This window comes from Schistocerca serialis, chromosome 8 (genome assembly GCF_023864345.2).
Source record: "Schistocerca serialis cubense isolate TAMUIC-IGC-003099 chromosome 8, iqSchSeri2.2, whole genome shotgun sequence".
NCBI lineage: Eukaryota > Metazoa > Arthropoda > Insecta > Orthoptera > Acrididae > Schistocerca > Schistocerca serialis.
The window spans coordinates 496,719,493-496,863,671 of NC_064645.1; the positions used below are offsets into that span (position 1 = coordinate 496,719,493).

A 144,179-nucleotide genomic window follows, 5' to 3' on the forward strand; every position below is an offset into this window, starting at 1 on the left:
TCGAAAGTAATTTAATCATAACTGTGTAAAATGTATGTAGATGTACCTGTATGTTTCTGACACGAGAATAATAATAATAAAAAGAAGAAGAATAAAAGTAATTTATGGACATAGAGTAATAATTGCATTTAAATTTTCTGTATTTAAAATAATTCCCAATGTGCCAGTTGCAATGTGTATGGTGTTGCTGTATTAATTTTGCGAGGAAAGCTTCAGTACTATAACACATGCCTTGATACTTAATGCACAATGGTAATTAACTTGACCAAGTAAATTATAGCTCAAATGTAAACAACTGCTTATCCTTCAGTCTACTTCTACAACGTGGTCACACACATGTATTACAAAAATAGCAATCACACGCTCTCTTTTAGGTGGGTGAACGCTCTTAAGCACAACCGAAAAGTAATTAGCACCATAATTTCCCTTTTATAGTAGTCAGCGACTTTTATATACTCGATTACTCGCTAATCTGTTTAGCGCATACAGATAATTGAGCGATCAGAATGAGGAAAATTACACGAATTTTATAGCTACGAATATACAATCATATTCCATTCGAGCATAGAGTTCCGTGTCAGTTGTTCATCTGTTGTTTCAGCCGGGTGTGTATAGCAGCTAGTCACATTATACCGGTTTCCGGTCCGAAATGTCAACGGAGCCAGGGGGCTTACTAGCGCGAGATACTCCGGTAAACGTAGCGCAGTAAAGAAAGATGACTATCGAATGTCAAATACATCATACTGCCGTATCTTTGAATAACGAACTTTGGTGTGTTTACGCGATATGAAACGCGTGGTCAGTTTGTTTGGATTTGCGTGTGCTGCTAAGTAGTGCTTGTGAACGGAGGCGTTGACTCTCCTTTAATATTTTTTGGTATAATGAAGAATCAGAAACCGGATCTCAATTGGAATGCCGTGAGTATTGGAGAGGACTTACAGACATTGGGATTAGCCGGATTTGAGGAGCTTACGGAGTATGATGGTAACATAATTCAAACAGCGTGGTATGCAAACAATGAGAGAAACCTAAAGGTAAGCCGGAATCCTTTCTGTAGGACAATCTTTATGGTGACATAGTCAATTTTCGTAAATAAAAATGGAAAGCAATTCAGAATCAGTGTGTTAATATGGCATAAACCGTATCACTTCAGGCAGGGGATTACCTTCATAGTGTAAGATGTTATTGAATTTAGCATCTGTTAAAATTCAGGAGTAAGTAAGAAACATATTTTTTTGTTTTCTCCAAAAAAAAAATTCCTGACCCGAGATACAGGCCTCCAGCTCACGTGAAACAGTGCTGTCATTTTATCTGGAAGAGAAATGGGACTGTTCTCGTGAGAGTGACACCAAAAAGGACACTACAACTGTGACAGTTGAAGGTCAAAAAGTTGTGAAAGTGAAGAGGTACAGGACTCACAGTGTTAAAGAAACTTTTAGAATTTATAAGAGCAACTAAACAACTTCACATACTCGAAGATGAAAATTGTATGCACTGTGACCTAAGTGGGTAGTTCCACACCCAGCTGGAGATGTCTTGTTTATGTGTGTACTGCACGAATTTTGAACTTTGTGTGCTAACTTTGGAGAACTTACTGAAACACGTGACATATGACACCTGGTTAGGTGTGTGAAGTCATTAGTAGTCGGTGATGTAAAAGGAGAGACTTGTTTCTTTCAACAATGTGGTGTTTGCCCTGGCCTAGAAGACATAGCACATAACTCTGCAGAAGTTACATATGTGACATGGAAGGAAACTAAACTAATTAAGAAAACTTTTGCCCTTGACAGTTTCATTGATGAACTTGGTAAATGGTCAGTGAAAGCAGCAACACACCAGCATGTGGAGAAACAACACCTCCACCACATTGCAGAAGTGAAAGGGTGTGTGCAGCCTCAAGATGTTTAGTGCTTCACTGTGAATTTGCTGAGAACTGGTCTGTAATTCTCCCACAAGAAGTACAAGTGTATCATTGGAGTAATGACCAGGTTTCAATTTTTACAGGAGTGACATGTTTTTAAAACAAGACCACAAATGTTGCAGTTATAAATGATGACACAGGAGTTGACTCAGCACATGCTTTGCCAGCAATTCGCAAAATTCTTCAGCTGCAAACAGGGGCAGAGAAGATCATTATTTCTGATGGTGCTCCTCATCATTTTATAAATAATTACCATCTGTTTGAATGGAGTAAGTTGCTTGTGCCAACTGACTGGGTATACAGTGCTACTGGTTATGGCAAGGGGCCTTGTGATGGTGTAGGCGGCCTGCTGAATCATGATGCTACAAAACATAATATTTCCAGACGAAATACAGCTGTGATTCAGAATGCTGAGAGTTATATGAGTGTCGTGAAATCTTACACATCAGCAGCCCTCATTCTTTTATCCAAAGAGGAAATCGAAGAATTTCATGAGCAGAAAAAAGAAGAATGGTCCAAACAAACTACTCCTGTGAAAAGAATTCAGGAGACACATTTTTGGGTTCAGAGTGATGGGCGAACTCATATTGCATGCACTTTCAAGAGCAAGAAACAAGAAATTTTGTTCCCTTGGCCAACACCTCGGAAACACCAGGATAATATTCGTATTCACAACCTGAGAAAGGGGGTGTTTGTGGCATGTGTGTATGACTGACTGGTGTATTGCAGATTATAGACACCAGTTATGAATTAAACGAAGTTGTGCTGAATTTTATACTACCACATGGACCAGCTGCTGGATATAGGTTTCCAGCTGAAGGACAGCAACAATGCCATCTGTACTCACTTCGTGTTCACAATGTTTTGCAGATTGTAAGTACTCCAGTTCCTGTTGGTTCAACAGGAAGGCGTCACTCTATCAAAGGAAGATACTGAGGCAGTGGAAAAAATTGTTAGTTCATTGACTGACGAATTTTAGTACAAAACAGAGTGCACAGTAGTTGTATAAGTTGAAACCTTTAAGTCTTTGGACCTTTCACATTCATTTTGGAATCACTTACAATGCTTGAAAAATAAGTCTCTTACTCATTTTTCAAAACTAAAATTATGTTAAATAAGGCTAGATTTTGATTTTTATGAGCCTGTTGTGTGATAATGTGGTAATAAAATAGGTTTTGTGTATGGCAAAAATTTCAATTGTATATAAAACCTGTTCAACCTAAAAGTGGAAGCTCTCCTATTCAGGGAATGTAGAACTATAGCGTACTAATCACAAAAAAAAAAAAAAAAAAAATTATGGATTGGTATTTTTGAAAAAAGAATTGTTTTTCTGTAAATTAGAAAAGAAGTTCAGAGTGCTATCGTAAAAGAACTTTGACAGTTAAGTCCAAATGGAGGATTTCTTTGTAATCGTAAAGCAATTATCTTTCAAATTTAAAAAACACCAGAGAACATCTAGAACTGTTCCAGAGATACAGCATTTTAAAATTTTTCCCAGAATTGGCATCTTCAAATCTTATGTGCAGCGTCGTCTTTGGAGGGCAGTATCTCGGAGCAGAATTTTTTTTTGGAGAAAACAAAAAAATACATGTTCCTTGCTTGGTCCTTCATTTTAACATATGCTAAATTCAATAACATCTGAGGCTATGAATCTAAGATTTTTTTCCTAGCCTGCCTGAATTGATATGGACTATGTCATACTACATGTCACAATTCTTTAGCACATGTATCAAAACAGCCCTCTGGATTATCCTTCCCGTAAATTCCATGTTAATTGTACTAGTGAAGTGCATCCCCCATTTACACATCTGACCAAAAATCAGAAACATTGGCTCAATATTCATATGGTACCTCCAAAGCCTCGTCGGATGACAACCAATCATTTTTCTTCTCCTCACATGATAATACATTGTAGATGTACATGTGTAGGTGACGCCCATGGTTACTGTGTGTATGTTTACAAACAATATCAGCATTGACCTTCCAATTGGTACAGAAACAGTCAGGTAGCAACACACCTGCACGACATATTGGGGTATGCAGTGCTTTCATTGATGTGATTCTTCTTTCACACCGTTCCCAGCCCCTTGTTACATGAGTGACACCAGGATTTGTAGGTTTTTCGTAAGGAATGTTGAGATATTTGAGTGCTGTTGTTTTGTTAAGATTATTTTCTTTTCCATAACACACTCAAAAATGTCAAGAATATGCCATGTAGAGCATTAACATCACCTTTACCTCGGTTAATGCACAAGTGAATTTTGCACCATGTATTATTAAACTTTGTTTTTTGTTGTGTCAGTAATGGAGGTGGCCAGACAGACATCTGCAAAAAGGCAACACATTAATAAGCTTATTTACAATGTGTACAGAGTAATTAATTTATACATAACTTTTAATGCTGTAGGTTTTTCTGTGGTGCTGAGCTATACATGAAGAGAGTAAAGCTCTTGATCCTAACAAATAGTCATGAATGCTGATATGGTTAGGTGTGTTTCTGAATATTAGTAATGTCGTTCTACATCACTGCAGTCTTCCACACTAAGATTAAGCGCCGGCCGGAGTGGCCGAGCGGTTCTAGGCACTTCAGTTTGGAACTGCGCAACCGCTACGGTCGCAGGTTCGAATCCTGCCTCGGGCATGGATGTGTGTGATGTCCTTAGGTTAGTTAGGTTTAAATAGTTCTAAGTTCTAGGGACTGATGACCTCCGATGTTAAGCCCCATAGTGCTCAGAGCCATTTGAACCAACTAAGGTTAAGCTGTCTGTAGGTAAGTCTAAGGATGCAATGGCCAATCAGAGTTGTGGACAATTAGGTCGTGTCAACTTCTGTCCTCCGGTGGCATGTATGAATGGTGCTACCCATTGGAGAACACCGAACAAAGGAAGAGCGAGATGTCATCAATACCGCATTTTCAGTTTCAACTTTCGCTTCTTTTTTAGCAATGTTAGTTTCACTGTCCTACAGCAAAACCATTTGTAAAAATGCTCCATGAACTGTAAAATACATAGTGACAACAACCAATCAATGGAAAATCCAGGATGGAATGTAACAATACTATGGAAAGGATAGTTGCTAGTCACCATATAGCAGAGATGCTGATTTGTCTATCTGCGACTCAGCGTCTTCACTATACGGTAATACAGTAACAACTAGTTGCTTTCATTGACTTTTAACTTGCTGCTAAATGTGTCTAAGCTCAATGTAACAGCTGTTGTAAGTGCAGATTTCTCAACTTAGCTCTCTTTGGACAAAACACTGGATTTTTAATTTCAGTTACTTTTACAAGATTTCCTCATAATTTAAACATTTACATAATGAACAGACAATATTATGTGAAATACTACTATTCTCTTAGTGCCTTACTATCATTGCAAAATCTGTACCCAACTGAGGAGATAGTCCAGGTGATATATGACCAACTGTACTTGCTCCAATGGCAGGGTAAGGTGGTGTCCTTCTGCTGGGTGCCTGGTCATGTAGGAATATGTGGCAATGAACAGGCCGATTGAGCTGCCGAGGAGGCCTGCAGAGAGCAGGATGTGGTCCAGTGTCCTATTCCTTTGCAGTGTGTCATTTTTGCACTCCACAAGAAGTGCATGGAGTTGTGGGAGGAAGAATGGCTGGCGGTGACGGCCAATAAACTGCGGTTGGTGAAGTTTACAACTCAGCCGTGGCGTACCTCCTGCTGGGTGCTCAGCCGAGAAGAAGTGACCCTCACGTGTCTTCAGATTGGGCACTGTCCTCTCACACATAGCTTTCTATTACGGCGGGAGGATCCCCCGTTTTGTGATGCTTGTGTTGTGCACATCTCTGTCTGGCACATTTTAACAGACTGCGTTTTATACTGTGATATGAGGGCAGAAGCATGAGTTGATGGGGATCTGTCCTTTGATTTAGCTAATGATGAGACGTGTGTCTAGGATTTTTAAGTTTTGTGATGTGTCTGGACTCTGGCCTAAACTTTTAGGCTGGAGGTTTTAGTGTATTGCACAGTAGCTGGCTCCTCACTTTTCCTTGCGGTCAGTCAGCCACTACCATCTGCTATATTGTTATAGCTCCCTCTACCACTTTCTTCCTGGGTTGTCCATGTTGTACTGCTGGCGGCATGCTTCATCCCACACTTCAGTGTGGCTAGGCACATACTTTTCCAAGCTTGTTTCCTGTGTCTTACGTTCTGTTTTATCTTATTGTTCTGAGTCTTTTCTTGACACCTGTCTCAATCTGTTACTGAGCGGACGCTGAAGACCTTGCCGTCGTGCGCCCTTAAAACCCTCTCCATCCATCCATGTAAACTTCCTCAGTAGCATCGCGAAAAGAACGTCTTCCATCCAGGGATTCCAACTTGAGTTCACAAAATATGTCTATAGTATTTGCATGTTAATGAAACCTACAGGTAACAAATCTAGCAGCATGCTCTGAATTGCTTCAGTGTTTTCCTTTTACAGAAAATCCCAAAGACTCGAGTAGAACTCAAGAACAAATTGCACAAGTGTTCTGTATGCATCTCTTTTGCAGATGAGCTACACTTTCATGGAATTCTCCCTATAAACGAAAGTCAAACACTGACCATGCTTGCAACCAGCTTTATGTGCATGTTGCATTTCACGTCGCTTTGCAACATTACACTTTGTAAGATTTTTAATAGATGTGTGTGACCAAGCAGCCATATCAACAGTACTGTATTTTAACATTACAGAACTATTTTTCGTAATGTTCTGCAATAATTAAGTTTTTTCCCAAATTTTCACTACCATTTATCACACCAAATACAGGATTTTAATACACAGCGTGAAAAACTTGTAAGGGTGTTGGCGGGGAAGTTGTGCTGAGAAATAATTATTAAGAAAAAAAATTCAATACTTTGCACTGTTTATGAATTATTTAACTTTGAAGTCAATTTGTCATGCACACAGATTCAAGAAGCATGGCAGAGGAAGTGTCACTGTGACTATTCTTTGTTATTTTCTTGAAACTGAACAAACATAGCTTTTGCTCACCTAGCTTAAATTTATCACTTCTGAAAACACACATTTTAACTTTAGCGCATGGAGTTTTTGAACTGCTGCTTCCCCTTTTTGATTTCAGGCACAGATCTTGTCCTCGGGCTCCTCTCTGTGTATCAGAAAATACACGTTGACCTGTTCTCTGCACCTGAATGGAACACAGACTTTAACATGTTTTCTTTGAGTCCTTCATGGATATCCTAATTCAGAGAACATCTGCACAGACTTCTAGAATTATTGGTAGCGTTGGGTACGCCTGTGTTTAGTGGTGACTAAGAACTATAATCGCTGCCAAATGTATACAGCATTTTCTTGCAGAGCTGACACTCATCACCCATACCTTGTGACACATTGGAACCCAAGGCAGTAAAATGTTCCATTATGTTGTGACTCATTGAGCTGTCTTTAAGCTATTAACCTGTTAAGTGGGTAGTTTGCGCGCGCGCGCCTCTTCCACAGTGGGTAATATACGCCAGCGCGCCCGTTCGCAGTGGTGCTGCGCACTGTTCTCATGTTTTCTTTCACGTTTTCATTTTTGAATTTAAATTGATGTTTGGTGGAAATGAATAAAATATATTGCAGAAGTTAACAAAACTGTATTTTCACAATATTACATATCAGTTTCAGTGTGAAACATTTTAAGACAAGGTGCTGCACACAAGGAAACTTTGCATTCTGCGCACCAGTATGAAGTCTCTTTGCAAAGGCCTTTTCTCGTACACACCACACATCTCCTTGTTGGTCTTTTCTTCGTCGTGGGTGGCAGAAGGTATGGAAAATGCCTGGCTGTAAGACGTGTTGCTTTTGGGGTTGGATGTGGGCGTCCTACTAATGTCCCTTGATGTGGTGAAGATATGGTTAACTGTTCACCAAGATTAATCAGGAAGCTCATTCCACTTTGTTCGCCACCATGCTTCTTGTACATAATGTATGCATTGTAGCATGCAATGTCCAACAAGTGGCGGAAAAGCTTCCGATAGTATTTTTTCAGCCTGCTTCTGGCCATCTGGTAGCTTTGTAACTGAGAATCGCACCTATCCCCCCCTCACCCCTAATATTCTTGTAGTAGTCAGTGAGTGGCTTTTGAATGATTCCCTTCTTCGAGTTTACATTTACAAATGTATCGTCATGGAAGGTGCTGACCATAACGTCTCTTTTGTCTTTCCATTTCATTACCATCTGCTTGCCTTTGTACCCTGTTATGTACTCCCCTTTCTTCAGTTTTCCTTTTTTACGAAGTCAGGGAACCCCTTCCTGTCTTGCCACATTGTGCCGACAACATCGGTGTTGTTGTCAAGATAAATACAGTGGCCTTTCCCGAGTAGATCGTGTGCAAGCTCCAAAACAATTCGAGAGGTTATTTTTTCGTCTGGATAGTGGCTACCATAATTAGTGTCCTTTCCAATCTAATAAACAGTAAAGTCCCATACATACCTGGAACTGCTTTCACAGAGTTCGTACAATTTGATGCCAAATCTGCTATGCTTTGATGGAATATATTGCTTCCATCCAAGCTGTCCTTTCCAGAGCAACGACGATTCGTCAACGATGATGTTCCTTTCTAGCAGGTATACTGATCTGAATTTACGCCGCAGATGCTCCATAATGGGGTGAATTTTGAATAGTTTTCTGTTGATAGTGCCTAGTGGGTCATATGAGGTATTGTCAGCAAAGTGGAGGAATTTCAATAGAAGATGAAACCGCTTTTCACTCGTCACTTTCCTGAAGAAAGGTGTGTCAACTGATTCCCTCTTTGAAAAGTACATTTTGTGGTCTGGTTTGTGAAGAATTCCTTGAAGTACAAGCATTCCAATAAGTATTTTTACCTCGTCGCATGTAGTATTCTGCCAACTGTGAACCCCGGAGCGTGCTGCTAAATTGGGATGAGACGCTATGAACTATTCTGCACATAAGTTCGTCTGTTCAGCTATCATTGTGCACAAAGCATCATCCACAAAACACGTAAAACAACTCATCACATCATTTTGTTTTAGAGGCACAACTGTACCACTATTACCACTGAACAAATATTGAATACGGACTGAACTAGCACGCACAAATTCACTAGGTGCCGTCTGCTGCAGTAGTGTCTCATCGTCAGATGTTTCTGAATCAAAGTCACTTTCACTAGCCTCAACATCTGTATCTTGAAAACTTTCAGAACTGTCACTGAAATTATCATCAATTTCTAAAAGCAGCTTCTCAATCTCCGAATCTGATAAACGACTTTTTATAAAGTTTGGAGGATAGGAGACGAGATACTGGCAGAAGTAAAGCTGTGGGTACTGGGCGTGAGTCGTGCTTCGGTAGCTCAGTTGGTAGAGCACTTGCCCGCGAAAGGCAAAGGACCCGAGTTCGAGTCTCGGTCGGGCACACAGTTTTAATCTGCCAGGAAGTTTCATATCAGCGCACACTCCGCTGCAGAGTGAAAATCTCATTCTGGAAACATCCCCCAGGCTGTGGCTAAGCCATGTCTCCGCTATATCCTTTCTTTCAGGAGTGCTAGTTCTGCAAGATTCACAGGAGAACTTCTGTAAAGTTTGGAAGGTAGGAGACGAGATACTGGCAGAAGTAAAGCTGTGGGTACCGGGCATGAGTCATGCTTCGGTAGCTCAGTTGGTAGAGCACTTGCCCGCGTAAGGCAAAGGTCCCGAGTTCGAGTCTTGGTCGGGCACACAGTTTTAATCTGCCAGGAAGTTTCATATCAGCGCACACTCTGCTGCAGAGTGAAAATATCATTCTGGAAACGACTTCTTTTCGCCATTGCAAAAGATTACTCACTAACGCTGCGGTAAACACAGACGAAAAAGGCGCGCTTTTGTGGTTGCTTCACAGGACGCATTTTCTCGACGCGCGCCCGTGTGGACAATGTTATAAATAGCCTAGAACACGCTGTGTTGCATGAAAAGAGCTGCCATCTACTGGACAAAGCTCAACTAATACCACAGTGTCAAACGGCAGGCCGATAACTTGTCATTCCCACTAGCTACTAGCCACAGAACGCAGTGGACAGATATATCCGTCGAACCCAGTGTGCCATAGCAGAGCATGGACGGATATATCTGTCGTGCCCACTTAAAAGGTTAACCTTCAAGCTATGTGCAGAGCACATTAGTTTTGATCATTGAAGGTCTGCTGTCTGGACTCCATGATGTTGGTGCTACTATAACATTCATCTGGACACCAAACTATGATGGCATGCCAGGAAATGACCAAATAGCTAAGGAAACGACTACAGTTACTAGACATTGTTTTTTATTCATAAAATATGCTTAGTGTCAAACATAATAGTGTGGCAGGAAGGGAAGCCTCCATCACCAAAATTAATTGCTGTTATGTGGTGACTTGCTTTCATGCAGCAACTGTACACCCCTGTCACAGGGCCTAATGTGGTTCGGCAATGATTAAACAAAAATATATGACAATGTGGGCTGGCAACAGTTTACAATAATTTACTAAAAGAAATATTGCATGACTGAACTTAAGTGTGAAGCTGGTGCGTGACTATAGTTTAAATTTCATTTGCACTGAATTTCCTTTAACTCTGGTTTAGACCTGAATCCAGTGAACAGTAACTATGATTACTTATAGAATATCCAGTTCAGCTCCTCTTGGCTGTTGTAGACATAGTCCTGATGCTGTCTCGATGTACTGTTGATATTCCGGATACTGGGTCTGTTTGCCTGCGTATATCTGCATTTGGTGGATGGATACCCATTTAAGATCTGTTTGAGTGATTTATGATGGTTGCATAAAATAGTCCGTGTTATGTGCATCCTCTGTGACATGGTGTTGATGGCAGTCACATGGGTGCACACCATGCATTGTACTAATTAGTCCCGGCTGTCTTAAATATATTACTTTTCTTTTTGCTTCCATAAAAGAAGAGTGGTTTCCTAATATTTGGTGCATTCCTGCCCTGCGTGTTATTTCTTTTGTCAAGTAATGGACTGCAGTAACATGCCCTAGCAAATAGCTCTGATGCTCAAATAGTTTCTAGTTTATCCTCCTTCCCATTGCCATTAACTCTTACATCTGTCAATGACTCTTAGTCCGAGATAACGTGCTGTGTCCTTCCTACCAGTAAATCCTTAATTCACTCACAAATTTCATTTGATACACTTGTGATTTTGTTTTTGTTAGTAAGTGTTGACAGGGTAACTAAGTCAAATGTTTTGTGAAAGTCAGTATTTACTGCATCTTCCAGGGTTTCGTGGGAGAAAAGCATGAGTTGGGTTTTACATTACTGATATGTACGCCATCCCTGCTGATTAGCATGGAGGAGGTCATTCTGTTCAAGGCACTTTGTGATGTTTGAGCTCAGAATACTCTAAAATTTACTCCTCATGGATGTCAACTGTATTGGATAATAATTTGGTTGTTCAGTTCTTCTGCCCTTCTTGTAGGCTGGTATAACCTTTTTTGTGTCATAGCTCTTCTGTTTGAGAGGGGATAATTCGGCTGCAAATTCTTCCATTGGACCCTGAGGCCTTGTTTAATTTTACGTAGTTCAGCTCTCTCTCAGTGCCACTGACATCTGTATCTTTTTTCTTTGGTAAGAGAGTTAACCTGGTCATGACTCCTGAAGCTTCCTGTGTAAAGGAAGATTGGGAAACTGAGTCCAGCATTTCTGTGTTTCCTTTGCTACCCTCTGTTCCAGCTTTTGTGTTATCTACCATGACTTATTACAAACTTTGGAGCCACTGACAGTCTTTACTTATTATCAGAATTTCTCTGAGTTTTGTGAGATTCTGCTACAATAGTAATTGAAGATTCACATATTGGCCTTTTGACATACAAACACATTTCATTCACATTTCATTCAGCATCTCTTGACCTATAACTCTCTGGTTTTCTATAAAACTGTGATGCAGTAGTCCCTGTTTCGTAATAAGTTTCTTCATAGCGACTGTATACCATAGAGGGTCCCTCTCATTATGAACTTTTCTGTTAAGTACCTGTTTTGCTTAATCAGCTACTCTTCTAAAATTGAACCACAGTTTCTCTACAGTTTGCTCCTACGAGTTATTATATTTTGAGTTCTGTCTTGAGGTAACCCACTACTGCGTCTTTATCTGGTTCAGTGAACACACAAAACTTTCTACTTGTTTTAGTTGCCCTTTATTCTTGAATAATCATTGTTGCTGCAACTGCCTCATGGTCACTGATATCCAGATCAGTATTAACATTGACAAAGAGGTCAGTGATCTTTTTGCCATTAGGTTAAATATATTTCTGTTATGAGTGGCCTTTTGAACTGTTTGTATTGCAGGATGTCTCGTCTCTTCCATTGCTTGCAAAATTGTAGTTGTCCTAGTTCATTGATGGATGATTAAAGTCTTCACCAATAACTATGGAACAAGATGGTCCTGGGCAGTTTCATCTCAAATTATACAGGGCATGTCAATTCTTGATCATGAATTTCCCTGGAAAAAATATATTTTAGACCTCTGTATCGTATGTTTTAAGAAATAAAACATTTTCATTTTATCTGGTTTTTGTAAATAGTAAAGTCCTTTGAAATATGTTTATTTTGTAAATAACTCTCAAAACAATAGAGAGCTAAAAAAAACCTAATAAACCAAAAGTACTGGAGACCTGGCAGCTGTGTTTCTTTAAAGCCACTTTATATGTTCAGATTTAGTTCGTGCACACACACACACACACTCTCTCTCTCTCTCTCTCTCTCTCTCTCTCTCTCTCTCTCTCTCTCTTACGGCTTTCTTTGAATTTACAAATCTAAGAAGAAATTATACAAAAATTTTAATTTTTTTTTCTTCTTAAATTTTTTTCCTGATGTGAAAAGTCACAGAATGTCAACTTTGTTGTTTTATTACCAGATACAACTGATATAATTTTAAATGATATCTTCTCTGCTCCAGCTATCTGTATTATGTAAATATTTATTATTAAAAAATTTAAAAAATCACATTTTTATGAGTTTTTGTGAATTATTTACTTAAAAACCCCCATCACAAAACTTATTAAAACTGCAGACATTGTGTTTGGTTAATGTGTTAGTAGTAACTGCAATCAAAGTGAGCAATATTATTCAGTGTAAAGTGTTCGAAATTTTTCAACATTCTAGATATTTCACATCATTGAATTTGTAGTGTAAAATGTGCACGTTGCCAACGTTGTTTCCACCTCTCCTCTGTTTATAACAGACAAGTGAGAACTTGCACATTAATCATTCTGCATAGGGTTCTGTGTTCGGTTGGAACTTTTCATTACATACAGTGTCAGTGAGGAAACTACAGTAAGTGAAAGGGAGAGGTGTGTGGACTAAGAAAAAAGACACAAGAAGGTGATGTTTAAGAAAAGTAAAAACACTTCACAAAAGTTGGATAACTCTCATGGATATTACAGAAATATCTTGGTCCTCAAATAACTGTTACCATTAGCGTCTGTTGTGCAGGAATTGCTATACTCTCTACAACAAGATATTTAGTGAAAACCCACGTGAATGATAGCTGTCCCCAGAAAGTTAAACTGGTGAAGACAGTGCAGATGTTTATATTCCTGTGTGTGAAGTTTTTGATGCATTGAATGTTATCATTTCTGTTGTAACGCATAATATATCCCCCCTTAAACACCCAGGCAAGATAAGAAGCACAAGAAGAAAACAGCATGTATACAGAAAAGTGGAGGAACTAGAAAGAAGATTAACACAAGTAACATTTTCAAAATTTTGTGAAGTGTGTAATGTAGATGGACTTGGTACAGAACCTGAAGATGGTGACATGCGCACACAACGTGATGTGTGGTTTTGAAACCTAAACCATACTACAGAAATACGTGCGCACTTCTTCACATTACTTTATTTCAAAAGCTCGTAAAATAAAGAATGAAAACAGTATTTAGGCATGTCCAGATTCTTATTGTGTATCCATTGCAAGACGATAAGCTTAATGTTGCTGTGGTATACTATCTGCCGGCTGCAGTGGCTGAGCAGTTCTAGGCACTTCAGTCCGGAACCTTGCGACCGCTACGGTTAGTTAAGTTTAAGTAGTTCTAAGCTCTAGGGGACTGATGACCTCAAATGTTAAGCCCCATAGTGCTCAGAACCATTTGAACTAGTTTTGATGACAAAGATTACAGCCGGCAAAGTCCTAACAGGCTGATGTTATTAGTGAAAATGGTCAAAAAGTTTAAAGGTAGATATGTAACAAAATAAACAAGAGAAGCATTCTCATAATGAAGGAGGAGATGATTTCCAAGAAAGGTGCACAGTTAACTCGCAGCCTCACTGCAAGCAATATATTATAGCAAACACTCAACATTCGGAGTGGGAAATATGATACTGTGTTCTTCTTTGACAACAGAATGTCGCGTGAGAGTAGTAGAATGTCACATGAGAGTAGTAGAAGTCACGAGTGAATCTAGTTCAATTTCCGTGTTGAATTCTCTTATGTGGTGCCAGTTCATTCCCAATTTGAGTGATAGGCCTACTGAAAAATGTGAAGAATTCTGTTGGCAATATGAATTGCTTCCAGATCACGACATGAGAAATTGCGCTCACTGTGGCTCTGGAAATTTTATGATGCTTCGAAGACGACAGTGAAAGTTAATTTTCCTTTCTAGCTCAAATGTAAGAAATGTAGGGAGAGAAGTAGTATAACAAAGAACACATGGTTTGGCAGTTCAAAATTAAGTATTGACCAGAGCATCATACTTGTTGCATGCTGGATAAGTAATTTTACATCTTTCAGTTAATGTGGTTTCTGACTATCACGGTTTTTGTAGGGAGGTGTGTTATGTTATTGTTACTAAAGTTACTGTCGCCACTAGTGGTCAAGACAAAATTGTAGAAGCAGCTGGATCTCACATTGCCACCCTTGGGTTTGGAAGAGGACGATTACTTAAGAACGAAATAGAATGCGTTTGGTTTTCTGTGGAAATTGAGCTGGCGTCAAGAAAGTGCTTCATTTTATGTGTATATTCCAGGAGAAAGAAAATGGTAGCAACTGTCATTAGACATTTCGTTTTGCCAGGCACAAAATTGATCACTGATTGTAAGGAATCATACAAAACATGGGAAAATGAGGGAGTTGATCATGTCAAACATTCAGTAGAATTTGTACTGTCCAATGACCCATCTGTGCGCAGACATAACATTGAGCATCTCTGGAAGTCACGTAAATCATCTGTTAAGGAAGAGGAGATGAAATGTACATATTTCAGTTTTTATATTTTCACAGCTTACAACTATCAGGCACATCTCTCTTGTAAGACTCCACTACTTTTTTTAAAGATGTGTCAGAAGAGTATCCTGGGTACAAGAAAAAAAGGAATGGTGCCTGTTGCCTACACCACACATGATATGCATGACGATTATATACTTCATGAGTAATGCAAGTGATATTATTCATTTCTTCAATAAAGTCCTACCAATGAAAAAGGTGCTGTTACTCCCAATTTTTTAAAGACTTTGTTTTCGATGCATTTGTCTTTTGTCATCTATCTTGTCAACATCCTGAGAGTTGACCATTTGAAATATATTGCTTGCAGTGAGGCCTTGATGTTAATGTGCACCGTTTCATGGAAATTACCAAAAAGGAGAATCTGAATTTAAAAATTAGGCTCACAGAATTCTTCTCCTTCTAACCAAAATGGGTAATATGCGAGCCAATGAAGGAAGTATGCACATGCATTTACTGCACTAATTTGAAACTTATGTGTTTCACCATAAGTAGTGTGACAGGGAAAAACAACACAGAGATGGACCTGATGCTTATGTTTACATGTCAAGAGCCAGAAGATAAATGCTGATGGCAGTAGTGTGCAGTGTGTCATGCTGCTGAATGGATGATTGTTGAAGCATCACGCCTTCAGTACACTGACAATGATGTAACATATGCATTGTGGGAGGGAGGAGAGTTGGTGTAGAAGACAGTGGAGCTAGGGAAGTGTGTTACAGAGATTAGGTGTTGTCATAAAAGGAGAAGCTTGTCATTATATCTGCAGGGTTCAGAGACAGAAGTAAAATCAGCCTTATCCCAGACTACTGACACATTAGTTCTTCATTTCGACTTTGCTGAGAACTGGTCTGTTGCTTTGCAGAACGAAGTTCCAAGTTACCACTGACACAAATCACAAGTGTCAATATTCATATATGTTGCTCACTTCCCTGGAACTTCACACTGTTTTGCTATGGTCAGTGATGATCTCATTCATGGCAGCACGATAATTGGTGACATAGCATATAGGGGCTGTACATTTCCTAAATGTGTGTGTGTGAGACTGATGGGGCAGCATCTCATTTTAAAAACCATTTTCAGCTTTATGAGCTTGGAAAACACTATGCAGAAATTGAGACAAAAAAAAGAAGATATTTTGAGTAACAGGTCATGGAAAAAATGCAACAAGATTTAATCTCCAACATGAAGTTGATGGTGTTACAGGGTGTGGCGTGGGAACTTCCTTATTTGAAATGCGCAAGCGACCATGCAGTGGGCAAGAGAGGAGCGTGCGTTCGCCGTTATGATCTATTTTCGGATGGACATTTGGTCACATCAGAACTCAGCGTGCATTCAGGAAACAGTTTGACATCATGGCTGCAGGTCGTGTTTCTGATGGGAAGTCAATTATTATGTATGTAGACACTTTTATGGATACTGGAAGCGTGCAGAAAAAGAAACAGGACCTTCAAGAACCACCAGAATGCCTGAAAACATTGAGAGGCTAAGGATGTCAATTTTGAATTCTCCCCAGCGATCTGCACTTAAAGATGCAGCTGCCCTTACAATTTCTGAACTCACAGTGAGACAAATTCTTCATGAAGAGGTGAAATTTCATCTGTAGAAACTGTCAGTGGTGCACACACTTCATCCATGTGATTTTGTTTTATGAAAAAATGTGTGTGATGCCTTGATCGATTTGCTGCCTGATGACACCTTAGTGTTCTTCAACGATGAGACACATTTTCATTTGTGTGGCTGCGTGAATAAACAAAATATGTGGTATTGGAGTGGGACGAACCCTCGAGAACTTCATAAGCAGCCCCTGCACACAGAATGTGTGACTGTTTGGTGTGCACTGTCTAAAGTTGGCATTATTGGCCCATGGTTTTTCGAAGAGAACGATAAGGCAGTGATGGTCACTTTGAAGAGTTCTGTTTAGATGATTGAACAGTTTCTTCTTCCAGAACTTGAAGAAATGGATGTGGGTGATGTCTGGTTCCAACAAGATGGTGCCACAGCTCACAAGGCATGAACATTGATGACCATGTTGCGCGAACACTTCCCTGATCGTCTCATCTCTTTGAGGGGTGATCTCCAGTGGCCAGCACGCTCACCAGATTTAGTGCCATGTGATTTTTTTCTTATGGGACTAAGTCAAATCCTCTGTGTGTACTCATCATCTGCAGACCCTGGCTGAGCTACGGAACAATATTCGTGTTGCTATTGCCAACATCAACACAGACATGTTGCAAAAAATGGACTGAAACTTCCAATTTCGATTCTCCAAATGCATTGAGTGAACGGAGGCCACCTTCAAGATATCATTTTCTAAACTTAATGGAACAAAACTTTGGATATTGCTGTTTGTAAATTAAAAAGAATTAAACTGAAGTCTATAATACTTTCTGATTTATGATATTTTTTTTTAAGTAAGGAAGTTCCCTGCCACACCCTGTATAAGGGGCACTATTGGATTTGTACAAACCATATCAAATTACTAAGAAACACGAAACTATTACTTCTAAATGAAAGTACATTAGGGAAATTCCATTTAAGCTCTTTTCAACAGTACATTGTAGGCAATTTTAATTCATGGAATGTTATAAAGAAGTAGAATCATGACAGAAACTTAAAAATGTATATACAAAGTTAATTTCTATATCCAATTTTTTAAATAAAATGCTGGAACTAAACAAAAAGTTATTTTCCCACACACTTACAAGGCTGTAAAATAATTATTCTGACTAAGGTATACCAGTTTTGCATTACATTTGCTCAACATCAGCAATCAGTTTAAATTTTAATATAATCCATTATGGAGTTGAGGTAGCAGTTGTCGTTATACTGGTTATCACTGTTAGCATTCAACCGCGATTCTTGTACATATATTTTAACAACGCGTTTCAAGAGACAATGCTCTCATCATCAGGTTGTAAAGTCTATGTCATGAAATTAAACAGACTAAAAAGGCAAAATACCATCACAAATAGTTGGGAAGTCCATAGAGTAAAACAGAATTAAAAGTATATTGGACTGTGGGTCCTCGTCTTACATTGAAGTTGTTGACACAAGTCGATGGCCGTCCCATAGTTACCAAGTATGCTGTCGCACTGTGCCGGCTCGGGAGCTGTTGTGGACTGACGTGCCTAGGTGTTGTGGCGTGGTTACAGCCGTGTGCTTGACGGTAACGCTATGCTATTGGGCGCCTTATTTCCTTATTGCATTGGTCTGCCATCGTTAGCCTCTCGCAACTCCGTCAGTGACATGCTACAAGTTTAAAGTCACATACCTACCGTAAAATAATTCTAAAAACCCGTTAAAAAAGAACAATTAGCAGTCTTTCCGCTTTTATCATTTCTCAAGATAGTTAACATCCTGTGACTTCATATTTTCAAAAGATAAATTTGAAGTTTGCTAAAGTTAAAAATTTTCATAGTCTTTTTTTCCAAATTAAAGATGAAAAAAAGCTCAGAAGTGTGTTAATCAAACCAGATAGTGTTATAAACAAGGCTTTTATTAAAAATAATTTCAGATCTCTATCACTAGTAGTTTTTTTATTAATTTTTTTATTTTCCCTTACATTACAACATTTTCACAAATACACTCATTTAGAGAGTTCTGCAATGTTGTAACAAATCATCAAAAAATCAAAATATTTTATTTTAGTAATCCACCTAGAAAGAAATCTGCTGCATGCATAACAAAGTTAGTAATAGCAAAAACAATCAATTATTGACAAAATTACTTAATTGGATAGATAAAAAAAATCTGCTCACCAAACGGCGGCAGAACACACATGAAAGACTGTTGTAATTGGCAAGCTTTCGGAGCCCGTGGTTCCTTCTTCAGACAGAAGGGTTGAAGGGGAAGGAAGAAAGGTGAAGGAAAAGGACTTGAGAGGTCTAGGAAAAGGGACAGATTTCAGAAAAGTCACCCAGAACCGTGGGTCAGGGGAGACTTACCGTATGGGATGAGAAGGAAAGGCTGATTGTTGGGGACTATTTCGGATGAGATTTGAAAACCTGAGATCTTAAAAGGTGGAAGACAGGGTAATAAGCAAACAGAGATTACTGCTTACATCTTGCATGGGTTAATAAGACTGAAAATCTAAGTGTGTTGTACGTAACAGAGGTGGGAGGGGGGCAATGAAAATAGATGGGAAAGATGATAAAAGATGTAGAAAACTAAAACGGAGTGAATCAAAGAGTATTTACAGTGAAGAACTGTTGACTGTAGTGAAGACTGAAGACAAAAGTTTTTTGTGTGTGTATTCTGCTGCCACTTGGTGAGTAGATTTTTTTATCTGTCCAGTTAAATAAAATTAGTAATAGCTGTTTTAAGTAATTTAAATATCACATACTAATCAAACTTATTAGGAGTGGTGTTCTGAACTAAGCATATGTTGCATTTATTCAAAACTGCAATAACTCTGGCATGCCATACTGTGGTTAAGAGGTGGTTGCTTGTCTGTTTCTTATGTGTCATGGCAGTCAAATTAGTGTTAAGGGCTGAAGTAAAGTCCACCAATTGTTCTGCTTTCTGTTTTACAATCAGGCTTCTGATCCAGTTGTGTCGTATTCATCAAAAAAGTCTTGCTGTAATTCAGAGATGATGATGATGATAATATGATTGTAAGCAGCTTATGGTTATTGAATATTTATTGAGTTATTTTGTTTTGTAAAATTTGATTGTACAATGGAGGTGATATTGCGTTTTCCCATTTTTGCAATACACTTTACAGAACTTATTCATTTTAAGTTCTGGAAATGTTGATGTTATGTGATATTTATCTATCAAGAAATAAGTTTTTGGATTAGTTTTGTCTAAGTGTGGAAGATTTTAATATTTAGGTGTAGCCATTTTATTATTTTTGCCCTTTTATATACTTTTTTTGTACATTTGTGTAGAAAAAGAAGAAGAGGAGGAAGAAGAAGAAACCAGTTCAGACAGACAACAGTGACAATATTGCTAAAACAAGCAAGAGGAAAGACAGAGATGGCGATCTAAGTCAGCTAGCATCTTCAAAAAAAATTAAGTATGAAGCAACACAACAATCATGTTCTGATGCTGGCAGTAGTGAAAAGATAGCGATTAAAGATGGAGGAAATATTTATGAAGGTATAATGGAGGGAATGGAAGCATGGCATGGATTAAATGTACCCACTCAAATAATACAAGCTTTATCTGAACTGAAATTTACAAAACCAACTACAATACAGGTATTGTAATTGTGTAATAACCATTGTCATTTTGATTTTCTGTATTGTTTCTAATGCTACATGTCTGACATTGTTATAGTCCATGGCATTACCACCAGCAATCCTAGGGAAACGAGACATACTGGGTGCTGCTGAAACAGGAAGCGGAAAAACTCTTGCATTTGGAATTCCGATAATAAGTGGCATTTTGGAGTGTAAGAGAAGGGATTCAGGTGAGAAACAAACATATAAAAATAAAAGTTAATTGAACAGTAGTTTAACAGGACATATGTGTATCTCATGCTAAAACACAGTTTCAGCTTTGTTAGCTTGTAAATACCATTGTTTTGAAAAATTGAGTAGTTGTACTGTTAAGAGGCAAATTGCATTAACTGTCTCACGTAAACTTTCCCTTGTCAAATATTCAGGAAGGAAGAAACATTCCTCGAGGTAGTGGTGAATGTTTGTTCATTCCTGTCACAGTACATTCCTGACAATTTTATAGTAGCAATTAGATAAGTTTTAATATTTGCTATTTTTCAGGATGAAATGTTTTTCGTAGCACACATTTATTGATGGGAGAGAATGGTTTCACTCTGTATGGAATGTGTTACATGTGACAGATTGAAAGTGAACACCACACCAGAGTTCAATTTAGTACCTGTATACATTTCTTTTGCTTGCAGTGTTCTACTGTTTGACCCATCATAGCTTTTCTGATGGACTAAATGAAAATTTTTAATAGCTTCTCTCCATTCTTTTGAACTTCACAGAAGCTGCCCTACAATGCTCCGGCTCTAGCCTGTCTAATTGAATAGACATACTAGATACTTTGACTTCTTCACAGACTCATGACTGTTACAGAGGTGACGTTCTTTTCAATTCGTGCAGTATGTGCTGTGTAATTGAAGTTTGGGAAGAATGTAAATGGGCTGGTGGCAAATCTTAAATTCTGAAGCTGCTCATGCGGATGGTGCAAACAGTAGAGCACAGCCTATGACAGGCAGATATCGTGGCCTGGTATGTCATCGTTAATTTCGCATACCTTGTCATGACTGATGTGGAATTTTAGCTGTTTTTCTCTGACTGTGGCTGGTAATTGTTTGCTCCCAGCTCTTGGACTGCTTACAGAGACTTTGTATACAGCTGTGCTGTTATGTTTAGCAAGATAGTACCCTCTGCAGTTGCTAATCTTGATAAAATGAGCACTGAATTATGAAGGAATTTAAGTATTTTATATCTGTTAGTAATGTAGCAAAACTGAACAGCCACTTTCATGTACAGTATTGAAATTTTTCATTTGGAAAAGTATTTGCATGTGGATTTTCTCGTGCCTTAAAGTTATTTCTTATCAGTATGATTAATGGAATACCCAGAAAGCAAAAGGAAAAGTGATGGGTTTAGTACCTAAAAATTGGATATACTGTAATGTGATTTTAACTGTCTTACGATATCCATTGGTGGATCAGATAACTTATGAAGAGATACTGAGTCAAATTCGAGTGGAAAGAAATTTAAGGCAAAACTTGACTGAAAGAAAGGTTGTTTGATAAAGAACATTTTGAGGCATTGAGGGACAATCAATTTGATAATGGAGGAAAGTGTGGTAGTTAAATTGTAGGAGGCGGCCCAGGCTTGACTACAGTAATCAGGTTCAAATAGACGTAGGTTTAAATAGTTATTCAGAGATGGAGAGGTAGACTAGCATGGAGAGCTGCATCAAACCGAGTTTTAATTGCTTTGTTGTTCTTTGAGCTTTTGAAGTACACATTTTTGTTGGTCGTTTGACCAGTAACAATAACAAATTTATTTACTATTAACTTAAATCAAATAAAGTTGACAGGACTCGGCATGATTTTGAAACTTCCTGCTGAAATATTTGTTGTTTGCACATTAATATTTTATGTAATTGCTAGTGTTTTTTAAATCTCTCAAATGTACCCAAACTCTTAAAGAATGTGAAAGCATAAAGAGCAGACAAAATCTCTCGCATTTTCCAAAAATGACGTTTTGACAAATTACACAAAGTTTTGCAGTCCCATGAACTGCTCATACATGTAGTAGTGTGATATTTCCCTTTTCTTACGACTGGTAGAGTTGTTCATCCATTTAGAAGTTGACTGTATGCACTTGTTTGAGACTTATTGATAGATCTTGAGTATTAGAACTATGATAATGCTTCCATATAGAATAGCAGTTATTTCTAATGGAGATGAAGTGCAGCAGTGATGTACAGTTCATGTTTCATTTGCACGTATGAAGAATAAGTACAGTTTAGGGAGGTCTCAATCGTCTTGTTTGTCATACTAGCTGACTGTCTGGCAGTGCCCCATTACCTGTTTTATCTGAGTCGTATATTAACCCTTTGCACTCCGTAAGGCAGACACAGGGCGGCTCCGTGCGCTCTTATTTACATCGCCGCCGCCTGGGCGGCAGTGCACCGCAGAGATTTGCGCGGATCTCTTTGTGGAAACAATGTAGCCGCTGGCCAACAATTGGGGTATACATTAAAACAAAATGTGTGCTTTCATTCATATATTTACGTAAGCTTTTACAGTACAAAACTTTCCATTGTGTGGTATTTTTTGAAACACTCTTCAGGGTGGAGAGCTGGGTTTCCTGAGCATGTTTCGCAGTAATATACAGTTTCACGCCTGCCACCTTTCTTTTTTCTGTCTGAGCACACTGCGCAATCCTTATGCTTGTTCCCAGGAAGCTTGTTGATAATGTGCAACTTTCCATTCAAGCATTTCTCGTCAGCAGAAGTTGAACGACGTCATCGTTTCTGTCCTTGAGTTCTTTCTTCGGCAACTAATACTCTTACAACACTTTTACGGAATGCTTTGTGAGACGGTATTGTCAAGTTGTTTTACTCACAGTGGTTCTTGCATAGTAAATAGCTGTTTACAAGTCCTACCTCCAACGGCCATATGTATAGTTTTCGCCACCACTTGAGATTTTTCATTAGAAAACCGTAACGGGAAATAAAATGGTCAGATCGATCAACTCCACCCATCTTTGAAGCATAATCAATAATCTGCTTTCTTCAAGTGACACTGGGTTATTGGCTTTTGTAGAAAGCATGAGAACTGTTCGTTTATCTTGCCATGCCAGAACCATCATTTTGTTGTTGCGGAGGCATTTTATTTCGTGCTTCCTTAGACGCAGAGCTCCTTTCTTGATTGCAGCTGGAAGGTTTTTGCGATTGGCCTGAATCGTTCCTGTGAGATGCATGTTCTGTTTCAACAGCTCATCAGCTAATGCAACACTTGTATAAAAACGGTCAGTGTACAAATGATACCCTGATTGCTCTGTAGCATTTCTGATATTAGCTAGCAGCTGAAGAACTATTCTCTCAGAAAAATTCAAGTGTGGGCAAATCAATGACTCAGTTGTTACAGCGCCAAAATAGGTATCAAACTGCAGATATAGCCATTTGATGAATCTGAAATTACATAAACTCTGAGTCCCCATTTTCTTGGTTTTTGAGGATTGTACATTTTGAATCATACACGACCCTTGAATGATACTGTAGATTCATCAGCAGCTAAATACTGATATGGTCGATAAATTTCGAGGAACATGCCAGACAAGTAATTCAGTACATTTGTCACTTTACTCAGACGTGACTGAACCTGACTGTTGACATGTGTAGCACTCGTCGGATTAGAAACATGAACTGCCCAGAAAATTTGCATAAATTGTCGGCGACTAAAACAGTCTGGAAAGAAGTTGGATGATTGTAACCATTCTCTTGAAAAATAGTCCTGCAAGTTCTTACACTTTTGTAATGCCATATTCAGTAGCACACCATGGAAACGGTTCGTTTCTTCCATGGTAACATTTCACCACTCCCACCATGCAGAATGTTGTGGAAGTGGTGTCACTTTATGTATTTTTGATGTAGCATACCTATTCGTTTCATCTACTATATGTTGAAAAAGGTTATCTGTAAAAATTAATTGAAAGAATCCGATGGGCGATGATGGAACAGAACTACTTTCTGTTATAAAACCACACTTTGATTCGTCAAAAGGAAAATCTGTGAAGTCAGTGTCAGTGTTGCTCCACATTCGCCACGAATCCTCTGCTGAATCACTAGAAACATGCACATTGTCACTGTTTTCTTCGTCATTGTCACTCGAATTGTTTTGAAATGAGTCACTATCATAATCAAAATCATTTTCACTTAGAGATTGCTCTAAAAGATCTAAAATCTCCTCCTCAGAAAGGACTGTACGTGAAGAACTAGCCATTTCGAGCGTGTGGACTTGAATGTAATAATTAGAATCTTTGACTTAACACAGCTGCTACTGTTCGACACCGAGTTAAAAGTAGTTCTCCTAGATGGCAGCACACTGCAGCAATAATGCCTTTTTTTTAGTAGACTCAAAATACGCCTGAGAGCTTCGAAAACTTGTGTCGAATGAGGCTCGACATTGGAGCGGAAAACAAATTTCGCGATGTTGAGTGGCACTCGACATTGGAGTGGAAAGGGTTAAATAAGAAAAAGAATGGAAGAAAATTATCTTGTCACGTCATTACCCATTGTACCCGTGATATATTGGAAGGCAGGTACTCTCCTTCAATCTTCTGGCAAAGTGCCATGTCTCACTGTCCATGTCCTTGTATAATCACTCGTGGTAGCAGGCAATTAAATCCCCAGGTCTGGAATTTAAGTGTGTGCCGCTGTGGTCATTTAACCCACTGGCATACAGCGAAGGGTATACCTTTCATCGCACTTGCATGCATTTACGTACAATGATGGCTACAGCCATCACCGTGCAGTCATCTTGTTGTGTGATGCTTTGGTATGTAATACACTACTGGTGGTCCTATTTTTAGTTCAGGCAGCATGTTAATAGTTGGCAACAATGGTGTCTGCCTTTAAATCAACCAGAAATGCTCAACTGCAGCTAAATATTACAATGCAAAGTCAGTGCGTTTTTTGTAGGTTCAGTATCGCAATGTGGCTGATCCATATGAAATCCAAGCCGAAACATTGCATTGATTTCTTGAAGAAAGCGGTTTGAGTTATACTGGTCGTGAAAGCACTGAATCAGAAGCTAGTGAAAGCAGTGGTTGTGTTGACAAAGAAGATTTTTCTCTCGACATTTGAGATGCCATAGCAGAGTTGGCAACAGGTACATTGACAATTATTGATGAGTGGAACTCGGATAATGTTTGCAATAATTCTTGCATTATCAAAAGCAGCATTGAAGGTGAGATAGACCTTACTATTTGCAGATCCCTAGGCCAAAACCCATGAAAATTGCATGTAACTGATGTGTTTTTGATGCCACAGTTGTGGGAGACAGTGACCAAGGAAGCAAATTCGTTTGCAGCTAAAACACATGTGGAAACAACTGCAAACGTGGAACAGAGAAGAATGATTGAGAAAGCACACTGGTTTCTTCTGACAATAGATGAGATGAAAGCCCATTTAGCATTCTGTACACTTATGTCAAAAGCAAAGAAACTTCTGTACTAGTTGACTGGTTTAAGAGAAAAATAATACAGACTCCTATTTTTGGTGAAACTATCCCTCATAGCCATCTCAAGGTATCTTCATTTTGCTACTGATTCAGCAGAAAAGCAGCATGACAAACCGAGGAAGGTCAGACCAGTTATTATTCTCCCTGTTGACATATTTCAGAGGGTGTACAAGCCTGGAAAATTTTTTTGTATCAATGAAAGCCTGATGAAGTTGAGGGCAGATTGTCGTAAGTACAACACAAGATGGAAAGATTTGGTTTGAAAATATATAAAGTCTGCTCATCTGACAGTAGATACTGTAACAGTTTTAAAATTTACACAGGTCTTGAGGCAGAACAACTATTCAGCACCTTAGCAAATTGTTTTTTATCTGTGTGAGACTTTACTGGATGAATGGAGAACGGGTATGGTTCTACCACCTTGTTTCTAAAGATATTGGAGAGGAAGACCTATGTGGTTGGAACTGTAAGACCAAACAGAAAGAGCATGCCACCACAATTCAAGAACTCAGTGCTAAAACAATGCCAACTGACTTTTGCACCATCGAATAAAGTTCTTGCTGTGAAGTGGATGGATTGACAAAAAACCAATGCACATCCTGTTAACTGTTCATGATTGACCTGACTATGATGAACAGCAAAAATGGGAAGACAAAGGAGAAACGTAGTTGCATCATTGATTGTAACAAAGGAATGAGCGAAGTCGATGCACTTAGCAATGCTTAGCATCATATCCGCTTTTGTGGATATATGTGCAGGTATATTACGATACAAAGTTTGCGCGTTTTCATAGTTTCAGGAGTGAACATGGATGATACATATGAAATCCCCTCTGAAAGAATATGTCGATTTCTTGAAGTAAGTTATTTGAGTGATATGGTGAACTAGATTCTGAAAATAGTGAAAGCACAGAATCAGAAGTGATTGACAACAGCGGTTGTGTTGACAAAGAAGATTTGAACTACAGTAAAAGAAGAATGAGATTCACAGATTTTTGTCTCAACCTGGCAGAACGAATTCTAAAAAACCTTAGACTTCCATTTTCCCACAAAAATGCCCTCAACTGACAAAAGAGCAGTGCCGTCTAGAAGATGTAAGGTCTGTTATGACAAAGGTCATTGTGGAGTACCCTGCTTTGAGTGCGAAGAGTGCAAGAGTTGCCTACATATGGATAAGTGTTTTACACTTTATCACACTCAGACAAAACTATGTTTGATTATATTTCACAGTGTAATAGAGAAATACAATAAATAGGCTACTCTAATATAGCTTATAGTATATTGCTGTAAAAATAAGGAAATTACTGAAAAATAAGTGTATTGCTGTCACAATGTCAGTCAAAAAAATTGTATGCCAATGGGTTAAATTTCTTCTGTTGTTGATGACTGAATAATTAGACGGACAGTGAGACACCAGAACTTTGCCAGATGATGCAAGGACGCTAATACCTTCCAAAATTTCGCAGGCATACAACAAATTTTCGTGTCAGTAAACCCAAAAAAATTTTAGGGGACTGAACTTGTGAAAACCTTCATGTACATATAAGGAATGAAATTTATCTATAGTGTAAACACAAACAATGTTAAATGTATATATACAGTGTTAAATGTATAAATACAGTGTTCAGATTATTGTGGAGTACCCTGCTTTGAGTGCGAAGAGTGCAAGAGTTGCCTACATATGGATAAGTGTTTTACACTTTATCACACTCAGACAAAACTATGTTTGATTATATTTCACAGTGTAATAGAGAAATACAATAAATAGGCTACTCTAATATAGCTTATAGTATATTGCTGTAAAAATAAGGAAATTACTGAAAAATAAGTGTATTGCTGTCACAATGTCAGTCAAAAAAATTGTATGCCAATGGGTTAAATTTCTTCTGTTGTTGATGACTGAATAAGTAGACGGACAGTGAGACACCAGAACTTTGCCAGATGATGCAAGGACGCTAATACCTTCCAAAATTTCGCAGGCATACAACAAATTTTCGTGTCAGTAAACCCAAAAAGATTTTAGGGGACTGAACATGTGAAAACCTTCATGTACATATAAGGAATGAAATTTATCTATAGTGTAAACACAAACAATGTTAAATGTATATATACAGTGTTAAATGTATAAATACAGTGTTCAGATTATAAAATTAATTCAAATTAACACAAAACTTGGTTGTATTCAATATTTTTCAATGCCCCTTCCCACTTCCACTGCATTTCTAGACATGAAATGTCATAGAAACTGTCACCAATCAGCCTACCCACTCCATAAACTGTGGATTTGAGACTTGTGTCACTTCTTTTATACTATTTTTAAATTTTGCCACTTTTGCACCAGCACTAACACATCCAGGAGTGAAATCCCTTTGGGACTGCTATTAGTGTGCTTAGTGAGATATGGTCTCCCGGCTGAGACACAAAGTTGAAATATGTTCACTTTTTTTATTTACTTAAATTTGGCATATTTCATGACAGTACCTTTTCCGTTAGATGTTTACAAGGCGATATTGGTCTTGGCTTCAGTTGTCTAGTGGAAGTATGATTCCACAATGTATCTTTGTCGGCTGCAGAAATGACCTGGTTCAATGTGTTTGCCTCATTTTTGGTGCTTCAAATACCATTTCTTCGAATGTAGTTTCTTCTTAAAGTTTATATTAAAAAAATAGTAACATAATTCAAAATTATTTATGACGGCGACCTGCACATTGTTCTACCGTCAACGCGCACCAAGAGTTAACTGCCAACTGACTATAGTCAAAGACGACTCCAGCGTCAAAGACATTTTACACAACACACAAGCTTCCACTTGTAATCAGTCTCTTTGCTATTCTTCGACGCATTTACTAATAGTAATCAATATGCTTTCACTCACAAAAATATAAGTAAATTAACTTATAATAAGGCAAATTATAATAAAAAAAATTCTGACAAAAAATATAAGAAAACATTTACAATTTGGTATTGACAAATCCGGTAGAAAATAACACATCTCCCAGATCCATTACATTAGCATCCTTGAATCCTACCGAGTGTCGTTTTGCCTGGACAGTATACATATTTTTCCATCACCCTGTTCCCTCCCCAACCACCACCTCCATCTCTAGGAGTTGTGTCGGCGCAGTCTGTTTCCTACATAAGAATGTTCTTTTCCAAATACAAAACTGTCACACTCTTCTATCATGGCAAGTCTTTTGACACCGGCAAATACTAGAGCAAACAAACTTAGCTTTACTGCTGTAGCTGCAGTGTGTCATATCTGTGGGGTTTGTTCTCCACCTACTGCTAAATCAGTTTCTGGTCCACTGCATATGCTGTCAGTACTGCTTTGCTTCGTCAGCTGCTAACTGCAAGACCTTCCACTTTCTCGTTTAATACAATGCTGCCTTCTCCATTGGGGGATGATGTTTCCCATCCGCATCCCATTGTAACGATCCAGTTTTCACAGCATCAGTCTTCTTTATACACTGTCTTGATATCTTCCACCCACCATACAACACTGTCACTTTGCAGAATCATTCCCTACCACACTTTTGACTTATACGGGTTTTCTACCGCACAGTCGGATATACACAATGTGCAGTGGCCCAGGCTGTTTCTCCACAAGAATGTTCCACTCTCCTTTCAGTGATATTCTTCTGTGGCACATGCACTTGGCTTGAAGAAAACAAATAATGATTCATCAGTTGGAAAAGTTGCACTACACAAATCTGTGTGTGAAATAATTTTTTAAGTATCAAATCTGGCAAGGTACAAAATGAGAGAAAGTGGTCAATTGAAAATTCATATATATATTTCACTGCCAAGTCCAAAAGTACTTTGGAGTTAAAATTGTGACATTCGTATGTAAGCACCGTTACTCTCAATAGCCAGTTTATGGTATGCACTGTAAGGTGTTACTGGAAAAATTGCAGATGGATTTTCTGTGGGTAGAATGCTTGCTCAGTATTCTACAGTTTGTTCACTTTGAAATATCAGTTCGATGTTACTATTTGTACAATATGTCATTCAAATATAAGTTATTCAAAATGGTCACAGTCCACACAAGAAATCCAGAATTCCACAATCACCTTTTTTGTTTGTCTGTTAACATTTTCCATGATCTTTCAGTGATGACAATTGCTCAAAATTAAAACATCTTTCCAGAGCCCAATGCTGACACAGCCAATCGTTATGATGTCCAAACCTCAAATGTTTTTCCCCCTGCAGAAAGCAATCCCTCTAGCTAGCCAACAAAATGCGCATGAAGGCCCTCTCTTCTCATTGGCTGACATCTATCAGAGCCAATCAACCTGCAGTTCTAAACCTCAGAAGCTATGACTTTGGCGCTGCTATTGTTCATTTTTTATTATTTTTACACAACCTTTCCACATGTATCCAATTGCACTCATAGGAGTGCTAGTGGTATGATAACCCAACAGTATTTTTTCAACATAGTAAGTTAACATTGCTCCTTGCATTCCAGAGCTATACTTACATGTTCTCAGTTTCTCAGCCCCACCCCACAAATAAGGGTGGCAAGGATGTCTTAACGCCCACAGTGTGTGCATGGATGTGATATGGCACCACAGCTCAGAGAAATCTCATTTCTACTGTACACTCCGTGGAGAGTAATTTTAGAACTGTAGTGATTAAAGAATTCTTGTCTTACATTCAGATGTGAAACCTTTCAAACATATATATGATCATCTTTCTAAGGTTTATATTAGTACTTACTCTGTTTGCAATTTTCTGCAAAGAATGTTCCATTATTTCACAAGCAATCTTTCATCATCTGATTACAAGAAGTGACTACTGACATGAGAGAGAAACTTTAAATTTGTTTTTGGAGGGGGAGGGGGGGAATTCACCTTGAGTGCAGTGCATTATTATATATTGCAAACACCCCCCCCCCCCCCACCCCCCTCCGCCATACATACACAGTTTTCCGCATAGAATTAATTAATGATAGGCCTAACCACAACATTCCACTTGTAAAATTTTGAAGCAAGCAACTTTCTACATTAAGTGCTACATAGTTGCTGATGACAAACTGTGAAAGGAAAACAAGTATCATGCATCACATAAAAAATTAGGAACGCCACAGATTGCGTGATGAGTTAAGAGTGTCATTCGGAATCTGAAGAACGTTTTGTTTTTCTACAGAAATTTTTATTTGGTATAATTAAAGGAAACTGTGTTTTACATGCAGTTTGATACCCAAGCTACTTTTCTACATAGTTACTGTTCAAATTTAGGTACTTGTCATACCATTTTAGCAGCTTTTCTATGCATTGTGTGTGCTCAGTTGTCCCAGATTGTTGAACCACTGGTTATAGGCTTCTTTAAATTCATCACTTCCATAGTGTTGTCCAACCAAAAATCTTTCAATTGGGGAATAAGTGATAATCACTGGAGGCTAATTGCAGACTGTATGGCAGATGCCCAAACATTTCACACTGAAACCGCTGAAGCAAGTTCTGTGTCAGTCCCATTGCACATGCATGTACATTATCATGAAGGAGGATGATTCCACTGGTTAGCATTCCACACCGCTTGTTTTTAATGGCACAGTGAACTTGTTGAAGCGTTTGACAGTAGGCCGCTGCAGTCCAATAATTGTGAAATGCTTATCTTCTTGTATTTTTGTTTCAGTCCTTGCTTTCAGCCTATCAGTCACCACCGAGCGCTGACCCGAGCGATCTTCACTGTGAACAGTATTCCATCCCCCAATAAACGTGATACACCACTTCTGAAATGATGCTTTGTTTATCACATTACTGTACACCTCACTCATCTGCCTATACTGATGGTCGCATGTTTTGCACATTTAAAAAGCGGATAACACTGCGCTCCTCACTCTTCGCAAGTTCGTCAGTTGTGTCACACATTTAAAGTCACACAGCTAAGCAGTAATTAACTGTACTGGATTGAAGCTGCCACCACACTGAGTACCAAAGTCAGAGATCAGTTGGTGTTGTTGTTGTTGGTGGTGGTGGTGGTGGTGGTGGTGGTGGTGGTGGTGGAGGAGGAGGAGGAGGAGGAGGAGGAGGAAGGGGGGGGGGAGGAAGTGGTCACATGTCAAAAATGAAACGTGCTTTACTTTCTGAATGACCTTAGTGTATATACAAAAATTTATCTGTTTCTCAAATTTCTGAATACTTTATTAAAAACACAAATTTATATGTGTATAAGTAGTAAAGAGCATTTTCTCTGCTTGATAGAAAGAAACTAAAAGCCTACTTATGATGATAGAATTTCAGCGAAACATGCCTGGGTAATGGAAGAAGAGGAAAAAAAAGTGTTTTGCTCAAAGCAGAGTCCCTCCAAAAATAAATTTATTTGTAAACAAACACAGGTAGAAGAGCTTCAACCTCAAGGGAGATCCATCTTGACCACATATAATAGACAGTTCACAGTGACTGGTTTGAGATTGCTGCCATTACCAAGTCTGTCATAAAATGGAGAAAAGCAATAGTGTGACAAAAATAAATTCAGTTGGCTGAAAGCTAAATATACAGGAAATCTGAAGATAACATGGCTGATAGCCATACATAAAAAAAAAGTATTCTGATACAAGTATCAATGTCAAACAATCTGTACACACAGTTATGTAAGAAGCGCTTGTGGCGGTGTCCTATACTTACACAAATGTAGCCATAGCCAGTAGGGTAGGGCTGAGTTACGTAAGTGATCAGTATCATAAATTGAATAGCTTATTTGCATAGTCATTAATTAAGATGGTTTCACTTGGCAAAATGTGTGTAACAATGAAACATAAAATGCAGTCAAATTTGTAGAAATAAAATCCATACGTACAGTCCAAATACAACAGGTAAAAGGCAGTAAAGACTCCATTAATAGAAAAACTTTTAGCATGGCTATAGTGTGAAAGTCAGAATAAAATGTATAAAAAGTAATACAGAATCTATTTACAGGAAAACCTTTCAGTATACTAAAGTAAGTAAAACACAGTATTGTGTGCAAGATGGTTTTTGAAAATATAATTATTTAATTAAGTCATGATGCTTGATAGTGCATTTAGAGAACAATTCAACTGGTGCTATTTCATGGCCTCTGTGGAATTCTTTTGTTTTCCTGTGGTGGCGCTTGCAGCAGAAGGCAAGAACAATTGCCAGGACCCTGGAGGAAGGTTTTATATTGGTTGGATGAGAAGGAATAGTGAGACTCGCTTCAGTGAACACATGTATCTATATAGTCGAATTAGTGTGTTCATTCGGTACATTTCTGGGGAGGAAAAATATGTAGGAGGAAGTGTACAGTATAATTTAAAAGTGTTGTGTAATGCACTGAAAGGACAATTATTGAATATATTGGAGTAAAAGGAGATGTATGTACATAGAAAATGGCAACCAGGGTTATTGCGTAATGAACAGATTGAGTTAAACTTAAATGCCTACTTCGATGTTTTCAAGAACTTACTAGTATGAACAGTGTCGCACACCGCATCACCTCGGCATGTGGCTGAGTGCACCTAGTAGCCATTAACATTGGCCCTTCCCCTGCAAACACCACTACAGGAATACAAAAATTCTCCTCACACAGGCCACAAGGTGGTGCCATCTGGATTGTTCTCTGGATTCACTATCGACCATCGAGACCATAATTATTGTTTCGTTAACCATCTTCCACACAATATCATGTTTTATTTACTTCAGCACAGCAAAAAGGTTCTCTGTGAATAGATTCTGTATCTTTTTACACTGTTTATTCTGACTTGCATAGTATGTAATGTTCCAATTACTTTGTCATGCTGAAAGGTTTTCTACTAATGAAGTCTTTATTACTGCCCACATGTTTAATTCAGGCTATGAACATGGATTTTATTTTTATGTATTTTATTGCATTTTTTGTATTATTGTTAGACACACATGTTGCCATGTGAAATCATGTTAATTATGACTATGAATATTCTATTTTAAGCTGCTGAATTTATGATACTTGTCATTTATATACCTTGGCACTAGTGGCTATGTGTGTAAAAGTGTAGGATGTCCCACACCATTACCCACTTCTTGTGTACTTGCAGACAGCAGCAGTTGGCCCAGACACAAGCAACAACTGGGGAAGTAACTGATTTTGTGACATTTTATGAGTTCCTAATGTGGAGCAAGTTACATCAGTTCATCTGTGTGCTTTGGAACTTTAGTTTCTCAAATTTCTGCATGTTAATTTTAGCACTCAATAGAAACAGTTCTCGCATGTACATTTGTGCCGGAAAGTAGACTGCTTTAGTGACACATTAAAAATTCCTGACCAGGAGCGAATTATTTAGTCTCACATGAGTGCTTTAGTAGTTTAATTTTTGAATCTCTGCAACTTAATCTAATTTATTAGACACAGTTCTTCTGTTTTCATCAGTTCAACAGTAGAGTTCCATAGTGCGTGTCTATAGTCCTTTGTTTGTCTGTGTAATGTAATTTTCCATGGTCTTTAACATGAATTGCTGTGTGCAGATGTGAGCCGAGTTGGTGACACTTCAGTCACAGCTCCAAACTGTGATGGCTTTGGTTACATAGCTTGAGGCTGCAGTGGATGGGCATTACTGTTGTTTGCCGGCCATGGGGATCCAACAGACATCCAACATGACCAATGAGTCCTCTGATCGGCCTGCACCAGTGGCAATCCCAGTTACTGCTCACATTGAGGTTGATCCCTCACCTGTGGTCGAGTGGGATGTCACCTCGATGCAGGGCAGATGGCAAAAGGCTTCCCAGGAGGCCAAATGCAAGGCATCCCCAGTTAGTCTGACAAACAATTCCCAGGTGCTGTCTGTGGCTGACACTGACCCTCAACCAGATGCAGTCACTTGTCCTGTTTCAGAGGAATGCTCTTGGCATGCAAGATCCGGGAAGTCATGGAGGATGGGATTATTGGTTGTTGGGAGCTCCAGTGTTAGACACGGTATGGGGTGCCTTAAGGACACGGCTGCCAAGGAGGGGAAGAAAGTCAGTGTGTAGTCTGTGTGCATCCTGGATGGAGTCCTTCCAGACTTGGAGCAGGTCCTTCCAGACGTGGAGCAGGTCCTTCCAGATTTCGTGAAGAACACAGGGTGCAGCCAGCTGTAGGTGGTGACTCATGTAGTTTTGGATTGGAAGAGAATCTCTCTGACTTTGAGCGGCTATCAGAAGTGGTAAAGGCTGTCAGTCTTGTTTGCAGGATGAAAGCAGAGCTCACCATTTGCATCATAGTTGACAGGACTAATTGCGGACGTCTGGTACAGAGCTGAGTGGAGAATCTGTAGAAGATGCTCAGACAGCTCTGCGACTGTGTTGGCTACAGATTCCTCGACTTGAACCATAGAGTGGTGGGGTTTTGTGTTCTGCTTAATAGATCAGGAGTCCATTACACGCATCAGGCAGCTACAGGGGTAACATGGGCTGTGTGGTGTGGACTGGATGGTTTTTTTAGGTTAGAGGGTCTCAGGGAAACACAAAAAGGGTGCATGTCAAACACAAGAAGAACGTAGATCCAGGAACCATCGGTACGATGGTTGTAAATTGTAGTAGCCATGTAGGGAAGGTACCAAAGCTCCAAGTGCTAATAGGAAGCACTATGCTCAAATCATTACAGGCACTGAAAGCTGGCTAAATCCGGAGATAAGTTCAGCTGAAACTTTTGCGAAGAACCTAACGGTGTTCAGAAAGGGTAGAGTAAACACAGTTGACTATTTCAGACACATACCTGACTCATACAATTATCGTTGCTGGTCACTTCAGTTTATGTTTTATATGTTGATGAAAATACATTTTAAATCTGGAGGTACACATAAAAGGTAATTCAAAATTGCGCTAAATGCATTCTGTAAAATTATTTCGAGCAATTAGTTCATGAGCCCACTCAAGTAATAAATGACTGTAAAACACACTTGAACTCTTAGCGCCAAATAATCCTGGTCTAATAATGAGCATCAAAATGGGTACAGGGATTAGTGAACACACGGTTGTCATAGTGAGATCGAATACCGTAACTCCCAAATCCTCCAAGAATAAAAGAAAAATATACCTATTCAAAAAAGCAGGTAAAAATTGTCTTGGCATCTTCCTGAAAGAGAATCTCCATTCCTTCCAATTAAGACTGTACCGGGAAGTGTAGACGAGATGTGACTTGAATTCAGAGAAATAGTGTCGACAGCAATTGATAGATTTATAGAATGAGATTTTCACTCTGCAGCGGAGTGTGCGCTGGTATGAAACTTCCTGGCAGATTAAAACTGTGTGCCAGATCGAGACTCGAACTCGGGACCTTTGCCTTTCACGGGCAAGTGCTCTACTAACTGAGCTACCCAAGCACGACTCACGCCCCATCCTCTTAGCTTTACTTCTGCCAGTACCTTGTCTCCTACCTTCCAAGCTTCACAGAAGCTCTCCTTCGAACCTTGCCGAACTAGTACTCCTGAAAGAAAGGATATTGCGGAGACATGGCTTAGCACAGCCTGGGGGATGTTTCCAGAATGAGATTTTTCACTCTGCAGCGGAGTGTGCGCTGGTGTGAAACTTCCTGGCAGAGTAAAACTGTGTGCCAGGAAGTTTGATAGATTTATACCAAATAAATTAACAAATGATGGAGCTGATCTCCCTTGGTACACAAATCGGGTTAGAACATTGTTGCAGAAACAACAACAACAAAAAAAAGCATACCAATTTTAAATGAATGCAGAATCCCCAAGACAGGCGATCTTTTACAGAAGCTCGAAATTTAGTACAAACTTCAATACAAGATGCGTATAATAGTTTCCACTATGAAACTTCGTCTTGAAACCTAACATAAATCCAAAGAGATTCTGATTGTATGTAAATTATACGAGCGGCAAGACACAATCAATGACTTATTTGCACAATAGCCATCGAAATACTATAGATGGCAGTACTGCTAAAGAAGAGTTACTAACCACAGCCTTCTGAAGTTCCTTCACCAAACAAGATGAAGTAAAAATTCTAGAATTTGAATCAAGAACAGCTACCAGCATGAGTAACTTAGAAATAGATATCAATGGAGCAGTGAAGTAACTTAAATCATTTAATAAATGCACGTCTTCTGGTCCAGACTGTATAAAAATTAGGTTCCTTTCGGAGTATGCTGATTCAGTAGCTCCATAATTAACAATCATATACAATGGCTTGCTTGACGGAAGATTCATTCCCAAAGACTGAAAAGTTGCACAGATCACACCAATATTTAAGAAAGACAGTAGGAGTAATCCACTAAATTACAGGCACATGTCATCAACATCGACTTGCAGCAGGATTGTGGAATGTATATTATCTTCGAACATTATAAATTACCTTTAAGAGAATAGTGTTCTGAAACACAGTCAACACGGATTTAGAAAACATCCTTCTTGTCAAACACAACTAGCTGTTTATTCACACAAAGTGTCGAGTGTTATTGACAAGGGATTTCGAATTGATTCTGTATTTCTAGATTTCCAGAAGGCTTTTGACACTGTACCTCACTAGTGGCTTGTAATCAAATTGTGTACTTATGGAATATCATCTCAATTACGCAACTGGATTAATAATTTCCTGTCAGAGAGGTCACAGTTCTTAGTAACTGAAAGAATGTCACCGAGTGAAACAGAAGTGATTTCTGGCATTTCTCAAGGTAATGTTATAGGTCCTCTGCTGTTCCTTATTTGTATAAACAATTTAAGAGACAGTCTGAGCAATCATTTTAGGTCATTTCCAGATGATGCTGTTGTTTATCATCTGGTAAACTCATCAGAAGTTCAAAACAAATCCCAAAGCAACTTGGAAAAGATACCTGTATGCTGAAAAAATTGGCAGTTGACCCTAAATAATGAAAAGTTTGAGGCCATTCATGTGAGTGCTAAAAGGAATCCATTAAACTTTGGTTACGCAATAAATCAATCAAATGTAATGGCCGTAAATGCGACTAAATAACCAGGAATTACAAATACAAACAACTTAACTTGGAAAGACCACACACAAAATATTGTGGAGAAGTCGAAGTTAAGACTGTGATTTATTGGCTGAACACTCAGAAGATGCAAAAGTTCTACTAAGGAGACTGCCTATGTTATGCTTGTCTATCCACTTTTGGAGTACTACTACATGGTGAGGGATCCTTACCAGGTAGGATTAATGGAGTACGTCGAAAAAGTTCAAAGAAGAGCAGGCAGCAATTTTGTTATTATTGAGAACTAGCGGAGAGAGTGACTCAGACATGACACAGGATTTGGGGTGGACATAATTAAAACAAAGGCGTTTCTCATTGCAGTGGGATCTTCTCACAAAATTTCAATCACAAACTTTCTCCTTCGAATGCGAAAATATCCTGTTGACACCAACCAACACAGGAAGGAATGAGCATCATAATAAAATAAGGGAACTCAGAGCTCACACTGAAAGATATAGGTGTTCATTTTTCCATGTGCTGTTTGAGATTGGAATAATGGAGAATTATTGTGATGGTGGTTCGATGAACCCTCTGCTAGGCACTTAAGTGTGATTTGCAGAGTATCCATGTAGATGAAGATTTAGGTATGTGTACAGATTGATTGATGCTGATACTTGTATCAAAATACTTTTAATGGTATTTATGGCTGTTGGCCAAGCTATCTTTTTTTTATGTATTCCTAGATATGCTATATATTTAACCCTCAGCCAATTGAATTTATTTTTGTCACCGTTAGTGTTTTTTCTGTTTCTGTTTGATGCTGGCAGCAAGCCGTAACCAGTTGATTTGAATAGTACAATACACTGAAGAGCCAAAGAAACCAGTACATCTGACTAATAACGTTTAGGGCCCTTGCGAGCATGCAGCGCGACATGGCATGGACTCTACTAATGTCTGAAGTAGTGCTGGAGGGAACTGACACCATAAATCATAAAGGGCTCCCCACAAATCCTTAAGAGCATGAGGGATTGGAGATCCCTTCTGAACAGCACGTTGTAAGGCATCCGAGATATGCACAGTAATGTTTATGTCTGGAGAGTTTGGTGGCCAATGGAAGTGCTTAAATTCAGAAAAATGTTCCCGGAGCCACTCTGTAGCAGTTATGGACGTGTGAGGTGCCACATTGTCCTGGAATTGCCCAAGTCTGTTGGAATACACAACAGACATGAATGGATGCAGGTGATCAGACAGGTTGCTTTTGTGCATGTCACCTGTCAGAGTCTTATCTAGACGTATCAGGGATCCCATATCACTTCAGCTGCACATGCCCCACACCAGTATAGAGCCTCCACCAGATTGCACAGTCCCCTGCTGACATGCAGGTTCCATGTATTCATGAGATTGTCTCCATGCCTCTACACGTCCATCCATTTGATACTATTTGAAATGAGACTCATCCAACCAGGCAAAATGTTTGCAGTCATCAACAGTCCAATGTTGGTGTTGACAGTCCCAGGCGAGGCATAAATCTTTGTGTCGTGCAGGCACGATTGGGCCTTCGGCTCCAAAAGTCCATATCGATGACGTTTTGTTGAATGGTTTGCACGCTGGCAATTTTTGATGGATCGGCACTGAGATCCCCTTCTTGCACGATCTTTTTCCGGCTGCAGCGATGTTGGAAATTTGATGTTTTACTGGATTCCTGATATTCAAAGTACACTCGTGAAATGGTTGTATGGGAAAATCCCCACTTCATTGCTACATCAGAGAGGCTGTGTCCCATCACTCGTGCACCGACTATAACACCACATTCAAACTAACTTAAATCTTGATAACCTGCCATTGTTGCAGGAGTAACTGAGCTAACAACTGTGCCAGATGCCTGCTGTCTTATATATCAAACAATGGAAAATCACGCATGGGATGTATCAATATTATGAAAAGGAAAGTTGCTACTCACCTTATAGCTGAGATGCTGAGTCGCAGATAGACACAACATAAAAGCTGTCACAGATAAAGATTTCAGCCAGTAAGGTCTTCATCGAAAATACACACACACACACACACACACACACACACACACACACACACACACACTCGGAGGCTAGGATGGGGAGGGGGAGGGATGGTAGGGCAGTGGTGGCAGACAGTGAAGTGCTACAGGTTAGACAGAAGGCAGGTGAGATGTAGGGGGGCGGGGTAGTGGAGAAGGAGAGAAGTAAAAAGACTGGGGGCGATGGTGAAGTGAGGGCTGTATAGTGATGGAAAGGAAAGGGAACAGAGAAGAGGCTGGATGGGAGAGGACAATTACTGACAAGGGTTGAGGCCAGGAGGGTTATGAAAATGTAGGATATACTGCAGGGAAAATTCCCACCAACACAATTCAGAAAAGCTGGTATTGATGGGAAGGATCCATATGACAGGCTGTAAAGCAGTCATTGAAATGAAGGATGTCATGTTTGATAACATACTCAGCAACAGGGTGATCCACTTGTTTCTTGGCCACAGTTTGTTGGTGGCCACTCATGTGGACTGACAGGGTGTCAGTTGTCTTACCCACGTAGAATGCAGCACAGTGGTTGCAGCTTAGCTTGTAGATCACATAACTGTTTTCACAGATAGCCCTGCCTTTGATGGGATAGGTGATGTTTGTGACCAGACTGGAGTAGGTGGTGATGGGAGGATGTATGGGACAGGTCTTGCATCAAGGTTTATTACAGGGTTATGAGCCATGAGGTAAGGGTTTGGGAGCAGGAGTTGTGTAGGTATTGAGTTTTCACCTTTCGATATCATCGTCTCCCTCAGATTTCGTCTTGTTCCCCCTTTTGCATCCATTTCATCCTTCTCGTGATTTTTCACTCATATTTGGATGTATTTTTGTGAATTTTTTCGGACCCAATTCCACAATATTTACGCAATTTTTCGCATTTTTTCAACCACCAAGGATCCTTGCTGTTTCCATATATGTCAATACAAAAAAGTTTCCTTATCCCTAGCCAGAGTCCAGTTCCACACACTGTTCTTGCATTGTTGTTTGGCCCATAGAATTGCCCCAAATGGCCTTACCGTCAAATTACTGATCTCCAGCTGCCACCCTTCCTTCCACAATGACCTCCACCTGTCCAGATTCCACCAATCCTTATCCCTCACCAACATAGTCCTGCAAAACCATATCAACCAAGCCCAAATCTCCTTGCAGTAACTTCTGTCCATCCGCAAAATTCTCCTGCTATGCAATCCCAAATTGCTGGAACCCATAACACACATTGAAACTCTTGCCCTCCAGGAACTAGAGCAACATGCACAATCCCAACCCAAAAAGCTCTCCACCCTGCTCGCTTCCTACTCCCACCTTGAAGCACCACTGTACACAACCTCTACAACAACCTCCAAACCTCCCCCACATCCCCTCACTGCTGTCAAACTCTGTCTTGTAGACCTACTATGCTTATCACACCCTCCAAAACTCCCTCCCACCACCACACACAATCCACAACCTAAACAGACCCGTAACAAAGTCATGAACCTATCCTCCAGAAGCCTTAGCCCCACAGAAATATTAGCCCTTTCCAAAGGCTTCACCTCTTGCCCCACTCCCAATTTAAATCATGCTGGACTTGTTACAGACCTTCTCTCCTTTGCCTGATCCTTACAGTGGGAACACTTTCTCACCACCAACCCTACCAATCAGACTCAACCAAAGACCAATGTTCAACTCTGCCACCTCAGTTCACTCTACCATCCAACTGTGATCCACTGCCCTCAAAACACCCCATGTTCAGAATTTCTTAACCTCAAACCTTACATTGCTATCCTCCCCCAAATCCCTCAACGTGTAAACAAGCCTTACATTTGCAGAAAGAACGTCAGTCCACCATCTAAAAACTGACCCTAACCTTATAATCCTACCTGTGGACAAAGGCTCCACCATTGTTGTTTTGAAACACACGGATTATGTGGCAGAAGGACTCTGCTAGCTGTCAGATACTTCCACCCACAAACCTTGTCACAGAGGCCCCATTCCAGAAATCCAGCAGGATCTACAGTCACTCCTCAAATCCTTAGGCCCATCCCAGAACCTCTTCCCAGTGTCCATCTCTCTGCTCACTCCTACTACTCGCTGCACTCCTACCTTCTACATGATTCCTACCTGCATGGCACCATCCTGTGCCAACCTATTCATGTGCCATCTAGAGGAACCCTTCCCAAATGCCTAGAGTCCTAAACCCCTCACCTGGTTCAGATTCATTGATGACGTCTTTGCGATCTGGATCAATGATGAAGACACCCTATGCACATTCTTCCAGAACCTCAACAACTTCTCTGCCATTTGCTTCACCTGGTCTTACTCAACCGAACAGGATACCTTCTTAGATGTTGGCCTCCACCTCAGGCTACATCAGTACCTCCTCCCATATCAAACCTTCCAACCACCAGCAATACTTCCACCGACAGCTGCCACTCTTTCCATACCAAGAAGTCCCTTCCATACAGCCTAGCCACCCGTGGTCGTCGCATCTGCAGTGACAAGCAGTCCCTCTTGAAATATACCTAGAGTCTCAGTGAAGCCTTCACAGATGGTAATTATCCTACCAACCTTGTACAAAGACAAATCTCCCATGCCTTATCCTTCAGGTCTCCCACCACCTCCCAAAGTCCCCCCTGTCCAGCCACAGAAGAACATTCCCCTCATAACTTAATACCAGCCAGGTCTGGAGCAACTGAATTACATTCTGTGCCATGGTTTTGACTACCTCTCGTTGTGCCCTGAAATGAGACTATCCTTCCCAACCCCTTAACCCATGGCTCATACCCCTATAATCTGTGAAACTAGCCATGTAATCTACAAGCTAAGCTGCAATCACTGTGCTGCATTCTATATGGGGAAGACAACCAACAAGCTGTCTGTCTGCATGAATGGCCATCAGCAAACAAACTGTGACCAAGAAACAATTGGACCACCCTGTTGCTGAGTAAGCTGCCAAACATGACATACTTCATTTCAATACCTGCTTCACAGTCTGTGACATATGGATCCTTCCCACAAACACCAGCTTTTCTGAATTTTCCCTGCAATGTATCCTATGTTCCCGTAACTCTCCTCGCCTCAACCTTCGTTAATCATTGTTCTCTCCCATCCAGCCCCTTCCCTATTGTCATTCCAGCACTACACAGCCCCTCATTCCACCGTTGCATCCAGTGTTTTTACGTCTCTCCTTTTCCGCTAGTGCCGCCCCCCCCCCCCCCAACCTCTCACCTGCCCTCTGTCTAACCTGCAGCACTTCACTGTCTGCCACCCCTACCCTAAATCCATCCCTGCCCCAGTGTCCTCATCACCCCCACCCAGTCACCACTCCCATCATGCACTGGTTCTGCTGCTCACAGTGTGGCTTCAGTTGCCTGAGACTGCAGTCATGTGTGTGAGTTGCATTTGTGTGTGTGTGTGTGTGTGTGTGTGTGTGTGTGTGTGTGGTGTCTATTTTTGATGAAGGCTGGTTACTGGCCTATCTGCGACTCAGCTTCTCCACTCTATGGTGAGTAGCAACTTTCCTTTTCATAATATTGGTGTCTTATATAGGCATTGCCAACCACAGCACCGTATTCTGCCTGTTTACAAATCTCTGTATTTGAATACACATGCCTATACCAGTTTCTTTGGCACTTCAATTTATATTTGATCAAGATGGAGGTTTATGAATAAAATGACAAATGTGATTGCAGTCTCTTTTACTGACTTTGTGCCTTCTATTGATATACAGGTATATGGGAGGAGAATTAGCCAATCTTGTGTCAGTCACATTAAGTGCCATGGGCATATTTGCAACTTACAAAGAACGCCGCATTTATAAGCAATGTGACTTTTTCAAATCAGTCCTCTATGTACTAAACGTTAAAGATTCAGCTGATCTATAAAACTACTGAGTAAGCATTAATTTAGTCTGCAAGTAAGAGCTGAGTCAAAAACAAAAAAAACAAAAAAAATCCTTTAAAGATTGAACTTTCTCCCACCTATCCTCAGCAGACTAATTAGCAACTTGTTCTGCAATATATCTGCTGAAGATATCGTTAGAGCTGGGTAACTTCATGGGGTAACTTCATGAACAGCAATGGAACCAGAATACTTACCAGAAGAAATCCCCCCCCCCCCCCCCCCCCCATTGCTTGTATTAAAAAAGTAAAAAATGGATATTGTTGGTGGTCTGACCTTTCACAGTGTAATTTTTTTCTCACTTCGTTAGGACCAAGTCTGAGGACATTGATATCATGGGAAACATTGATTGCTATTCAGTAATGTGTATGTTTCCAACCTTCATCACACAGCCCATAGGAGTGATGCAGTTTCAGTTTTGTGAGGCTGTTTCATTTCGTACTAGACCCCACCTAATTCATCCTGACTCCTACAACAACAAAAGACACACTGTGTAGATACACATTCTCCAATCGTGCCACTGTTGTGTCAGAAATTTTCTGATGGTCAAAACAGATTCCTAAAGAAGTTTTTGGATGTCATAAAATCATGGCATTGGTGGTGTGAAAAGTGTGTACAACAGCAAGGAGACTTTTGTGTGTGTGCCCACAAGTGAACAACAGACTTTAATTGACATTCTTCCAGTAGTGATGAACAACGCATTTATTATTTCACTGAACACTGAATATGAGCCACAGGTAAAGGGGAAACCTGTCCATATAGAAAATAGGAGTCATTTCTTGATGACAAGGTCCAAATTTGAGGTTAACACTGCATTCCATAAATAGGGAGCTTTCAAAGAGTGTCAAGTTTGATCACTGGTATAGGAAATTGTCACAGTGTAAATAAATGCCAAGTCTCAGTGAGGTAGTGGTCAGCGATTCATACGGTGACGGTGTAGCAGTTCGTGCAGCATGCAGGAAAGCTGAAGCTAATGGGGTTCTGGTTGATGGCAGGTGGCAACTTCATGAGGTGACAACAAGGCAACTTGGGAAACGTACTGCAGGTAAGTTCTACGAGGCTGTGGTTGGCAGTGCTAATTGCATCCAGTAATGGCTTCACTGCTTGTAAAGATGGCTGGTGTTCAGGCTGGAGCTCAACTGGAACAGGCCAGCTATATGTCAGACAACTGTTTATATAGATGCACAACTTAAGTTTCCAGGCAGCACATGACCTTGTAGGAAAATAGTTCTTTGATTGTAGGGCTGCCTGGGGCTATGTTAGAGCCTCGGTGATGTGCAGAGCTTTCTATAAGCCTGCTGGTAAATATATTTATGTTTGTGGACAGTGAACACACAGACTTCCACTGATCCTGTGTTTATTACCGGCAGTCAAGTTGTGTCGAGACCATTACCGACAATCTGATTGTATTGAGCTACAGCCGAGTTTCCAGAGAGTACGGTGTATGTCTACAATAGAGACTGTGTTGAGAAATGACATAAATTCCAAATATTTTGTGAGACTGTAATGTGGAAAAGAAAACTGGACACCTTAAACTTCAATGCACCATGTATGTAAAGAAATAATTTCACTATACTGCTTGGGAAAAATCCTTGTTTTCTTTGATGGCAGTTAATATCATTCACTCCAGGACCTTAAAAATTGTACAGGTCGTAGTTCAGGATTTCTGACATTGTGTTGCACATCTGCAATCCCTCGGTTAGGCATTTTTAAAGTTATAGACTCCCTTCATTTTGATGTTAAAACATTTTTGGTGCTGCTTTTTTTTTTTTTTTTGTATCCCAGTTGGGGAATAGGGATATGAGATGTGATGTGTGCAATATTTTGTTATTCTCACCTGGACTATTCCATTTGAAAACAGTTCACAGTGGTGTGTTGCGTAAGGGTTAAAATTTATCATATGTTAGGGAACGGTGGGTACCACAATTTCTGAGATTCCGTAGCAACTTTTAGATTAAGTAAATGACTGTTATGCGTGATGTATGGCCCCGACATTACTGTACATCACATTTCTGTTCTAAAGGTGTACTAATTCGGTTAAGGATCTGATTTGTCCAAGTTCTGTTTCTGATAGTAAATTACAAATGCTACTTTAACTGCCATTGCGGCAACATCCAATTATTTGTGGTGGCCCAAATTGTTTGCCTGGAAGCATGAAGTAGAGGTACCTCCATATCTATGCTACAGCTTTATTGATTACTATAGATGTTGAGTTTTGAACTTGTCAGGTGACATAGAAAAAGTACTAAAAAGAACTGCTAAAGGGTGCACTCAGGGGTCGACAATTGAATATTTCTTGTGCCAGCTGGAAGAAGATGAAGTTAATGGGGTAGTGGCATATGTCGATGACATCTTGCTGTGGAATCAGTGAACTAAAGAGCTGAGCTAGAGGAAATGGCAAATGAGGTCCTCTCCTGGACCCAGTTATGGTGTGTAAGTGACAAATTAACCACAGCACTACAAAAACTGTATACATACTCCTAAAAGCATCAACCCGCTAGTTCTTATATTCCCTCCAATCTCTGTGTTGCTGTCTGTCAGCAGGTGTGTCATTTTGGCAACACCACTGTTCATCCCTTCATGGGAACAAAATCCAGGCTATTAAGCCTCTCCCAGCAGCTTAGACGACCTCCTCTTGGCCCTCTCACCATGAGATCATCATTTTACCGTATTTACTCGAATCTAAGCCGCACCCAAATCTGAGCCACACCTGAAAAATGAGACTCGAAATCAAGGAAAAAGAATTTTCCCGAATCTAAGCTGCACCTGAAATTTGAGACTTGAAGTTCTTGTGGAGAGAAAAGTTTTAGACCGCACTTCCAAATCGAAATAAAGTTGGTCCTTTGTAACATGAGACACAATTTAGGTTGAATGGATGAAGATACAGTTTGAGTTGTAAGCTTAGCAGTTAAGCTTTACTAGGTAGCCATTGCTATGCATCAGGCACTCTGACCGTATTCATACAGGTACCCTTCCTTTTTCACTTGCTTCGTCTGGTTTGAATCGATTGCTTATTTTGCTTTGATCTGATAAGTGCCGTTCTCTTTGTTATAGGTGCTTACGTCACTCTAAGCTGAAAAGGCGTTATTGTGCTGTGTCACGCATTGTTTGTAATGAGTGAGAGAGAGGAATTGTATCATTAGTGAAACAATGGCAAGAGACTGCTATTTGTTGTTACTTACACTGCTGTTTTCTTTGATAATGATCAACAAGAACCAAATAATAAACTGCGTATGATAGAAAATGTTCTGAACGAGAGTTTTGCAAAAATTTTTCTCTGTTTGAAAATCTTTGCAGATGCCTTTTTAGTACATTACATTCTGCACAGAAATTAGTCATCTTAAATTTAAAAATCTAGTTAGTTGCCGTGCCTCATTTCTGACTGTATCACTATTCAGCATAAGAATGATACGAATATACACATGACATGATATATATATTCTTCCACGTTTGCTGTTATCTCACTCTAGTTTTGTAGTTTATGAGGCAGTCAGGATTGAAACGAGATGGCAGCAAACATGAAAGAATACATAGCATAGTGTTTACATTCGCATTATTCTTATGGTGAAGAGAATACTGCTTGTGATTCACAATTCATAAAAGTTCCTGTTAGCAACCATCTCTTGTCACAGGTAGGAAAAAATTCAGAACGTAGAGTTGGCCATGTTGACATACATCCCAAACAGTCTTGCCAGTCTGATTTTTGTAGTAGATTTTTAGTGATGACTTCAAATGCAAAGTGTGTTGTTGTTGTTGCCTTCAGTCCGTGGACTGGTTTGATGCAGCTCTCCACGCTTTCTGTCGTGTGCAATGCAGAGTACCAGCGCTTATAAAACAAGAATGACCATTACTTAGAAATTAAACGCTGAAATTTAAAACAAAATTTTATTAGGCTTGTAATACATCTTATACGAAATGTTTAAAATATCAGTCATGATACTGAATCACTATCACTCGATTCTTTGTTGTTCATTTCTTCATACAGAGCATCGTCCTCCGTACCATCTAGTGTATTGGATATCGAACATTTTTTAAATGCTTGTTGCACAGTCTAATTTGGAACACACTTCCATGCATCATAAATCCATTGGCACACTTGCGACAAACTTGCGCGTTTTACACGTCCTGTTGGTGTCAGTTGTCAGTCGCTTTTCAAAAGCCGGTCTGTGTACATGTGTTTAAGCTTGTCCTTAAATGGTTTATTCAAACAGACGTCAAGTGGTTGCAGAATTGACGTCATCCCGCCTGGAATTACTGCCAAGTCCGTTTTGCTTTCCTCTGATTTTCGTTTTACTGCAGCTGTTTTATGACCTGCGTAAGCATCTAATACCAACAGACTGTGTAAACCAAGCATTGCAGCAGGATGACGATTCCACGCACGCCTAATCCATTCCAGGACCATGTCCCCCGAAAACCACACAGTTTTGTTTGCTTGTACAATTACAGTTTTTGGAAACACTTCTGTTTTTGGTGAAGTCTTTCGCTTGAAAACTACGAATGGGGGTAATTTATGTCCATCTGCTGTTTTTTCACTCCCTTGGCGTCAACCATATAATTTGACGGCATGTCAAAACATACAGGAGTTTGGTCAGCATTTCCTATCTAACCAAGAAGGTATTACTTTTCTGTGTGCCACCTAATTATGAAGCACTGAAATTCCACAAGTTTTTCTTCATAATTTTTCGGCAGCTTCTGTGCAACTAAGTTCACCTCCGAAGAGAAAAAACCCAGCACTTCATAAACAGATCAATCCAGCTGCGACTAGCCTCAAAATTTTTGATTTTTTGCTCTCTAGCAATTTCATGTGGCTTAATTTTTAAAATCTCAGCATTCACAGGCAGGAATTTCTGACGCTGTTCCTTAACAAATTCATTTAAAATCACTTCTAATGCATGATATCGGCCACACACTGCAGACCTGCAGCACGGTTAGAACTTTGTTCCGCAAAAGAAATAACTCCCCTCTTGAATTTGGCACTATAATGAAAGCGCTTCATTTTGGTTAACGAACACCAACAAGCACTTCACAAAATTCCACGAAGCAATAGGTGCCGCTACGTGAAATCTTAATGAGCCCCAGCATATCAACTCGTGCAGCAATCCTAAAGCCTTGTGCATTGTTGGTATTTTTGTGTAAAGAAATTTATTTTTGTTGCTACGAATATTTGAAAGGCTGCTTCATTCGAAGAGGAACAATACGGAATTTCTATGTACTTTGTTGGATACAATATGAAAAATGCAGTGGTTGAAACTTGGGGTGGAGAAAAAGCTCATCTTCTACCCTTTCTTTTAATTTATTTACTGACACAGAGGTTTTGGGGCCAGTATTTATCTTTGTGCCTGCAAAGCATGCCTGTGTAGCGCTATATATATTCGACGGCAGAAGTTAGTTGTGGCGGCACCTACCAACATTTTTCAGAACTTCCGCTTACTTTGCACTCGATTCTAAGCTGCAGGCTGTTTTTTGGATTACAGAAACCAATAGAAAAGTGTGGCTTAGATTCGAGTAAATACGGTAACTAGGTTGCCTATTGGGCACTGTCTCATTAGCCATCACCATTTGTTAAGTGGTGCTCCCCCACTGCTTTGTGCCCATTGTACCCAATTTTTTACTGTCCACCATTTCCTGGTGGAATGCCCTTTTTTTAACCGCTTACATTCCCATTTGTGTTTGCCGTCTGAGTTACTGGATGTTTTAGCGAATGACGCACGGGCTGTCGACCGTGTTTTACTTTTTATCTGTCGTAGTAATATGGTGAAGGCCATTTAATATTTGGTTTTGGACCTCTGTTTCTCTACAGCGTACTTTATAGACTTTGCTCCATATCCCTGTTTTTAGCTGTCTTGTCTTTCATTGTTTGCGATTGACATGTAGTCATTATTAACTTGTCTCTTTGTCTTCGTGTTCTACAATTTTGACATGGGTGCGTATGGCCCTAGTTGTTTTTGAGTGCTAAAACAAAACATTCCTAAAATGTCAGCTTCCATGGGGTCATTCCACACCAAGTGGTCTGGAGGTTTCCACATGATCGTCATGGATTTTGATAAAAATTTGCATGAACGTTTGTTCATGTTCCCAAAAAACTTCAGTAAAGGTTCATAATCACCAGTTTAATACTTGCAGTGATATAGTTATTTGTTTGATCCCATAGCACAGCTTTCAACAGTGCACCACCGAGTTTTTGACATCTTTGAGTATCTTTGCCAATATTTTCTTGAAAGAAGCAAAACTTGGCCACTTTTACAACTTTTTGCACTCTCTTAAGTGAAATAATGAAAAAAAGAACTCTTGAGCAATTTTTGTACAGATAATTTGAATCAAAGTCAGCCAAAAAAATACACGCTTGGAAAAAAATGTGAAGTGAAGCTTTTTATGCAATGAGTGGAAAGACATCCCTTTATTGAAGGTTTTTGAGTCCATCAGATTCGATCTCACTTTCTAGTCATCAAGACCTTTGTTATTAGCTCCTCCAGAGAGTATTCAACACCTGTATAACAGTCAAAGATGTTAGATTTAATGTGACTACCAGTGGATTACAGGGGTATTTTAAATGCACTTCCATAACCTTTTTTTTGCCTTTTATGCTCACATTGCAAAACCAACTCTAGTTTCTTAGGTGGTTTAGAATGCGATATTTCTAATGAAAATGGTTTTTTGTAAAAGTGGACTAAAGAGACCCATTTCTGACATTTAAAAAAAAATTGTTAAATGTACACTCACTTTATAAACTATTGGAAAGCAGTAGGAGAATGAAATTGTTCATTCTAAGGCCTTTTATTGGTAAGTTATTAATGTTAAGTTTCAAGTTTATCCCTGCAGTTACTTCCACAGATAAACATAGCTAAGCATCACACTTTTTTCAAGCATATATAATTTCACCCAATTTTGCTTCAAATTACCCATATGAAAATTGTTGATGGCCAAGTTATGTTTCTTTCAAGGAAATGTTGCTGGAGATATTATGTGTCAAAGTTGCTGAAAACTCAGTGGTGCACTGTTGAAAGCTGTGCTATGGGGTAAATCAAATGACTTATCTCCGCAAAATGTTCACACAAAATTTCGGCAAAATCGTTGATGGTCATTGGGAACATTTTCCGAGATTAGACCATTTGACATGGAATGGTTCTTTGTAGAAATGCTACAGTTTAATGAGGAAACATCTCCATCACCAGAAAAATAATCACTCAATACCTTAGTGTCCATTTGCACAAAATTGTAACTTAACACAACACATTCAGCTAATTGCACACAAAGTGAGCAATGTCATGCAAAAAATTGTCTGTGCCTCAACAGCTAACTTCAAGCTACTGCTGCATGTGATGATGACCAGTCACAATACCATTTTCACATTCACCGTAGCCTTCACAGTAAGTTTCTTGGTGCACACACTTCTGTGCACACAGAACAAGCAAATCATGCGATGTTCTCTAAGGCATGCGTCCTTTAGACTCATGGTGCACCACATCAACCCATGCATCACGTGATTTTCAGAAATATCCAATTGACATTATGGCATGTTGTTGTGCAGCCTTCTACTGGTTATGTAAATGGTAGTTAACAGATGTCCATCGAAACTTAGCCCAAAGGATAACAACTGAGACCCAATTACTGAACTAGAAAGTGAATACAGGGCAGAACTCCTAGGACAACAGTGAAAAGGGCCAAAGAGGCCACCAATTATTCCTCTGCATTTGCTATGTAAACCCCAGTAAGGGTATCCCACTTAACAGGACAAGGCCTATATACCCTTTACCTGTACTGGTTCAGTAGGGAGGACAATAACATCTGTTTAGTGTGGTCATAAGGAACACCCAAGCGTTTTATCTTTCACTGTGACATCTATAATGGAATTGTAGAACTAATAGAGACTAACTGCATGGAAAATCCAGAATGGAATGTAACAGTATTATGAAAAGGAAAGTTGCTACTCACCGAACAGTGGAGATGATGAGTCACAGATAGGCACAACAAAAAGACTGTCACAAATAAAGCTTTCAGCCAGTAAGGCCTTTGTCAAAAGTAGATGAAACACACACACACACACACACACACACACACACACACACACACACACGCACGCACACGCACATGCGCGCACAAATGCAAACGCAACTCACATGCACAACTGCAGTCTCAGGCAACTGTAGTTTTGTGTGTGTGTGTGTGTGTGTGTGTGTGTGTGTGTCCTGTATTTTTGATTAAGTCCTTACTGGCCAAAAACTATATTTGTGACAGTTTTTTTGTTGTGCCTATCTGTGACTCAGAATCTCCGCAGTATGGTGAGTAGCAACATTCCTTTCCATAATATTGTTACAACTTCTATATGACCTTTTTAAGAAACTGTGAATGGTGGGCAATTGTAAACATATCACTAACACCATTTATCAGCTTGAAAAAGCTGAAAAAGACAAATTCACCAGGGTACGGCATGCCATACAGTATCACCATAGAAATGTGAACAACAAAATGCTAGTCAGAGCAACTAGTATTGTTGAAGATGTGCAGAATGTCTGCATGCAACCAAGATTACAGCATCACTCGAGGCACAAACTGCATCGGCTCCACCTCAGTGTCAGTGTTGAGGAGCTGCATGTTGGAAGAAGATGTATAATGCATGAAATTTAATACATTGCTGTAAAAAAATACTGATGTTTTATGAAACTGTTTTCGAATACAAAAAAAAAAAAAAAAAAAATTATTTTTACAGCAGAGATAGAATGGTAACTTGGTCTGACACCATTCCAGGGCTTGTACACATTTATATACAAATGCACTCATGTTTTTGTAAAGTGTTTCTATCTGCCCTTAGCCCTCTTATTTAGAACCCTCACACACATTTGACATTTGACCTAATGTAAAATGGCTCTTTGTCTGGTATTCTTTCTTCTTTGTAAACTTACATTTTCTCTATTTCTAGAGAATTCATGCGCATATATTCTCTCAACTAATATTATTGCTGAAAATTCCAGGATGGAATAATGGCAGTATTATGACCGGACTGCGTACAACAACTGCATCTGAGGGGAGAAGCAATCTGTTGACGATGGGGGAAGGGATAGTAGGGTAGGGGTGTGAAAAGGTGTAGTACTGCTTGTGGGAGGGTACAGTTGGTATGGGATGGTGGGCAGGAGGAGAGTTGAAGGGAAAGAAGTAGAGGATAGAAAAAAGACTAATAGGTATGTTGGTGAAATAGAAGGCTATGTGGAGCTGGAGTGGGAGCAGAGATGGGAATAGTTAGGTGAAGGATAGGGACTAGTGAAGATTGAGGCCCGGGGGGGTTTACAGGAATATAGGATATATTGCAGGGAAAGTTCCCGTGTGTGTAATTCAGAAAAGCTAGTGTTTGTAGTTAGGATCCAGATGGCGCCAGCTGTGAAGCTGTCATTAAACTGAAGTACATTGTGGGGGGCAGCATGTTCAGCAGCTGGATGGTCCAGCTGCCTCTTAGGCACAGTTTATCAGTGGGCATTCATGCATACAGACAGCTTTCATTGTAGAAAGCAGCACAGTGGTTGCAGTTTAGTTTGTAAATCACATGACTGATTTCAGAAGTAGCATAGGAGATCTGTGACTGGACTGGACTACATGGTGGTTGGAGGATGTACGGAACAGGTCTTGCATCTAGGTCTATTGCAGGGATATGAGCCATGAGGCAAGGGGTCCGGAACAGAAGTGGAGTAGGGATGAACAAGGGTATTGTCTAGGTTATGTGGGCGGCAGAATACCACTGTGAGAGGGGTGGGAAGGATAATGGATAGGATTTTCCTCATCTCAGAGTACAACAACAGGTGGTAGAAACGCTGATGCAGAATGTGATTCAGTTGTTCCAGTCCTTGGTGGTACTAGGTCACAAGGGGGCATTGGTTTTAATGAGGGGTGGCTGGATGGCAGGTATGTGGGAGGTGGAAGGTGACTGGAGTGCCAAAACACTGGAGATCTGTTTCTGTACAAGATTGGGAGGGAAATTTGGTCTGTGAAGGTCTAGTGAGATTACTGTATTTGGAGAGGGATGTTTTTTCACTACGGATGCAACACCATCAGTGATTAGGCTGTATAGAAAGGACTTCTTGGTATGGAATGGTGGCAGCTGTTGAAGTGGAGGTATTGCTAGTGGATGCTAGGTTTGATAAGGACAGAAGTACAGTTCTAGCCATGCTTGAAGTGGTGGTCTACATCGAAGAAGATGACTCGTTAGTTTGAGGAGGACCTGGTGAAGTGAATGGGGGAGAATGTGTTGAGGTTCTAGAGAAATGTGGTTATGGTGTCCTAACTCTCAGTTCATATCACGAAGATGTCATCAGTGAATCTGAACTAGGTGAGCAGTTTGGGATTCTAAGTGGTTAGGAAGGATTCTTCTGGATGGCCCATGAATAGGTGGCATAGGATGGTGCCATATGCACGCCTATTGCCGTACCATGCATTTGTTAGTTGGTAATGCATTCAAAGGTGAAGTAATTGTGGGTGAGGACAGAGTTGGTCATGGTGACCAGGAAGGAGGTTGTAGGTTTGGAGTCAGTTGAGCATTGGGACGGGCATTGTTCAATAATGGTGCCATCAGTAGTGGTGAGGAGGGCGGCATGTGGTAAAAGAACAGGAACTTGTGGAGAATCGGTGGAGGAAATGGTTGGTGCCTTTTATACAGGAGGTTAGTTTATGAGTAATAGACTGAAGGTGTTCGCCACAAGAGCATAGATTCTCTCAGTGGGCCACAGTAACCAGCAACAATTGGGCGTCCTGGGTGGTTGGGTTTATGAACTTCAGGAAGCCTCTATAAGATAGGAGTGTGGAGATGGTAGAGGTGAGGAGAGAGACTCAGGGGAGAAGTTCTGGGGTGGGCCTTAGCATTTGAGGAGAGACTGGACATCCCACCTTATTTCCGGAATGGAAACCCTGTGGCAGGGTTCGTAGGTTGACGAATCTGATAGCTGGCTGAGACCGTCCACGTGTCATTCAAAGCACAGTGGTGGAGCCTTTGTTGGCAGGTTAGGATAATGAGGTCAGGATCAGTTTTTAGGTCATAGATTGCAGTTCTTTCTGCGGATGTTAGGTTAGGTTTAGGGGTAGCGTATTTGATTAGTAATCAAAACGTCCTTGGTCTCAGGTCTGAAACCTGCCACTGCTTAAATTTTGATTAATAATCAGCACTGGCATAAGAAGTCAAACTCATTCTGCCAGCGGCCATGTCATCGAGGGCAGAGTAGGGGGGACAAGAGGTTCAGGGCACCCTCTAGTCCGTGGGCTGGGAAACTGCCCCTAAAGGCGGAAGAATCAGCAAGCAAAGGAAACCACTGCATTAAGGACATGTAACGTGTTTCCACAGCACATGTGGCCTGTAATTGAAAAAGTGTCATGATAATCTCTCCATTGGCAAAAGATTCCAGAATAGCCCCCATTTGGATCTCCAGGAGGCGACAGCCAAGGGGGAGGTGACCATGAGAATAAGATTGAATCATCGACTTAAGAATAATGTTCTCTTAATTGGGGCATGGAATGTCAGTAGCTTGGATGTGGTAGGGGAGCTAGAGAATCTGAAAAGGGAAATGCAAAGGCTCAATCTAGGTATAGTAGGAGTGAGTGAATTGAAATGGAAAGAAGACAAGGGTTTTTGGTCAGATAAGTATAGAGTAATATCAACAGCAGCAGAAAATGATATAATGGGAATAGAATTCGTTATGAATAGAAAGGGAGGGCAAAGATTGTATTACAGTAAACAGTTCAGTGATAGGGTTGTTCTCATCAGAATTGACAGCAAACCAATACCTACAATGATAGTTCAGGTATCCACACAGACATCGCGAAGCTGAAGATGAAGAGATAGAGAAAGTATGTGAGGATATTGAAGGGTAATACAGTACATAAAGAATGTGAAAATCCAATAGTAATGGGGGATGGGAATGAAACTGTAGGGGAAGGAGTAGAAGAAAAGGTTACAGGAGAATATGGGCTTGGGTCAAGGAATGAGAGAGGGGAAAGACTAATGAGCTCTGTAATAAATTTCACCTAGTAATAGTGAATACTTTGTTCAAGAAGAAAAAGAGGAGGCAGTATACTTGGAAAGCACTGGATGATATGGGAAGATTTCAGCTAGATTACATCATGGTCAGACAGAGATTTTGAAATCAGATACTGGATTGTAAGGCATAACCAGGAGCAGTTATAGACTCAGATCACAATATAGTAGTGAAGAGTAGGCTGAAGTTCAAGAGATTAGTAAAGAAGAATCAATATGCAAAGAAGTCGGATGGGATGACAACACATGCTTGAAGTTCTCTAAGGCTATAGATACAGCACTAAGGAATAGCTCAGTAGGCAGTACAATAATGGATATCTATAAAAAGAGCAGTCACAGAAGTTGGAAAGAAAAACATAGGTACAAAGAAGGTAACTGTGACGAAACCATGGGTAACAGAAGAAATACGTCAGTTGATCAATGGAAGTACAAAAATGTTCAGGGAAATTCAGGAATACAGAAATACAAGTTGCCAAGGAATGAAATAAATAGAAAGTGCAGGGAACCGAAGACAAAATGGCTGCTTGAAAAAAGTGAATAAATCGAAAAAGAAACGATTGTCGGAAGGACTGACTCAGGAAAGAGGGCAGAGGAGATTCAAAACAACCTTTGGTGACATTAAAAGCAAGGGTGGTAACATTAAAAGTGCAACGGGAATTCCACTGTTAAATGCAAAGGAGAGAGCGGATAAGTGGAAAGAATACATTGAAAGCCTCTATGAGGGGGAAGATTTGTGTGATGTGATAGAAGAAGATACAGGAGTCGATTTAGAAGAGTGAGGGGATCCAGTATTAGAATCAGAATTTAAGAGAGCTTTGGAAGATTTATGATCAAATAAGGCAGGAGGAGAAGATAACATTCCATCAGAATTTCTAAAATCACTGTGGGAAAACGCAACAATTTCTAAAATCATTGGAGGAAATGGCAACAAAATGACCCTTCTAATTGATGTGTAGAATGTACCAGTCTGGTGATATACCATCTGACTTTTGGAAAAATTTCAGCTACGCAATTCAGAAGACTGCAGTCGCACAATCAGCGTAACATCTCATGCATCCAAATTGCTAACAAGGATAATATACAGAAAAATGGAAAAGAAAATTTAGGATGTGCTAAATGACGATCAGTTTGGCTTTAGAAAAGGGAAAGGCAACTGAGAGGCAATTCTGATATTGCGGTTGATAATGGAAGCAAGACTAAAGAAAACTCGACACACATTCATTGGATTTGTCAACCTGGAAAAAGCGTTCAACAATGTAAAATGGTGCAAGATGTTCGAAATTCTGAGAAAAATAGGGGTGAGCTATAGGGAGAGACGGGTAATGTACAGTACAATATGTACAAGTACCAAGAGGTAATAATAAGAGTTAATGACCAAGAACAAAGTGCTCTGATCAAAAAGGGTGTAAGGCAAGGGTCTTTCACCCCTACCAAAGGGTGTAAGACAAGGGTCTTTCACCCCTACCATTCAGTGTGTACACTGAAGAAGCAATGATGGAAGTAAAAGAAAGGTTCAGGAGTGGAATTAAAATTCAAGGTGGAAGAATATCAGTGATATGATTCCGTGATTGCATTGCTATTCTGAGTGAAAGTGAAGAAGAATTACATGATGTGCTGAATGAAATGAACAATCTAATGGGTACAGAATACAGACTAAGAGTACATCGAAGAAAGACAAGAGTAATAAGTAACAGAAATGAGAACAGCAAGAAACTTAACATTGGTATTGATGGTCACAAGGTAGATGAAGTTAAGGAATTCTGTTACCTAGGCAGCAAAATAACCAATGATGGGCAGAGCAAGGAGAACATTGAAAGCAGACTAGCGCTGGTAAAAAGGGCATTCCTGGCCAAGAGAAGTCTACTAATATCCAACACAGACCATAATTTGAGGAAGAAAATCCTGCTAATGTACGTCTGGAGCACAGCATTGTTTGCTAGTGAAACATGGACTGAAAACCGGAACAGAAGATAATCAAAGCATTTGATATGTGGTGCTACAGGTGAATGTTGAAAATTAGGTGGACTGATAAGGTAAGGAATGAGGACCAGAATTGTAGAGGAAAGGAATATGTGGAAATCACTGAGAAGGAGAAGAGAGAGAGAGAGAGAGAGAGAGAGAGAGAGAAAGAAGAAGTTAGGTTCCATGTGGAGTGATTTGAGGAATGGTGATGACACAATGTTTGAGTTTAAGAAATTCTGGAATGTTAAAAGGGGGTGAGCAATTGAATCATATTCTCAGCCAGAATATTATCCTGACTACCTCTCGGTAAGGCCTGAAATGAGGAATATTGTACCCACTATTCTTTGCATCCTTCCCCGAGTGGTATTCCTTTGCCCAGTGAAACTAAGCAACATCCTTGTCCTTCCCTTCTCCACCACTGCTCCCAACCACTTACCTCACAGCTCATATCCCTGCAACAGACCTAGATGCAAGATCTTTCCCATATGACCTCTTACCAGCACCTACTCCAGTCCATTCAAGGCAGCTCCTACCCCATCAAAGATAGGGCTACCTGTGAAAGCGGTCATGTGCTCTACAAACTAATTTGCAAACACTGTACTTTCTACGTAGGCATGACAGACAAGCTGTCTGTCCTCATTTATGGCCACTGACAAACTATGCCCAAAAGGCAACTGGACCATCCAGTTGCTGCACTTCAGTAGCAGCTTCACAGCATGCATCATATGGATCCTAACTACCAACACCAGCTTTTCTGAATTGCACAGGTGGGAACTCTCCATGGAGTATGAGTATATCCTGTGTTCCCATAGCCCCCTTGTGCAAATCTTCGCTGTCCATGTTCTTCACGTACATATCCCGTATCCCTTTCCCTGCTCCCCCTTTGCACTACACAGCCTTCTATTCCACCAGTGCACTCACCAGCAATATTTGTCTCTTCCAGCCCCCCCCCCCCCCCTCAAATCTCCTGACTGCACATAAAACTGCTATCCTGTCCCCACACCCCTACACATTCTTGCAAGCAGTGTTATACATTTCCCTATCCCTACTCTGCTATCCCTTCCCATCCCTGCCACAGCCTCCTCCTCACCCCCACGACCAACAGATTGCTTTTATCAGTTGCTGCACTCAGCGGCCAGAGACAGTGGTCATGTATGTGGTCTTTTGTTGTGCCTGTCTGCAACTCAACCTCTGTTCCATAGCAGTCTATCCTTTCATAATGTTATTCTTACTGGGGCCATTAACACCATATCCTAATCATCATTATTATTCAGCTATAGATTGCATAAAGGCACTATGAGATGGCTAACGTGACACCCATTTAAATATGCTAGACTACAAGAGTTTTGTATAAATTATTCTTGTGGCCAAGATAGACACGAAGCCCATGCCTACTACAGTAGTACAAGTTTATATGCCAACTAGCTCTGCAGATGGTGCAGAAATTGATGAAATGTATGATGAGATAAAAGAAATTATTCAGGCAGTGAAGGGAGACGATAATTTAATAGTCATGGGTGACTGGAATTTGAGAGTAGGAAAAGGGAGAGAAGGAAACATAGTGGGTGAATATGGATTGGGGGAGAGAAATGAAAGAGGAAGCCGTCTGGTAGAATTTTGCACAGAGCATAACTTGATCATAGCTAACACGTGGTTCAAGAATCATAAAAGAAGGTTGTATACATGGAAGAACCCTGCAGATACTAGAAGGTTTCAGATAGATTATATAATGGTAAGACAGAGATACAGGAACCATGTTTTAAATTGTAAGACATTTCTAGGGGCAGATGTGGACTCTGACCACAATCTATTGGTTATGAACTGTATATTAAAACTGAAGAAACTGCAAAAAGGTGGGAATTTAAGGAGATGGGACCTGGATAAACTGACTAAACCAGAGGTTGTACAGAGTTTCAGGGAGAGCATAAGGGAACAATTGACAGGAATGGGGGAAAGAAATACAGTAGAAGAAGAATGGGTAGCTTTGAGGGGTGAAGTAGTGAAGGCAGCAGAGGATCAAGTAGGTAAAAAATCGAGGGCTAGTAGAAATCCTTGGGTAACAGAAGAAATATTGAATTTAACTGATGAAAGGAGAAAATATAAAAATGCAGTAAATGAAGCAGGCAAAAAGGAATACAAACGTCTCAAAAATGAGATCGACAGGAAGTGCAAAATGGCTAAGCAGGGATGGCTAGAGGACAAATGTAAGGATGTAGAGGCTTATCTCATGAGGGGTAAGATAGATACTGCCTACAGGAAAAATAAAGAGACCTTTGGAGAAAAGAGAACCACTTGCATGAATATCAAGAGCTCAGATGGAAAACCAGTTCTAAGCAAACACGGGAAAGCAGAAAGGTGGAAGGAGTATATAGAGGGTCTATACAGGGGCGATGTTCTTGAGGACGGTACTGCGTGAAGAGTTTGACAGAGCACTGAAAGACCTAAGTCGAAACAAGGCCCTGGGAGTAGACAACATTCCATTAGAACTGCTGACAGCCTTGGGAGAGCCAGTCCTGACAAAATTCTACCATCTCGTGAGCAAGATGTATGAGACAGGCGAAATTCCATCAGACTTCAAGAAGAATATAATAATTCCAATCCCAAAGGAAGCAGGTGTTGACAGATGTGAAAATTACCGAATTATGAGTTTAATAAATAACAGCTGCAAAATACTAACACAAATTCTTTACAGACGAATGGAAAAACTGGTAGAAGCCGACCTCAGCGAAGATCAATTTGGATTCCGCAGAAATGTTGGAACACGTGAGGCAATACTGACCGTACGACTTATCTTAGAAAATAGATTAAGGAAAGGCAAACCTACATTTCTAGCATTTGTAGACTTAGAAAAAGCTTTTGACAATGTTGACTGGAATACTCTCTTTCAAATTCTAAAGGTGGAAGGGGTAAAATACAGGGAGCGAAAGGCTATTTACAATTTGTACAGAAACCAGATGGCAGTTATAAGAGTTGAGGGACATGAAAGGGTAGCAGTGGTTGGGGTAGGGAGTGAGACAGGGTTGTAGTCTCTCCCCGATGTTATTCAATCTGTATATTGAGCAAGCAGTAAAGAAAACAAAAGAAAAGTTCGGAGTAGGTATTAAAATCCATGGAGAAGAAATAAAAACTTTGAGGTTTGCCGATGACATTGTAATTCTGTCAGAGACAGCAAAGGACTTGCAAGAGCAGTTGAACGGAATGGACAGTGTCTTGAAAGGAGGGTATAAGATGAACATCAACAAAAGCAAAACGAGGATAATGGAATGTAGTCGAATTAAGTTGGGTGATGCTGAGGGAATTAGAGTAGACACTTAAAATAGTAAAGGAGTTTTGCTATTTGGGGAGCGAAACAACTGATGATGGTCGAAGTAGAGAGGATATAAAATGTAGACTGGCAATGGCAAGGAAAGCGTTTCTGAAGAAGAGAAATTTGTTAACATTGAGTATAGATTCAAGTGTCAGGAAGTCATTTCTGAAAGTATTTGTATGGAGTGTAGCCATGTATGGAAGTGAAACATGGACGATAAATAGTTTGGACAAGAAGAGAATAGAAGCTTTTGAAATGTGGTGCTACAGAAGAATGCCGAAGATTAGATGGGTAGATCACGTAGCTAATGAGGAGGTATTGAATAGAATTAGGGAGAAGAGGAGTTTGTGGCACAACTTGACAGGAAGAAGGGACCGTTTGGTAGGACATGTTCTGAGGCATCAAGGGATCACAAATTTAACATTGGAGGGCAGTGTGGAGGGTAAAAATCGTATAGGGAGACCAAGAGATGAATACACTAAGCAGATTCAGAAGGATGTAGGTTGCAGTAAGTACTGGGAGATGGAAGAAGCTTGCACAGGATAGAGTAGCATCAAACCATCTCAGGACTGAAGACAACAACAACAACAACAACAACATTCTTGACCTTAATTTGTCTTATTTTTAACCTGTCATTGTCTCTGCCTTCATTGTTTATATTTTAAGCCCAAAAGTAATTAATATATCCTCATCCTGTAAGGATGCACAAGAGAGCAAATAGTGATGTTCAAAACTTATCACTGAAGGTTATATTATAGACTTTATACAATTTGCTGATATGTACATGTCACCACATACATGTAATCCAAGATTTTTATCTTTTTAATCCTTAATTGTGAACAACTGTTTCAGCAGTTTCTTCAAAAGAAATTAAATTTTATGAAATTCACTGTTTTAGTGTAGATGTTTATTTTCACTGCTTATTGTGAGCAGGAATAAATATATATGTATGTATATTTCCATAAGTTCATATCCTTGTACTTTTTGTTACTCTGTCACTATTTCTTCTTTTAAACTTAGCCAGAGTTCCTCTATATGCTCCTGCTCTGTGCTAAAAGTTTCAAGATCCTCATTAAGGTATGGCACTACTGATTTTTTATCTAGTTTGCTGAATATATATGTCTTTCTGCTTGGTTTAGTTGTCCTTTGTACTTTGGTAATCATTGTTTCCACAACCGCGTCTTGGTCACTGATACCAATTTCAGTGTGGACATCCTAAAAGAGGTCAGGTCAATTTGTTTCCAACCCAATATATTTCCATCGTGAGTAGAGTTCCTAACCATCTGTTCTAGGTAGTTTTCTGAACAGGCATTTAGTAAAGTTTCACAGGATGTCTTATCATGCCCACCATTAGCAAAACCATAATTTTCCCAATTATTTGTTGGATGATTAAAGACTCCACCGATGATTACCGAATGATTGGGGAATTTACATATAAGTGAATAAAGTTTTTGGTTACGTCAGGAGACGAGTCTGGTGAGCGGTAGAAGTATCCAATTATCATTTTATGCCCACCCATGATTTTGGGTCCTGCCCGAACAGTCTCACATGGAGCTTCAGTTTTTATCTTGGTGGATTTGAGTTTCTTGTCTACAGCAACTGTGGGATCGTGCTCACTCGTCTAATATAGGGTGCTCAGGAAGCTGTTTTCTCGGATAGCTAGACAACATTCAAGTTCTTATTCATGAAGTTTATTAGAGGAATTGAATTGACAGTGCTTAACTTTACCTTTTTACAAAAAGGTGTCACAAGCAATTGGCAACATGCAAATAATCAGTGTCCTTTGATAGTTACAATTTCCTTGCAAACAATCACACAAGATCATAAGTCACTGCTGTAGAATTCATATCACAGCTCGTCTTCTAGTGCGGCTGAGGCTAGCTGGAGCGGTGTTTATATTCTCTTTGTATAGGTGCCGCCCCTGTCGTGGTGTCGTCCTAGTCGGCATTCTATTGGCTGACGTTGTCTCACAGTCTTCTCTGCTGTTTCATTCAGGCCAACGTGCCGGTGCTTGATGTTACACCAGAACAGCAACAAATACACCACCTCCATTTTCCAGTTGCCTATCCTTTCGAAATACACTTAAATTTTTCTCAAAAATCTCACTGCTATGAATTTCATGTTTCAACCAGCTTTCTGTACCTAGTATTATATGAGCCCAATGCTTTTCATCAGCTCTTCACACTCTGTTGCAAATGCTTCAGCAGTTTACCATTAGGATTTTAATGCTCTCTCCTGTGGGAGGCTTTCTTTCAATCTTACACTGATACTTCTGGATTTCGTACTGCTACTGTTATCTGGATTGTACGGAGAGTCGCCTGGTCTAAAAAACCGTTCTGTGCACCCCATACAGTGTCAGCTACCTGAGTAGCAGCCTATGATGTGTTGTGCACACATGATGTATTTAAGGAGACCCTACTGTTCTCAACTCTATGGCCCAAGTCCAGGAAGTCACAGCTTAGCTTGTCACAGGACTTTCGAAGTCTCTGGTTAAGTCCTTCCACTCGACTCAAAACCGAAGAGCCACGATCAGTTCTGGGGACAATGTTGCAAATTCTGAGCTTTGTTGAAACTCCATGCACAAGGCTAGCCTCCTCAATCTTCTCTGCCAGTTGCTGGAATGATCCAAGAAAGACCTCAGAGCCTAGATGACAGGCATCATGTGTTCCAATGTGCACCACAATCTGCAGTTGGTTTTACCCTGTTCCCTCAGTGGCTGCTGGAACAGCCTTTTCAGCATGTTGAATGAGATCCCCAGGCATACACACTGAGTGCACCTGGTGTACTTTCCTGTCCCTTGCTGTCATATCTGTAAGGGGTACCATCATTCACAATACATTTGAACTGCTGACGGTTAATAGACCCCTACCCTTTTGTGTTTGCCTCCTCCTAACACTGCACAAAACAGGTTTCCCCAAAACAGCTGAAGTGAGACCGACTGGCCCAGTTTCAGTGAAACACAGCACCTCAGACTTGTTAGTTGGGGGATTGGTGCAACACCCTGAGTTGTCCATGGTCCCTGTCCACCCCATATGGGATGCCTAGATCTACTATTGACATGCCATATATTGTGGTATTACCATAACGTTCCTTCACTGATACTAGTTGATACATTGTTTTCCGTTGAAAATGGTGAAAGCTGAAATGAATAAGCCAAAATAAGTGAATAAATGCTGTGGTCAAAACATATCAAAGTGTTTGTGGGGTCTTTATTATTGCTAATACTAAGCTGTGACATAACATTGCAATCAGTTAAAACATATAACAATCGAAAAATGTTAAAACATTGTCTATTATGTAAATAGGGAGAGAGGGTCTAAAGAAAGCAATAAAATAAATATTAAATAGGATATATTTAGAAATTATGAGGTCAGATGAGGAACATGGCAATTCAGTGTGTTCATCATCCGTAATCTATAGCTGTTGAAATATCACATTTTAGGAAGCTTGGTTGTCTTTTATTATTGACTAATATGGTGAAGAACATGGGGCAAGCACGGTAAAGAAAATCATCATGTCGCTACCAAAACTTGATTGCCAAAAGAAGCAATAATTTTTATGCACTCAAAATTTAACATCATTGATTTTTTTAAATTTTGAGGGTGATACACAATAACATGTGTGGCTTGTTTCAGAGGCTCAAGAAAGTAATGGTGACATCAGTAAATGTGACTCAATAAGTCAAGAGAAATCTGGAGGAAAACTTTATGCTCTTGTACTGACACCAACCAGGGAATTAGCCATACAAGTACGAAATCATTTGGTTGCAGTTGCAAAATATACTGGCATAAAGGTTTGTTTTTATTGATTTATATGATAATTTGGTATTTATGGTATTAAGCACAAAACAAAATGGATAGAGAAGAATCTAAAATTGTTATGTTAGAGAAGAAGCAGGCATATCTGTTGTCTGTCCATGTCTGCCTATGATCAGGAGGGGGAGACTGTGCAAAAATGACAATGAGCAGTGTAAAGAAAGTGAATTGGAATTTTTACCATGTAAAATTTAAATGTTACAAATACTGACAAGGTATGATGCAGACTAATACAGCAAAGAGAGAGGAAAGAGAAAAGATAGGGGAAGGGGGACTTACATTAAAGGAATTGAAGAATGAACACTTTATTTGCAGAATACTCAGACATACAGAATAGAAGGGTTTGGGTTAGTTAAACATTAATCAAAAGTAAAGCTATTAAGAAAAGTGTAAAATTATGGGGACACACAATGGCTGTCCAGTAGTTAACTTCAAGAGGCAAATTTCTGAATACTGTTGATAGATTCATATAAAAATGAAAAAAAAAAAGACGTCTAGCTTTTGGAACTATTAAATCCTTTCTCAGGGAGGAGAGAGGCATAGATTGGGGGAGATTTGAAGGGAGGGACAGGTCACTCAGGCCTTAGGATGTGAGGGACCTACCTGTTAAGAGAACTTCAGTGTATCTGTTGGCAGTACTCACAATTGCGCCTCGTGAAGGTAAATTACGGCGAGTCATTTTGTCTTCTTGTAACTAAAAGCTTAGCAGTTGTGCGCATGGGTGTCTCTGTCCGTCTGTCTGTCTGTCTGTCTGACTGTTTGTTCATCAGTACATCCGTCTTCCTGCTCACCCACCCTTTGCAGCAGCAGCAGCAGTTGTTCATCTTTTCTTTTTTTGTACTATTGGATTTATCGAAATAATTACAAAGAAGTATTTGAGAGTTTTTCAATATGTAACAAAATCCTTAAAATAATTGTAAACAATAGATGTAGTATCGATTTCAAATCAGTACTTCACATCTCAGTGGGAGCATAAGCAAATCTCCAGTTCCTTGTAAACTCATGTTGTGGAGCAAGCATCACTCTTGTTGTACAGCCAGATGTGTTCTGTGTTAAAGCTTTGTGTTTTGCCAGTGTAAGAGACAAAGTTGTCCTAATTCATCTTTGGATGAATTATGCTCCAACAAGAGGACTCACTATTTTGCAGGGACTGAATTTTAATTGATTGCTTTTCATTTGTTATGGGAGAGTAATGCTTACTATGGTACATCCTCTCATTGTAGGCAAGGATAAGACACATCTGGTCTATATCCAAAATCTAATGTGACGAATGAAACCAAACCTATAGTATTAGGTCTGAAGATTTAAAGTGTTTTAAGATATATAGCTCATCCATTTTTAAAAAAATATGTATAACTTAATTGTACCAAGGTGGATCATACTTTAAAATATTTGTATGTGTAATAAAAACAGTTATTAGTAACGCAAACAATAACCTAGGGAGGAATGATTGAGCATCATTCCTCTAATAATTTGATGATGCATTTAGCATTGTTCTTGCATTTTTCTAATATCAGTTGTCCTATGGTGCTCAGAGAGTGCAGAATTATCCAATATGAAGATTGGACCTGAGTTTAACAACTGCTCATATACTCCTAGCGCATTATGATTTTTTTTAGTATCTTGTATGTGCATAGAATATAACGGAATTGATAATTGTAGAAGGGACAGATCACAGTTCATTAAAGATGTCTGTTACTAGATAGAACAATCGTAATCAAGTACATGATCACTTAAAACAAAACTCAGCAGCATCATGGTGAATGTAATCCTTATACGTGGGTGGCAGACGATGAGAATGACAACCATGTCAGAGACAAGGAGGCCGTTGTTGTGAGTTGGAAACAGTACCATGAGAAGCTTTCTTCTGGAATTAACACAGTATGGGCAATGGAGCAGTTACGCAACTTACATTGGAACCAACAGTCTTACACAGCAAAATAGAGAATGCGCATCAGTGTCTGAAGAATTATAAATCCCATGGTGTAGACAGTGTATCTGGGGAGTTGATCAGAGAAATGGCACAAGGGGTACAAGAAAGGATTAATTAGGAAGTGCTCCAACTACGAAACTATTGCGCTCATATCCCATCCAAGCATTATTTTCTCAGACAGAGCTGTGCCCTATCACCCACAACTGTATGACATGTATGTTGGACATGTCATCAGGAAAGCTTGTGATGGTTGGAGTAAAGGTGTCTTAATTATTGGAAAAACTGTTAACAAACTCCGATTTGTCAATGACACTGCGCTTTTAGCCAGCAGCAAAGAACAACTTGCTGAGCTACTAACAAAAGTAAATAATATTAGTGTATAATGTGGATTAGAAGTCAATATTAGCAAGTCCAGAGTCAATATAACTGATTGACGAGCACACATTCAACTCGCAGGTCCATCAAAGGAACTGGAAGTCGTGCTTTCTTTCAGCTATGTCGGGTCAACCATTTGTGGCACGAGAAATTTTGAGAGTAAGATAAGAAGACAGATTACAGTAGTGCAGGAGGCTATCAAGCAGCTCAGCAAGACCTTGCAAAAAAGAACAAATGTGAGCCATACAAAGATCTGGCTTGTTGAAACACTCATGTTTTCTGTCTTCTTTTACAGTTGTGAAACATGGACCCTTAAGGCCAGAGACAAGCAACGTATTGAGCTTTGATGCTGGTGCAAGATACTGCACGTAAAATGGACGGAAAGAACAACTAATTTGTCGATTATTGAGTAACTGAGTATCTCCAGGTGCCTTTCTTCTCACTGCCACAAAAAGTTGTCCAGTTCTTTGACCATATTGTGAGAAGATACGGAGTAAATATAGAAAAAATAATCAAGGAAGTATGTATTGAGGACACAAGACTGAGGGAGAGAACTGCGTCTGGGTAGATTAACTAAATCAAGATGATCTTTGGTCTGTATCTTCAGCAGGCTACAAGAAAAGCTGGTAACCATCTGGGATGGAGATGCTTGGATCATAGGATTGTGAACTCAGTAATGAATAGAATGACTTGTGATGATGACAGTGATGGTGTTCCTAGTGAGAAGTTCGTAAATATTTGAAGTAATTTTGCAATACCTTTTTTTGTTAGAGATTTTGACTACTGAATTTGTGAGGCGAAATGTGTGCAGAATGATAAACCATTGTACAATCACTAATAAGATGATTCACTTTTTGGCTGTGAGTTGTGTACACATATATTTCATTGGATTATTTTTCTTATTTTGCACTTCAGACTGTATATGTCCATTGGTGATGCCTCTGTACATGATAAATATGATTTGCAGTTAGAAAGAAAAGGAAAAAAAAAAGTGATTGTTGCTAGAGACTAAGTAGCTACACATTCCACACAGCTATAACTTTAAGTGGTCTGTTAACAAAATTTCGATATGGGTTGTGAACTGACATTATTACTTATGTACTGCAATTAACAATGGATGTGACAATAAACAGCCTTACAATTTATGAGGTCTAATAAGTGATTAGATTTCTCAGCATTGGAGATGATGATGCATGCCATTTTATTCATTCTTTATAAATGTGTGGACCCACTTCACTGAAGGAAGGAAAATGAGGCTTTAGGGAAGGCACTTCCAATTTTTATAGTGGTAAGAGGAGTTGCAGGCTTGGCATCTGGACTATCTTGCTAGCTGTGTGTGGGTGAATTTTATGTGGAGGACTTTCTGAAAGGTTAATGATGGCTGAAAATTGTATATAACAGTTTCCATTGTTGTGGATAGTCGCAAAATTTTCATTTTTGAAATGTGACTCCTGCATAACCAATCTGCCTTTTCTTTTGCTATTCACCTTATATGGCTAAAATATTCTTATGTATCAACAGATAACTATGCCTGTTAAATAAAAATTGAATTGTTCAACAGTACACATGTGTATGTTTAAATGTTTGTCTCTGCCTAAAAGCAAGTTAGTTGTTGTCAGGCTGATGTCATATTGTTTGGCCCATATTATTCACATTGATAATAGTATAAATTCTTTGTCAGGTTTCAGTTGTGGTGGGAGGCCTCTCTGCAGAAAAGCAGGAGAGACTGCTTCGCAAGTGTCCAGACATTGTTGTAGCAACTCCTGGAAGGCTTTGGGAGCTCATTCAAGAAGGGAACCCTCACCTGTCTCAAGTTGATGATATAAGGTAATGTTAAAAATGAATTTCTATCTTTTTCAGTGTATGTATGTTTATCATGTGGACAGTACATAAAAACTATGGATGTTGTAGCTTTCCATGTATTTATTCATTGATCAAAAATTCTAAATGGAATACATGAAGATGGGAAATCTTGGCTTTGAATGCATTTTTCCTGGAAAATGTAATTTGTATGGGAAGCTGACTTGAAATATTCAAATCATATTGCTCTAGTGGTGACACTAGTTTTTGGAAATATGCAGACTAATTTTCTGTCATAATGCACGGAAGAGAGAGAAATCTAAAAAAAAAAAAAAAAAAAAATAATTATTTCCTGTCTTAGGTATCTTGCAATTGATGAAACGGATCGAATGCTTGAGAGGGGCCATTATGAAGAACTGCAGAAACTTTTGGAACGTATCAATCTTGATGAGGGTAGGAAAAGTAGTCGGCAGAACTTTGTTTTTTCTGCAACACTTACACTTGTGCATGAACCGCCAAGACATTTAAAGGGTCAGGCAAGGAAACGTCTGACACCTGGCCAAAAATTGCAGGGCATCATCTCATTACTGGGAATAACAAATCCAAAGGTTGTAGATATCACCCAGGAAAAAGGTAAATACTGTGAATAAATCATAATTTTTTTCCTTGCTCCTCCTTCCCCCCCCCCCCCCCCCCACCCACCCACCCACCCACCCCCCACCCCCACCAGACACACACACACACACAGAGTAACTCAAGTGTACGTGATTAGTGTTAACATTAATGAATACAGTTTTCTTTTAGTCAGTCTCATGCAACTACACTTAAAAATAACGCTTTGTTATAAATAGAAATTTATCAGTGGAGAAGAAGTTGTCCAGGAGAAATGATTTTAAGTTAAATTTAAAACTTGCCTTGCTACAGTCAGACATTTTACGTTATCGAGCAAATTATAAAAAAATTTTGTTGCTGCATTTTGAACTTCTTTCTGAGCCACTGGCAGCTTTAATAATTGGTAATAAAGCTCTTTTTCCCTCTAGTGTTGTAGATATGCACATCACTGTTCTTTTCAAATTGTGATGGATTATTTATGATGATGAATTTGTGCAAATATATTGTGACAGCGCAGTTAAAATACCTAGCTCCTTGAAGAGGTACCTACATGAAGTCCGTGGGTGAACACCATAATTATTCTTACTGCTCACTTTTGTATAATCAATACTTTTTTTCCCTTACTTGCACCAATATCTTTTCACACACCACGCATGACATTTACATAAATAGTGCTTGGACACTTGTTGTGACTACTTTGAATACCTACTTAAACGTAATACAAGGAAAACTTTCAGTTAAATTTTGCTTGCCATGTTTGCTGTGATTTTAGTGTTAAGTATCTCTTGTACATAATTTTGTTGCATCTGAATTGTCAGTAAATCAGGCTTTCTTTTCTGGTTTTTAGGTACAGCAGGAACATTGCTTGAGTCACGCATTTGCTGTACCTTGGAGGAGAAAGATGAGTACCTGTATTACTTATTACAGCGACATCCTGGTCGCACTCTGGTGTTTTGCAACAGTATCAGCTGTGTGCGGCGCCTCACGCAGTTGCTGCAGCTGCTACAATGTAACCCCCTTCCTCTCCATGCCAATATGGTACAACGTCAGCGGCTCAAAAACCTGGATCGCTTTCGCAATGATCCAAATAGTGTCTTGTTGGCTACTGATGTTGCAGCTCGCGGACTTGACATTCCTGGTGTGGAACATGTCATACATTATCAAGTACCTCGCACATCTGAGGTAATGTTTTGCTTCTAAATATCAGTACTGTGTAAACTAGTAAAGATAAATAGATAAAGTTATACATCCCTGAGAAACACTGAAATATACCTCTCTAGCACATAAAGAAAGACGACAAAAAAATCAAGCTTTGGAATTGTAGTGTTTCAAATACAGATAAGGGAAGGGAAAAGGAAGGAAGGGAGGAGTGGGAGACAGAAAGAAAATGAAAGAAAATCAAGGAATGGGAGGGTACAACTACAATTTTAGTCAGTTTTATGTCTCAAGGCTTGGCGCTGAACACTCTCAAATCTGGACATGTAGTGTGATTATTGGTTTTCAGCTTCCATAGTGGTTCTGAAAAATCTATGACCAAATGTGAACACAAGACAGCCTATGTTATTGTTGGGTTTGACATCCCAAAAATGAGAAAACAAATAACAGTTCTTAGGAGTCTAGACAGAGTACTTATTTCTGTCAGTTGCTTCTGTTATTTGTGGACTCAGAACTTGTTGCTGATTCTCACTTTTATCATTGTCTGGGATCTTAGTGAATTTAAACATTACATTTTCACGCACAAACTGACTAGCCACATATCTATAGACTGCTGTTGATAATCTCTCTTCTTGTGGCAAAGGTACTTATTTCTTCCACTACAGCTTTTCTAGGACCATGGATAAGCCCCTTCATGGATAACATTTTCTTCTCCTTTCTCTTGTCTGCTAGTACTCTTCCAAACTCTGTTGTCTTATCTGCTCAATTGGTGACACACTATCCTTTTCCTTTATCCTCGCCTATCATTGATGTGTGGTGTAATGGTCACTGTGTTCTTGCTCTTCTAGTTTTCCTTCAGAGTCCATCAACCACTTAGTTCCTGTCTTTTTTCCGCTTGTCCTGCCATTTTTTCCCATATTTTGGTCATTCTGTCCATATTCACCCTGATGTCCTGTCCTGCAAATCTTGTCCTTTTCATTCTGATTTCTCCTAATGTTTTCCTCATACTCTGGAAGAGTTCTACTGTAGGTCCTTGCATCCATGTCTCACTATCATTTTTGTGATGTAGTATTTTGCAGTTCTATGCTATGTCTTTCAAGTGTTATCATTTCAGCCACTTACAGTACTGCATTCCTCACTTTGCATGTAATGTTTGATCTTGGCATCTGTAGATATATTATTTTTATTGTACATATCTCTGGTCATGCAGAAGGCTGACATCATCCTCTCTATCTACACGTACTTGATTACTCTGCAGTTCACATTTGAGTGTTTGGTGAAGAGTTCATAGAATCACTTTCAGAATATTTCTTAACCGATTCATTCTCGATTAGTGCATGGTAAAAATGAACACCTGAATCTTCCTGTGCAAGCTTTGATTTTCCTTATTTTATTGTGGTGTTCAGTTCACCCGATGTAAGCGGGAGTCAACAAAATACATCGCCATTTGGAGGAGGAGTTGGTGATAGAGATTTAGTGCAAAGATCTTGCCACAACAAAAAAGTGCCTTTGTTGTAATGAGTCTCATCCTAATTTGCTTATTATATCCATGACTCTCTCCCCTCAGCTTCTTGATAATACAAAACAAGTTGCCCATCTTTGAATGTTTTCAATGTCTTCTGTCCTATCTGGGAAGGATCCTGTACCACACTGCAATACTCCAGAAAAGGATGGACAAGTATAGTGTAATCAATCCCATTGGTTGATTTGTTGCATCTCCTAAGTGTTGTGCCAATAAAACGCAGTCTTTGTTTCACATTGTGCACAATGTTTTGTATCTGATGATTCAAATTGTAATCCCTAGGTGTTTAATTGAATCTACAACATTTAAATTTGTGTTATTTATTGAAAAACTGAAGTTCGGCAAAAAAAATTTTAGTAGTTGTGTGGACGACCTCACACTTACTGTTTAGAGTCCTGTGCCCTTTCTGACAGGAAATCATGAGTCCAGTTGCACAACTGAGACAGCACTACATAGGCACACAGTTTGATTAGTAGCCACTTGCAAGGAACAATGTCAAAAGTCTTAAGGAATCAGCTTGAGCTCCCCATTGATTGCACTCATTACTCTGTGTGAATAAAGAACCACTTGTGTTTCACAAGAACAGTATTCTCTGAATCATTGCTGGTTGTGTGTCAGTAGATCGTTTTCATCAAGTTATTTCGTAATGTTCGAATACAGCATATTACAAAATCCTGCTTCAGATCAATGTCAGTGATATGGGCCTTTAATTCAGCAGTTTACTTCTCCTTCCTGTCTTGTGTCTGTAGGTGTGGATATTTTATTTAGCAGGTGGTTGTATATGATTGCTAAAATAGGAGCTGTTTCATCGGAGAACCTAACTAGTATATAATAAGGGCTGAATGACATTCCTTAATTGATTTAAGATGCTTTACTACACTTGAGGGTATGTACTTCCAAATTACTCATGTTGGCAGCTGTTGATTCAAATCCAGGAATATTTACTGCCTATTCTGTGGTGAAGGAATTTCAGAAAATTGTGTTAAGTAGCTCCACTTTTGTGGCGCTGTCATTATTAACAGTACCATTGTTATCAACCAGTGGAGATATTGATTGTGCATTGTCACTAGTATATTTTACGTACAACCAGAATCTCTCTGGATTTTCTACCAGTGTTTGAGATAGGGTCTTGCTGTAGAAACTATTAAAAGCATCTTGCATTCAAATACGCACTAACTTTTGAGCATCTCAAAATTGTTCACAATTTTGGAGATTTCGTGTTCTTTTAAATTGAACATTCTTATTTTCATTGCGTCTGGAACAGTGCACTGACCTGATTTCGTGTGCCGTGGGAGATCTATTCCTTCGGTTATTGATTTACTTGGTATAAAACTCTCAATTGCCATCACAACTATTTCACTGAATTTGAACCACATTTGCACAATGCTTACATAATTAGTATGGAAGGAATGTAGACTGTCTCTTAGGAAAGTGTCAAGCAGATTTGCAGCTGTTTTATTAAATAGATATATTTTGCATTTATTTTTGGTGGATTTGGATTTTACAGTATTCAACTCACTATAATGTCCTTATGGTCACTAATTCATGTGCCTGCCATGACGCTTTCTGTTTGATTGTTACTACGAAGTCTAGTATGTTGTCAGAACCATTCACACTTCCTATGGGCTCCTGAACTACATGCTGAAAATAATTTTTAGAGAAAGCATTAGTACAAAGTTGGAAGATACATCTTTTAACATCTATTTTTACCAAGTATTGAGTGTAGACTGAAGTCGCTAGTAACTGTGACTCAAGTACCTGTTCGAAATAAGACTCGAATTCTCATTATATTATCCGAGTGTGTGTGTGTGTGTGTGTGTGTGTGTGTGTGTGTGTGTGGGGGGGGGGGGGGGGGGGGGTTCAGTGAAATGAACGAATTATTAATTTATTCCTGTTGTTAAGTATAACATCTACACACACTAACAGCAACAAACTCCCCATCACCAGTTGAATTTAGTCTATCCTTTTGAACAACATCTTTAGTGAAAAAATTCTGAACTTCTCTCTGGCTTTAGCTAGAATTCTGTACTTTCTATGAGTGCTTGGAACTCTGCTTCTTTGTCAACACAGCTATGCCAGTTTACAGCTACACTACCAATGTTTCCTTGGTTGATCTGCTCCCTCTTAGACTGTACCTCTGTCTGTACTTTCCCGAGACTGACATTTTTCTACTCTATGACGTTAGTTAAGGATCTACAGCCTACACAGTCACAGAACTGTCAGAGCCTCTGATTCAGACTCTCCACACAGATCTGTACCACAGATCCACAGGTGGTCCTGTCAACATTGCAGCAAGCAGTGAGTTCTACCTTCATCTTACAAGCAATACTGGCTGTCTTTACAACTTTATGTAGCTGTTAGAAACCAGGGATAATCTGTTCTGATCCAAAGCAACACACAGTGTTTGTATTGACATAAGCAACCACCAGCTATAGGCTGTACCCTGTGCTTTTCATTGCATATGGGAAAACCTGTTCCTCCTGTGGCATCACAATTCCCCCTGGTACTACGTACACAATGTGTGAATTCTTCTTCTTGACAGCCATACCACTAAAGAGCTCCATCACATGCCTGACATTGAAGTTCCTAGATGCAAATAATCCCTCCCTCTGTGAATGCCTGGACCTTGGCAGCTGGATTTCAGGAAGGATCTCCCATTTTTTCTGATGCTGATGTACTATTCCAGTACAGTTGGAGAGCCTCTGCAGCGCTGTTAGAGTTTAGGGGGAATACCAACTGGGCTGAGGTGTGAATAGGAATTTGGATTGAGGAGGGGGTTGTGCTAGGGTACTCCGTGCAGTTGTACAAAGTCACTGTGACAGGATGGTGTAGTGGTTAGCATATCTGCCTAGTGAGCAGGAGATGCAGGTATGAATCCTGTCCTTAGTAAAGATTTTCATTTGTCTCTTCACACATGATCACCTTCAATGTTTTAGCAAATTACTGAGACAGTAAGTAACAAACAAGGGATAATGAGTTAGTGTAACTAGGCAATGAGAGACTGTGGTTTGTGAATTTTGCAGTTCAAGAATGGAGCACTTCATTTTAACCTCATAGGACTGAATGAAATTACAATGAAATCCAGACCTTTAGCTGCTTATAGGCATTATCTCTGGCACGCTCCCTGTGAGACCCACGTTCCCAACTTACTGTCCACACACTACATTTGTAGTGCCCCTGCCCACCATACTCATTACTTGTGGCAGTGAGTCTACCGAATCCTGTAAGAGTTCTGGCAATGTGAGTGCATCCCCACTGAAGATCATTGGCCAGTTAGCCTTATCTATATGAAGATGGTACCTGTTCTTTTGGACATGTCTGCAATGTAAGTCATGCTCAGGTCACACATTTTCAACTGTCCCTGTTGAAATTTATCAACACCTGTAAGCAGCTAAAGGTCTGGATTTTATTGTAATTTCATTCTTCAAGAGCTGCAAGATCGCCAGTCTTTTGGACATGTCTGAAAGAACCGATACCATCTTCATATATCATAGGACTGATCTCCTCACACACCTCTGAATCCAGTTTTGCACTGTAACATACATTCACCCCATTATAGAAGCAGATGTATTGGAATTATATGCAGTAGTGAAATATCCACAATGTTGTCACCGAATCACTGCCTGTTCCAGACCTGGAACATAACTGTCTTAGTTGTCATGTGGTCTTTGATTGAATCTTTGTTTAGCACCATAGTTGGGTTACTGTTTATCAATATGTATGTTCTTTTACCAAAACGTGTTTATTCATTGTAAATGAATGCACATTATTTTGTTGTTGTTAGCATCGTAATTTATTTTACTTTATCATCTTGTTGCACTATTAACATCATTTTTCCCGCTCAAGTTCTCCAGAAATGACATGGAATGTTATGAAATAAACCAAACTGTGTCAGTCAGCAGCAAGACTAGACACTGTGGCTTAGGTGGTCATTGAGAGGAACAACTCTCCTAACCTTCCTTAGCACTGACAACTAGATATTTTCTGAAACCTGCCATATGTGTGTGTAATTAAGAAAAAATAGTTGTTTTGAAACAATCTGCAGGTTTTATTGTGTGAATGAAGGTACCGTACAGATTTCTAAGGTATCAGTATACAATGAACAAAAGCCCTCATTAGCTGTTTGCACCATATATGGTTCTCTTTTTGACACAGTGTTGCAGGGTATCTGCTCAGCATATACCTCTTACACAAGATTTTTATAATCTTTGAATACTCTGATAGTTATCTGCAGCTTGTAGATTCATAAGACCAAGTCCAAATTATGTACACATTGCCGTAAAGACTTAAACCATTGTAAAAGCATTTTGCTATAGCTGATCCTAGTACTGCTTAAAAGGCAGGATTTCATCTTGATATAGATAATGTGCTGTGATGGCCACACCAGCGTCATGAAATTATAATCTACCAACCATATTTTAGTTTCACATTGACTGACTGCCAAATATCTACCTCCTGATACTCTCCTATTTATATAAACACTTAAAAACACTTATTGAGTCTTGGAATGGCCACAGGGAGTATTAGGTTGGCTTTCAAATTAATGAAACATACATTCAGGGTACACCACAGAGTCTGTCGTTTATAGTTGTATTGAAATTATACAATATATATGCCATAACCTAATGTCACTTTATTTCAGGGCTACATACACCGTAGTGGCAGAACAGCTCGTGTGGAAAAAGAAGGCCTAACAATTCTTCTAATTGATCCAAGTGAAGTCTCTTATTATGCACGACTATGTAGAACACTTGGGCGAGGTACAGTGTTAAGATACCCACATAGTGACATTTCACAACATTGTTGATTTTTTACAAGGGTAATAATTTTATTTCTGTGAATTTTAGAGCCACTTATAATTTATATCCTTTGCGTATTCTTTCAGACAAGGATCTGCCTTTATTTCCTGTAGATGACTCATTATTCAAAGGAGTGAAGGAACGTGTTCATCTTGCAAGAGAATTGGATAAGCTAGAATTGACTTGCCGGCGTCACCATGCAAAAAATAACTGGTTTCATAAGGCAATAAAAGATATGGATTTGGTTTTGGATGAAAATGAAATGTATCCTTTACTAAATTTAACCCCATACAGATCATTTGGACTCCTCTCAAGAAGGAAAACAAAGGGAATGGATGAGTGTAACTTGGGCTGTATAACTTCAGATTACATACAAAGTGGTCCAAAAAATGTGTACACTGTTTAATAATGTCTAAATTAAGCAATGGAAATGTCTCATTTTAGGTGAAAGTATGTTTGCAAAGTTCGAGTTATTGCAATCAATGTAGGTTTCATCACCATTAACATCTGCACATGAATGTTCAATGCATTCTGTAAGCTCATACAGTGTGCTTGGTTTTTGTTGATGAAAAAAGTCTTTTTGTGTTCCCCTTATGTAGAAGTTCAGAGCCATTAGGTCTGGAAAACATGGTGGATATTCGACAAAATCTCTTCGGCTTGTCCATATTTTTGTTAAAATACTCCCAGATGTGATTACGGTAGTGGGCTGAAGCCACCATCTTGTTGAAAGTAAAACTTTGTCCCCATACAGCTCACAGTTGGAATAGATGTCTCAAGCTTCTCTAGGTACACCTCACAGTTACTGCACCCTCATAGAAGAATAGCCCAGTCAATCCCGAATAAGATAACACACAGTGCACACATTCACTCATGGTAATTCATGGAGACATGTGTATTTGCAGCAGCCCAGTAGGCACAGTTATGGGGTTTATTGTACCACTGAGTTTAACTTTCTTCCCATCAGATCACACAGTCATCTCTGCAGACACTTCTTTGTTGTTCACCATGCCATTCAACCACCCACAGCACTCCATATGAGTCGTCCTCGTTCATTGCAGGGATGTAGCACTTAAGCTCTGCAGTCTTCAAAATGCACTGAACATGAACAACTTACCCTGGTTTCACAGGCACACTGTGTCACAGACGTCTGTGGTGAGCAAGCAAATTGTTGTAACGCAGCACAGGAGTTCACTTGACTTGCTGCAGCAGCAAGTCGTATACTCCTAGCTCACTCATTTGTTACATAGTTTAATTCTTAATTTCTTTGCATGTTTTTGGTACTTGCATTGTTTAATTCATAAATTTCGGGCGTATTATAGTATTTGAGAGTTGTAGCATCGCGTTTTAGTACCTGAATAGTGTAAATTCGCGTAGTCTCCTTCCGCCACCGAGCAGTGTCAGCAGTGCGCAAGTAGCAGCATTACTGCATTTACTAGGCAATCTTGTATTTTAATAACCGTTTAAATTTTGTCGATTTGTTTGCGCTCTCTGTAGATTAGTTCAGACGTTCTTTGCAAATCAGTTTTTAGCATGGATAGGGACTGCAACTGCTGTGTTCGGATGCAGGCTGAGTTGACATCCCTTCGCTCCCAGCTTCAGGCAGTGTTGGCTTCGGTCACACAGCTTGAGGCTGTTGCCAATGGACATCACTGTGGGGGTCCGGATGGGGGTTTGTCGGGGATGGCCACCTCGTCCCACGCATCCCCCGATCGGACTACGACTGTGGTTGCCCGGGATACTGCCCGCATTGAGGCTGATCCCTCACCTGTGGTAAGAGTGGGAGGTCGTCTCAAGGTGTGGCAGGGGACGAAAGACATTCCGGAGGGCTGAACGGAAGGCCTCTCCAGTTTGTCTGACGAACCGATTTCAGGCTCTGTCTCAGGCTGATACTGATCTTCGGCCTGACATGGCTGCTTGTCCTGTTCCAGAGGTTGCCCCTCAGTCTGCAAGATCCGGGCGGTCGCAGAGGGTGGGCTTACTGGTAGTTGGGAGCTCCAACGTCAGGCGCGTAACGGGGCCCCTTAGGGAAATGGCATCAAGAGAGGGGAAGAAAACCAATGTGCACTCCGTGTGCATACCGGGGGGAGTCATTCCAGATGTGGAAAGGGTCCTTCCGGATGCCATGAAGGGTACAGGGCACCAATGATGTGTGTCGCTATGGATCGGAGGAAATCCTCTCTGGCTTCCGGCGGCTATCTGATTTGGTGAAGACTGGCAGTCTCGCTAGCGGGATGAAAGCAGAGCTCACCATCTGCAGCATCGTCGACAGGACTGACTGCGGACCTTTGGTACAGAGCCGAGTGGGGGGTCAGAATCAGAGGCCGAGACGGTTCTGCGACCGTGTGGGCTGCAGATTCCTCGACTTGCACCATAGAGTGGTGGGGTTTCGGGTTCCGCTGGATAGGTCAGGAGTCCACTACACGCAACAAGCGGCTACACGGGTAGCAGGGGTTGTGTGGCGTGGGCTGGGCGGTTTTTTAGGTTAGATGGCCTTGGGCAAGTACAGAAAGGGCAACAGCCACAACGGGTGCAGGGCAAAGTCAGGACATGCGGGGACCAAGCAGCAATCGGTATTGTAATTGTAAACTGTCGAAGCTGCGTTGGTAAAGTACCGGAACTTCAAGCGCTGATAGAAAGCACCGAAGCCGAAATCGTTATAGGTACAGAAAGCTGGTTGAAGCCAGAGATAAATTCTGCCGAAATTTTTACAAAGGTACAGACGGTGTTTAGAAAGGATAGATTGCATGCAACCGGTGGTGGAGTGTTCGTCACTGTTAGTAGTAGTTTATCCTGTAGTGAAATAGAAGTGGATAGTTCCTGTGAATTATTATGGGTGGAGGTTACTCTCAACAACCGAGCTAGGTTAATAATTGGCTCCTTTTACCGACCTCCCGACTCAGCAGCATTAGTGGCAGAACAACTGAGAGAAAATTTGGAATACATTTCACATAAATTTTCTCAGCATGTTATAGTCTTAGGTGGAGATTTCAATTTACCAGATATAGACTGGGACACTCAGATGTTTAGGACGGGTGGTAGGGACAGAGCATCGAGTGACATTATACTGAGTGCACTATCTGAAAATTACCTCGAGCAATTAAACAGAGAACTGACTCGTGGAGATAACATCTTGGACCTACTGATAACAAACAGACCCGAACTTTTCGACTCTTTAAGTGCAGAACAGGGAATAAGTGATCATAAGGCCGTTGCAGCATCCCTGAATATGGAAGTTAATAGGAATATAAAAAAAAGGGAGGAAGGTTTATCTGTATAGCAAGAGTAATAGAAGGCAGATTTCAGACTACCTAACAGATCAAAACGAAAATTTCTGTTCCGACACTGACAATGTTGAGTGTTTATGGAAAAAGTTCAAGGCAATCGTAAAATGCGTTTTAGACAGGTACGTGCCGAGTAAAACTGTGAGGGACGGGAAAAACCCACGTGGTACAACAACAAAGTTAGGAAACTACTGCGAAAGCAAAGAGAGCTTCACTCCAATTTTAACACATCCAAAACCTCTCAGACAAACAGAAGCTAAACGATGTCAAAGTTAGCATAAGGAGGGCTATGCGTGAAGCGTTCAGTGAATTCGAAAGTAAAATTCTATGTACCGACTTGACAGAAAATCCTAGGAAGTTCTGGTCTTACGTTAAATCAGTAAGTGGCTCGAAACAGCATATCCAGACACTCCGGGATGATGATGGCATTAAAACAGAGGATGACACGTGTAAAGCTGAAATACTAAACACCTTTTTCCAAAGCTGTTTCACAGAGGAAGACCGCACTGCAGTTCCTTCTCTAAATCCTCGCACAAACGAAAAAATGGCTGACATCGAAATAAGTGTCCAAGGAATAGAAAAGCAACTGGAATCACTCAATAGAGGAAAGTCCACTGGACCTGACGGGATACCAATTCGATTCTACACAGAGTACGCGAAAGAACTCGCCCCCCTTCTAACAGCCGTGTACCGCAAGTCTCTAGAGGAACGGAGGGTTCCAAATGATTGGAAAAGAGCACAGGTAGTCCCAGTCTTCAAGAAGGGTCGTCGAGCAGATGCGCAAAACTATAGACCTATATCTCTGACGTCGATCTGTTGTAGAATTTTAGAACACGTTTTTTGCTCGAGTATCATGTCATTTTTGGAAACCCAGAATCTACTATGTAGGAATCAACATGGATTCCAGAAACAGCGATCGTGTGAGACCCAACTCGCTTTATTTGTTCATGAGACCCAGAAAATATTAGATACAGGCTCCCAGGTAGATGCTATTTTTCTTGACTTCCGGAAGGCGTTCGATACAGTTCCGCACTGTCGCCTGATAATCAAAGTAAGAGCCTACGGAATATCAGACCAGCTGTGTGGCTGGATTGAAGAGTTTTTAGCAAACAGAACACAGCATGTTGTTATCAATGGAGAGACGTCTACAGACGTTAAAGTAACCTCTGGCGTGCCACAGTGGAGTGTTATGGGACCATTGCTTTTCACAATATATATAAATGACCTAGTAGATAGTGTCGGAAGTTCCATGCAGCTTTTCGCGGATGATGCTGTAGTATACAGAGAAGTTGCAGCATTAGAAAATTGTAGCGAAATGCAGGAAGATCTGCAGCGGATAGGCACTTGGTGCAGGGAGTGGCAACTGACCCTTAACATAGACAAATGTAATGTATTGCGAATACATAGGAAGAAGGATCCTTTATTGTATGATTATATGATAGCGGAACAAACACTGCTAGCAGTTACTTCTGTAAAATATCTGGGAGTATGCGTGCGGAACGATTTGAAGTGGAATGATCATATAAAATTAATTGTTGGTAAGGGCGGGTACCAGGTTGATATTCATTGGGAGAGTGCTTAGAAAATGTAGTCCATCATCAAAGGAGGTGGCTTACAAAACACGCGTTCGACCTATACTTGAGTATTGCTCATCAGTGTGGGATCCGTACCAGATCGGTTTGACGGAGGAGATAGAGAAGATCCAAAGAAGAGCGCGCGTTTCGTCACAGGGTTATTTGGTAACCGTGATAGCGTTACGGAGATGTTTAATAAACTCAAGTGGCAGACTCTGCAAGAGAGGCGCTCTGCATCGCGGTGTAGATTGCTCACCAGGTTTCGGAGAGGGTGCATTTCTGGATGAGGTATCGAATATATTGCTTCCCCCTACTTATACCTCCCGAGGAGATCACGAATGTAAAATTAGAGAGATTAGAGCGCGCATGGAGGCTTTCAGACAGTCGTTCTTTCCCGCGAACCATACGCGACTGGAACAGGAAAGGGAGGTAATGACAGTGGCACGTAAAGTGCCCTCCCGTCACACACCGTTGGGGTGGCTTGCGGAGTATAAATGTAGATGTAGATTGTTGTTTGTGTACACCTGTAGCACAGCTTTTGAGACATGTGTCAGAATGCTTTAATTTGAAGCTCATTTTCACCATTGGAGTGGAACCTCACTTATATTTTGTACTTAATGTACTATTTTAAAACTGTGTTTCTTTCATAGAATGTCAGCTTTGCACTTATGTTTATTCACGTAACTGAAAACAAAACAAAACAATGCCTGTTTGGAGACTGGCAGAACAGTAAGCTATTAAACTACAAAAAATTGAACGTTTCCATCAATTTGGAAGAAGTGGACAATTAAACAGCATATACAATTTTTGTCCCACACTTTATTTTGCTCATTCTGCTGTCCCCATTGTCCTACACTGCCATAATCATGGATGGCCCAGGGGAAATGGTCAGTATTCGGGTACATAAGAGGAACAATCATTTGAAACAAAATTTTCTAATAAACATAGACTCTAAAAATCCATGCATTAAGAACTATGAGCACTTAATCATCTTTGCTACTGTAAAACACATTTCTTCTACTGAAAAAGTGCTCATAGCTCTTAAGGTTTCTGTCACATCCATTCCTCCTGGGACACCATGTGTAGTGAACTTAAGTAATAGTTCAACTGCTTTCATGTTTGCTAAGAGCCATGTGCATATGCCAAAAATTAACTTTGTATGCGTGTACTTGACTTGTTTTATGTTTTTCTTTGTGCAACCTCCTGGTTTGATTCCATTGCACACGCACACACTCGTACGTACGTACGTTTTGTGATCTGTAGAAAAATGGAAATCTGTGACCCTAAGTTCCTAAAACAATGAAATATGTAGAAATTTCAGTTACTTTTTATCTCGGAAAACTTTACATTGACGCAGCTGATTTACTTTCAGTCCATTATTAAATATACAACAGTTCTACATATAATATTTGTGACGCAAATAAAATGAGAAATCAAATTTTCTTTGATACTTAAGACATCTACTGGTTCTGCTAGTTATTTCTGGCCAGGTCAGAGATTTTCTTCTCTCAAAGAGTGGGTGTTTGTGTTGTCCTAATAATTTCATCTCATTTTCAGCACAAAGACACGCAAGTTGCTGAAGTGGCATCATATAGACAGACTTGCAACAGGTGGTCAAACAGCCCCAGATGAGGTCTTCCAGTCAATAATGCCATACAGTCATTTCATTTGTTAATAATTTGTTGTAGTCATCCATGAGTTTGACACCCTTTGCAGCCATATCATTTATAGCTTTCAGTTTATTGGCTAGGTGTGGACAGTTGGTGAAATTTTCATATTCGTGACTCAAGTCGAATTTGCTAAGGAATAGACTTGTTTTATTAGAAACAAATTGTTATATCTCATTATTGATGATTTCTGGGATTTGATTGAGTCCTACATGCAAACCTTTTAATATTTTTGTCTTTGTCAAATGACAGATTAGGAACAATGAATGCAAAGGTGAATGATTCAGGAAACATAAACCACAAATGAAAATGTGTTCTGGCTGCAGCAGAGGCAGTGACAAGAAAAATACAGATATATTTAAATTGATTCACCAAGGGGGACAAATATTTTTCAAGTAATAAATGGCCATCTACACTGCATGATGGCTAGGCCCTGTGGAGCATGCAACAAGGTATATTGAAATAATCTGGATGCAGTCCCGAAACTTCATGGAATACTCATTGTGCCAGGAGTACTTCAAGAATAAGAAGTTCGTAAACTGAAGAGCAAAGAAACTAGTACACCTGCCTAATATTGTGTAGGGCCCTTGCAAGCACACAGAAGTGCTGCAACACAATGTGGCATGGACTTGACTGTGTCTGAAGTAGTGCTGGAGGTAATTGACACCATGAATCCTGCAGGGCTGTCCATAAATCCGTAAGAGTACAACTGGGTGGAGATCTCTTCTGAACAGCACGTTGCAAGGCATCCAGATATGCTCAGTAATGTTCATGTCTTGGGAGTTTGGTGGCCAGCAGAAGTGTTTAAACTTAGAAGAGTGCTGCTGGAGCTTCTCTCTAGTATTTCCGTATGTGTCACATTGTCCTGATGGAATTGCCCAAGTCCATCAGTATGCACAATGGACATGAATGGATGCCTAGAAGTATCGGGGGTCTCATATCACTCCAACTGCACATGCCTCACACCATTACAGAGCCTCCACCAGATTGAACAGTCCCCAGCTGACATGCAGAATTGATGGATTTGTGAGGTTGTCTCTGTACCTGTAAACGTCCATCTGCTCAATACAATTTGAAAAGAGACTCGTCCAACCATGCAACATGTTTCCAGTTATCAACAGTCCAATGTCGGTGTTGATGGGCCCAGGTGAGACGTAAAGCTTGAATGGTGCGCATGCTGGCCCAGCATTGGAATCTGCAGCAATTTGCAGAAGGGTTGCACTTCTGTCACGTTGAACGATTCTCTTCAGTTGTCGTTGGTCCCATTCTTGCAAGATATTTTCCCAGCCACAGTGATGTCAGAGATTTTATGTTTTACTGAATTCCTGATATTCACGGTACACTCGTGAAAGGGTCGTACAGGAAAATACCCATTTCATCACTACCTCAGAGATTGTGTGTCCCATCACTCATGCCACCAAATGTAACACCACATTCAGACTCACTTAAATCGTAATAATGTGCTGTTGCAGCAGTAATAACTGATCTTACAACCAAGCCAGACACTTATTACGTAGGCATTGCCGACCACATCACCGTATTCTGCCTGTTTACATATCTCTGTAATTGAATACGCACATCTGTACCAGTTTCTTCGTTGGTTCAGTGCAGCTAACTCTGAAAATGCTCTATAATTTTCTCTAGGTTGAATTCTCTTAAAGGGTGTCCAACAAAATTTTAGCTACCAGGATGTAAACTGCTTCTCTGTCACTGATCCTGTGTTTGTCAGACACAGCTGCAAGTTGGGAATCATTACTGTTACATTATTTTATTTATTTATTTCCCCCCCCCCCCCCCCCCCCTACTATTGGCAATGGGATTTTGAGACTGTGTTGCCACTTAATGTTCACAGAGCTCAAATATCTTTGATTAAGCAGTACATGGACTTGCCAACAGTAATAACAAGAAAGGTCTGAATGATAGGAAGTCTGAGTGCACCTATCAGTGTTGACTGAATAAGTGATTTATTTTATTTCCACATGAATATGTTTTAAATTCATAAATAAATTATGTAATGAATCGCTGACTTCATACTTGCCTTGCTCTCACTTCTCTCCAGCTGCTCGATTTGACGTGTGAACCCTGATAGTCCTTTCTAGCATGTCAGAAAATGTTATCAAGTTTTTGAACAAAGCCTGTTCCTTTTTGCTTATAAACCCAACCATCTTCCACAAAGTTTTTGTAATTACCGCTACTGTTGATAAATCATTGCTTCTCTCACAGCTAGTGTGCCACTCTGATGCATAGTCAGTTAATTTACAGACCCACAAATCGTAAAAGAAAACCTGTAACATTTGTGTGACGGATGGTAGTTTGTTTCTTGTTATTTCATCAGAGTACTATGAAGTAATAGATACTCTACTGCACATATTGCAATGACAGATAACAGGGCCCTCCCTTCCGGACACTGTGACAATCATAAGGATTCTGATTCGTATCTTTAAGAGAAATAAGAACATTAGATCAGTTTATGTGGTCTCTTTTCAGGCAATGTAATCATGAAGATTTTATGGTTAAATGGTCGTGAATGTTACCAGAAACAAACAGGCTTTTTGAAAAGGTCACAAAATCTTGGCTTATGCTGGAAAGCATGCACACTTAACACTTGTGCGTTTTGAGTCTCATTAAGCTGTGCTGCAGCTCAGTTGTTGCATTCTTTTTCCATCGGGCAAGAACATTTCTGTAGTAAACTGCTTAATTGCAGCCATTGTCACCTTGAAAGGGCACAATTCAGTCTGAAAACAGATGTCCATGAATTGTTCCTTAAAAGTGTGTGTGTGTCACTCGGTCATCAAAATAACCTAAATAAGGTGTAAATTTGTACTAACACGTTGTTGAGCATTAAATTACTGTTCATGACTGATAATTTTACAGTTCCTTAACACACATTTAGGCCATCTGGACTGAGCAGAGAGACAGCAGTAGAAATAAAGAGAGTAGCATCACTTAAAAGGAAACAGTTAAACACACTTCTGTCAAAACCAATTTTCCCAAGAGGATTCTCAGGCAAGTATCCAACAAAGACTGGGCAGTTACAGGTACCATTTGTTAAGGCAACAGTCCCAGAGGTTGCTGCAGTGAAAGTTTTCCAGGAAGTGCAGAAGAGCAAAAAACACATAACTGTTAGAAAACCTGGAATGTTTGTGCTGTTGAAGAACAAGGGAAGAAATTATTCAAAGAAAAAATAATTGTGAAGTATAGTGCTGTAAATACATATTGTTTAAAAAATGTTGTATATAAATTTGTATTTTAAGAAAGAGAGAGAAAGTAAATCATAACCAAGAATAATGGTGGTGTTTCTAGATTTCTGTTGAATATTACTTGACCATAACTGTTTTGCATCCCAAAATACAACAGCCAACAGCTACTAGGAAACAAAAATAATGTATGAATTTGATCTGGCAGAGAGCTACACTATTTTTCCAAAGGCAAGTACAGAAGTCAGTTGTTAACTCAGGTTGAATGCGCACAAGATTGAATGAAATTTACGCCTCTGCAAATCCCAGCAAACTTGTAACTGCCAGACTTATTCTAGGTTACTGTTCCTGTGAATATCCATCACAGTGGTTAGTGGAATGCGGAGCAGCAGAAAAGATACACAACAATGACAAACTTATTCTTAAATTTTTACTCTGGATTTTGACTGCAATTACCTCAGATAAATACACACTTTACATAGTAATTTACATTAAATGTCATATGTTATTGTAAAAGGATAGATTGGTACCCAACGAAGAGACTGTTACACATTTAACTTTCAGCTAAAGCCTTCTTAAGAAACCACATACACACAAAATCATGTGCGACTGCTCTTTCCAGTCTCAATGCAGCTGTGTCAAATGGAAGCAGCAATCTGGAGAGGGAGTGGATGCTGCCTGGTGGAGTGTGTAGGGACTAGATAATGGCAAGACAAGGTTGCCAGGAGGAGGAGGAGGAGCAGAGAAGGGGTGAAGACTGGTGGGTGCATTGTCGGAGAGTGACACACGAGGAGGGTGGGGGGTACAAAAACTGTTGGGTGGAGGATGTGAGGACCGTGAGTTACTATAGGTTGATGATGGGATAATTTTGGGAGTGGAGAATGTATATTAAGGATAACTCCCATCTGTGCAGTTCAGAAAAGCTGGTGGTGGAGGGGAGGATCCAGATGTCCTGGGTTGTAAAGCAGCTGTTTGTTGTGCTGCTGGGTGGTCTACTTTGCTCTTGACCACAGTTTGGTGGTAGCCATTTATCCTGGTGGACTGGTGGCAAATGACATGGATGGCTTCACAGGTGGATTGGGCAGGTCTTACATTTGGGTCTTCCATATGGATATGCTCCCTTTGGTAAGGGGTTGAGACTGAGTGGCATGGGGATGGACTAGGAAGTAGTGAAGGTTGGTTGGGTGATGGAACACCACTTGAGGAGGGATGGGAAGGCTATTGGTAGGATGACCCTCATTTCAGGGAATGATTGTGATAATCAAAGCCCTGATGAAGGAAGTAGTTCAGTTGTTTCAGTCTGGGGGTGGTGGAAGAATTGGGGATGTGTGAAGAGGCCATGTCATATACCAGCACTGCTGCAATCATTGCACAGCTTTTTATATTTGTTGTACTACCAACCAGCTGTCTAGCAGGATGGAAGGTCACTGCCAAACTGTGGCCAAGAATGAAGTGCATCACCCTGTGTCACAACATGCAGCTGAACATAATATGCTTGATTCCAATGGCTGCTTCACAACCTGGGCAGTTTTGGTCCTCTGCTTCACCACCAACTTTCCTGAACTGCACAGATGGGGGTTATCCTTACAACACATTTTCAGTTCACGAAATCATCCTGGCCTAAACCTACGACAACCCCCTGTCCCCACACGCTCCACTCGACAGTTCCTGCACCCCCCCCCCCCCCCCCCCTCTCCGTCTAGCCAATTCATGTCCCTCAACCTCATTGTGTGTCACTCTCCGCCAATGCAACCACTGGTCCTTACCCCTTCTCTGCTCCTTTCCCACAGCCTCCCAGTCTTGTCTCTGCATACTCTGCCAGGCAACACTCACTTCTCTACCCCCCCCCCCACTCGTACCCTGCTATCCACTGCACTGCAATTGCACTCTGGTTGGGCAGAAATAGCAGTCGTGTGTGTGTGTGTGTGTGTGTGTGTGTGTGTGTGTGTGTGTGTTTCTTTCCATAATATTGTTGATATTCCAACCTCGAATTTCTAATTTGAGGTATATTCTTGTGTTTTAATTGTCTGTTAGCTCTGAAACACATAGGTAAGCAATCTTAAAAATGTTCGAGATTTGTTGTTATAGCTCAAAACTGTGTAAAAGAATATGCATAAGTAAAGCCTACACAAGCATACATTCCATGAATAGTATTGTTTGATGAGAAACACAAGTGATTCCCCCTCCCCTCCTTTTACCAACATACGAACTTATTACAAGCTGCTCATACTTACATCCGCCATAGGAGATTTTTAAAAAAGTAGTCCACCACAGTTTTTCCATTTTAAAATATATTTTACACCATCCACAATAAAATAGTGCCATTATATAATACAGTTTACACTTACAATAAATTGGACTGGTAACAGTGTAGAGGTTTGTTACATATAATAGTTCGTCATGTGCAGACAATCTACAAAGCAATTACACAGATCTTACATTTATATATATATTTACATTTTCATAGATCTACATGCCAGTATGATTGACTGACAAACTATACAAAGCTTCACAGTTCGTAGTTTTAATTCATTCTTTCTTCTCGTGTACACCTATAGTGCCTTCCCTGTAGTAAATCAGGTTGGTGCACATGAATAAATTGAAAGGTCCCTCTCCTGGACTGCCTTGCAGCTGTAAATTTATTTTTACTGTAAGCCATGAAATCAGGAACTACCCAACCTTAGTGTGCCACATACTACTAAGAGGAGAAGTGTTTTGAAAAGTATTATACAAAGCAAACAAAACCTGTAACATATATGTCGATGTTGGAGAATACCCATCGTGCCTTTCCTGTTATGTGCAATCAGCTGCTTTAGCAGAAACAGGAATTAAACATCTGGCTCTTTGGAGAACATAGAAATATTAAAATCAGTTTTGAAGGCCATTCATACGGCAGAAGAGCACTGAATTGGCCAAAAGTAAAAAAAAATTTTCTCTGTACAACTTTTTTTTTTTAAATAAAGGTGCATTACACAGTATAGACACTGAAATTCAACAATTAGGCCCAAATTCATTAATGTCCTAGTAATTGAACTAAGCCATAAATTGAGATGTAAACAACTTCCACATAATTAGAAGTATTTGTGTACATGATAGCTGACACCTAGAGAACATTTTTTGAAGTAAATGATTAATAGCAAAAAAAGAGTGAATAAATTTTTACCCAAAAGAACAATTTCATGTAGATATCTGTACACTTCGCAGACTCTAGCAATATGAAATTTACTTAAATAGACAGGTGCACAAATCTGATCAGTATTTTGTGCCAATTGACCTTTATTCATATTTCAATTTTCAGAGGCAAAACTGCAGATTAACATATTTCAAAATTCACCTTCATTATGTACAGGCTGTTAATTATGTTGCCTTTGTGTGTGTCTTCCGCTCACTTACACATTTTTGTTTCTGTCATGTCCCAAACTCAGGTGTTAATTTCCATTGTGTTTTACCTCATTTATACAAAAAATAGAGTGTTATATGAAGTCCATTCTACATTGCCCATTCCCCTAGATCCATTATTGGTGCTAGGTTCCCCACACACGATTGAGGATAGTGCAGTCAGACTAGAACGATTTATGAAATAAGTTATTAGAGAGTTTCAGTTTGAGCAGGAAGGAAGCAGTGAGGAAATACTGATCTATTTGAATGAAGAGTGTCTTGTAAGAAGAAGTGGAAAACTGCCCATAATATTTTTCTGGTAGTGATAGCTATGGATCGAAAAATAAAATTTTCTTTCAATAATGGAGAAGAGTATGAAACATGCCCATAATAGCTTTCATTGCTCCAAGTTTGTAATGTGGACAAGGATATTCCCAAGAACTGATTTTTTTCGCAGTACTTGATTTTAGTGGTGAATCCATCATATAGTTTAAATAATGAAATGTCTTAGGAACTGGATTTGTATCCACTAAAGCTTCTCTCGTTTGTATGGCATTTCTATCGCACAGCAAAATATTTACAACTTAACCTACTGTGCTTCAACAGTATCACCTGAAATTATATAACGATCATCTCTATGTGTTTCACTTGGCAGTAACCTGTATGCATCAGGTTGAGGCACGCAAGTCTTCTTTGAGACATTTCACAGTTTTTTTGACTGCACCTTGGAGAGTAAGCACATCGATGTTCGCAATTGTGTGAGTACTTCCCCACACCATGGTGACACTAGCTTCTTCTAATGTAGAATTCATGTACCAAGAACTTAGAATAAAAGGCATGTATTTCTTGCTCTGTTACTGGAAGGAAATAGGTGCAGTCGTGAATGTGTAATTGGTCTTCCTTCCTATTTTATTTGATTTTTATTAACCAGTTTAAATCACTTTCATATACCTGAATCTGGAGGTAACTTAACTATGCTGATTTGTCACTCGTTAAGATATGAAAAGGTCATGCTTCATACCATTTATATTATATAACACTATTTGTGTGAGCAATGTGTTGCTCAAATATATCCAAAAAAAATGCAAGCATCAGCAATGCCCACATTAGTTGAGTGTCATATAACATATTTTTGAAATAATTAATAATGATCTGTTGTGATCATCTTTTAACTAAACAAATATTCAGTATAGGAAAGTGAGATTACTAGCACCTAATAATATCAAACCATTATTCCTAGCACACAGTGCTGACTAAATGGACATGTTCTTTAGAAAATATTTCAGAGAATGTATTTTGTGTCTATTATTTCTATTTTAATCTATTCAGACTGGCAGAACCCTCAGTTTTCTTGCCAAAAGTACTAACTGCAGAGAGTTCACTATTGGTGCCCTTTACATTGCTCCCTCTTTTACTGTAACTAAAATAAATGATAGGTGTATACTGATATGCATGTGTGAAAGTTAGTGCTTTATCTCGTCTCAGACAGCATCATTAACTTGCAAAAAAATTAAAATTAATTTCAGTGAGGCACAAAATTATGAATAAACTCAAAACGTCTTATTAATATCCTCACTGAACAGACCAATTAAAAGTGTTGTGCCTTTCCAGAATGTGTCATATTACATTACAGCTGAAAGAACTTTTTTTTTATACCACTGTTGACGCATTGTGCTTTCAGCAGTGGATATGTAATCTCAGAAGCTTACTTTGTATCTGCAACATACCAGCTTAACAGCAGTCATTATCAATATGATGTACACACATTTTTGTTCCAAGAGAGTAACTCAACAATTCGAAAGAATATTTCTAAAAACTGAACTCTTATCGATTAACCCAACGTTTCATGGCTTCTTCCCAATCTGTTGAACCATCATCATCATCTGTACGAGTGTATGAGTCATCATCTTCCTTATAGCTGTCATCGTCTGTAAGGCCGCTTGCTCTCCTGCGCAAGGCCTGGAAATTTACCGTATCAATTAAAACTCTATTGGCCTGGAGGAAATATTAATGCAATGAAATATCAGTCTATTAAATTACATTACCCATCTAATAATTCTTCATTTTATAAACTCTGAAAATAGTAAACTGAGATGTGAAAAATCAGTATTATGGTGACTGAGAATTCTATTACTGTACCCCACAATAAATCACACACATGCATGAGCTTTTGAAACTGAAGTTTTGTGTTTCACAATAAAAACAGAATACTGGAAAGTGTTCAAGATACATATTTTGTGATATTAAAGGACACAAGGCTAATTTTGGAGCGGTAAGTGGCTGAAGGGCAGCACTTTGTGTGACAACTCCTCGTTCTTATCTTGTTGTGAATGCCTTTTGTATAGAGGGGAAGGGGCAGGTGTCAGATTTGCTAAGGATTTCCTGAAGTTAGATAGGTACCTTGATTATGATTCAGCATTTACTTTGGTATTTTTGGGAGAGTAGCATGTGGTACAGTCAGCTTGATTTATAGAGATATCTTTAATACAACTGGGGTACTGCTACAAGTTTTATATGTTCATTGGTATTGTATTTCTAAATACAACTCTAATAAAGTGAAATTAGTAATGTCACTTGAAAGGTACACTGGAATCATTAGCAACTGAGAGTCTAAAGGATGTATGCACCCCATGGTGGTTTGGTGAAAGTTTGCCAACTTCAGTGGTATCAATTATTTTTAATACATGAGGAAACTGATGTGCCACTCACTCCAACAGTAAGTACAAGTTTTGTTTTTCACTCTTTCTCAATATTAATAAAACATGTGTTTGAACTGTAGTCATTTGTAATTATGTGCCACAACTTTGATTAGTATTTAATCTTTTAATTGATGATTGCTTCCAGTGTGAAGAACAGCAACTGGATTTCACAAATCTGTTGTGCAAGTGGTGACAGTCAGGTGTTCATATTGTGGCATGCATAATATTCAACAGCAATATTTCTTATTTCATTTTTCAATGTGTTATAAGGTTGCTGATGACAGGGGTGCAGTAGGTTGTCACTGAGATGATTAAGGAGCTCTTTTCATTTTGCTGGTAACTTCAGTCATTTGCAAGCCTAAAATAAAAAGTTAAATGCAGCTCATTTACATTCATATGCATGCTGTATTCGACCTTAACTACAGTAATTTTTCTGTAATTAGGAACTTTTATAAAATTTATATTTTTCTGTTACTGAGGAATGTTATGTAACTGTGATTGCCTCCACCTCTGAGACGGCACAGGGAAATGCATCAGATTGCTAAAGACATTAAAAAGATTTATCAAAACTTAGATTGTGGCTTTTTTAACTCCTAAGTATCCCAAAAACATTTGATAGGTTTTCTTAAAAACCTATCATCTGTTAGAAAAGAGCCAATCTAGAATTAATTATACCGTAGCACTTCATTTTGAGCAAGCTAATGTTCCACAATTAAAGCTAAATCTCTACAATAAGAATTTAGACATGTTTTTATGATACACTTACATTTTGTCGTTGTTCATAGTCAGACTCATCACCCGCACCTTTTGCTTCATTTGATGCCTGGCACATATAAAATAAAGAAGAATAAGGACATGAAGTAGTGAAAGCGATTTCACATTCAGTGGTAACTAACAGAACAAACCTTCTCCTCAAATTCTTGACCATTTCCCAGATTCCTGGCTCGGAGCTCAGCAATGAACTGGGATTCCTGCTCATATCTCTTCCGTATTTCCTCCCTCCACAAAGCAGCTGTGTTGCTTGTTCCATCTGACTCACCATCTTCAGTTTCAAAATCTATCAACAAAGGCACAATGGATAGTAAAAAGTTTTGTACATTACCTTCTCCAATTGCACTCCAATGGCGTCCACACCAAAGGAACATTAAAATATGTTGGTGAATGTCATTTATGGGCAGCTTCCAGACAGCGATAAATTTATGTTACATTATTTTCTTTTTGTAAAGATGATATTAACTACTGTATTTTGTTGAGGCTGTCATTTTCAAGACCCAAATAAAATGTACTGCAGTGTCAGTATTTCAAAACACTATCCTAATACCAAACAAGAAGAAATATGAACCTTCCGTATGTAAGCAAGAACTGAGATGATTGGTTCATAAGGTATGTTGTAAAGAAAATTTACATGAGATTATAGACAACATGAAATAGTATTGTGAATAAAATGACATTACCCAAGATGGAACACAGATAGTTTGCAACTACGATAAGAGAGTACAGGAGAAAGCAGAATGACCATTCTGCAAAGTTTGCATGACAAAGAAAATTTTAAACCTTCCAGGTAGGACAAAGTAAAAATGTTAATGGTCAGCTCACTTTTGGATGATGAACACCCAAGTCTCCAATTTTGACCCTCATAGTGTGCTGACAGGTGGTCATTCAGAGAAATGTAGTCATTCGTTGTCGCCAAAGTCAAAGCATTTAACATTGTATCTGGTCCATTTGACACTGTATCTGGTCTACATTCTCCATATGAGACAAAAAAACTTAATGTTCACCCCCAAGAACTTTGTATTATCACACTGAACAAACTTTGCACCTCGTCACACCAAGTGTACCAAAAGGCATCAACATAATATGGAATATAGAGGAGGACTACTGTTCTGTTACGGCTTACACCATGAAGTGTGGCGTTTTGATTTTTTAAAATGAAGTTTAGAGAACTGGTAATGCCACTTACTGATCTATTTCTCACATGTGTGCATGTAGTATTGTCATCTTTGTTAGTTCCTTAAATGAAGCTGTAAAACTATGTAAATGTGAAACCAAATTAAATGCTTAAGCAACCAGCAAAACTTTGAACTAAATTCATTTGTTTCACACGAAAGTAGTGTGAACTAGTAATGGATGGGCCTACACAATGCTGTCTCAAATCTGTTTAGTCCCTTTTTAAAGTATGCTTTTCTCAGTTGCACTTTGAATGAGACTACAAAGGGAGACATAGGTGCCTCCTATCATGGCAACTCACTAAAATGAATGGGCTACCACATGTAATCTTGTCATTTCATTGCAACTATGACTCCAATCCTGCAGGCAGTCATAATTCACACGGATGAATCAACTATGTGAAAGATATCCATTAAGAGTAATTTAAAGTGGAGGAGATAGAATGGAATGTCTATATACTTCTTATAATTTTTACATGTCAGTATGTTTATTAGTTTTTAAAAGAATCTTGTGCAAAACCCATTTTCCTTACTGTTACATATTTTGCCTCTTATGCATCATTATCTATGGGTCTTGTTTTTATTTCTGACTGTGCATCATTTGAAATTGCTGTCAAATCATAAAGTGCACAAGAACTTTTTTTTTTTTTTTTTTTACCCTCAGTTAAAGATTACATAATGTACGATAAAGTTACTGAATTATAGCAAGTGCCTACTTATGTACAGTACAGGATAGGTAGACCAACAGTGAATCCTCTGTCAATAGAATCAGTACAACTTTTTTTGTATCAGTGATAGATATAAAGCTGCACTGATTCATCGTGATGGGACTCTGTGTGTTGAATTAGTGGGATATTATTTTCAGTTTGTTGTTCAACTTAGTATTGTCTGACTAAACCATTCCACTTCCTTGCAGCAAATGAGTGCATGCACAAAATTTTCCAGAACACACAAACACGAGTTATTTTATGCTATAGATAAAGACTATTTCTTAAGCTCAGCTGCCTTCTTTTCCCCATTCAACATCTTGAAAATCTTTCTTGTTTATGGTTTCAGGGATACAAAGTCATCCATTCCAACAACTGCTGGATTTCTATTTTGTCAACTGACACTTAACGCAAAGTTGGTGTTTGCTGTGAATGATGCTACAAAATAAATGTTGATAAAAAAACAATAACAGCAATTTTTTTAAAAATTTATGGCGGTAAAGCAACTACCAAGCTATAGCTGCAGTGATTCCAGATTCTTGAAACCTTAATAGTTTTGTGCACTATTACAACTGTATGTCATTACATCAGCCTCCCAAACAGCCTAGTATGAACAGTCTACTCTGCCAACAACAGCTACTTGTGACTATGATCTCTGTATACCCAAACGTATAATTCATTTCCATTTGTTACGCCTGTATGACTTCACACAATGTAAGCAGGGTCTACTTTTATAAATTGAAGTAATTCACAGCTTAGAAGTTGTACGTTTCATCAATAATTTTCAAGCTTTGCTTCAAAGTCAGCGGCAGTGAGTATTTAGCAGATATCACTTAATGAATTCAAAAGCATCACAGTAAAGGCAAGTTTAAATGAAGTAAAATCTTGAAAAGATAGTCACTTTTTATCAAACTACTTCCTCTCCTTTTCAACTTCACTTTCATGCTTTAACGTTTTGAGTATTTCCCTATGTTGTCTCAAATAGGTTTGTGATCTACCCGTTTAACTTTCATTTACATTCATTATATTTTAAACTGGTTTTGTTGAAAGAGACTGTATTTACATGTTCTCCATGAAGTGACACTTTGAGGACCTTTGCACAGAAATTTGTGAGCGAATTTGAAAGACGTGTCCATATATTTAAAATGTCACTGGGATTGAGCAATTTTTCCTTTTCAACACTTTTCTTGCGTACTGCCGGTTTTATCAGTGGCGTTAGCATGTAACAATAAGGTATGTATTAGAGTGAAAAAAATAGCTGGGAACTGTTGATGGTTTTTACCTAAAAATGTATTTAAAAGATTAATTATATTTCCTAAGTTTTCTCATTATACATTAAATTATTATTTTAATAGTGTTTGATGAATATTTAGTGGGGAAACCAAGGAAGTTCTGGCAAGGGAAGGAAGAAAGAAAGAACACGGTGAATTAGTACATATGAGAGATGCAGCTGAAAGAAATCTACAAGCAAACCTGCTTGTGGAGGAAATGATAGTAAGAATAACATTTAAGTTATGGTATATTTTGTGATTCTTGAGAATTAAGAACTACTATTTACAAGCTCCATTCGATTTTATACAACATTCTTAGTTTTTTATCTAGTCTCCATTTCAACTGGTATCTTAAAGTATTCATTCAATATTATTCTCTCTTTCAAAAGTAACAAAACACATACTACAGACGTAAGTAGCAGAAGCACTTTAAACAAGAGAAAGGTAGATGTTATATCAAATGTTACATACTACCTGACTAGGAATGTGAAACACCCGGAAGTGTGGAAGGAAACAAAATGAAGCTTCATTGATTGAGAGAGTTTGTGATGTTATTTCAATGATTACAAGATCAAGTGCAATTTACAAATAACTGGGCAGTATGAGCACTTATTAGTACCACACTGCACCCACTCTGGCCTGGATGCACGGACAAATTTGGTTGGGAAGAGTGTCTAAGCCGTTTTCTCCTCACCTGAGGCAAGTTGGCCCACAACTGATCCTCGATATCTTGGCTCCAAGATAGAGTTGATGTCCAAACTGGTCCCACCTGTGTTCTATTGCAGACAGATCTGGAGATCTTCCTGGCCACAGGAGTACCTCAGTATCACATAGACATGTAACACGTGTGGATGATTATTGTCAAGTCAAAAAATCGCACTTCGATAGTGTTGCATGAGAGTTAACACGAGGATGCTGGATGTCTGTGACAATGTGTTGTCAGAGTTATCCCAGTCACTACCAGCTGTGAACTTAAGTCTTAACTGATGGCTACCCACACCATCATACCAGTAGTAACACACTACACCTCTCCAAAACATTGGAAGAATAGGATCTATCCTCAGGTCGCCGCCGTGCTTACTGACGATGGTCATTTGAGGTAATACATACTGCAAATCTTTGTTGAGCATAATATGATACTATTCATCAACAGTCCATGCTCCCCGATTAAGGCACCACTCCAAATGCAGCCTTTTGTGTTGTGGGATTCACGGCAGCCTATGTGTGGGACAATAATTCCCTAGTCCAGCTGCTGCTAGTCTCCGAGCAATCGTGCAGGATGACACAGAATGTTGCAGGGAGTCAACTACGGGTTTCCAGATGGCAGGCACCCAAGTGTGAAAGGATTGTGATGCGCTTGACCTCCCACAACACAGTGTTCCTCCCTTGTGGTGGTCAGACATGGTGGACTACTATGCCTGCTCTGACATCCCTACAGCAGGGCCACTTTCACTTCCGAATGCCCCACAAATATGGATATTCAACCTTTCAACAAAACAGAGATCCACAAAGAGGCCCTTTTTGGACTCTTGTCAGGTACTGATAATGCTGTCTCACGCGAGTATGCAACATTTCCATGTCCTTCACCGTGATCACTCAATATCTAACATTGTTAACACCCCTTATATATCTTACCAAACCTGGTAACAATAATAAACACAAACTACACTAATGCACTCTGATGGCCATCTACCAGTCATAAACAACTCCAACTAATCGTTTACGTACTCACCAATGGTGTGTACATGTATTAAATTACACTGGCATTCAACCTATCTTCTGGGTGCTTCACTTTTTTTTCAGTCAGTGTATTTATCAATAGCAGGTATATGTGCAAACTAAGAGAATTACAAAAAAGACAATTTATAAGAAGTCGTTCTTTCCTCCAGTAAAAAAGGGGAAAGTCCTGGAGAAAATGGGGTTATTTAGTATTAGAATACATAAGTAGCATATGCTCCTGGAAAGAGAGAGAGAGAGAGAGAGAGAAATAAAATTTTATTAATTTGGTGCATTTCCAGTGCCTGAGGGGGTCAACAGATGAATTGCCAATATTACTTCTAAGTAATTTTGTTTCTTCCTATCTTTTCTTTTGCTTTGCTCTATAAAGAATGAGTAATATTCATGTAATTGTCCATTTGGCTCCTCCTCTTATGGATTTGTTAGCAGAACATATTTTTATCTATCTTTATCTGCATGTAAGATTCATATTGGGAGTAATTTTTCTTAAAAATATGTTACTGTATTTCTAGGCAAATGTAGAAGCTTATTTGAAAGTTAACTGACAAATAAATGATAAATTTCATGTTTCATTGCAAGGTTTGTTCATTTTGTTCTAAAATATTTACTAAATAAACACAATTACAATATCACAGACATTTTACATTCAGACCACAACATTAGTTATACCTGCACAGAAGCTGCATCCTTGATGCTATCAGAAAAGCAATGAACAGCTACAACCAATTTTTTCAGTTGTAACACATTTATCCAGATGATGCAGAAACTTGTTTATTTGTATTTATCAACAGTCGCAGCCCTCATGTCCCTTACGTATAAAATATTTGCTTCAATACAAGTGTATTCTACATCTACATCTACATCTCTACTCCCCTAGCCACCAAACTGTGTATGGCAGAGGGCACAATTCGCACCTAAGTCATCCTCCCCCGTTCCACTCGCGGATCGCACAAGGGAAAAATGACTGTCTGTACACCTCAGTATGAGCTCTTATTTCCCTTATCTTTGAATGATGATCATTACACGATTTGAAAGTTGGTGGTAATATACTCTACATCCTCGGTGAAGATCGGATTTCGGAATTTAGTGAGCAGCGCCTTCCGTTTAGCGCGCCGTCTATCTGCAAGTGTGTCCCACTTCAACCTCCCTATGAGATTTGTAATGCTCTCACGATGGCTAAATGTACCAGTCACGAATCTTGCCTCTCTTCTTTGGACCTTCTCAAACTCTTGAACCAGACCCAACTGGTAAGGGTCCCATATAGATGAACAGTACTCTAAGATTGCATGAACTAACGTATTGTCAGCTATTTCCTTTGTTGAATGACTGCATCACTTCAGGATTCTACCAATAAACTGCAATCTAGAGTTCGCCTTGCCCGTTACTTCTGTAATCTGATCATTCCATTTGAGATCATTTCGAATAGTCACACCCAGATACTTGACGGATGTTGCCACTTCCAAAGACTGATCATTTATTTTGTACTCATACATTAATGGGGATTTTCGCCTTGTTATACGCAGTAGGTTACACTTCTAATATTGAGAGATAACTGCCAGTCATTACACCATACATTTATTTTCTGCAAATCCTCATTGATTTGTTCACAACTTTCGTGTGATACTACTTTCCTATAGACTACAGCATCATTGGCAAACAGTCTAAGGCCGCTGTCAATACCATCAACCAGATCGTTTATGTAAATCGTAAAAAGCAGAGGACCTATTACGCTGCCCTGGGGCACACCTGAAGTTACTCTTGTTTTTGTTGAAGTTACCCCGTTCAGGACGACATACTGCTGTCTGTTAGAAAACTTTCTATCCAATCGCATATGTCATTGGATAGACAGTAAGCGCGCACTTTTTGTAGCAAGGGACAGTGCAGAACTGAGTCCAACGCCTTTCGAAAGTCGAGAAATACGGCATCAACCTGGGAGCCGGTATATCATATACAAAGAGGGCCTGCTGTGTCTCGCATAACCGCTGTTTCCTAAAACCATGCTGGCTTCTGCAGATGAGCTTCTCAGAGTCTAGAAAGGTCATTAAGTCTGAACACAAAATATGTTCCATGATTCTACAACAAATCGATGTCAGTGAAATTGGCCAGTAATTATGTGCATCCGAATGTCTACCCTTTCTATAGATTACTATGAACTGGGCCTCCTTCCAGTCCCGTGAAACTTTCTGCCGTTCCATTGATCTCTGATGGATGACAGATAAGAATGGAGCTATATTTATAGCGTAGTCTACATAAAATCTTACGAGGATATCATCTGGGCCAGATGTCTTTCTGGCATCTAAGGATCTTAACTGTTTTACAATCCCAGATACACTAAACACTATGTCAGCCATCCTTTCATTTGTTCGATAATTGCAAGGGGGAATGGTGCTGCAGTCCTCTATCGTAAACGAGTTTTTGAAAGCTAGGTTTAGAATTTTGGCTTTCTGTTTATCATCATCAGTTACATTACCTGTACTGTCAGCAAGAGAAGGTATTGAATTATTTGTAGCGTTCATAGATTTTACGTACGTACAAAATTTTTTGGTGTTATTTTTAGAATCTGCAGATAAAATATTGCTTTCAAATTCGTTAAAAGAGTCTCTCATTGTCCTTCTGACAGCTGCTTTCATTTCGCATAATTTCTGTTTGTCAGCGGGGCAGTAACTACGTTTAAAACGACTGTGCAAAATTCTCTGCTTTCTCAGCAACTTCCTAATATGTTTGTTGTACCAAGGTGGATCCTTTCCCTCCCCTATACTTTTGCTAGGCACCTTAGCATATTAATACTAGTCATATTAATACTAGTAAATTCAGATCTGACGTACAGTAGTGACTGATTAAAATTCATGCCCAGATATCTATGTCTTAAGTATTTACAGAAAGCCAACCGAATTGGCTGTGCGGTTCTAGGTGCTGCAGTCTGGAACAGCGAGATCGCTACGGTCGCAGGTTCGAATCCTGCCTCGGGCATGGATGTGTGTGATGTTAGTGAGGTTTAACTAGTTCTAAGTTCTAGGGGACTAATGACCTCAGAAGTTTAGTCCCATAGTGCTCAGAGCCATTTCCAGAAAGATGACATAAGTTATTGTTAATTAGCAACATGAGTCTGACTAGTCCAGTAAATGAGGGCTCTCCACTCGTAGATCTCTCAGAGTGCCTTTTCGTTATGACCCTACGCCACCAGATGCATTATCACTTGCACCTCGTTTCCTTTATTATTGAAAATTTCATTTCCTCAGCTTCAGTTTCAGTGCTGTGTATGCCAGTTTAAATGTGATTCGGGATCATTTGTGGTAATACATTTATAAAATTTTTTCTAGAGCAGTTTCACAAATTTTAATGGGCTCCTTTTACTCATCCAGAATTGGCTTTCTCATAAGAATGATCTTTTCTACACTGTTTCTAGTGCTATTCTATGGATTGGCTATGGTTTACTACTGCACTATACAGATAATGGAATTAGTGAATTTGTTCCACCCATTTTTCTCTCTATTTAAAGTGATCATCTGATTGTAAATGCCTTCCTTTTTGCGTGACATATCTGGAGAGCAAAAGTTTTGAATATGTCATTGCAGTCACTTTGTTTCTGTTACACTTCTGCTTCTATGTCAGCTCATGTCACTGCATCATCTGTGAAGGCAAGAGTTTAAACCCATCAGAGCAGTTTCTGATGCTCTCAACTACCAATATTTCAGCCATCATCATCATTCAAGTACCCATAATCTATTTAGACAAAACTGTGTCACTGTTAGTATGGCATTTTGTCTTTATGAATTCTTATTCTTGAGTAATTTCTAATTTTTTTTTCCTTTGTACACTGTCATAGATTTTTTCTATACCACATAACCAAGCAAAGTGGCACACTGATTGTAACACTGGATACAGGAAAACTGTAGACTTTCTAGTCCTCATCAGATTTATGTTTTCATTAATTTCCTTAAACTTATTAAGATGAATGCCACAATTTTTCATTTGAGAAACACAAGACCAATGGTCAGTTTACCATACCATCCTTGACCTACACACGTGTGCTCCATCTCTAATTAACATGATATTAAACCCTATGTTTCTATTTCTAAACAAATAAGTTTTCTTTTCTCTCAGTATATCACTGTCTCATCCTTACAGCAAATATTAAATTTACAATGAAATGAATACCCTGAACTGCATTCAGGCATTGATACAAGTCAATGGGGACAGTTGAAAATGTGTGTCCCGACCGGTACTCATATCCGGGATCTCCTGCTTACATGGCAGACACTGTATCCATATGAGCCACTGAGGACATAGAGGATAGTGCGACTGCAGGGACTTATCTCTGGCATGCTTCCCATGAGACTCACATTCGCAACTTATTGTCCCGCACTATATTCATAGTGCCCCTGCCCATTATACTCATTACTCGCGACTTTACTGCCGATTCCTTTAAGAGTTCGGGCACTGTTTGCGCATCTGCACAAAAGAAGATGGTCAAATGGCTGGTGAGCCTTAACTCTGAAAGCACAGATACCATCTTCATACATAAATATTAAATTTGTAGTTTCCCTCTTTCTTCTGAAATCATTATATTATTTCTTAGGCTGAGGTTCAACAAAAACTCCTTGGTATGTTCCATGGCAAATCCCATTATTTTAAATCTATCACACAGAAGTGTAATGGACCCATGGTTCTGGCAGTTCACTTCCATTCCATTTTTTTTTCTTTAGAGTTTCTACACCTCACAGCTCTTCTCATCACTCTTCCCTTTCTGCCCTCCCTAATCCTCTTTCATTGCAGCTGTTGCATGCAACACAACCAGACACCCAAATCAGACTGCAGTGCCACATCAATATAAGTATGGTGTATAGAAGTGAGTGTGAAGAAGAACAAAATTTTGTAAGCTTACATTCAGTGTCCACTCAAAACATCCAGTATGTGGTGGATTGTTAATGTCGTAATTGCATTATTTGTATTCCATCCAGAATTTTCCAGTGTTATATTACAAAGTTAGGATGACTTTAAATCTAGTCTTTTTAAACTCTTTCTCCTTTCCAAAAAACACTCTGGACTCTTAACAAAAGTCACTGCAGTTGTCACACTTCAGTAACACTGATCATTTGATATAATGGCTTTTTGGTGTTCTCTTTTAGTTTGTTTAGGAAGGTCTGTTAGTATTTTTTTTCTTCAACAGAAGAAAAAGTTCTCTCTGCTTTGATCTCCAACAGTTTAAAGTTGATCTGATCATTTTCCTCCCATTTCTTCCATGACCATTCTGGATTTATACACTTCTAATTTCTACATCTCTTCTCTTCAACAATTGGTCTCTTTGGTTGCTGTTTGAAAATTTTCCTTTTACCATGGCATAACTCTCTTACTGCAGTTGATTTTATGAACAATACTTGTTGTGGTGGCCTTCGAAGGCTTCCTTGATTCTGTGCTACTTGTATTTTGTAGTTCCTACATCACATTTTGGTATCTTTTTTCCAATCTCTACCAGCTGTTCAGATCTCATCTCTAGATTTTCAAGTTCCTGCACTTTTATCCATGATGCCTTCTTTACTGTGCAGGTAAGATTGAACAGCCAATTCGGATGAGTAGGGTTTTTTGCCTGTCATTAACATGACATTTACTTCTAACAGTACTTTGTGTATGTGAGAAATAAACATGTATTTCACTTTAAAACATGGAAACAAACCTCGCATCTGCAGAAAAAACTTCAATCCACCATCTTCAAAACTGGCATTGACCTTATAATCCTATGTACTGACGGAAGCTCCATGACTGGGGTTACGAACTACAGGGATTACTTGGTGGAAGGACTCCACCAGCTATCAGATATGTCTACCTACAAAGCCTTGCAACAGTGACCCTACTCCAGAAATCAATTAGGATCTTCAGTCCCTTCTCAAATCCTTAGGTCCATCCCAACATTTCACACAGTCCTGCCTTCTACATGCTTCATTAAGTTCCTAAACGTGACAAACGAGGCTGCTCCAGTGTGACCCATTACTGTGCCCCCACAAAGAGAATATGTTCTTGTGGGCCAACACCTTTAGCCTATTGCCCATAACCTACCATCATATATAAAAGCAATGGACACCCGCACAGCACCATCCTATGCTGATCTATTCACGTGTCATCTAGAAGAACCCTTCCTAACCACCCTGAATCCAAACCCTCACCTCATTCAGATCCACTTATTACATCTTTATAATCTGACCAAGGGTGCGGACACCCTATACACATTCTTCTTGATCCACACCGCCTTCTCCCACATTCGTATCACCTGGTCCTTCTTAGCTTAACAAGCCACCTTTCCCAATATTGATCTCCACCTTAAGGATGGCTAAATAAGACCCTACATCTCATCAGACCTGTTAAGCACCAACAATACCTCCACTTCAACAGCTGCCATCCATTCCACACCACAGTGTCTTCCATACACCTAGCCACTCATGTTCATCGGCCCCTGTAGTGATGAGCAGTCTCTCTCCAAATATGCCGCAGGTCTCAGTGAGGCCTTCACAGATCATAATTACCCTCCCAACTTTGTGCAGAAATGTATCACCCATACTTGCCTCATCAGTTACCCTCCACCCCCCTGTACCCACTGTCCAGCTGCAAATGAGCACTTCTTTTATCACTCAGTACCACTCAGCATTGGAGCAACTGAATCACATTCTCCACCAGTGTTTCAAATACCTCTCATTGTGCACTGAAAGTTATAAATATCCTCTTCAGCCCTCTAACAGTCATATTCAGTCACCAACATGACCTACAAAACGTCCTCCTCCAACTGTACCTATCCCACCCCTTCTCCTAACCCCTTGCCTCATAGCTCCTATTCCTGCAACACGTCTAGATCAAGACCAGTCCCTTACATCCTCCCACTACTGCTGGCCTCTCCTACCACATTAAAGGCAGGGCTACCTGTGAAAGCAGCCATGTGATCTACCAACTAACCGCAACCATTGTGCCACTACGACTTGGGCATGACAACCAACAACCCACCATCAAATTGTGGCCAAAAGACATCTGGACCACCCACTTACTGCACATGCCTCCTAACGTTATGTGCTGCTTCTTAATGACTACTTCACAGTTTGTGTCATCTGGATTCTTCCTATCAACACCAGCTTTTCTAGATTGAAAATGTGGGACCTCTACATCTATGTCTACATGATTACACTGCTATTCACAATAAAGTGCCTGGCAGAGGGTTCAATGAACCACCTTCAAACTGCCTCCCTACCATTCCACTCTCGAACAGCATGTGGAAAAAACGAGCAGTTAAATTTTTCTGTGCGAGCCCTGATTTTTCTTATTTTATCGTGATGATCATTTCTCTCTATGTAGGTGGGTGCCAACACAATGTTTTCACAATCGGAGGAGAAAACTGGTGATTGAAATTTCATGAGAAGATCCCGCTGCAGCGAAAAACACCTTTGTTTTAATGATTGCCACTCCAATTCACATATCATCTCTGTGGCACTATCTCCCCTACTTCGCGATAAATACAAAATGAGCTGCCCTTGTCTCTACAGTGAATCACTAAGTGCCTGCAAACCCCCCCCCCCCCCCCAAGCCTTAACCTTCAATAGCCCTGTTCTTTACCTGTGTATCCCCTTCTCTGCTCCCTTTTCAGTACTATGCATGGCTTCTGTTCCACCGATACACCTAAATATTACTTTCCTCTTGTCTACTTCTCTCCTTCCACCCCCATTTCCCTACCCACTACAACCTCCCAATACTGCACCCACCACATCCCTGCATGCTCCCGCAGGCAGCTTAGTGACTTCTCCCACCTCTGTGCTGCTATCCCACCTCCTCCCTCCCCTCCCCTCCCCTCCCCTCCCCTCTCCTCCCCTCCCCTCCCCTCCCTCTGCCCAGCCCAGCTAGACAGCTGCTTGTGTCAGATGCAGCCACAGTCAGGCCTTAGCTACCAGAGACAGTGGCCATATGTGGGTGGGTGCAAGTTTTCTAGTTCTGAAGATGGGCTTTGTCCGAAAGTTGACGTACTTCTAGCCTCCTTCCTCATGTGCCTGTCTGCAGTGCAGTGGCCCCTCTATGTGGTGAATAGCAATCTATCCTTTATGTATTATTGTTCAAACTCAATCTTCCAATTTTATGTTTCAGCTGCCTTTTAAACCAGATGTTCTTGACGTCTAGCTGTTCTGCAAATACAACTAACATCATTTCCATGTCTCTATCATTATGGAGAAATAATTACAAATTATCAATCTTAAATTAGAGCTTTTTTAGTAGCTTTCTATTCTCTTATAGCACAACTATTTGTTACAGATCCAACCAAAAAAGTTTACTTAATTTACTGAAAACATTAGAAGGCATTATTCAATGTTAATCACTTTGCCTAGTGGGATGCTAGTGGAATATTTCTCCTCACAGAGAAGAAAAAAAAATGAATAGTTCAGAATTACAAACAACCAAATGAAGTAAACCACAAAGGAACAGCAAACTTGACAGGCAAAATCGAAAACCTTTGGAAGCTAAATTATCTTTATCTCTGACAGGAAATTGGAAATAGAAGAAACTGGGCTTTAAAATAGAAGAAACTGGGCTTTACAAGGAAATGACAGGAAAGTCACCCAATACCCTATGATTTACCTGAATTTATTTACTGATGTTATCCTCTAGAGCAACAGGGTTAAAATCCTTGCCTGTCAATCCTAATTTAGCTTTTTCATGATTTCTACAAAATGATAAAGTGTCACTGTGTTAGCCTCTTTTATTTTTGTAGAATGCCTCCAAACACACACAGCCAGTTTGCTTTCTCATTCTTGCCTTATCCGAGCTGGTGATTCTTTTCCTTGAAAGGACGGCATAAAATCTTTGATCAAAGTGGAAGTTTGTTGCTGAAAGATACAACTATGCCGTATGGACACACTGAACATGTTTTACATTGGTTTTATTGTAAACCACCAAACATTTCTGCAGATAATCTAGGTCATTTGAATCAATTTTCACTTTTCATTGGTTCTGCAGTAAATAGTATTTGCCTTCTGGAAGTCAAATTTAATTTAGTTGTTTTATTGTATTTTTCAGCCTCAGCTTACACAAATATTTGTGTGACTCAGGACTAAAAATTGCAATAAAAATTTGTTACAATACAATGAATGTGTTCTGCTTAGACAGCATGCAAGGTCTGTTCAAAAGTAATTTATCTGACAGGAAATTTTTTCCCTTCAACACATGACCTTTCTGGAGGACAGGGTTAAATTGAGGGTGTTAAGAAGGCAATGGTTTTTTCAACTTGTGTGTAGCATTCTTCACACAGAATCACTTTTTAATATTTGGAGAAAGTTGTAACTTCTCAGTTGAACTCACTATACGATCATGTGAAAAAAGAAAAAAGTTTTCATTTAGTGAGAGCTTGGCTCAATTTTTTTCTGGATGGAAGCGTAGTAATATCTACACCTGGTCAGAAGATATTGGGAGTGAAATACTTGGGTCATTCATCCTTTATCTGAGTTCAGGAGGAAGGGGCTGGGGAGTGGGAAATATGGTGAAGTGCCTAATCTACTTCAGAAGAGTGAGATGAGAGAAAAACTAGTAATAATCATGACTAAGAAGTACTTGTAGGGTTGGAAAACAAATAATTATTAATGGCTTATGACATTAAAATAATTTCTACTTAAAAAGCTACCAAATTACTTGAAGAGAAAGTGCTTTTACAAAAATAAAAATTAAACGTTTAGTGCCTCAAATAAATACAAAGTATTATATGAGGATACATCAAAAAGTATCTTCCATAATGTCTGCAGGCATATTGGTAGACAGATTGAACATCTAACGCACTATCCTTTTTAACTTCAGTTTTATTTGTTGACATAATTATGAAGGTTGGTCAAACAAGAAACAAAATAAGAAATTATTTTCTTCTACTTTGCCTTTATGAGGCATGTGTGGGCTGTAAGCTACACTGTGGAACACATTACATAACGTACAGCATATTAAAAGAAAATTTCTTGCTATATGCCACTTGAGGCCTACATCTGTGGTGCAAGAACTCTGCACATTTTACTAAACCAACTCATGGAGCGCAAATAGTTTTTTAGTGTATATTGTTATGGTATGCTGATATGTTTTGGCACCTGGTGGCCTTATGTGCTATCTCGCAGGAACAAATCACAAGACACTCGTTCCAATGAGTTCTGTTCATTTGTTTCTGAGCAGTACAGAAGGGAATTTACTTTTTGATTTGTCCTCACACTATTAGAATAAGATGCATAAAATATAAAGAAGAAAAGAAACAAACCATACCTAAAGGTTTTCTGATGTTGTCATCTCCATCCTCTTGGTCTGAGCCTTCTGAAATAAGATCCAGTCACGGTTGTAGGAACAAATAACTAATCCTAAGCTAGCTACACATCACATTCCCAAACCATCACACTAAAGGGATGTGCACATCTAGAACTGTAACAGTCAGAGTATGTACATAAAAAGAAGAGGTTGCATACACAAACTATAAATGGTCTTTTCAGTTATGTACATTCATAGTGAAGTATTAGCCAGCATATCAGACAATGAAGATACAGTTTCTTTTTTATTTTATTTTACTGTTACAGAAGTTGTAATAAGTTTATGATAAAGAAAATGAAGATTATTTAAAAGAATAACATAATAAAATTTTGAAAAGACTTTAAAGTCAAGGATTCTAAATTAACTAAGATAGCTAAGTTCCATTCTTTGATTTGCAGCATTCAAGGATTTTTTTAGGGCTGTAATTGTAACAAACAAAATGTTTTCCACTTATGGAACAAAACTGAAATACACATTCACTCAGAAGCATGACTTGTGTGAATCACATTCATTGAAAAAGGTGTTAAAAGCTAAGACAATAAAATGTGATATTACGAATCAATGTGTGGAATAAAGACAGAAAGATTACTACTTAGGAAATAAAAACCTATCACTTTTTTCCTTTAATTTCTATTCAATAAATATATGTGTAGAACTGTAGCACTTGCACAACTGCTCAATATAAGCAACAAAAGTACAATCAACCTAACATCACTCTGTCATTTGACAAGTAGTTTAGCTTTGATCTGGCAGCAATGGAATATGCAAAATAAATTGTGTGGTGAGGCTCCATAACCTTCCGAAATAATTAATGTATTTTAATACTGTTGTATTACCTGTTCTGCAAAAAACAGCTAAATGTAAAAACTGAAACACACGCTATTTCACCCCTATTAGTGTAATTACTAACTTTCTTTCTGCTTTGTCAACCATGTACTTAAATTATTTATAGCAGCCATCAATAGGTCTTTCCCAATAATCTCAGTAGCCACGTCGAGTGGCCATGCAGTTTGAGGCGCCATATCATGGACTGCACAACCCCTTTCTCTGGAGGCTCGAGTCCTCTCGTGGGTGTGTGTGTGTGTGTGTGTGTGTGTGTGTGTGTGTGTGTGTGTGTGCGTGTGTGTGCGTGCGTGTGTGTGTTGTCCGTAGCATCCATTAGTTTAAGTACTGTGTAAGTCTAGGGACTGGCGACCTAAGTGTGTAGGCAATTTAAAGAGAAATAGGTCACTCTTTACTGAAAATGGGACAAGTCACAGTAAAGCTCCTCCAATATGACACTAAAATAAATCTTACACTGTTATTATTGTAATTATTAATGTCAACAAAAAATCCACAGAGCACCAACAAGACTTTTATGTGCAACAAAATGACAATAATGATGAATGGGTCAACATATACATCAAAAACCACAAGCAATTTATTACAGCTGGTTAGAAAGCAATGAAGTAAGGAAGTTACAGTAAGCTAGATTGTAGAACAAGAAGAGAGAGAGGTTATAACCACAACAGCACACTTTTATAATTGAAGCTCAGTGTCTCAGTAATTATACAGTGTGGAAACAATCTCTCTCTTTTGAGTGGTTTAATGTTGTCATCACTAGAGAGGCTGTAATAGCTAAGATTTAGATTTGGAAAAAATTAATCATACACTTGTTCAACGAGCCAGATAATGTCCATAATCACAGAAAACTCTACATGAACAATCCAGCTGCTGCACTTGGCAGAAAGTATGTTGTTGATGCCACTTGCTAACAGCAAAGTACTTGTCCAATGAACATGAGTGAAGAATAAAAAATACTGAAGTGTTAGGCTACAGAATTCCTGCAACATGAAGTTGAAGAATTTGCACGTGTTAGCACCAGTTAATGATAAACTTACTGTGAACACAGTCAGTTCACAGCATTTGTCCTTCACAAACAAAATCGGGCAACAAAATATGAGGGACTACATTTTTTGGAAGTACTACAGCCATCCCGAAGATAGTTCAACATGACACTAGTGAACATGACACTAGTGAACACATTAATTCATAAATTAAACGAAGATAAACTGTGCATAATCATGCTCTTCTGCATCCATTCATGACTCAATGGAGCTGTCCATAGACAGCAGAATCCTCAGATACACTGATACACGTAAAATACAGACCATAGTCTCAGAAGAGCTGACTGGGTCACAAAACGTTCCACAGCAGGTACCTCAGGAACTTAAGTAGGTTCAGTGCAGTTGGGCCATCTCACACATGACAAGGCAAAGGGACTTTCTTCTATTGGAAAAAAAGTACTTTGGTACTGGACCATGAAAATTATTTTGAAAATTAGATTGGAAATAGCCCATGAAGCACACATTACTCTATTTATTTATCACATGCTTGTCTGGAGTAAGGTTAAACTATTAGGGAGACAATTTTTACAGCAGATGCATCTTGCCACACACTGATCAATTGTTTTCACTAGAGTCAGTCATCCACTCAAGTCATGCAGTGTAAATTCGCTATGTACAGAAAATCAATCCAGCTAATGATATAGTATTAACAGAATTTGAATATCTGGAAACTTTCATAACAACCTTATTTTTGAACAAGTTTTATGGAAAATCTTTGATGCAGTGCAAGATGTGGACACTGAATAGTGGCAGATCCTGTAGAACTGGCACGTAAAATCAGAGGAACATAATAAAATGAGGCGAGATTAGAAGTGGAAGGATGGTCTTAGCATGTGTTGAAATTATATCGGATAAATGTTTGGATATTCCCTACACACCAAGATCTCTGGGTGTGAATCCCACAGATATTTCTAGAATTCACAAGTGCCATCAGCTGCCACCAATGTCTCTTCCACATCTCTGTACAGTTACTTTTTAGGAATTGAATCAACTACCAATAGAGGGCATATACACCACATGTGGCAATAAAACGAAGTCACTCATATTTTCTATTTGCCTTTTCAGTGCTACAGAAGAGATTTTGTAGTTGTAATATTTTTTTAAATATCCATCTCCAGTTTTAGAATTCCACATTTTGGACATTGTTTCTCTAGTATCCAAGGGCAATTCTGATTTTTGCCGCCGAGCCTGAGTATCGATAGAGAGAATATGTCACAGATATTAGGGCTCCAGGAGACAGCCATGGCTTGTGGGACACAGCCATGGCTTGTGGGGCACAGCCACCATGGCAAGGTGGTGCCACCTTTTGGTAGGGGCTTCCCGATATACTGCAACCCAGGATTGTGGCCAGTATCCCGCTAGTCACTGAAGCCTTATGTATGCACCATTGGATAGCAGTGTATTTCAACCTTGCCTGACGAATATTTTATGATTTGGACTTTTCACTGGATTGTGGTATGTGCTTAGGTCACTCGACTATGCATTCATGATTTCTGTTGTGAGTAACCACAGAAACCGCCTGATTCATTCTGCTGGTTCGGCTGAAGAGGCCAGAGATGGCAATCCTGTGTGTTTGAGGTGTTCCTGCTTGTGTGTGTGTGGTGTGTGTGTGTGTGTGTGTGTGTGTGTGTGTGTGTGTGCGTGTGTGTGTGTGTGTGTGTGTGTGTGTGTGTCCATCCCTTTATTTTCTGAAGGAGGATTTGTCCAAAAGCTTAGAGTGTAACAATCTTTTCACTAGGTCAGTCTACAACTCAAAGTGTCATCTTTATGATGAGAAGCAGTCTGTCATTTTTACAGCCGTTCATATTCCAGTCTGGACTCTCCATTGTTTGATTTGGCCTTACTGTGTTTTGCAACCCACCAAATATCCAATTCAGGAAATAAGTCATTTCTTGATCATACTAAGCTTTTAGACAATACAGTAGTTTGAATAAAATCCTTTTGAGCAATTAGCCACATCATTATGAAACACAATAAACATATAAAAAAGACTTTTTGACCATCTGACAGCAGTGCTCTTCAGGAAGACTAAATTGCTGGATTCTGGAGTAAGTGTTCCCTATACATTATACTGTTTTGGTTATGACTGAAAATTGATGTCACATTCTGGAACATCACTGGACAGTCCAAAGTCAAGTTGCTTTGGAAGGATCGCCAAGCTATCACAAACTCTATGTATTTACTAGGCAGCTGTGGATGCAGCAGCAAAAAATAATAAAGGGTGTTGAGATAACTGAAGGCCATAACAGCACAAACAGGGAGTCTGACTGCCAGCAATCCCAATTCACCAGGCTATGTTTGTTTGCCAGTCAGCAGTTCATTGGGTCCTAGGTTCAACTTCCTTTATAAACAAGCAGTCACAAGATAACTGCTGTGTGGTATTGACACCATGCTGCAGCATCAACTGGCCCTTAAGTACAAGATGGCACTTTTCTGTTGCCTGCCTATCATGTGTTAGCATATTAAAGGCAATAGCCTTTCATATGCCATCCCAAGCAAAGGTGCCTAGTGTTTGAAATGTCTACTGACATTCCACTGACGACTGAAATAGTATGGTTTGAAGGGAAGACAGTCCCCAAAACTGCTGTAAATACAGTCACAATGTCCATTTAATAATGCTTAATCAGTGTTTTATAATGATGCAGCCTAATGCCCAAAAGGGTTTTAGTTGAATTGATACTGGCTATGTAAGGCTACACTAAAATGATGTTCTTTGAAGGTGGGCGAGATGCAATATTCTCCATTTATAATAATTTGGGTGAAATTTTTTAATAATAAGACAATCATCTGCTAAGGGCATATTGAGATAAATTTAGTAGTGTAATAACACAATAAGGTATCCAAATGTGAAATCATTCTAAGCACTATTTGCACATTGAACAAAAGAAGTTAAGATGAGGTCACAACCGTCAAATCATATTCAGCAGCTAGAGAGCACATTGATCTAGAAAGCTTCTTCCCTACTCTCTCCTATTTATTAGTTTCTGTTATCAGTCATCTCATATACCAGTCTTTAACAGGACCTTGTGGAATCCATTTCTCTCTCTCTCTCTCTCTCTCTCTCTCTCTCTCTCTCTCTCTCTCTCTTTCTTCCTGTAATTGCAAACACAGTGTTCCAATAAGTTGTGGCCACATGCTATACTTCAGGGGATTCCATTAACACACTACAGAACAACTTTCCTGGTCATCTCATAAGAGAGAATGGGAACATTTTCTGGCCTCCAAGATCCCCTGACCTTTCAGCACACGATTTCTTCCTTTAGAGTCATTTGAAACCTCAGATCATCTGGTGTGACTCTGCACACACCATCACAGAACTGAAGGATCAAATTTTGGATGAAGTTAATCGAATTCCAGTGCCAGTCATGCAAGATGTGATGTCTAACTTCCATAAAGACTTGAAATGTGTGTAAAGGAAACTTGAAATGTGTATGAAGGAAAATAGAGGCCACCTACGTGATGTCATTTTCAAGTGATGGGCATGTTAAGTTACAATAATTGTAAATTCATGTTGTATTTGTTCTGCATCACCATAAATAAATCTGAACAAATGTTGGACATATCAAAATTGTCCTTTTCACTGCCGCACCTGTTATAAAAAAAACACCCCTTTTGTATTTTTTCTAATAGAGATTATGTTTTCCATGTGTGTGTTCACAAACAGTGATTTAAATTTCAATGTGGAGTAAGAATGGGTTGTTAAGATATAACATTAAAAACAATGTGTTACATAAAAGGACTAAAAGATTTTAGAAACACAAGGGGATATCAGTAGTTTTCTTTAAAAACTGCAGTGAGGTATTAGGCTTACTAAATATTGAATCACACTTCATTAACCCTATAGTATAAACCTGATCAAGATATTTCAGTAGTAGAAAGCTAGAAGAGTTTCAAATAATCTTTTTTTCTGGTGCAGGTGATTAAAATAAATGAAGTAAACAATGCAAAGCAATCACTTTATCAGTGTTACTTAAGGTCTCACTCATATGATATTTTTCATTTAGATCATTTCCAATAGCAATGTATACACTCTTCAGTAGGCACCCTGGGCTTCATCTTATTTAGGATACTGTCAGCCAGCATGTTTAAAATTTCTAGGTTTAGACAAAGTAGGACTCTCACTCTGAGGGTTCTGTACAATCTTAATTGTGTATGTAGATAATTTGTCTATAGGTTCTGATAAGTCTGTTTGTAATATTGGAATATTTTATGTAAGTGGTTGTATCTTGTGATTGCATCCCCCAAAGAGCTTAAATTTTTTACACTGCTGAGGGCTGTAGACCTTAGTATTTGACATAAGTTTCATGATGATACCTCAACACATTACTAAGAAAAAGGGGCATTAAAAGAAGGACAGACAGACAACAATATGATGCTACAAGGGTATCATTTTTACTGACTGAGGTACAGAGCTATAAAAATGAAGCAGCACGACCCTTTCAATGCAGAAAATTAGCTTTGAATTTCTTAGATTGGTGGTCCCTTTGAAGAATACAAGCAACCTGACACCAGCTTTGAAAACTGGCACTATTGGTTATTGCAACTGCAACCAATCCAGCTTCAATGGCACTCAGATATTCTGAGGACGTATGTTGTTTAGAAATAGTTTGCCTACTTTTATTACCATTCAGGAAGTATGGCATAACTGCAACCTGAAAATCAGGCAATCAAATGTGAGAGTGTAGTACGAGTCCCTGGGATTGTTTATGGATTACTGAATCTAGAGAATAACTTTATTTTATTTCACTAGTATTCTTTTGTTAGACAAATTTCAAAATTGATGCTAGGAACGGTTTCTTGAGCAAAATCATATGCTACTTGTGTATCATGATTTTATTTTCAAATAGTTTTTGTACACTTGTCTTAGATGCAAGCACTTTTATCATGCTGTGTGATTAAAAGAGAGCCTTGTGCACCAATGTTGTAATCAGTCTTATGAAAGCATATTACATTTTTTTTGTTTTATATTGTGCAGGTCTGCCATCAGAAAAGTGGATCTAAACAGTAAGGAATGAAGATTGCAGTAGTTTAAAAGAAAACTCAATTTTCTTGCTACACATTACGTTTTTTATTTAACTCCTGCACACAGATGGGTTTTGCCTTATTTACAACACATTTTCAGTGGATGTCCTCAAATATTACATGATTTTTCTGTTTGCACTTGTAGGTTATAGAATTAATCTAGTTCATTGAAGCTTTCTCTCATGTTGCTAACTGGTTTAAAGTTTGCAGTTTTGTCATCACACTGTGTTCAACAAATAGCACTGTAACTGCCATTTTGTGTGTCTAGAGTGCCATTTATTTCTATAAGTGTTGCCAACTTTCTCAGCTTTTGCTTCAATGGTTATGTGTAAGCAAGTAAGAGTGTGTGTGTGTGTGTGGGGGGGGGGGGGGGGGGGTTGCATGTGTAAGAAAGAGAGTGAGATAATCGCAAACCTACTACAAGAGAGAAAGACATAAAAATAGTCTGAATGAATAATGAAAGGCACCTCTTAACCTTACAAGAAAATTGTCAAATATACAAAAGCAAAGGCTGAAAATAAGCTACTACTGAATGAACAAGTCAGTATGACTAACCACTCCCTCTTTTCTCTGACTGATCACATAACAGACAGAAATCACAATAGATGATCACAAATCCCATTCCTCTCCTAAGTATGATGCATGTTCAGGAAGTAAGTGTACGGTGACCATAACAGGCTGTGGTTGGCAACACTGAGTCATAGAGAGGGAGGGAATCCCCTAACCAAAGTGAGCAACCCAGGAACATGGTAATACATAAAACTTGCATTATGGTGTCCATTTGCATGAAAGCTGTCAGTAAGAAATCCCGCCAAGTGTGAGCCACGTGCTGTGAATCGTTTCCTACTTGTGAAAGGAGAAACACTTACCTTTTTTTTTTTAATCAAAACCATTTATGGCAAAGGCATTATGAACAGAAGGTATATGTTTAAGTGCTGTAGGGAGTTTAGTGGAACAAATGTTCATGACAAACACACAAGTGAAAGATCTGTCCATATTGCCTGATGAGTTGGTGCTAAAAATCGAGATAACTGTTCCGGTAGACTGTTGATTGACAGTGAATGAAATTTGTGTGATGTCCCCAGAACACTCTTATATGAGACACAAACAGAAATGTTGGGATACCAGAAAGATGGGTCCCAAAACAGCTGACAGAGTAGCGCAAGAGCTGGGTCAAAAGCGACCAAGTTTCTCGAGTGACTTGAATTGATAGGTGAGCATTTTCTGAGCACTATTGTGACTGGAGATGAGACATTGGTGGCTCATTACACACCTGAGAGAGAAGGAGGGGGTGGAATTGTCATTACAGTGATGTCACACCAATTCCCAATCTGCCAAAAAATTCAAAACCACAATTTCCTGCAAAAAAATCATGGCCTCTGTGTTGGCATCATTTTGGTCTAATTTGTGCCTCCAGGCGAGACCATCAAAATACGATGATACTGAGAGAGCCTAAAGAAACTCAAAGGGAGCATCCAAAACACAAGGAGGGGATTACTGTTGGATTACTGATGAGAAGAGTGTGCTTGTTGCTTGACAATGCCTGTCCTCAAACAGCGTTAGCCACCAAGGCTGTTCTTTGACTCTTTAGGGTGTGATGTTTTAAAGCCGCCTGAACTCCCTTGATTTGAAACCTTCATATCATCATCTTTTAATCTCCCCAATAGCATGCATGAATGGAATTAAATTTTCAATTGATGAGCAAGAGCAAAAGTAGGTTCTGAAGTGGGGGAAGGTGCTGGCAGCAGAGCATGAAGAAGCTTGGGCACAGCTCATCACATGCAGTGAACGGGATGGCAGTTATGTCAACAAGTGTATCTACAATATCCTGTAACCTTTTTCAAAAACACACTTTTTCTAAAATCTAGTACACTTACTTTCTGACCATGCTTTGTACCTAATGAAAGAGGAAAAATATTGATAAACAAATAAAAATAAAGAGAATACACATGCATGCCAACTACCTCCCCTACACACACACACACACACACACACAAACACACACACAAAAAAAACACGCATATGAACAAGAAACAACTGAAAGCAAAAGTTGAGGAAGGTGGCAACATTACAGAAACAAATTACACTCTGGACATAGAACTGAAAGCCATAGTGCTATATGTCAAAAACAGAGTGACCACAAAGAAAGCTGCATGGTTTCAACCAGTTTGCCACATGAAAGAGAGCTGTTTGGCTCACAAACAATGAATTAGGCACTGATCTGTAAGTACTTTTCCATTTTATTATAAAAACTTCAATGAACTGTTTTAAGTCTATAACTTATATGTGCAAACAATAATGTATATGTGCAAACAATAATGTATATGTGCAAACAATAATGTATATGTGCAAACAATAATGTATATGTGCAAACAATAATGTATATGTGCAAACAATAATGTATATGTGCAAATGAAAAAAAAAAAAAGTGTAATATTTCTGGACATCCACTTAAGATCCCTCGTAAATAAAGCAAAATTATGTAGGTGTGCAGGTTAAATAAAAGACTTAATGGGCAGCAAGCAAAAGGCAGCTTTCTTTTAAACTCCTGTAATTTGTACACAACTGCTATGAAAATGACCCCCAAAAGAAGCCTGTTATGTTTGAGCTCCATATTACCCTACTTGTGGTATACAACAAAAGATGCAGTGATTGTCAACAAAATCATAGGTTATGAGAACTTTATAAAGTTACTTTCTATAACAAGGAACTTCACTCTGTACACAAAACATCAGCTAACAACTTTTTAAAGCAGCTTCAGAGATGACCATTTTAATGTTGTCAGTAAGCATCTAACACCATTAATTCACACTTGTGAAGTTAATAGTATAGCTCGTACATGGTACATGCAATAATATCTGTAAACACTGCAGTGGAATGACTATCATCTAACAGTAGAACAGAAGCTGTAACATAAGCTACATGCTCTTTAACTGTTGACTATTTCTTGCAATTGAACTGTTTTTTTAAACAGTATGTTGAAATACTATATTCAGAAATTGGTTACACTTTCAACCCATCCTTGCCCCATCTTCAAATTTTATCAAAAGCAAAAAGAACATGCAACAGAAAACCATATTTACACTAGCTTTCAAGCTCTTGCTCTTTCTCTAGTGAAACTACAGCAGATTCACACACACACACAATCACATGAGCACCCAAACGAACACACCCGCAGGGAGACTGAATGTTGATTATTGATAGTAGTAGATGGAAGTGGGGAGGGGATAATGAAGGACACAAGAGGCAACAGGTGTGGTAGTAACATAGTGCAAGGCAGGTCGCTCAACATAGGAAAGCTGATCAGGAATAGAGCACATGGGAGGCAGAGGGGAGGAAAGGAGAGAAAGATGGAGATGAAGAGAGACAGGGGGAGAGAAGAAGTGAGACGAGGTGGAGGGGGCCACAGGTAGAGGCAGAGGGGGAGCCACAGGTAGAGGCGGAAGGGGGGCAGGGGTAGAGGCGGAGGGGGGGGCAGGGGTAGAGGTGGAGGAGGGGCAGGGGCGGGGGCGGAGGGGGGGCAGAGGTGGAGGCGGAGGGGGGGCAGAGGTGGAGGCGGAGGGGGGGGGCAGAGGTGGAGGCGGAGGGGGGGGCAGAGATGGAGGCAGAGGGGGGGCAGAGGTGGAGGCGGAGGGGGGCAGAGGTGGAGGCGGAGGCGGAGGGGGGCGGAGGCGGAGGGGGGGCAGAGGTGGAGGCAGAGGGGGGGGCAGAGGTGGAGGCGGAGGCGGAGGGGGGGCGGAGCGGAGGGGGGGCAGAGGTGGAGGCAGAGGGGGGGGCAGAGGTGGAGGCGGAGGGGGGGCAGAGGTGGAGGCGGAGGGGGGGCAGAGGTGGAGGCGGAGGGGGGGCAGAGGTGGAGGCGGAGGGGGGGCAGAGGTGGAGGCGGAGGGGGGGGCAGAGGTGGAGGCGGAGGGGGGCAGAGGTGAGCGGAGGGGGGCAGAGGTGGAGGCGGAGGGGGGGCAGAGGTGGAGGCGGAGGGGGGGCAGAGGTGGAGGCGGAGGGGGGGCAGAGGTGGAGGCGGAGGGGGGGCAGAGGTGGAGGCGGAGGGGGGGCAGAGGTGGAGGCGAGGGGGGGCAGAGGTGGAGGCGGAGGGGGTGCAGAGGTGGAGGCGGAGGGGGTGCAGAGGTGGAGGCGGAGGGGGTGCAGAGGTGGAGGCGGAGGGGGTGCAGAGGTGGAGGCGGAGGGGGTGCAGAGGTGGAGGCGGAGGGGTGCAGAGGTGGAGGCGGAGGGGGTGCAGAGGTGGAGGCGGAGGGGGTGCAGAGGTGGAGGCGGAGGGGGTGCAGAGGTGGAGGCGGAGGGGTGCAGAGGTGGAGGCGGAGGGGGTGCAGAGGTGGAGGCGGAGGGGGTGCAGAGGTGGTGGTGGAAGGGGTGCAGAGGTGGTGGTGGAGGGGTGCAGAGTGGTGGTGGAGGGGGTGCAGAGGTGGAGGGGGGGCAGAGGTGGAGGTGGAGGGGGGCAGAGGTGGAGGGGGGCAGAGGTGGAGGGGGGGGCAGAGGTGGAGGGGGGGGCAGAGGTGGAGGGGGCAGAGGTGGAGGGGGGAGGTATTGGGAGGGGAGGAGAGATGGTAGGGGTGGTGTGGGTTTAGGGCAGGGAAAGGAGATGAGGAGGGGTAGAAGGGGGAGGAAGATAGGGAGAAGGTTGGGATCGGAGATGGAGGGAGGGGGAGAGGGTTGGAGGGAGGGGGAGAGGGTTGGATGGAGGGGGGAGAGGGTTGGAGGGATGGGGAGAGGGTTGGAGGGAGGGGGAGAGGGTTGGAGGGAGGGGGAGAGGGAGGGCCCACATTGGAGGCAGAAAGAGTGATTGTTGCAGGCAGTACACAATCTGTACAGAGCAGGAGCCATGTGGACAGAAGAGTCTAGGGAAAATTTAAGGCAATGCAATGGGAAACAGGTTAGTGTAGTTTTAGACTAGTGGGATTGCGAGAGTGTGGGATAGGCTGTATAAACAATTCTCAACTTTCTAGTTCAGAAAACTAATGCTGGGAAGGAGTATTCAACTCGCTTGCATAGTGAATCATCTGTTGATGCCATCTGTGTTGTTGTGTGTAGCATGTTAGGTAACTAGATGGTCAAGTATACTGTTTGTCACAGTTTGGCTGTGGGACATTTTTGCGAGTAGTCTGTTGGTTACTTGCCATTCCCACGTAGAATGCTGCACAGTAATTGCATAGTAGCTAACATATAACATGGCTGCTTTCACATGTGGCCCTGTCTTTTAAGGTTAGGAAATGCCTGCAATTGAACTGCAGTATGAAGTGGTTGGTGGGTGTATGGGATAGGTCTTACACCTGAGTTGACAATAATGGAAAGACCTACTGCAGGATTGGGAGCAAGGTTGGAATAAGTATATTCTGTGGGTTGAGTGGGTGGTGGAACATAACTGTAGGTGATGTAGGTAGGATTCTGGGTAGGATATCCCTCATCTCAGGGCACAACAAGAGATAGTCAAAGCCTTGGTGAAGGATGTAGATAAGCTTCTCAAGGACAGTGCAATACTAGGTGATTAGAGGAGTGCTGGTTGGTGTGCAGTAAACATTTTTACTGATGTCAGAGGAGGAGACAGTATGAGAGATCTGTTGATGGATGAGCTGGATAGAATATGGTCTGTCAATAAAGCCTCTGGTAAGGTTATAAAAGGCAGGGCCACATGTGAAAGCAGCCATTTTATATACCAGTAATGCTGTAATTAATTACAATGAGGCATTCTATGTGGCCACGACAAGTAAATCGCTGTATACTCACATGAATGGCCACCACCAAACTTTGGCAAATTGGAGATCTGACCATCCAGTTTGTAACATGTTGTGCACCACAACATAAATGGCTTCAACAGTTGCTTCACTACATAGCCTTTTGGATATTCACTTCCATCACTAGTTCTAATGAATTGTGCATGTGGGAATTGTTGCAATAGCATATTCAACACTACTGCACTTCCCTCTGGCTAAACCTACATTAAAATGTTTCCCATTGCCTTACCTTACATTTCCCTTTCCTCTTCTGTCCACACCCTCCGCCACTCCTTCACCATCCATCTTACAACACTTTCCTCTCATCCCTCCGTTCCACTCAGATTCCTTTCCCTCACTACCCCCTGCTTCTCTCTCCATCTCCACTTTCCTTTCCATTCCCCCCCCCCCCCCCCCCTCCCACACTGTCCTCTTATATGCTCTAGCCCGTCTACTCCTTTTGTCTTTTTGTGCCATTGCTGGGCCATCTGTCAAAAGACCTGCCTCAAACTATCCCGCTACCCTATCCATCCTCGTGCATCCTCCCTGCCCCCTCTCCACTTCCACCTGTCCAGGTTTTGCCTTTCCTTTATTTCCATTGTTGCAAACACAGAACACAATTTTCTGAGAAAATGTGTTAACAGGTGTTTGAAACTTTGAAAAGTCAATACTATTATGTTGCATATCAGATTAAAGTGCAATTAAGACATTAAAAATTCCATCAGAATAATTTCTATAGATTTAATAGTTTTGGAGTTATACTTTAATTTACTCCCCAAAATGTTTTGAAAACCTCACAATTTTTTGTATTTTGAAATATCAAAAGAAAAGTCAAAAAATTATGAAAAGGTGTTAAAATGTGCAGTATTTGCTAATTGCACAGGTAGTCAAATTTTACAAAATTGTCTGGGAAATTAGGGCCCAATAATTAAGCAAAACTAGTTGAGCTGATACAGGACACAGATTAAGTTTCTATGATATCTTTGTCTCATGTTAATGTATAACTTGACCCTCCTCACATCCCTGAAGATCTTTCTCCTTGAAGAGATCTGAGGAACACAGTGAGTGAGTGGGTGAGTCAGTGAATGATCAGGCACTTCATTACAAATTCTTGGTGAATAAAGGCATGTGACATCCACAAAACATAACACAGACCACCTCAATGTTCTCACATCATCTCCATGAGTTGTCGGAGCACATTGATGTCATCAACTGTGGAGTGACCCTTGGTATTCAACAATTATTTCTCCTACTAGCAGCTGGATTCTATCCACTACACATTTGTATAGCATATTACAGAGAAATGTAACAATAGTGACATCCTCCTTCTAAATCAAAAAGCTGATAACTGTTTTCCATTCTTCTGGAATTTCTTCCACAGTCCATATCATCTTGACTAGTTAGTGAAGGTCTCTCTTGGAATTTCCATCCTCCCTCTTCAAGAAGTCTGCCTGGATCCCATCCTCACCTGCATTTTTGTTTTTCTTCAGCTTTCTTATTTGTTTCCTCCAGTGTGAATGGAAAATACTTTGAGTGTAGGTTGACTTGATACTGAAACTCAGATTGTTGGAATGACCACAGTTGAGAAGATTACCAAAGTACTGAAACTTCCTAGCAGATTAAAACTGCTCATCTTCAACCTTATACTAGATGAAATACTGGCAGAAGTGAAGCTGTGGAGTGGGTTGTGACTCTTGCTTCCATAGCTCAGTTAGTAGAGCACATGCCCACGAAAGGCAAAGGTCTCAGGTTTTAGTCCCAGTCCAGCACACAGTTTTAATCTGCCCAGAAGTTTCAAATCAGTGCACACTCCACTGTAGAGTGATAATTCATTCTACTGAAGTACTGTTTCCATTTCAGCGCAACCTTCCACTCATTGGTCATGATTCTTTCAGTATTATGCTTGATGAGCTTTCTCAAAAAACTTAACCTCTAAAGTCTTCTTCATCCTCCTCAATCAGTCCTTTGAAATACAAAATAAAAAATGGCGAAAAATTTAGATGTGATTGAATACTTTCTTATCACGGGGATATAGTCACAACAAATCAACACTTGAATTTTATTTACTTTGCAAACTTACCAATTGTGTTCTTGTCAGTGAATGAATTGTGTTCTTGTCAGTGAATGATTTGCCATTCACAATGGAGATTCAGTGGTACACTGTCTCTTTCTCGGAAGGAAGTCTGTCACATGTTGTGAGATGATTTTTAAGGTATAGAAGATACAGCATCTGCACGCATATCCTTCTGTTCCGTCGTGTGTAAGGCAACTGATTTTTCATGGGCAATGCTCAAGCATACTAACTCCCTCACTTCATGCAGAAATGATCTTCCTTAGTGACACTACATGATGGTATAAGAAAAGCAATATCTGAAAGGAGTGTGAATAGTTCCCACACTTTGTAATTCCTAGGATGTAAAACAACTGTGCATTTGTAGGCCAAGATTATCATAATGTTGATACTGTGGCTCTCATTTCAGGTGTTCTCCAATTCCCATGGAATTGCATCTCTTAATATTACCAAACTTTTAGCGATTATCTCTTTGATGAACATAAATAATGCTTTTTCAGTACTTAGAATTTGGTTCCTCCATTATTTTATTTCATGAGTCAAATTGATTTGTTTTGTGTATTACAATTCATTTCATGCTTGGATGGCATCAAAGTACATAAGATTTTGTAGGAAGGTTCTGACTTAAACCTTGTAGAAATTGCTCTTGTACCAGTACACACACTGATTAAACAATACTACAAGCATATTTTTATTTGCTCCGCTCGATCATTAAAGATGTATTCTTTACTAAACTCATATTTTGTTGATCAGTTGAATTTTTTTTTTTTTTTTTATCTGTTTGCCGACAGCTTCAGTTACTTGAGCTGGAATACTAATGTAGCTCAAAAAACTTTACGAAAGTTACAGAAGAAAATATCTTACAACAACTGCTACTTGTTTTCATTTCCATTCAAAATAAACAAGTTTTGCATACTCAGTAAACCATACAGTACATTACAGAGTGTTGATTGAAAATAAAAATAGACCAGTTGAGTGTGAATAACTATTGAAAAATCCTGAAGGACCTACTGGATGGGTGTTATTGTATACAGATCTGCAATATGCTCATGGATACAGACGAAAACTGATCAGATGTGGAGAGTAGGGTAGCCTTCTTGATTCAGAATCTGTTCCAGAGCATGGAAAAAAAATCTGAATGCAAGGACAATGAATGTGAGAATAGACAAACTTGAAGGACAATTTAGACAAGCAATGTGTCGAATAACCAGCAGTCCCTGAACATACACACAAGCTATGGAAATAGTGTTCAAGTGCTTAGGGAAGAAATTTAAATAGGCTAACAGTAAGTTAAAGCATTTTGCTAGAATGTGCAACAAACCAATACGCAAAACTGGAACTCTCAAATCTGAAATACTGAAGGAAGTATCAAAATTTCTGAAATAAGCATGAACTGGATAATAATGGCAAGGGAATAACAACACTGTAAGGTGCAATCCCCCTGATGAACCATAGACCTTGCGGTGGTGGTGAGGCTTGCGCGTGCTTCAGCGATACAGATAGCCGTACCATAGGTGCGACCACAACGAAGGGTGTCTGTTGAGAGGCCAGACAAACATGTGGTCCCTGAAAAGAGGCAGCAGCCTTTTCAGTAGTTGCAGGGGCAACAGTCTCAATGATTGACTGATCTGGCCTTGTAACATTAACCAAAACGGCATTGCTGTGCTGGTGCTGCGAATGGCTGAAAGCAAGGGGAAACTACAGCCGTAATTTCTCCCGAGGGCATGCAGGTTTATTGTATGGTTAAATGATGATGGCGTCCTCTTGGGTAAAATATTCCGGAGGTAAAATAGTCCCCATTGGGACCTCTGGGTGGGGACTACTCTGGAGGTAGTCATTATCAAGAGAATGAAAACTGGAGTTCTATGGATCAGAGCAAGGAATGTCATATCCCTTAATGGGGCAGGTAGGTTAGAAAATTTAAAAAGGGAAAGGGATAAGTTAAAGTTAGATATAGTGACAATTAGTGAAGTTTGTTGGCAGGAGGAACAAGACTTCTGGTCAGGTGAATACAGAATTATAAATAAAAAATCAAATAGGGGTAATGCTGGAGAAGATATAATAATGAATATAAAAATAGGAGCATGGATAAGCTGCTACAAACAGCACATTGAATGCGTTATTGTAACAAGATAGACGCAAAGCCCATGCATGCCAAATTTGTACAAGTTTATATGCCAACACTCTGCCGATGATGAAGAGAATGAAGAAATGTTTGAGGTGAGAAAAGAAATTATTCAGACAGTGAGCCAGCATGTCATTAGGTAACAGAAGAGATACTGAATTTAACTGATGACAGGAGAAAACTTTAAAATGCAGTAAATGAAGCAGGCAAAAGGAATACGAATGTCTTGAAAATGAGATCGTCAGGAAGTGTAAAATGGATAAGAAAGGATGGCTAGAGGACAAATGTAAGGATTTATAATCGTATATCACTACAGGTAAAACAGATACTGCCTACAGGAAAATTAAAGAGATCTTTGGAGAAAAGAGAACCACTTGTATGAATATCAATAGCTCAGATGGAAACCCAGTTCTAAGCAAAGAAGGGAAAGCAGAAAGTTGGAAGGAATATATAAAGGGTCTATACAAGGGTGATGTACTTGAAGACAATATTATGGAAATGGAAGAGGATATAGCTGAAGATGAAATGGGAGACATGAAACTGGATGAAGAATTTGACAAAGCGCTGAAAGATCTAAGTCGAAACAAGGCCCCAGGAGCAGACACCATTCCATAAGACCTACTGATAGCCTTGGGAGAGCCAACCATGACTGAACTATACCATCTGGTGAGCAAGATGTACGAGACAGGCGAAATACCCTTAGATTTCAAGAAAAATATAATAATTCCAATCCCAAAGAAAGGAGGTGTCAACAGGTGTGAAAATTACTGAACTATCAGTTTAATAAATCATGACTGTAAAATACTAACACAAATTCTTTACAAATGAATGGAAAACCTGGTAGAAACTGATCTCGGAGAAGATCAGTTTGGATTCCATAGAAATGTTGTAACAGACGAGGCGATACTGGCCCTACACCTTATCTTACAAGATAGATTAATGAAAGGCAAACCTTCATTTCTAGACTTAGAGGAAGCTTTTGACAGTGTTGACTGGAATACTCTCTTTCAAATTCCGAAGGTGGCAAGGGTAAAATGCATGGAGTGAAAGGCTATTTACAATTTGTACAGAAAGCAGATGCCAGTTGTAAGAGTTGAGGGGCACAAAAGGGAAGCAGTGGTTGGGAAGAGAGTGAGACAGGGTTGTAGCCTAACCCCTAGGAAACAAAAGAAAAATTTTGAGTAGGAATTAAAATCCATGTAGAAGAAATAAAAATGACATTGTAATTCTGTGAGAGAATTTCTGAAGAAGAGAAATTTGTTAACATCGAGTACAGATTTAAGTGTCAGGATGTCTTTTCTGAAAATATTTGTATGCAGTGTAGCCATGTATGGAAGTGAAACATGGACAATAAATATTTTAGACATGAAGAGAACAGAAGCTTTCAAAATGCTTTGCTACTGAAGAATGCTGAAGATTAGATGGGTAGATCATGTAGCTAATGAAGAGATACTGAATAGAATTGGTGAGAAGAGGAATTTGTGGCACAACTTGACAAGAAGAAGGGATCGGTTGGCAGGACATGTTCCGAGGCACCACCAGATTAGTACTGGAGGGAATTGTGGAGGGTAAAAATCGTAGACGGAGACCAAGAGATGAATACACCAAGCAGGTTCAGAAGGATGTAGATTGCAGTAGTTACTCACAGATGAAAAAGCTTGCACAGAATAGAGTAGCATGGAGAGCTGCATCAAACTAGTCTCTGGACTAAAGACCACAACAAAGTGCAACTTTGTGCACTTCAAAGAATACTGGAACAACTGAAATTCAAGAAGAGAGGAAAACTGGGATAGCAGGTTCCTTACCTTTAAATCCAAAGGTGCCAGCCACCCTTCTAAAACCCTTTAATGGTAAGAAAAAGAAATTCCAGACTGGTGATAAATCTAGAAAGGGAAGCGACTTGGTGTCTGGGAGTGGAAGTTTTTCAGCACTGTTAAGGTTTCCAGAATTTTAAAGAATTCTGAAGGTGCCATAAGAAAGTCAATTACTGGGTCCTGATAAATAATACAAGAGTTGCGGTAGCTAGTATTTTCTTTAGATGGCATCTCAATCATGCAACGTATTTGGAATAGGGAACTAAAGAAAGTCTTTTCATCAAAATTTTGATTGGTCACCAGCCAGTCACAATCAAAGTGAAGCTCACTGGTAAGCACTGTAGGCGAATTAATAATATTTTGGACTATCGAGAGCAGTTAGATAGAGTGAAGAGTTCTTATTACTGAGCAGATGAACATTGTGGAAGACTAACATGGGAAGAGAATGCAGTGACAGGAATACAGAAAATAAATTTTAATCGTGCCAAGAGAAGAAAAACTTACAATACAAGATGTTAGTAAAATGCTTTTTCAGTGCCTGTTCAGGTGCATTACAATTGATATCTTCATAAAATAGAGAATGTTTAACATAATTATGTAAACTGATGACTAAATTGCAAGATGATCTGAAGGCAGCTCTGTTCGAAATGAAGAAAAAAATGCTATTTCTGTAAACATAAAGATTCTCTTAAAATTGGTTGTGCATTGTGTACTGGCAGGATAACAGAAACAATGTGAATGTAGTAACATTACTGATGACAGCAAACTTCAAAATAAAATAAAATCAAACTGAGTCTCAAGAAACAAAAACTTACATGATTCACAGGTCGGACTTTAAAGCTGTCAAAGTGATATTTAGTTCAGAGCATTACAGCAGGCTTTGAGATACCCTTCATTACTTATATGGCTCATGGCCCCTCATATCTCTTTCCCTTTGCTGTATTTTTATCTCCTCTGCAAATGTTAACTAACCTTTTCTTGTTTGTCTTTCGATAAGTTAATATCAACTATGTGGATGTTTTTTCAGATAATATAGTATTACAGATCAATAACACATATGAGTCTACAATGGAATTGCTGTGATTGTAGAGTAAACTTGTGCCCTCAGTTTGTTTACAGCTGTAGATAAACTGCTGACAGTAAACTTAAAAGTCATTATCCTTAAATAAATAACTAGTGCCATTCCAAATTCGAGATATACACCAGTTTTCCAAATGATTTCATTAACATTCACCACTGTTGTGATCTTTGTCATTTTATATGTCAAATGTCCAAAGCAATATAATCTTACTAGTGAAAGCAGCAATGATTTGCAATTGCTAAACATGTATTGGAATCGGATATACAACCTGGTCTCCTAATCCCCCCTCTCTCCATCTCCACTTCCTTCCCATCTCTCCAACCGTATCTTTCGCCTTATGACCATCCCCTTTTTCTAACCTTGAGCCTTGTTTGTATGTATTGCAATCAAAACCTTGACTGAGAAATAAAGTTGCTTAAAATGAGTGGAGGGATTATTGGTATATGGGATGTGAGAGAGATCCCAGCTGCTGGAGCTGTGAGGATAGTGGCTCCAATAACAGCATTTTGCATAGTTTTAATCTGTGAATGGGTAGGATTACAAAGATTTGGACAATTCGAATTCCGTAACAGTATACTAACCATAAGCTAATCAGCCTTAAATACAAATTCCCTGTTTTCTGTTAAAACCAACTGTGAGGAAGGAAACAAAAACCATAAAATTTTTGTTTAAAGTTATATATAAAGAGAAATAATATGGGAGAAAAATTTGTCTAATAGTATATATGCCCTGCTATCATACTTAAAACTGACTGCGAGAAAGTAAACTCGACCACACATCTTCACAGCACAGTGTTTTCTTTCTTGCAGCTTGCTTTCACACAAAACCAGTACATTGTTGTTTAAAAAACTTTATAGCCTATGTGCATCTCAGTGTTTGTTACAGTATTGTTTAAAAATCTGAAGTAAATTGGTAAAGAACTTTGAGATCTTCAGTAACAATGTTAAACAATGTATTGTCTTTATGTAGTAGTATATATGCAGCTGTCTGCAAAAAAGAATCCCTGTGTTTTCCACCTATGTTGTTTGTTAACCCTGGTAAACGATGAATTCCTCTTCGATTTCTGTTTACATCTTATATCGCTCTTAATAATAATATGGATGGGTCATGAAGTTATTACCACAAACATGCTATCCATGATTAATTAAGGCAAAAAAGTTAAACATGTGTAGTGATAAGAACATTTGGAAAAGAGAAATCAGTTACTGTAGACAGTATTATAAAAAATTGTACAACATCATAATTCCAAAAGCCCATGCCAGTATTTTAGACAGTATAGTTGCACTACAGAATCTGCACTACTGGTACTTGAAACTATTGGCTCAAAGTAACTGAACAGTTTATGTGCTCTGGTCATGATCCACTTGTCCACCAGGTAATACTTGTATAATAAACTGTAGCAGTAAATGATTATATGAATAGAAGAACTATGTAATACAGATCCACGATCTGGTCTTTATCCTTTGGTGATATGTAAGTTGTGAAAGTATTTACAGTTAACACAAAATGTATCACCACACAGTTACAAAAAAGGTGCATGTGACAGCGACTGAAACTTCAACATGTAACATTAGATGCAACTTTAGTGGGAGGTAATCTGTGAGACCAAGAGGGAAGGAAAGAAAGACACTCATGTTACTCAGATTAAACAAAGAAGGAGTCACAATGAGCAGGAGAAATGCTAAGGAAAGCACTTGCCACAAGATGAGACATATTACTGGAGTATCTAAAACTTCCAGAAATAATTAATTTTGCAATAGGATGTGCAATAATGAATGGAGGCACAAAGTGATACTACCACCCACTTGAGAATATTACAAAGAGACCAATACAGAAGGTCTCCAATTATGGCTCTATGAAAGATATTTATGACATCTTCAATCATTATGTTAGACAGTTTGTACAAGAAGAGGGAGAAAATAACCAGCTTACAAAACAGTGTAACAGCCAATGACAGTATCTGAGAAATGAAGTAATCAGCAATATGGTGGATGCTGACCTTGGCAACCCTCTCCCCCTATAGTAAACATGTGAGGTACGAATTATTTCACTGCTTTGGTCATATATTCATAGTTTTCACTGTAAATAAATTATGTGCATAAAAGAATCATAGTTTTTGTTGCATATTCTGAGTTCAATTTGTTTCTTGTGTGTTATAGTTCCCCCATCATTTTCGCCTTTTTACTTTTGTCAGCTCTTCTCCTTCGTTTTTCACTTTACTATCCCTTCACAATTTCAACTCCAGCCTTAAATTATTTGCCCTTTTTTAGTAAAGAGTAAGCAGTATTATGCAACAAGATCTTTTTTAAAAAAGGAAAATAGGCTTGTGGCAGACAGAGTAGTAATGTAATGCAGAAGAGAAAGAGAAAAGAGAAAAATGCAGTTAAAATGACTAATGGGAACTAAATAAAAGGCAAAGACAATCATGATGTAACATACGTGAAGCTGGCATCATCAGTGTATGCAGAAGTAAGTAGCTAAAGAATCTCACCTTTATATTTGGTGTGTTAAGAACTCGCTAACCAAAAGTTCTTACTTATGACTTATATTTTAGGGAACAATTAGTGATACTCAAACCATGTTCAGACAGAATTTATTAATACTCCTTAATAAACCTGATGGAATCTGTCTTTTTTCACATTTATTAAAATAAAAATTAATACACTGTATTCCCAAAAGCATCTCTTCCACACAAAATTTTGAACTGGTGATGCAAATCACTGTGAAATCCCCCAAAATTAAGCAATAAAAGAAACATTCAGATGTGAAATAATTACTTTCATATCAAGGGGCTTGTTTATTAAAGCATTAATTATTTTGTTAATCTTTTAAATTATTTTATCTCCAAACAAATTCTAGCTGAAGTTTGGGAATACAATGTAATTAAAATGAGATATGAACTGGAACTCACCGGAGTTTAGTTCCCTGACAAGTGTGGACATGGCATTTGTAACAGAATCAGCTGCTACTAGCAAGTCATTGCGAAGGCTTCGACTACTGCTGTTTGTTGTTCCAGAATTGTTTGTTGACCCAGCCAAAGATGATGTAGATGATCCTAGTGAAATGAGGTATTACTGTAAATTTTCAGATATAACCAGGAAAAATAAATTTTCCAGACACAAATATGTGATGTCTGAATATTAAAGAAACAAAAGACAATAGACATACTGTTTTGTTTATTTACAAACAGATCTTCTATAAACAAATTAAAAGCACAGATTTTTACCTTTTAATAATTCCTCCTCCCCTCCCAACTCAAAAAATAAAAAAAATATATATAAAAAAAATACTAGGCTGTATATTACGTCCCATGTCAAAATGGGATAGTAGTCATCTGGATAAAGTGTCTAGGCCAATATATACATTTGTTTTCTGCAAGTCATTGTATGGTGTGCAATAGAGAACAAGCACTGCATTGACATCATCATTGCCCTGTCCCCCTTTCCTTTCTATTTGTGGACAATGTGCAGGAAGCCTTACTTACAGTAGAATTCACTGTCTGTCATAATGTTTCCAATTTAGCCTTTAAGATCATTGTGTTGAGCATTTCTGAGATAGTCTCACTCTTACTAAAGAAACTTTTGATGATCAGCATAGTTCTTTTATTAATTTTCTATATCTCTTTCATTATTCCAACTTGGTAAGACTGACAATGGATACTCAGAAGTCCAATAAATGGAACAATTCAAACAACTAACAAAAAACATTGATGATCAACTTAATTAGCAATAGCTGCCATGTTGCAGAAGAATAATTTAATTACTGCAAGAAATGGATCGAATCAGTATAGTGTGCCACTGTAATTCACTCGGACATTGAGCTGAATTGTTAACAGAAGTCGCATAATGTACAAAAGAGAATTTGTCAGTGGATGTGATTGAGACCAGACTATTGGAACCAGATGTGAGGGGCACAAAATCTCTGAAGTTGTCCAGGTACTATATTTGTCTGCACTAGTAACAGATTCCCAGTAATACTACTGCTGGATGCTCAAAGTACAGCAAATCATCATCTGACCTGGAAGTAATTATACATAATGGGTCATGCTGATGGCAGAATATTTACAAACTAAAAATCCACATGAAGTAATGAATCTGTCTTAACAGAAACATGAAGTTTAGGCCTATTACAGCATCTCAACTTGGTTAATGTTTGCAAGGGATGAACTGAGACCCGTACTACATCAGCTATCACTCCTGACGTGGATAGCAAACGACACCACCCAACACCTGTATCATCTGCTTACCTATAGCAACTTGCTGTACACTGTTCCATTCACAATGGAAATCCATCAACCCATTACTCAAAGCAATATTATAAACATTACATGGACATGAGGGTACCTGACCTCACTCCTACTGAGCACAACTTAGATGATATGAAGATGATATCTTCATACTGAATGATGAAGGGGTGGTTATTTTGTGGCTGGTTCTTTTGGTTAATGTTTGGGAGATGGCTGTGTGAAGATGTGACATCGGAAATCTGATTGCAGACTACCTGTGAAGGCCACAGTGATATCTTCAGCATACTGGGCAAGGAAATTCTTGTTACTGCAGATATGCCTTGGCCAGGCTATATAGAAGCAATTTTCTGGTGTGTAAGGGATGACATTCATCAAAATGCAGGTACTGTTGATGGTTAGTGGGCTTGATGTGGACAGAGGTGTGATGGAGCCATCAGGGAGGTGGAGGTCAACATCCATGAAGGTGGCATGTTGATTATGGACAACCAGGTGAGACAAGTGGGAGAATCTGTGGATGAATTAGGGTAGGTTGGTTTGACCTGGGTCCATATCATGGAGGTATCATCGATGAACCTGACCAGGGGTTTAGAGTTTTGGGAGGCTAGGGAGGCCTACTATAGATGAGAACACAATGGCATAGGAGGGCACTATGTTTTCGCATGTGATTGTGCCACATATTTATTTATATATCTTTCCCTCAAAGGAGAAGTCATTATGTGTGAGGATGTAATTGGGTAGATGAATTGGGAATGGTGTAGTGGGTTTGGAATCTGAAGGCTGCTGGGAGAGGAAGTTTTTGATAGCAGTAAGGCCATGGCCATGAGGGATGTTGGTATATAGGGGGGTGGCATCAACAGTATTGAGTGTGGATCAAGGTGGTGATAGGGTTTGGATGGTTGAGAGTGAGTGAGGGAAGTGGTCTGAATCATTAATATGAGATGCTAGGCTACGAGCATCTGGTTGGAGATATTTATTGGCAAGGGTAGAGATTCTTTCACTGGGAGCACTAGGGGCATCCAAGATTGTTGGGTTGACATGTTTGGGAATCTTGTACAAGGTGAATGTGCAGGGTCTCACTGGGGTGAGGAGGGGGAGATTTCATGGAGAGATTTTGGGATGGGCCAATGGATTTGAGTAAGGACTGAAGATTTTGCAGGACTTCAGGGATAGAATCACTATGGCAGAGATTGTAGTTGCAGGAGACAGACAGTTGGCAGATGCCTTCTGTCAGGTAGCCACTGTGATTCATTATCACAATGGTGGAACCTTTGTCTGCAGTGAGGGTCATCAAATCCGGGTCTGTCTTGAGGTTGCAGATGGCTGTTCTTTCTTCTATTGACGCGTTTATGTTCTTGGGAAGAGACCATGGGAAGGATGGTAAGGCCAAGTTGAAGGTGGTAAATTCCTGGAAGGTATCCATAGGCTGGTTAGGTGGGAGAGGGCGAGGTCATGGATGGTGGTATGAACTGAAGAGCAAATGTCTATGTTGGAATGAAGTTGGCTTTGTTTGGAGGGACTGGTAATGAAGTGTTTCCATGGTAAGACCTGGAAGTCCAGTGTGGCTGAACTTTTGGGTGTGTGGCTGAAGCTGAGCTCTTTAGAAAGGACTGAAACTTCTGTAGGATTTTTTAAGTTTTCGAGAATGTGGCTCATGGAAAAGGTCAAAAGGCAGGGTCTGAGGACCATGATGGGTTGATGAAGGGGTTCACTGGAGTTAGGATAGGTGTTGATGGGTAGTGGCACTCCAAGGTGGGAGTAGGATTTTTGGAGGTGGTGTCTGTAGTGGTTTCTGAAGTGCTCTTCCAGGTGTTCAAAGGCAAAGATTTCAATTTGACAGATATTGTGGAGTATACGCTAACAGTATCTTGCAGAGGGAGCAGAGGTGGTTCAGGAATGTCTGCACCATCGAGGTTTGTTTCTGTAGTACCAAATTTGTGAGGAACAGACACTGGCAAACTCTAAGAAAATTGAAAATCATTGTGAAAGCAGCCATGTCAAATACAAGCTTTACTGCGATTTTTGCACAGCATTTCATATGGGTATGAAAACTAACCAGCTGTCCACCAGAACAAATGACCTGTGGCCAAGAGCAGAATTGCCAATCCAGAGGTGGAATACTCTACCAGGCAAAACAAACTTGAGTTCAATGCCTGCTTTGCAGCCAGTGCCATGTGGATTCACCCAGTCATCAATTTATCTGCACTGAGCGGGTGCAACATTTTCTTGGGTCCTGTAATAGTCCTGGTCTCAATCTCCGCTAACCACTGCACCCATACCTTCTACCCAACAACCTCTGTCACGTCAGCCCCTCTCAATGCATTCTTCCATGTCATTGCCATCATGTGCTGTATGAACTTATTGGCTCCGGTGCCTATCACATTCCTATAGCTTGCACCTGCTGCCTCTTGCTCTTGAATATCTATTCTGTGTACCTGGAGCCAACACCATGGGTCTTTTCCCCTCTCTGCTGCCCTCCTTTTTCACTCCCTATCCCCCCCCCCCCTCCCCCCCAGCCTCCAGATACTGCCATGCAGCCTTGTCTGGCCACCATCTAGTCTCTGTATGCTACATCAGGCAGTGCTGGATCTTCTCCTCCCCACATAACCCTGATATTCTCCCCCCCCCCCCCCCCCCGCCCCCACCCCACCCCCTCTTCCTCACAGCTTCTTCTCGACAGGACACCAGTGGGTAGAGAGCAGGCACGTATGTGTGAGGGGTGCTTGATTTTTGCGCGCGCACGTTTGCGCGTGTGTGTGTGTGTGTGTGTGTGTGTGTGTGTGTGTGTGTGTGTGTGTGTGTTTTAACGGTCTTTGTGGTGACTAGTAATCCAACCTTTTTCCAACATTGTTCAGCCCTTTAATCTCTCCATTGTTCAGTCCTTTAATCTAGATTATCAGATAATTTTTAAAAGGAGTGGCCAGTAAGATACAGCACATATACATGTTCTTTAACTTACAGAGGTTTGAGTCTAATGGGAGGTTGATGATGACTTGTAGAACAAAATACATAACTGCACTCTGATTACTAGAGAAGAATGCAAAGACAGCATTGAAATTTTTTGTCTTATATTGCAGTTGTGAAATTTATCTGAAACTGGTTTGCATTAATAGTAGCAAATATAATTGTGTATTTTTAAGGAGTCCTCTGTGAGGTGTATAGTTATCTACTTTACATAATATTAATACTTCTGACTTCTGATGGATAAATAAGTTAGCTGTATAATGTTACAACAAAGAGAGAGAAAGTAAGCATAATAAACTAGTGTCTTTATCTTAATTTTTGGTTGATTTACCTCGATTATCTCACTGTGTTAAAGCTATTTAGGGAAGTCAGAGATGGGAAGATTTCCTTACTGTAACTAGAGCCATACACAACATGAAATATTGTGTGTTACTGAAACTGAAAAGATTTAAGAGCATAAAGACAAGAAGTTTCTCTGTGCAGAAGAGAAGAAAGCAAGTAAAATTAGGTTTAATATTCTGGTGGAGATAATTGAGCTGGGGTTGGGATGACTGGACACATCTTTTTCAAATTAAATACCTCAGCATTTGCCTAAAGGAATATTAAGGAAACAACAGAGAACCTAAACTGGGATAGCCAGGATGGGTATAGAACCCTGCTCCTCCTGAATGCATGTCCACTGTCTTAACCTCAGAGTCACTGTGTTGTTTTATGTACAAATTGGAATATGAAGAAAAACAGTAATTACTTGACTAATTTTTTTTTCTTTTTCTTTCGTTTTCTTTTTTTCCTTTCTTTTAAAAAGCAAATTACAGGTACAGAAAAATGCAAAGAAAACTTATAAACGCTTTACCCTGAGATGATGAAAGTCATGGGATACATCAAAATATTGTGTTGGACCGTCTCCTGGCCAGCAAAGTTTAGCAGCTCAACATGGCGTGGGGTCAAGAAGTCGCTGGAACTCTTCTGCAGAAATAATGAGCCATGCTGCCTCTATAGCCATCCATAATTGCAAAAGTGTTGTCAGTGCAAGATGTTGTGTATGATGTGAGCTCTGGATTATATTTCATAAATGTTCAATGGGATTCATGTTGGGTGATCTGTTTGGCCATTCTTCAAACCAATCATAAACAGGGTGTGGGCTAGTGATAACATGCATTATTGTTTGGGAAAATGTAGTTCATGATGGCTGCAAATGGTCTCCAAGTTGCCAAACAAAACCACTTCCAGTCTAAAATCATTTCAGTTGGACCAGAGGACCCAATCCATTCCATGTAAACATAGCCCACTGCATTATGGAGCCATCACCAGCTTGCACAGTGCCTTGTTGACAACACAGATCCATGGCTTCATAGGGTTTACACCACACACTAATCCCACAGTCAGCTTTTACCAACTGAAATCAGGACTCATTGTACCAGGCCATTGTTTTCCAGTTCCTAAGGTCCAACTAATATTGTCACGAGCCCATTAGAAGAACTGCAGATCCTGTCATGTTGTTACTGAAGGTACTTGCACCAGTTTTCTGCTGTTATACCCCATTAATGCCAAATTTTACCACAATGTTCTAACGGATGTGTTTGTCGTATGTCCCACATTGATTTCTGGGGTTATTTCACACAGTGTTGCTTGTCTGTCAGAACTGACAACCCTACACAAATGCTGCTGCTCTTGGTCGTTAACCTGTTAAGCGGGTAGCTTGCATGTGCGTCTCTCTTCCTCAGTATGTAATATGTGCCAGTACGTCCTGGCATGGCGGTGCTTCTCTCATATATAATAGTTTCCTTCATATTTTATTTTTGAATTTAAATTGATATTGGGTGGGAATGGATAAGATATACTGCAGAAGTTAACAAAAATTTATTTTTATGGTATTGCTTGTCTTCTTCAGTGCGAAACATTTTAAAGCAAGGAGCTGCACACATGGAAACTTAGCATGATGCACACCGGTATGAAGTCTCATTGTGAAAGCCATTTCTCACGCACGCCACACAACTCTTTGCTGGTCATTTCTTCACTGTGGGCAGAAAAAAGTCTGGAAACTGCCTGGCTGTAAGGTGTGTCGCTTTTGGTGTTCTAGGTGTGCGTCCCAATTATGTCCCTTGTTGTGGTGAAGATATGGCCAACTGTTCATCAGCACTAATCATGAAGCTCATTCTACTTTGTTTACCATCATGCTTCTTGTACAGAAAATATGCACGAAGCATGCAATGTCCAACAAGTGGCAGAAAAGCTTCTGATAGTATTTTTTCAGCTTGCTCCTGACCACTGCATCTACCTATTCCTCACATATTTTTGTTGTAATCAATGACAACACATGGCTTTTGAACGATTCCCTTCTTTGAGTTTACATTTAAAAATGTATTGTTACGGAAGGTCCTTCCATTTCATTACCATATGCTTACCTCTGTAACCTGTTATGTACTCTTCTTCCTTCATTTTTTATTTTTTTTATGAAGCCAGAGAACCCCTTCCCATCTTGCTGCATTGTGCTGAAAATGTTGGTATTATTGCTGGTTAATTTGTCCACCAAATCTGGAGTGGTGTACCATGTATCAAGATAAATACAGTGGCCTTTCCCAAGGAGATCATGAGCAAGCTCCAAAACAATTTGAGAGGTTATTGTTTCTCCTGATGGCTAACATAATTAGTGTCCTTTCCAGGGTAAATAATGAAGTACCATACATACCTACAGCGGGTTTTACCAAATTCGTAAAATTTGATGCTGAATCTGCTGCACTTTGATGGCATAAATTGGCTTCATCCAAGCCATCCTTTCCAGAACAACAATGATTCCTCAACTGTGACGTTCCTTTCTGGCACGTATATTGATCTGAATTTACCTTGCAGATGCTCCATAATTGGATGCTTTTCTGCTGATAGTGCCTAGCGCATCATATGAGGTATTGTCAGCAAAGTGGAGGAATTTCAATAAAAGATGAAACCACTTTTCACTCATCAGTTTCCTGAAGAAAGGTGTGTCCACTGATTCTTTCTTTGAAAAATACATCTTGTGTGCTGGTTTGGAAAAAATTCTTTGAAGTAAGAGCATTCCAAAAAGTATTTTTACCTCATCCTTGTAGTATTCTGACAACTGAACTCTGGAACATGCTGCTGAATTGTGACGAGAAGCTATGGTGGTCGTGAATGGAAGTCCTTCTGTTCAGCTATTATTTTTCACAAAGCATCATTCACAAAACACATAAGACAACCTAACACATTATACTGTTTTAGAGGCATAACTGTACTGATGCTACTACTGAACAAATACTGATCATGAACTGAACTAGGACACACAAATGCACTAGGCACCATTTGCTGCATTAGTGTCTAGTCATCAGTTGTTTCTGAATTGAAATCACTTTCACTAGACTCAAAATCCGTATCTTGAAATATTTCAGAACTGTCACTGAAATTATCATCACTTGCTAAAAGCAGCTGCTTTATTTTAAAATCTGAAAGAAAAAAAGACTTCTATTCATCTCTGCAAAAGATCAGCTCACTAATGCAGCAGCGAACACAAACAAACAAAAATCATGTGCTTTTGCAGATGCTTTACAGGATGCATATTATCGATGTTCACTTGGGTGGAAGATGTTATACTAGCCCAGAATATGCTGCATTGCCTGAAAAGAGCTGTTGCCTAGTGGATGAAGCTCAACCAATACCACAGTTTCAATGGCAGACTGATAACTCGTCAAGCCCGTTAGCTACTAGCCACAGAATTAGCAGAGTGTGGATAGACATGTCTGTCATGCCCACTTCAAGGATTAAGTGAAGGCCATTGGTTATTGCATTCTCCATGATGAGAGATAATGGCTGAAATATGGTATTCTTGGCACACTCTTGACACTATGGATCTCAAAACATTGGATTCCCTGATGATTCCCGAAATGGAATGTCCCGAGCATCTAGCTCCAACTGTCATTCCACACTGAAAGGCTGCCGATTCTCATTGTGTGGCCATAATGACGTTGGGAACATTTTCACATGAATCATCTGAGTACAAATGATTGCTCTGCCAATCCACTGCCATTTTATATCTTTTGTATATGATACTACCACCATCTGCATATGTGCATATAGCTACCCCACGACTTTTGCCACCTCTGTGTAGTCAACTGAGATACTGCTTTTACACCTGTTCTTCAAAATTTTACTTTAGAAATCAGCAGGTTGAAATACATCTAGTATGAACTTACTGGCAGATTAAAAACGTGTACTGAACTAAGACTTGAACCCTGTCCAGCACACAATTTTAAACTGCCAGAAACAGTACATTTACACACACACACACACACACACACACACACACACACACACACACACACACACACACACACACCCTTCTGAAGAGTGAAAGACTGCTCAGTACACATGCCATGTCAATTGAAAGTTAAAATTCGAGTTATCCAGGAGAAAAAAAAAAAAAACAGTTTCATGTACGACTATATTACACATAAAAGATGAAACCACATATATTCATAATAATGACTGAAAATGAATATTTACCTACAATACCTGAGGATGCTCCAAAAGCTGATCTTACATCTCCCCCAACACCTGTGAGAGAATCAGCTCCTGAACCAAGTGAGGACATCATGGTAGGCTGAAGCTGGCCACCAGGAGTTGGAGGGGCTGACCTTGATGATGGAGCACCAGCACCAGGTGGTAGCGGGGGTGATTTTGTTGAACGTGGAGATGAATTTGGGGTAGAGCGTGGTGAAGCTTGGTGATTCTGTACATAACATTCCAAATATTAGTATACAAAAATGGATGTAGTAATTTTGTGCATGCAGAACGGGGTGGTGAGTGGGAACCTGCTAAGCAAAGGCAGGCAGGATGGAGAAGCTGTCCATAACACCAACAAAAATTGTATATTCTACCATCAAAATATGAGCTACAGCAGAACACTCTTCTAGGACTCCTTATTAATATACATGGACTGGATGTTTTGCACTAAATGGATAGTCACTTAATGTCAGTTCACACAAATAATTGAAACAGGCAAAAAGTTTTATTGTCTAACATTTTAATATAACACTATATTCCCTCAAGTGGCACAATAACATCTAGCAACCATGTACACTCTTCTGGCTATACTAAGTATTTCAGGCCAGACATCTACCAGTATCTGAGCAACCACAATTCAAAACACCTGTCACCTAAAACTGCCACATTAAAGTGTCTGAATTGGACCCACTTTTGAACTTAAGCTAGCCAAAAAATGTAAGTGTTTCTTTGTTCAAACCCCACAGTTGAGTTCCACGTTGGATTACATAGTGATTATCTCACAATGGCCCACAAGTGGTATGACATCAGACCATTGAGCACACTGATACATTATTGTGTTCATGCACTTTTTATTTTGCAAACATGTTCTTACACACATTATCTTTAGAAACTGGGCTTCACTAGAGGATCTGCAATACCAGTAACCAAAACTGAGTACATTTTCAGCATTTATATGCAGAAAATAAAGCTATTTCAAACTATCTCTGATGATATAGTTCATCAGAACACAATTTGCCACGAAATAGCACGTATTAGGTAATTCTGCATTTTTGGGTGGAATTTAGATGTGTATTTGCATTTATCACGAACCATGAATTTTTCAGATTCCTTGTAATAAAAATATTGTCCCAGACAATCATTTCAAAACTATTATTGTATGTATATGTACTCATTTATGGAATACTGCACAGTGAATTTGAACTGGATTTTGGATTAATTGTTACAGTCATGCACTCCCTCCATGTTCTTGTCCATTAAAACATTACAGATGATGTTCTGCTGTACTAGTGGTCTGTGAACTGAAAATATGACACGGTGAGTGAAAACCATGAACAGTGAAATGTGTCCACTTCAAACAGTGTTTATGGGATCTATTTTTATAAAGACAATTAGGACCTGCACCACAATTAATAATGGCAATTTTGGGGTTAAGGTACATGGTAGGAAACAACTGGAAACTCTTTCAAGATCCCTCTGTTGTCACTTACTAACAGCAATGTAAGTATAACAACATTGCTGCAACTACAGCACAGCATTCTATGTGAGCATTAGCACCTGCCTGTGTGTGTGTGGGGGGGGGGGGGGGGGGGGGCATCAGAAAACTGTAGCCAAGGACAAGCCTGGACATCCAGTACAAAGCTGGCTGCTCAGCACAACGAGATTAACGTACACAGTTTTCACAAACAGTACAACTGAAACCAGAATCTGACAACATCAATGGTTTCTGGGAAACTGTCATCAAAACACTGACATTTTATCTCATACAGGATGTGAAGCCATGACAGTGAGCTGTGACTGGAAATAGTGAATTGAAGCAATTCAGCAAGCAGCTACAGGGCAACACAATATAACCACAACTTAGACATCATCCCTATTGTCAGCATAGTCATGAAGAACCACAGTGTCTCATCTACAGTGCTGGCTTTATGCTGGAGAACTGCGGTATGTGTGGACCTGTCTGCTGGGATGATTTGATGCCATCTTCTGCAGTCCGACCTGGTAGCATGTGGGCTGCAACATTGGCTTTCATCCCAGAAACCATAAACAAGGGGCCTCACAGACACTGTTAATGACACTCTTAGTGGCAAAATGATATGCTTACAGATGAGTCCATACAGATGACTTCATACGTGTTGGACACTAGAATGGTGATACAATCTGGCAACCTGCATTACTGAGTGGCACAGCAGAAAAATGGCAGGTGAGAGAGTTTGAGATGCCACTGTATACAACATGTAACATTGACTTGCACATTATGATGGCATCACTAGCAGTAATCACTACATCAAGGACAGTTTAGAGCAGGTCAGAGACAGTGTCAAAAATTTCATTTGTGCACAATGAGTTGCCTGTGTGCGGTCTGAGACTCGGCCTCTCGCAGCACTACTTGGTCCACCTTGGTTTTGCTCGGTCCTCCTTGGCATGGTGTGAAATTTCATTTAGCAGTGTGCTGCAATGTTTTCTACCAGCATTTGGTGCACCTTTTTTTGGTCAGCATGTCTTTCTCCAGTTCAGCAGACTTATGGTGTAAGTGCTTTTTATCCTTCACTATTTGCTCATAGAATCAGAGGAGTTTACAGGTCAAGTGGCTGTTTCAACGAAAAGAGGCCATCTAGCAATCTTTTGTTGCAGTCCTTTAAAAATGAATGGGAATCACAGAGGAGAAGGACAACAACTCTCAATTTCTATTATGTAGTCACAAGTCGATAGGTAATGCAAATTTGCTATGAAGCAGCATTAAATCACCATATGTACACAATTTAAAGATTCAGCTGGTAATGAAACAGCTAAGAATTATAACAATTGACAGATGATTTGTATGGGAATCAACGTTTTGCACATCAAGAAGAACTTTGTATTAAACATGCAGGCATGGAACACATGATGGAACTGGTGGTGCACACATTAAATTTTCTGAGGTTGCACACATTATTGCATTATTAGCTGTAACAGTTTTTGACAGAACTGAATGAAGACAAGTCAAATATCATGAATGTGACAATGTTGTTGTTGTGGTCTTCAGTCCTGAGACTTGTTTGATGCAGCTCTCCATGCTACTCTATCCTGTGCAAGCTGCTTCATCTCCCAGTACCTACTGCAACCTACATCCTTTTGAATCTTCTTAGTGTATCCATCTCTTGGTCTCCCTCTACGATATTTACCTTCCACACTGCCCTCCAATACTAAATTGGTGATCCCTTGATGCCTCAGAACATGTCCTACCAACCGATACCTTCTTCTAGTCAAGTTGTGCCACAAACTCCTCTTCTCCCCAATCCTATTCAATACCTCCTCATTAGTTATGTGATCTACCCATCTAATCTTCAGCATTCTACTGTAGCACCACATTTCATTTCAAAAGCTTCTATTCTCTTCCTGTCCAAACCATTTATCGTCCCTGTTTCACTTCCATACATGGCTACACTTCATACAAATACTTTCAGAAATGACTTCCTGAAACTTAAATCTATATTCGATGTTAACAAATCTCTCTTCTTCAGAAACGCTTTCCTTGCCATTGCCAGTCTACATTTTATATCCTCTCTACTTTGACCATCATCAGTTATTTTGCTCCCCAAATAGCAAAACTCCTTTACTACTTTAAGCATCTCATTTCCTACTCTAATTTCCTCAGCATCACCCGACTTAATTCGACTACATTCCATTATCCTCGTTTTGCTCCTGTTGATGCTCATCTTATATACCCCTTTTAAAACACTATCCATTCCGTTGAACTGCTCTTCCAAGTCCTTTGCTGTCTCTGACAGAATTACAATGTCATCGGCAAACCTCGACGTTTTTATTTCTTCTCCATGGATTTTAATACATAATCCAAATTTTTCTTTTGTTTCCTTCACTGCTTGCTCAATATACACATTGAATAACATCGGGGATAGGCTACAACCCTGTCTTACTCCCTTCCCAACAACTGCTTCCCTTTCGTGTCCCTCGACTCTTACTACTGCCATCTGGTTTCTGTACAAATTGTAAATAGCCTGAAGCTCCCTGTATTTTACCCCTGCCACCTTCAGAATTTTGAAAGAGCGTATTCCAGTCAACATTGTCAAATGCTTTATCTAAGTCTACAAATGCTAGAAAC

General features: G+C 39.6%; 2 protein-coding genes across 10 annotated transcripts in view; one reads left to right on the forward strand and one right to left on the reverse strand.

The window, feature by feature from the left end:
- The first annotated feature begins 768 nt into the window (after positions 1 to 768).
- LOC126416735 (ATP-dependent RNA helicase DDX24) lies at positions 769 to 86,696 on the forward strand. Of its 2 annotated transcripts, none has more exons than XM_050084558.1 (10): positions 769 to 1,034; positions 20,018 to 20,329; positions 20,409 to 20,541; positions 64,505 to 64,662; positions 68,674 to 68,819; positions 69,154 to 69,425; positions 70,252 to 70,586; positions 76,724 to 76,841; positions 76,967 to 77,144; positions 86,296 to 86,696. In XM_050084558.1, exons 1-10 carry the CDS (start codon positions 882 to 884, stop codon positions 86,588 to 86,590), a joined length of 2,100 nt encoding a protein of 699 aa, XP_049940515.1. In that variant the 5' UTR covers positions 769 to 881; the 3' UTR covers positions 86,591 to 86,696. The 2 variants fall into 2 exon arrangements, with proteins under 2 accessions (XP_049940515.1, XP_049940516.1); XM_050084559.1 differs by having other exon boundaries at positions 773 to 917.
- Positions 86,697 to 88,873: 2,177 nt separating this feature from the next.
- LOC126416736 (dystrobrevin beta) overlaps positions 88,874 to 144,179 on the reverse strand; it is a 604,481-nt gene continuing 549,175 nt past the window's right edge. For 5 of the 8 annotated variants that reach the window (XM_050084562.1, XM_050084566.1, XM_050084563.1 and 2 more), the window contains exons 15-20: positions 140,078 to 140,303; positions 131,270 to 131,413; positions 108,598 to 108,645; positions 93,582 to 93,733; positions 93,443 to 93,499; positions 88,874 to 91,936 (exon numbers count right to left, since the gene is read on the reverse strand). In XM_050084562.1, coding sequence (XP_049940519.1) covers positions 91,802 to 91,936; positions 93,443 to 93,499; positions 93,582 to 93,733; positions 108,598 to 108,645; positions 131,270 to 131,413; positions 140,078 to 140,303 — 762 coding nt within the window. In that variant the 3' untranslated portion in view covers positions 88,874 to 91,801. The remainder of the gene's footprint in view (positions 91,937 to 93,442; positions 93,500 to 93,581; positions 93,734 to 108,597; positions 108,646 to 131,269; positions 131,414 to 140,077; positions 140,304 to 144,179) is intronic. The other 3 variants (XM_050084568.1, XM_050084565.1, XM_050084567.1) reach the window with 2 other exon arrangements.

Excerpts from the sequence above, each read along its gene's own strand:
- LOC126416735 (XM_050084558.1), top strand. The coding sequence starts at position 882 with ATGAAGAATCAGAAACCGGATCTCAATTGGAATGCCGTGAGTATTGGA. Across the intron at positions 64,663-68,673 it reads CAAAATATACTGGCATAAAG|GTTTCAGTTGTGGTGGGAGG; the intron begins GTTTGTTTTTAT and ends ATTCTTTGTCAG. Across the intron at positions 70,587-76,723 it reads AAGTACCTCGCACATCTGAG|GGCTACATACACCGTAGTGG; the intron begins GTAATGTTTTGC and ends ACTTTATTTCAG.